General features: G+C 38.0%; 4 protein-coding genes and 1 pseudogene across 7 annotated transcripts; 4 read left to right on the forward strand and 1 right to left on the reverse strand.

Moving 5' to 3' along the window:
• Nucleotides 1-19,926: 19,926 nt before the first annotated feature.
• On the forward strand, nucleotides 19,927-20,300 carry LOC144382100 (small ribosomal subunit protein uS10 pseudogene; annotated as a pseudogene).
• A 5,309-nt stretch (nucleotides 20,301-25,609) lies between these two features.
• On the reverse strand, nucleotides 25,610-46,137 carry CDNF (cerebral dopamine neurotrophic factor). The gene is made up of 4 exons (XM_036114291.2): nucleotides 45,792-46,137; nucleotides 33,091-33,218; nucleotides 31,891-32,032; nucleotides 25,610-27,151 (listed from the first exon to the last, which is right to left on the reverse strand). The coding sequence occupies exons 1-4, from the start codon at nucleotides 45,904-45,906 to the stop codon at nucleotides 26,973-26,975; spliced, it is 564 nt and encodes a 187-aa protein (XP_035970184.1). The 5' UTR covers nucleotides 45,907-46,137; the 3' UTR covers nucleotides 25,610-26,972.
• Nucleotides 46,138-46,272: 135 nt separating this feature from the next.
• Nucleotides 46,273-84,906, forward strand: HSPA14 (heat shock protein family A (Hsp70) member 14). The gene is made up of 14 exons (XM_078075171.1): nucleotides 46,273-46,451; nucleotides 47,763-47,843; nucleotides 47,917-47,999; nucleotides 56,536-56,584; nucleotides 56,719-56,824; nucleotides 57,842-57,932; nucleotides 58,695-58,799; nucleotides 59,868-60,029; nucleotides 61,536-61,691; nucleotides 63,845-63,947; nucleotides 79,372-79,584; nucleotides 80,006-80,179; nucleotides 82,325-82,395; nucleotides 83,245-84,906. Exons 1-14 carry the CDS (start codon nucleotides 46,395-46,397, stop codon nucleotides 83,321-83,323), a joined length of 1,530 nt encoding a protein of 509 aa, XP_077931297.1. The 5' UTR covers nucleotides 46,273-46,394; the 3' UTR covers nucleotides 83,324-84,906.
• Nucleotides 47,787-54,836, forward strand: MSANTD7 (Myb/SANT DNA binding domain containing 7). Of its 2 annotated transcripts, XM_036114254.2 has the most exons (4): nucleotides 47,787-47,843; nucleotides 47,917-47,999; nucleotides 50,035-50,763; nucleotides 51,460-54,836. In XM_036114254.2, the coding sequence occupies exons 3-4, from the start codon at nucleotides 50,202-50,204 to the stop codon at nucleotides 51,981-51,983; spliced, it is 1,086 nt and encodes a 361-aa protein (XP_035970147.2). In that variant the 5' UTR covers nucleotides 47,787-47,843; nucleotides 47,917-47,999; nucleotides 50,035-50,201; the 3' UTR covers nucleotides 51,984-54,836. The 2 variants fall into 2 exon arrangements, with proteins under 2 accessions (XP_035970147.2, XP_035970175.2); XM_036114282.2 differs by lacking the exon at nucleotides 50,035-50,763 and having other exon boundaries at nucleotides 47,798-47,843.
• Nucleotides 84,907-90,856: 5,950 nt separating the features above from the next.
• SUV39H2 (SUV39H2 histone lysine methyltransferase) lies at nucleotides 90,857-113,847 on the forward strand. Of its 3 annotated transcripts, none has more exons than XM_036097024.2 (6): nucleotides 90,857-91,055; nucleotides 93,663-93,808; nucleotides 106,196-106,867; nucleotides 108,904-109,050; nucleotides 110,642-110,771; nucleotides 111,551-113,847. In XM_036097024.2, the coding sequence occupies exons 1-6, from the start codon at nucleotides 91,025-91,027 to the stop codon at nucleotides 111,655-111,657; spliced, it is 1,233 nt and encodes a 410-aa protein (XP_035952917.2). In that variant the 5' UTR covers nucleotides 90,857-91,024; the 3' UTR covers nucleotides 111,658-113,847. The 3 variants fall into 3 exon arrangements, with proteins under 3 accessions (XP_035952917.2, XP_077931300.1, XP_077931301.1); XM_078075175.1 differs by lacking the exon at nucleotides 90,857-91,055 and adding an exon at nucleotides 91,306-91,457; XM_078075174.1 differs by lacking the exon at nucleotides 93,663-93,808 and having other exon boundaries at nucleotides 90,858-91,055.
• Nucleotides 113,848-115,174: the final 1,327 nt, after the last annotated feature.

Here is a 115,174-nt window from a genome sequence, read left to right on the forward strand (position 1 = left end):
GTTAATGTGAAGAAGCAGCCCTCTGTTCTCTGATCCTGAAACACTAAACTAATTTTTAAAAGATTTTATTTATTTATTTATTTGAGAGAGAGAGAGAGGGAGTGTGTGAGAGAGAGCATGAGCTGGGGGAGGGGCAGAGGGAGAAGCAGACTCCCCACTGAGTAAGGAGCCTGGCTGGGAGCTCCCGGGGGCTTTCCATCCCAGGGATCATGACCTGGGCCGAAGATAATGCTTAACCAACTGAGCTACCCAGGTGTCCCAACACTAACCTAATTTTAAAAATATATACATATTCTTATTTTAAGTATATAAGTACGTATATATTTTATATGTAAATTTAAAATTTATATTTTTAAGTTTTAAAATATATTTTTATCTTTACATGCAAATATAGAGAATATTCTGAAATACTTAGAACCAAAACACAACAGACATAGGCACTAAAGTTTCCTGAAATTGTTCCTATTCCCTTGTGACATGATGCTGTCTAAAATGTTAACAGGACCACTCAAATTAAGGCCATGAAAACACCCCACTCAGATACAGTGGTTTTGCTACCTGATTTATAACAGCACCCTCGCTTCTTAAAACTTCCCACTTTCTTTTTTTTTTTTTTAAGATTTTATTTATTTATTTGAGAGAGAGAGATAGAGAAAGGGAGCACGAGCAGGGGGAGTGGCAGAGGGAGAAGCAGACTCCTGGCTGAGCAGGGAGCCCAGTGCTAGGCTCCATCCCAGGCCCCTGGGATCAGGATCTGAACTGAAGACAAGCTTAGCCAACTGAGCCACCCAGGTGCCCCAAAGCTCCACACTTTCTTAAAGAATTAGTTATTTCTAATAAATTTTTAAATTATTGATTATGTATTTAATGTTACACAATCTAGGGAAATAGATATTGAAAACTTTTATAATTTCACCACCCTAAGACTAATATAATGTCTAGTCTTTTTATGTTTTCCTATATCATAGACTATATACAATTTAATAATACTATTTTCTTCACTTATTATAGCATATGTATTTCATACTGCCAAGAAGTCTTCACCTCTTATTTCCAGTAGCTGTCTGTTCTATGTTGTATGACTACTTTCTGTTTTTCACTATAATAAACATACTGGGAGAATTTTCATGAATACACTCTTTTCTTTATATTTTAGATTATTCTACTAAGAGAAGAGCACAAATAATATAAATATTTTCATGGTTCTTGAAATTGTTAAGTCTTCTCCTGAAAGATGAATTTATTTCTTCTTAACAGTAGTCACAGGACTCCCTGGTTAAGAAAGATGCAGTAAGTGGAAGGTTGCATGCATACATATAAAGCAAATATTAACAGACCTAAAGGGAGAAATAAACAGCACTACAATAATAGTAGGGGACTTCATATCCCTCTTACATCAATTGATAGATCATCCAGACAGAAAATTAATAAGGAAATATTGGCCTTAAATGATACATTAGATCAGAGGGATTTAACAGGAATATACAAAACATTCCATCCAAAAGCAACAGCATACACATTCTTCTCAAAAGCACATGGAATATTGTCCAGGATGGATCATGTGTTAGGCCACAAAACAAGTCTTAATAAATTTAAGAGGATTGAAATCATATTAAGGATCTTTTCCAACACAAAGTTATTAAAGTACAAATTAATTACTTGAAGAAACTGGAAAATTAACAAATATGTGGAGATTAAACAATGTGCTGCTGAACAACCAATGGATTAAAGAAGAAATCAAAAAGAGAAAAACATAAATGGGTATATAACATACCACAAATTGTGGGATGCAGCAAAAGTAGTTCTAAGATGGAAGTTCATAGGGATAAATGCCTACTTCAGAAAACAAGAAAAGTCTCAAGTAAACAACCTAACTTTAAACCTAAAGGAATAGAAAAAGAAGAGACAGCAAAGTCCAAAGTTAGTAGAAGGAAGGAAATAAAGATTAGAGCAGAAATAAATGAAATAGAGACTAAAGGATGATACAGAAGGTCAATGAAACTAAGAGCTGGTTCATTGAAAAAATAAACAAAATTGATAAGCCTTTAGTCAGATTCGCCAAGAAAAAATGAGAAGATTCATATAAATAAAATCAGAAATGAAAGAGGCAATGTTACAACTGATACCATAGAAATACAAAGGATCACAAGAGACAGCTATGAACAATTATATGCCAACAAAAGGACAACACAGAAGAAATAGATAAATTCCTAGAAACATACAACCTACAAAGAATGAATTATGATGAAATAGAAAATCTGAACATACCAATTACTAATAAGGAGATTGAATCTATAATCAAAAACCTCCCAACAAACAAAAGTCCAAGACCAGACAGCTTCACTGGTAAATTCTAACATTCAAAGAAAAATGAATACCAATCCTTCCAATCACTTCCAAAAAAAACAAAGAAAAAGAGGAAAGTCTTCCAAAATCATTTTATGAAGCTAGCATTACCCTGATACCAAAACCAGACAAGACTGTCAGAAGAAAAAAAATTACAGGCCAATATCCTTGATGAACATAAATGCAAAAATCATCAACAAAATATTAAGAAACTGAATTCAACAATATATTAAAAGGATCACACTCTATGATCAAGTGGGATTTATTCCAGGGATGCAAGGATAGTTCAAGATCTGCAAATCAGCCAATGTGATGTAACATATTAACTAAATGAAGGATAAAAAATCATATGAGCATCTCAATAGATGCAGAAAAAGCATTTGACAAAATTCAACATCCATTTATAATAAAAACTAGACAAATTGGGTATAGAGGGAACATACCTCAACATAATAAAGACCATATATGGCAAGCCCACAGCAAACATCATACTCGATGGTGAAAGCTGAAAGTATTTCCTTTAAAATCAGGAACTAGACAAGGATGCCCACTCTTGCCACCTTTTTTCAACATATTAATGACAGAAATTGAAGACACAAATAAATAGAAAGATATTCTATGCTCATGGATTAGAAGAATCAATATTGTTAAAATGGCCATACTACCCAAATCAATCTACAGATTCAATGCAACCCCTATCTAAATTCCAATGGCATTTTTCAAAGAAATAGAACAAATAATCCTAAAATTTGTATGGACACACACACACACACACACACACACACACACAATCCAAATAGCCAAAGTAATCTTGAGAAAGAACAAAGCTGGAGGCATAATGCTCCCTGATTTCAAACTATATTACAAAGCTATAGTAATTAAAACACTATCATATTTGTATAAAAAGACACATAGATCAGGGGTGCCTGGGTGGCTCAGTCAGTTAAGTGTCTGCCTTCGACTCAGGTCACAATCCCTGTTCAGTGGGGAGCCTGCTAGTCCCTCTCTCTCCTGCTCATGCTCTGTCTCTTGTTATCTCTCTCTCTCTCTCTCTCTCTCAAATAAAATCTAAATGTTAAAAAAAAAGACACATAGATCAGTGGAACAGAATAGAGAGACTAGAAATAAACCCACACATGTATGGTCAATTAATTTACAACAAAGGAGCCAGGAATATGTAGTTGGGAAAGGCTAGTCTCTTCAATAAATAGCGTTGAGAAAACTGGACAGCCACATGCAAAAGAATGAAACTCAACTTCTTTCTTACACTATACACAAAAATTAACTGAAAATGGATTAAATACTTGAAAGTAAGACCTGAAATTCCTAAGAGAACACAAAGGCAGTAAGCTCCTTGACATAGGTCTTGGCAATTATTTTTTTATTCTGGCACCAAAAGCAAAAACAAATAAATGAACTGCATCATACTAAAAAGCTTCTTCACAGCAAAGGAAACAATCAACAAAATGAAAAGGCAATCTACTGAATGAAAGAAAATATTCTGCAAATCATATATCTGATAAGGTACTTATACCACAAATATATAAAGAACTCATATGATTTCACTTAAGTGTGGAATTTAAAAAACAAAACAAACAAAACAGAAACAGACTCATAAATACATGAGAAAAAAACTAGCACCTGTCAGAGGAGAAGGTTGAGGGGGATGGGCAAAATAGTGCAGGATATTAACAGGTACAAACCTCCAGAATAAATAAATAAAATAAAATAAAATAAAATAAAATGGACTCGAAATTATAAGGGATAAAGCCCTAGGAATTAATCTAGCAAAAGCTATGCAAACAATAATAAATTAAATGTTTAAAAAGCTATGCAAAACATTTAGGCAGAATATAACAAACTATCACCATGGAACTTAATGAGGAGATCCTTAAATTCACATAGAATGGAAAAGGACAAAGAAAAGCCATGCAAATATTTTTTAAAGTAACAGTGATAACAATAAGTATATTCCCATATCAGATTTTATGATTGGACAGTAGCAGTTATTAAAATAGTAGGATTTAACCCATGGAAGAAAATAGAAGCCTAAAAATAGACCCAGACAGATGTATATCATAAAGGAACATTATAAATTAGTAGAGAAAGAAAAAACTGTCCAGAAAATAATGGAGAAAAAGATAAAAATTAAATCCCTACCTCGCATCATTAAAAATTTTCTCTTTAGGGGGCGGAGCAAAATGGCGGAGGAGTAGGAGACCTGGATTTTGTCTGGTCCCAGGAATTCAGCTGGATAGGGATCAAACCATTCTGAACACCTACAAACTCAACAGGAGATCGAAGAAAAGAATAGCAACAACTCTCTGAACAGAAAAGCAATCACTTTCTGGAAGGTAGGACGTGCGGAGAAGTGAATCCGAGGCGATATTCGGGAGGATAGACAGCGGGGGAGAGGGCCTCGTCGGCCGCTTCTGGCAAGTGATAGAGCTGCAGAGCACAAAATTGGAACTTTTAGAAGTTGGCTCTGCTGAGGGAGGTCGCTCCAGTGGCTAAGTGGGGGGTGGAACCCTCGTGGGACAGTGTGGTCTCAGGACCCTCGGGGTCACAGAAAGACCGGGGGTGCCTGAGTGCGGCAGAGCTCCCAGGTATCAGAGCAGGGAAGCCGGCTGCAGAGACGGAGCCGAGGAGTGGGCTCTCAGCTTGGGGTTGCCATAGACCGTGATCCGGGGCACAGTCGGGCCACTGCTCCTCCAGCAGGGACCCAACAAGAGGCAGATCCAGGGAGACTCCCCTTCCTCCCCTGGGAGGAGTGGCACGGGAGCGCATCACAGGGATCTGCTGGGTTTGGAGACTCCACACCGAGTCGGGTGCCAGAGATAGAAACGCTCGGTCACAGGCCGGGTGAACACGGAGTGCGGCCGGAGACCGGGGAGATGGGAGTGACTGACTGCTTTACTCTGGGGGCGCACTGAGGAGCAGGGCCACGAGTTCTTGGATCCTCTGGGGCAGAGATTGGGAGGCCACCATTTTCACTCTCCGCCTCCAAAGCTGTACGGAAAGCTTGCAGGGAACAAAAGCTCCGGAGAGCAAACCCGAGCAGATTACTTAGCCCCTGACCCAGCAAAGACATTTGGGAACCACGGCAACAGGCCCCTCCCCCAGAAGATCAGCAAGAACAGCCAGCCAAGACCAAGTTTACCGTTCAAAGAGAACGGCAGAACTCCAGTGCTAGGGGAATACCGCACATAGAATTCATGGCTTTTTTACTATGATTCTTTAGTCTTTCAAAGTTAATTTTTTCATCTGTCTTTTTTTTTATTTTTATTTTTCCCTTTTTCAACCAACATCTTATCAATCCCTTTTTTTAAAAAAAAATTTTTATTTTTCATTTTTAGAGTCATATTCTATCCCTTCATAGTAGTTACCCTTATTTTTGGCATATATATATAAGTTGTTCTCTCTTTAAAATTTTGAGATACAGTCTCTTCTAACAGATCAAAATATACCCTAAATCTCTAGTGTATGGCTTTGTTCTAGTCTCCTGCCTGATCACATTCTCTCCTTTTTTTTTTAATCTTCTTCTTTCTTTTTTCAAACAACTTCTTATCAATTATTTTTATAAAATTTTTATAACTTTCATCTTTACAGTCATATTCCATCCCTCATCGTATTAACCCTTATTTTTGTACTTATATAAGTTTTTGTTTCTTTAAAATTTTAGGAGGCACTTTCTTCTAACAGACCAAAATATACCCAAAATCTAGTGTGTGGCACTGATCTATGCACCAGCCTGATCACATTTGATCATATTCTGTTTTGTTTTGTTTTGTTTTGTTCTGTTTTTGTTTGTTTTTATCTTTTTCTTTTTCTTTTTTTTTTTTTTTTTTTCTTTTTTCTTTCTTTCCCTTTCTTTCCCCCTGGTTTCAGGTCTTTTCTGATTTGTTTAGAGTATATTTTCTGGAGACGTTGGTACCCTGTTAGCATTTTGTTCTCTCATTCATCTATTCTCCTCTGGACAGAATGACAAGATGGAAAAAATCACCTCAACAAAAAGAACAAGAGGCAGTACCGACTGCCAGGGACCTACTCAATACGGACATTAGTACGATGTCAGAACTAGAGTTCAGAATGATGATTTTAAAGATACTAGCTGGGCTTGAAAAAAGCATGGAAGTTATTGGAGAAACCCTTTCTGGAGAAATAAAAGAACTAAAATCTAACCAAGTCGAAATCAAAAAGGCTATTAATGAGGTGCAATCAAAAATGGGTGCGCTAACTGCTAGGATAAATGAGGCAGAAGAGAGAATCAGTGATATAGAAGACCACATGATGGAAAATAAAGAAGCTGAGAAAAAGAGAAACAACTACTGGATCACGAGGGCAGAATTCGAGAGATAAGCAATACCATAAGACAAAACAACATTAGAATAATTGGGATCCCAGAAGAAGAAGAAAGAGAGAGAGGGGTAGAAGGTATATTGGAGCAAATTATAGCAGAGAACTTTTCTAATTTGGGGAAGGAAACAGGCATCAAAATCCAGGAGGCACAGAGAACCCCTCTCAAAATCAATAAAAATAGGTCAACACTCCGACATCTAATAGTAAAACTTACAAGTCTCAGAGACAAAGAGAAAATCCTGAAAGAAGCTCGGGACAAGAGGTCTGTAACCTACAATGGTAGAAACATTAGATTGGCAACAGACCTATCCACAGAGACCTGGCAGGCCAGAAAGGACTGGCATGATATATTCAGAGCAATAAATGAGAAAAATATGCAGCCAAGAATACTATATCCAGCTAGGCTGTCATTGAAAATAGAAGGAGAGGTAAAAAGCTTCCAGGACAAACAAAAACTAAAGGAATTTGCAAACACTAAACCAGACCTACAAGAAATATTGAAAGGGGTCCTCTAAGCAAAGAGAGAGCCTAAAAGCAACATAGACCAGAAAGGAACACAGACAATATACAGTAACAGTCACCTTACAGGCAATACAATGGCACTAAATTCCTATCTTTCAATAGTTACCCTGAATGTAAATGGGCTAAATGCCCCAATCTAAGGACAAAGGCTATCAGATTGGATTAAAAAACAAGACCCATCAATATGCTGTCTGCAAGAGACTCATTTTAGACCCAAAGAAACCCCCAGATTGAAAGTGAGGGGGTGGAAAACCACTTACCATGCTAATGGACACCAAAAGAAAGCTGGGGTGGCAATCCTTGTATCAGACAAATCAGATTTTAAACCAAAGACTGTAATAAGAGATGAGTAAGGACACTATATCCTACTTAAAGGGTCTATCGAACAAGAAGATCTAACAATTGTAAATATCTATACCCCTAACATGGGAGCAGCCAATTATATAAGCCAATTAATAACAAAAGCAAAGAAACACATCGACAACAATACAATACTAGTGGGGGACTTTAACAGCCCCCTCACTGAAATGGACAGATCATCTAAGCAAAAGATCAACAAGGAAATAAAGACTTTAAATGACACACCAGACCAAATGGACTTCACAGATATATTCAGAACATTCCATCCCAAAGCAACAGAATACACATTCTTCTCTAGTGCCCATGGAACATTCTCCAGAATAGATCACATTCTAGGTCATAAGTCAGGTCTCAACTGGGACCAAAAGATTGGGATCATTCCCTGCATATTTTCAGACCACAATGCTTTGAAACTAGAACTCAATCACAAGAGGAAAGTCAGAAAGAACTCAAATACAGGAGGCTAAAGAGCATCCTACTAAAGAATGAATGGGTCAACCAGGAAATTAAAGAAGAATTAAAAAAATTCATGGAAACAAATGAAAATGAAAACACAACTGTTCAAAATCTTTGGGATGCAGCAAAGGCAGTCCTAAGAGGAAAGTATATAGCAACACAAGCCTTTCTCAAGAAACAAGAAAGGTCTCAAATACACAACCTAACCCTACACCTAAAGGAGCTGGAGAAAGAACAGCAAATAAAGCCTAAACCCAGCAGGAGAAGAGAAATAATAAAGATCAGAGCAGAAGTCAATGAAATAGAAACCAAAAAAACAGTAGAACAGATCAACGAAACTAGGAGGTGGTTCTTTGAAAGAATTAGTAAGATTGATAAACCCCTGGCCAGACTTATCAAAAAGAAAAGAGAAATGACCCAAATCAACAAAATCATGAATGAAAGAGGAATGATCACAACCAACAGCAAAGAAATACAAACAATTATAAGAACATATTATGAGCAACTCTATGCCAGCAAATTAGATAACCTGGAAGAAATGGATGCATTCCTAGAGATGTATCAACTACCAAAACTGAACCAGGAAGAAATAGAAAACCTGAACAGACCTATAACCATTAAGGAAATTGAAGCAGTCATCAAAAATCTCCCAATAAACAAGAGCCCAGGGCCAGATGGCTTCCCAGAGGAATTCTACCAAACATTTAAGAAGAATTAATACCTATTCTTCTGAAACTGTTCCAAAAAATAGAAACAGAAGGAAAACTTCCAAACTCATTTTATGAGGCCACCATTACCTTGATCCCAAAACCAGACAAAGACCCCATCAAAAAGGAGAATTACGGACCAATATCCTTGATGAACATGGATGCAAAAATTCTCACCAAAATACCAGCCAATAGGATACAACAGTACATTAAAAGGATTATTCACCATGACCAAGTGGAATTTATCCCTGGGATGCAAGTTTGGTTCAACATCCGCAAATCAATCAACGTGATACAATACATTAACAAAAGAAAGAACAAGAATCATATGATCCTCTCAATAGATGCAGAAAAAGCATTTGACAAAGTACAGCATCCTTTCTTGATCAAAAGTCTTCAGAGTATAGGGATAGAGGGTACATACCTCAATATCATAAAAGCCATCTATGAAAAACCCACAGCAAATATCATTCTCAATGGGGAAAAGCTGAGAGCTTTCCCCCTAAGGTTAGGAATGCGGCAGGGATGTCCACTCTCACCACTGCTATTCAACATAGTATTAGAAGTCCTAGCCACAGCAGTCAGACAACAAAAAGAAATAAAAGGCATCCAAATTGGCAAAGAAGTCAAACTCTCACTGTTTGCAGATGATATGCTACTTTATGTGGAAAACCCAAAAGACTCCACCCCAAAGCTGCTAGAACTCATACAGGAATTCAGTAAAGTGGCAGGATATAAAATCAATGCACAGAAATCAGTGGCATTCCTATACACCAACAACAAGACAGAAGAAAGAGAAATTAAGGAGTCGATCCCATTTACAATTGCACCCAAAACCATAAGATACCTAGGAATAAATCTAACCAAAGAGGCAAAGGATCTGTACTCAGAAAACTATAAAATACTCATGAAAGAAATTGAGAAAGACACAAAGAAATGGAAAAATGTTCCATGCTCATGGATTGGAAGAACAAATATTGTGAAGATGTCAATGCTTCCTAGAGCAATCTACACATTCAATGAAATTCCTATCAAAATACCATCCACTTTTTTAAAAAAAATGGAACAAATAATCCTAAAATTTGTATGGAACCAGAAAAGACCCCAAATAGCCAGAGGAATCTTGAAAAAGAAAAGCAAAGCTGGCAGCATCACAATTCCGGACTTCCATCTCTATTACAAAGCTGTGATCATCAAGACAGTATGGTAGTGGCACAAAAACAGACACATAGATCAATGGAACCGAATAGAGAGCCCAGAAATGGACCCTCTACTCTACGGTCAACTAATCTTTGACAAAGCAGGAAAGAATGTCCAATGGAAAAAAGACAGTCTCTTCAACAAATGGTGTTGGGAAAATTGAACAGCCACATGCAGAAGAATGAAACTGGACCATTTCCTTACACCACACTCAAAAATAGACTCAAAATGGTTGAAAGACCTAAATGTGAGACAAGAGTCCATCAAAATCCTAAAGAGAACACAGGCAGCAACCTCTTCGACCTCAGCCGCAGCAACTTCTTCCTAGACACATCGCCAAAGGCAAGGGAAGCAAGGGCAAAAATGAACTATTGGGATTTAATCAAGATAAAAAGCTTTTGCACAGCAAAAGAAACAGTCAACAAAACCAAAAGACAACCGACAGAATGGGAGAAGATATTTGCAAATGAGATAAAGGGCTAGTATCCAAAATCTATAAAGAACTTCTTAAACTCAGCACTCAAAGAACAAATGATCCAATCAAGAAATGGGCAGAAGACATGAACAGACATTTTTCCAAAGAAGACATCCAAATGGCCAACAGACACATGAAAAAGTGCTCAACATCGCTTGGCATCAGGGAAATCCAAATCAAAACCTCAATGAGATACCACCTCACACCAGTCAGAATGGCTAAAATTAACAAGTCAGGAAATGACAGATGTTGGTGGGGATGCTGAGAAAGGGGAACCCTCCTACACTGTTGGTGGGAATGCAAACTGGTGCAGCCACTCTGAAAAACAATATGGAGGTTCCTCAAAAAGTTCAAAATAGAGCTACCATATGATCCAGCAATTGCACTACTGGTATTTACCCCAAAGATACAAAGGTAGGGATCCAAAGGGATACATGCACCCTGATGTTTATAGCAGCAATGTCCACAATAGCCAAACTGTGGAAAGAGCCAAGATGTCCATCGACAGATGAATGGATAAAGAAGAGGTGGTATATATATACAATGGAATATTATGCAGCCATCAAAAGGAATGAGATCTTGCCATTTGCAAGATCTGGATGGAACTGGAGGGTATTATGCTGAGTGAAATAAGTCAATCAGAGAAAGACATGTATCATATGACCTCACTGATATGAGGAATTCTTAATCTCAGGAAACAAACTGAGGGTTGCTGAAGTGGGGGTTGGGGTGGGAGGGATGGGATGGCTGGGTGATAGACATTGGGGAGGGTATGTGCTATGGTGAGTGCTGTGAAGTGTGCAGGACTGTTGAATCACAGATCTGACCCTCTGAAACAAATAATATAATATATGTTAAAAAAAAGAAAAAGAAGAAGAAGATATCAGGAGGGGAAGAATGAAGGGGGGAAATAGGAGGGGGAGACGAACCATGAGAGACAATGGACTCTGAAAAACAAAATGAGGGTTCTAGAGGGGAGGGGGGTGGGAGGATGGGTTAGCCTGGTGATGGGTATTAAAGAGGGCACATTCTGCATGGAGCACTGGGTGTTATACACAAACAACGAATCATGGAACACTACATCAAAAACTAATGATGTAATGTATGGTGATTAATATAACAATAAAAATTTTTTTAAAATTTCTGTTTATTATGTAATTTTATGTAAAAGAACTTTAATTCTTCTAGAATAATAGGAGAATATTTGTATGATATTATAGCAGGAAAGAATTTCTTTAATATGATAGGAAATACATAAATCTTAAAGGAAAACATTGCTAAATGTGATTACATTAAAAGGAAAAATTTTCTGCATAGCAAAAGGCAACACAAAGACAAAAGCAAAGTTACAGGTCAGGAAAGAAAATTACCTGTAATGCATATAACTGACAAATAAATTTTCAATTATGTAAAGAACTCTCCAGATCACTTAAGAAATGAAAAACAGGAAAAGAGACAAATGGACAAAAGATAAAACGAAGAAATTCACAGAATAGGACACATAACAGTAAGAAAAGATATTTAGCCTACTAGACAATACAAATTAAAATAATAATAACAGTCCATAAAACACTCAAGCATACTGAAAAAATTTTTCAAATCCAATAAAACCAAGTGTTGGTGAATAATGATTTACATAGATATGGACCTAAATAAAAAAGATTCCCACAGCTAGGAGCCAGTGATTAGAACCCCAAGGGCATAGAATGGTATCCTGGTCCATATGAGGCAGGAGGCTAGCCCTGAGGCCAGCTTGAAAACAGTGTGCTCTACGAGACCCAGAAGAATTCCTCTCACAGGCCAATAAGCTCAAGGAAAAATCATCACTGCCAAGGATTCTGGGTGAGGATAAAACCCAATCCTGTACCACATTTAGGTTTGGACACAAATTTTGCATATTTATTATTAGGGTGCAAAACTCCAAGTAAATGCACAAAAAAATCCTGTACAAAGAGAAGGAAAAATAAAATAAGATGAAAACAGAGAGGGAGGCAAATGATAAGAGACTCTTAACTCTAGGAAACAAACTGAGGTTTGCTGGAGGGGAGGGGGGTGGGGGGATGGGGTAAATGGGTGATGGGCATTAAGGAGGGCACTTGATGTAATGAGCACTGGATATTATATGCAACTGATGAATCACTGAATTCTATCCCTGAAACTAATAATACACTATATGTTAACTAAATTGAATTTAAATTTAAAAAATTTAAAAATCCTGTACACAAGTGTTCATAGCAGCATTCTTCATGAGAGCCTAAATATTATAACAACCCAAATGTCCTCAACTCATGAATATGGATTAAAAGAAGTGGTATATCTGTACAGTGGAATATTACAAAAGGAATTCAGTACTGATTCATGTTACAACATAAATAAATCTTGAAAACAGTATGCCAAGTGACAGAAGCCATACCAAAGGCCATGTACGGTATGATTCCATTTGTATGAAATGTTCAGAACAGGCAATCCACAGAGACAGAGATGAAACTAGTGTTTGCTGGGCTTGGTAGTCAAGGGGAAAGGGAAATGACTACTAATGGGTACAGGGTTTCTTTTGGGGGTGGAGAAAATGTTTTAAGATGAGGTAGTGGTGATGGTTATCTAACTCCATGATACGCTACAAGCACTGAATTGTATACTTAAACAGGTTACATTTTGTGAGATGTGAGTTATATCTCAATAAGGCTGTTATTTAAATACATATGTAGTTTTTACAATTTTAAAACATAATTGATGGATTGAACAGCATAATAGGTAGATTAGATATAGTTGAGGAAAGAAAGAATGTACTGAAAGACAGAGCTGGGATGCCTGGGTGGCTCAGTTGGTTAAGCGTCTGCCTTCAGCTCAGGTCATGATCCCAGGGTCCTGGGATCGAGCCCCGCATCGGGCTCCCTGCTAGGTGGGGAGCCTGCTTCTCCCTCTCCCTGCTGCTCCCCCTGCTTGTGTTCCCTCTCTCTCTCTCTCTGACAAATAAATAAATAAAATCTTAAAAAAAAAAAAAAAGACAGAGCTGTGGAAAATTATCCAAACTCACCACAGAGAAACACAATGTGAAACGTAGGTTATGAGAAGTGGAGACTAGAAAGTAAATTCCAACATGATGGTAAGATTTATAGAATAAATAATAAAGAGAGGTAGAAAGGACATATTTTAAAATATAATATTTTTGTGAATTAATTTTTTCAAAATACAAGCTTATGCACAATTTTTGCTCATATAACCTTCCAATATACATTTTCCTTTTCCCTTTGCATTTCTTCAATGACTCGTTGCTTCTAAAGTGATGTGCTTTGCAATTATTGCATATTTAAAAATACAGTATGTATCATCAGTCTAGATTTACATATACAATAGGTACCATCAGCATATATTTACATCTTCACTCAGCAAAATAGAATTATTATCTACTTAATATGAATGATTTTTTAGGAACAATATCTGTCTTCTTTTTCAGTTCCATACTAATTGTTTTGGTTCCATTTGTAACCCCTTAATAAGAAATAATTTTGCTCGGGGCGCCTGGGTGGCTCAGATGGTTAAGCGTCTGCCTTCGGCTCAGGTCATGATCTCAGGGTCCTGGGATTGAGCCCTGCATCAGGCTCCCTGCTTGGCGGGGAGCCTGCTTCTCCCTCTCCCTCTACTGTTTCCCCTACTTGTGCTCTCTTGCTTTCTCTGTCAAATAAATAAATAAAATCTTTAAAAAATAATAATAATAATTTTGCTTGTCATCAAAAAGTATCAAACATACAATTTCTTGAATTTAGTCCTTCTGTAGATGGTTTCACAAAATTTCATTCTATCGGGAATAGTTCCTGTTATTATCTTCTCAAGGTTTGCCATGGCTCTGGAAGCTGGCCCCTGTGAGGGTGTGAAGGCAGATCCAAGAATGCATGTCTTTGCTTACACAGCATAAAAGCCAAAGAACCCATGAGAGCCTTTTTCACATTCATTCCCTGGATCAGAGTCCTATCCATTTCCTCAGAAATTACCATCAGCTGTCCCGGGATTCCCAAAATGTGCCATTCCTCCCAGAACTATTCCTTCAACAGATACAGTGAATACTGTTAATATGAAGTGTCATGATTGAGCCCATTCCTCTGAGAGTCAAAAAAGAAAAAAAAAAAAAAAGGAAAAGAAATGAGCTACATCCAGATGCTCGCTAAATGATGAAACCAGCAAACTCCTCATACATCCTGACATGATACTTGTCTGTAGGACCTCCTAGGTCCCTTGTTGCCATCTCCCTTGGAATGTTCCTCTCCCTCTTCCCTTACAGAGCTTGTATCAACCAACACACAGCAGCATATTCACTGAAACAGCTCAGGGGTTACTTATGTTTTAGTCAGACTCTTTCTTTTTGGTGAATAAAATCTTCCAGACACAAAGGTTTCAAATCTCTAAGGGTGAAATTCCAAACCACTGACAGGAAGTGAGGAACAAAGTTTGGGCCGAATACCTAGCACATATTAGTATGTGTATTAAATGACAGAAAATATTAAGATGGCGGTGCCAGAACAGCATCCCAGACTGGTGAGTGTTGGTGGACATAACTGACAGGAAGATCAGTGAGTCATTTAGAGGAAGTACTCGAAAGTTCCACAGAGCCAACTTGAACTCAGACTAGTATCCTTTCATTGGTTATGTGGTAAAACTTCTGAGGGAGAAAAAAAAGGCTAACTTTTACATATTCTTCTTCCTCCCATTTATCCCTAGGCACAAACATAGTGTTACGTAATGTTTGAGGAAATGTTTGCAAAATGGCCAAGCATATGGTCAGTGGATCAGCCAGATATGCTGACACCAACATCAAAGGAAGGACAGGAGGGGTGGAAAGGTTATGAGTCAGTGTGTGCACATCTCCTGGCGAGATGATCCCCCACATCCTCTGAATCTATTCTAGAGCCACATTCGCTCTCCCAAACACCTCAGCCCAAAGAGCCTACAAGGGAGTAGCACTTGAATAGAAAATGCTTGTGCTGTTTCCTCCAGAATCTGGACTGCAGCCAGCTTCCACAGTAAACAAGTCATTATGATCAAAGAGTGAGGGAACCTGTTCCTTGGCCTTCGCACCTGGGACGGAAGAAGAACTTCATCGGAGGATGCTGCCACAGACAGAAGTGCCCACCAGGAGGAGTGCACGGTGCATGGTCCACAGGGTGCACGCATGGACCTGGGCCTGCTTGCCCTCTGCTTTATAGAGTACTGTACTGCTGGGTCCAGCCAGCAAGAGGCTTAGGAGAATTAGGAAGTGGTACCTGGAGAGAATCTGGTCTCACCTCACACAGGGAGAAGAGAAGAGAGAAGAGAGGAGAGGAGAGGAGAGGAGAGGAGAGGAGAGGAGAGGAGAGGAGAAGAGAAGAAGAGAAGAGAGAGAAGAGAAGAGAAGAAGAGAAGAGAAAGAAGAGAAGAGAGAAGAGGGGAGGGGAGGAGAGGTGGGGAGGAGAAGGGAAAACTCCATCTTAGTGACTTAGACCTGATGTGCCTAGAAATAAGACTGGGGGGACCCATCCCCAAATGTAAACAGTTGTTATCTTTGCCTGATGGGATTATCGGTGATAGCGATTATTTTTGCTTAGATGAGTTTTCTAAATTGCCTACGGTGAATATGTATTATTTTTAGAAGGGGGCAGGGGGTGGAAAATATTCTCTAAATGTCTCCCACTTCACTCACTGAAAACATTAGCTCAGCTGACCCTTACACAACAATACTCTAAGGTAGGTTAACCCACATCACCATCTTTAGTTTGCAAATAAAGAAACTGAAGCCTGAATTTCATCATTCTTCACTGGGTTATACTGATCCCAAGTGAGCTGATGTCATAGGCAAGCCCCTTTTTTGATGACTGATACAGCCACCCACTCCCCTGAAGCCCTCTCATGCTCTCCACCCCACCCCCTGTGGCCTGCTGAAGGTTGCTGCTCATTCTTTGATCACTGGCTACTTGACCAGAGAAGGCAGCACCCTTTATTCTGAGACTCAGGATCTATACCCAATGAAAGAAAAGTAGCAAGGTGGCTTGCTTTCTCCTGTTTATGGCCTCCCTTTGGAGAGAGGAATCTTAGAGACTAGAAGAGGTTAACTCATTTGCCCGAGTTCACACAGCTAGCAAGTGGCATATCTACTATGTAGACCTGACATTCTGACTGTGGAGACCTCACACTTAATCCCTAGATTATAGCCCCTCAATAAAATAGTCAAGATTCATTCAAAACAACATAGATTTGGAACCCTCAGCTGGCGTACCACCAGAGTTGGGGGGAATCACTTTGCTCTTGACCTGCACTGGCCAATGTGAGTGAGAAGCACTAGAGATAAGAAGACAGTCAGCATGAATGGGAGATTGGTCACATGCAAAAGAATTAATCACATACCTTAAAGATAATGGAAGCCAGTCTTCTCACTGTTGAGGAAGGGAGGCACAAACATGGAAAAGGCAAGACTCATGTGATATTGGATTGTAATCAGGGGCATTGGCATGAACACAGGGTATCTAAAATAGAGAAATATGGCTACCGAGGTAGATAGCATATGTGTATGTGTGCATGTATGTATAGCTCTACCCACTGAGAGGACCCAGAATTGATGACACTCTGATAGCACTGAGCACTTTTAATGCCTAAACCCTGATTTCTAAATAACATTCTCAACTAAAAGAACTAGGGCTCCTTGCAGACATAGCTGACTCCAGGGCTAGGGCAGGGAAAGTATCAGATCAGCCTGAAATCTCTTATGGCAGAAATAAGGAAGTTCTCCAAGAATCATGGTAACTGTCAAAAGTCACAGGAGCTTGAAAAGGCTCTCACTGGCTAAATCTGGGCCAGCTTGAGCATCATAGTAAATAATGCTAGTAATGGATTATAACTCATTCAATAAAACAGGAATCCATGAATCCAGACTGATATAAATAAATAAGAGGAAGCTCTACCTTATGCCAACAAATATGTGTAGAAGAAATGGTAGCATTATGTAATTACTTATCCACCATGTTAATAATAATTGGGTCAGGAGTAGCATCTGTGGATGCCACAAATAATGGGTAAAGGTTTAATAAGGAACCAGGTATTAATACAGTCTTGAGGTATCTCCTCACAAAATACTTATTAACGTCTTAATGTATACTTGTCAATACTTATTAATACCCCATCACAAAGTACTCATTAATTAACTGTACTGTGGAGAAACCTGACAGACAGCATTTTAACCAAATGATAAAAGTCAGTGTCGCCAGTAATAGGTTAAATCAACGTCATGTACCTGCTGATAATATGCACTGAGAACGTGTGGTCATTTCTGTGATATTCTCAAGATACACTTGAATCTAATTATGACAAAACATGAGACCACTCCAAATTGAGGGACATTCTTCAAAGTAACTGATTTGGGCACTTCAAAAATGTCAAGGTCATGAAAGATAAAGACTAAATAGCTTCTTCCAGATTAAAGACAACTGAAGAGACATGCTAACTACATGCAGTGTGCGATTCTGGAAGTTTAAGCACCGGAACAATCAGGGAAATTTGAGCAGGGATCTGTGGAGTAGAAGATAGTACAATATCTGTGTCAATTTCCTGATTTTGATGGGTATCCTGTGGCTATGTAGGGAATTCTGTTGTTGTTTTTTTTTAAGATTTTATTTATTTATTTGACAGAGAGAGACAGCGAGAGAGGGAACACAAGCAGGGGGAGTGGGAGAGGGAGAAGCAGGCTCCTGGCCGAGCAGGGAGCCTGATGTGGGGCTCAATCCCAGGACCCCGGGATCATGACCTGAGCTGAAGGCAGACACCCAACGACTGAGCCACCCAGGTGCCCCAGGAATGTTCTTGTTTTAAGGAAATGCACACTGAAGCATTTAGAGGTAATGGAACATTGCACCATTTGCAACATAATTCCAAATGGTTGAGAAAAAATATGTGTATATATAGAGAGAGATGAAAAATATGGTAGAATATCAACAATTGGTGAATCTAGGGAAGGATATATAGGACTTCTATGTTCTGTTCTTGAAATTGGAATTTTTCTACAGGTTTAAATTTATTTCAAAGTAAAATTCCCCCAAAAAGTATATGATAAAACTCAATACCAACTTTTAGGTTAGCAAAGTAAGCAAATAATATATACCTAGAGAGAGAGACAGACCAAGACATAGTGAAAGACAGACACAGAGAGATGGGGGAAGGGAGAAAAAGTCATTATCTGAGACAGTTTTCTATATTTATGTACATACATAGGGACTTTGTTGCTGTTTTTAAAAATAGGATCATACTGTACAAATACAACTTGCTTTTTTTACTTAAAAATATAACTTAGCAATCTTTCCAGATTAGTAAGCTAAATCTACCTCAATCTTTTTTAATTACTGCATAGAATTGCCTTATATTGCTAGTCCATCATTTTTAAACAAATTTCCCATCGGAAGATATTTAAGTTGCTACCTAATATCCTCTAAAACATTTATTTTCATTTTACAGTTTTACTACCAAATCGTATGCCTAAAGTCAGCATGTGAACTACTGCATGTCACAGGGGGGGAAAAATCCTCGGACTTGGGTCACATAAATATTCAAAGGTAATGATGAGTTCAAGGCAAGGTTAGTGCCAATGGACAAATCAATAAGATTCTTCAGTGGGGCCTAAATTTCTCATATGCCCACTGTCTAGCAGAGCAACTGGCAAATTTTCAAGGGTCTCATCATCTTTTTCTTTCTAATAGTCTACTTGCTTTTAGAACTCTACTTTATTTTGATTTAGGAGGCCTCTTTGTCAGTCTACTTAGGAATGGGCATTGCAATTTCTACGCTTGTCCTACAGCTATTCGCATTTTCCAGAATGCCCACACATGTGAAATTATTCAGGCACATTGATAATCAGCAAACACAGAATCAGAGAAACCATTTTGTCCTCTGTGTTTGTTGCTAAAGAACCATTCTCCCTTGATGTATTCGTTGGGGATGGCAGAGTTTCTGCATACATGTCATTATTCTGTAATTAGAAGAGGGAAGTGGGAGGGGCCATCCATGAAAGAATGTAAGCTTCCCAAAGCAAGACGGGGCTGCATCAGAGGTATCTACAGCGCCACACCCTGCCACCATCCCAAGCAGGACATTAAGGACAGTAGAAGCAGAGGTTGGCCCTGGACAAGCATTCAAAGCCTTGGACATTTCTCTTGCAAAACTGACCCCCAAAACACTGGGGAATTGCTAGAAATACAAGGTAGGATTTCTATGCATAAACAGAAAATAAGCTTGTGTGTGGTTATTTTTGTGAGGCTTTTGATTTTGTTCAATGGGGCCAGTGAAGCTAAGAGAATGGGTAACCTAGGAGTCCTTCCTGCTTGCCTCCATTTCCTAGTAAGTGTCACGGTCATCAAAGACTCAAGATCTGCCCTCTTTGGGGAAGACGCGGTCGCGGAGCCTGGGACACCAGCTCCTGCTCCTGACTCATCGCTGTTTGCTCTCACCAAAGAACAAGTGGGTCAGGAAGCCGCGCCACAGCCATCCATGGCTTTTAAAGACACCGGGAAGACATCCGCGGAATCAGAGGTAGGGAGTCACCAGATTAGAGTTACTCTTACCAGCCGCAACGTAAAATCTTTAGAGAAGGTATGTGCTGGCTTGCTCAGAGGCCCAAATGAAAAGAATCTCAAAGTGAAAGGACCAGTTTGGATGCCTACCAAGACTATTGAGAATCACTACAAGAAAAACTCCTTGTGGTGAAGATTCTAAGACTTGGGATCATTTTCAGATGAGGATCCACAGGCGTCTCATTGATTGGCACCATCCTTCTGAGATTGTTAAGCAGATTACTCCCATCAGTATTGAGCAAGGAGTTGAGGTTGAAGTCACCATTGCAGATGCTTAAATCAACCTTTTTAATAAATAAATTATTAGTTGTTAAAAAAAAAAAAGACTCAAAATCTTAGGAGTGAAAAGTGTATAAAGGCCACTGCCACAATCACCCCTCCACTTAAACCACACATGATAGTCACTTTAAAAATATTAAATTTTCAATTCATCATCATTCTTACAGCTGGGGGGAAAAATCCATTCGAGTTAACTACAATGATTAATAAAAGCGCGTAAGTGTCCTTTTGTCTTTTTAAATATAGTATTTATTCATGAAGGTCTAGGTTTAAAATTAAGGCACAAGTAGGTTTTTAACCAAAGCACATTCATAGATATGCATTGATTTTTCCCAAGCACTATATTACCTATTTCCCCCACCCCCAGGAAAGAGTTACATAAATTGGAGTGTGTTCTGATAAGCATAGGTTAGATGAAAATAATTGATACTACTATGAAGACAGGAAAAGAAAATCAACCTTATATTTTCTAACAATTGAAACAAGTGAGAGGCAACTCTTCAACACAGAACAATAAAGTATCACATTATAATATATTATCTTTTTTGTCTAATAGAAAAGGGAAGACAGACAAGAAAATTACTAATAGTCAAACTAGTTCAAATAAAGCACAATTCAAAAGTGCTTCATCTGAGATTGTGGAGTTTCAAGAGTTTTAAAAGGCATTCCAGAGACATGCTAATGAATACATTTCTCAGGTATTTCCAGACAACTGGTATATGAGGCTGCAATAAAAAGATCCAGGAACATACTCATCATGTTTTTGTTGTTGGACAAGACAGTTGACCTAAATTCTTCTGCATTTCACATGAAGCAATAGCATCATGGAGGTGTGTAGAATTACAGGATGCTCCAGAAATATCGAGCCACCCCACATAAAAGAGGTAGCCCACTACTGATCACAGGTGACCTTCTAGAGCACATTATGGTCATGACTTACCAAATTCCAATCACGTCAGGTAATTTCTTTTGATTATTTCTTGCAATATCATTAAAACCCAAAAGCATGTCATGTGAATGTGCCTACTTCCCAAAGATCACTTTAAAGTTCTAGTTTCCAAATCATCAAATTCTCTCACCCCTGAATTTCTCAGCCTAAAAGTTTACATCCAATCCAGAAATCAAGTGACCTGAATTCATTTCCTGGCTTCAGGGGGCAAGTCACTAAATGTCTCCTTTGCCTTACTTCCTCATCAATAAAATGGGCCAATGCTCATCATACCTTTGTGTAGAACGTTGTGACAATAAATGAACTCTTGAGAAGAAAAATTCCATTCAGATTCAACTTCTATCTATTGAGGTGTCTACCCTGAGCTGGGCACTCTGTTACTTATTTTACTTATATTTTTCCATTTAATGGAATAGCCCAATTAGGTAGACATTATTAGCTACAGCCTAAGACAAAAAACTGAGGGCCAGAAAAGGTGAGTTACTTTTCTCAGCACAACTAGCCACAGGCAAACACAGGATTCAAATTTCAATCTGGTGCTCTTTCTCTCTTATTATTTCTACTTCCATCTTTGTATAGTCAAGATGATATTACAGTAATAAGATTTTCCAGTAGAATGAAATTTTTAGCAAACACCAATAAACTACTAGAGAAAGCAAAGAAGACTGCAAAGATCATTTGTAAAGTTTGGGTCTGAACCAGACTCTTGAGCACATACATCCTGAGGTCAAGGAGCTGTGACACTGAACTTTCTGGGGAGGCAAATATAAATACATATAAATATAATCTGGAAAGGAGAAAACTCCAGACTCCTTTCGGAAAGAAACAAGGAATTTATTAATTTAGGAGTGAGGAAGAATAGAAATATATGAGAGGTAAATATTTGACTAGCAGTGGGAGACTCAGAAATGAGGGGAACACCTGAATTCCTGGGATAGACAGTCTTTAGATAATATCCAGCAAGTGAGAAAGTTTACTGCCTGCTAGGAACTGCAAAGCCCAAGATTCCTTGGAATGTATTTATAGCTGCTCCGTCACTAAGGCGCCAACATCTGATCCGTTCTTTTCAAAATAGGTTTTTAAAAATTCAAAAGGAATAAGGCAAGAGCCCCGTAAACAACGTCTTCTGCAGCCGATTGTAAACATTACCGCCAAAGAGAATAGCAGACAGTTGCTTGCAAAGTCTGAACAGACCTTCAGTCTGATGAGAGAGAAGGCTTGAGGGTGGGGGCTGCAGAAAGGAAGAGCAGCTGCTCCTCTCGGCTTCTTGGCTCTCCTGACCTGAGGAGAAGAAACCCCAGCTGACCCACCTGTTTAGAAGGAAGACAACACGGTGAGCAAATGTCCTCGATGGGTATTGAATGCAGACCCTGTTCCATGCTGAAAATTTTTATCAGTGAAAAGCATACCCCAAAACAAACTAAAAACTTAATATATACTGCTCATCCCCTTTTCCATTTCATATTTGGTGGAATCGTTTTATTTCAAACACACCAAGAAAGAATAGGCGCTTGACAATCATTTCTTCTGGATGAATCTGGAAGGTAAGGTGTGTAGCCAAAAGAAGGAAGTGAGGAGCCCGGAGTCCTAATCTTCTGAGAGTCTCAGGTGCTTTTCAGCTCCTTCCTGGGAGAAAGAAGTTCTGTCTAGACTAGTCTATGGGAGCTAGAGGTTTTATCAAAGAACACCCAAAGTCTTAATTAATGATTGATAACACCTAGATGGGAGTCACCACAGAATTACAGTGGCACAATCTCTCATCCAAGATTCAGAAATCCAAAGGGCTGTGAAAATAAAAGTTTCTTTTTTTGTAACTCATTTGACAAGCAAAACCTGATCCAGCTTCTTCCGGTGACCAAACCTGACCTGGATTTAAGAGAGGGTGTTAGGGGGTGCTGCCCCAAGCCCCTAGATGATTATGAAATATTTAGTATATCCACCATCCTGTCTTTCCAAAATATGAAACATTATGAGTTCCAAGAATACCTAGCTCCAAATGTCTTGGTAATGGATTGTGGACCTGTATTATATATCTTTAAATGTTCTTTTTTCTTTCTTCTTTTGTTCTAAATGCAGGTTAAGTTATGTCTCACACAATATAAGCAACTAATTCACAGTTTCTTAGTAAGCAGCTACGTGTTCCCAGAAAATGCACAATTTGCCAGACCATGTATGTTAGCTTGCAAGGTCAGCCACCAAACTTCGGAAGAGCCCACAAGGTGAGCTTCCCACACCAGGAAACTACCACGGCCAGGAAGGAACTGCCAGAATTATATGTAGACTACCTACGACAGCCTCACACACAAAGAAATCACCTGAGAATCTTTAAAAAATACTGCCCTAAAAGAGATCCACTTCAGTCACAATTAACAACCTTACCTCTGTGAACTCTCACATTTAAATTTTTAATTTATCTGTCTCACACATTAACGTTTTCATTTCAATCCTCGTGAGCTTTAGAAACTCAGCACTAGCTATACCTGCACAATCCCAAATTCTGAAAATTTTTATCAGTGAAAAGCATACCCCAAAACAAACTAAAAACTTAATATATACTGCTCATCCCCTTTTCCATTTCATATTTGGTGGAATCGTTTTATTTCAAACACACCAAGAAAGAATAGGCGCTTGACAATCATTTCTTCTGGATGAATCTGGAAGGTAAAAACTCAGCTATCTGTCTAGAAAAACACTTATTAAGAGCTCAAACCCATAGGTGGAGGCTCTGGGATCGCAAAATGCTCTGCTTGTTTTTAAGGATTTGATAATCAAATATTTTCTTGTCCTATATGCCAAGCTAATTTGTTCTAAATGTAACACTCTTTAGTGGAATGTGGATGACAAATATGCGTACTCAAGGATCTACAGCTTTTAAATGTTATATCTAGTCTCCCATGTATATTTAGGCACCAAATTAAAGGATCATCTGCTTGGACTCTTTGAAATCTAAAATAGATCAGGAATAATGTTTGCCCCAGACTGCTGCTGTTTAAATGAAAGTGTTTAGCCCAGAGTTCTGTCACGTCTGTCAGAATGTCTGACTTGTAAATTTTGTGTGCTTATAGATTTTGGGTAAAAATACAACAAAAGTTGCATACACACACGCGCGTGCACACACACAATGAGAGAGGAAGCAATTTAAAATGAAAATAAAATAGAAAACCAGTAGCTACTTCTTGTCAAACCAAAAAAAGAAAGAAAGACATAATTGCCTACATTTACAAAAGAAGCCAACAGTAAGGAGGAAGAAGAGTTATTTAGGGTAAAACAGCCAGGAATTATAACTAAGATTCATGGGAATGAAAAATTGGAGCTCTGTGGCAGAGATGGTTTGTGGCCACAAACTATTTCTCCATTCTTCCTCAGTAAAAAAAAAAAAAAAATTAATTAACTAAATAAATAATCCTGATTTTATTTGGGCAGCAATGAACTTAACCAAAAGATGTTCTTTCCCAAACTCCCTTGCAGCTGGGTTTGGCATGGGATTAAGTTCTGATCAATAATCTGTAAGCAGAATGTGGGGGAGGAGTAACAGCCAGGAAAGGGGGGAAGGCTGCCCTAAAGAGGCGGGTGCCTTGTCCCTTCTGGAATAAGGAGCTCCAGGGTCCACTTGGACCATGAGTTAAGAATGGAACACGTCCCTGATGTAAAGCAAAAAGATAAGAACTCCATCCCTGATAACTTTGTGGAGCTGCCGTATTTACTCCTGCTGGGCTACCTGACTTCTTCTACATGAGAGAAGCAACCCTTGTGTGTTTATTGTTGTTTGTTGTTGTTGTTACATTCAGCTCTAGTGAAAACCTGACTGAGATGGGAAGTTGGAGAAAATAAATCAACTGCAGGATCCAGGGCTCAGGACCCTGCCACTCCAAGTGTGGTGCCTGCAAGAGCCGCACGGGCATCACTCAGGGGCTTGTTAGGAAAGCAGTCTCGGGCCCCACCCAGGCCTCCTGGATCAAAATCCAAACTTTAACAAGGTCCCCGGGTCCCTTGTGCGCACTGTTTGAAAAGTTTCAGTGGCACTGACAGAGTGAATGCTCTATGAAAACCAGACCAAACATCATGCATTTGAACGAACTGCTGGGCAGTGTTCTTATGACCTAGATTTCTATCCTGTCAAAAAAAAAAAAACCCAAAAAAACAAAAAACACACAACACTGAGAAAATCAGAAAATCAGACATCAGACATACTTTCAAATGTTAAGTTTCTCAATAGGTTCAAAATGTACTAAAGGAAAACAAATACAAAGGTTACAAAAAGTAAAAAAAAAAAAAAAAAAAAAAACACTAAATATGGACTTTTAAAGATATAATTCATAATAAACTAGAGTGCTTTACACATAATGATCAAGCTGTCCAAACCCAGAAACAATAACCTTTTGGTCATTTATTACACCAAAGCTTTTTTATTCTCATTTTTAAGTTACTAACCACCAATTCTCTGACAAGTTTGGTAACATCCCAACTGTCCAACTGAAAATTCATTTACCTGCACAGCATTGAAACATGAAAATTGTACTTTCAGTGTACACATTCAGTCTGGAAAATTTCTCCTCCACTCCCCAAAAGGACTCCCAGTCAGTAAATGCAATTCTCTACACGAACAAGATGTTTTGAATTAATGAAGTTCAGTTAATTTTCAAATAATTTTTCTACAGCAGTATTTTAGATAAAATGTATATACAAAAAAAAAAAAAAAAGACCAGATTTTAGTTGTACTACTACATGAGTTTCACAACCCTATCCAACCATGTAACCACCACCCCAGTCAAGATATACGACATTCCCATCCCCCCAGAAAGTTCCCTTGAGCTGCTCTGCAGGCCTTCCCCACCTCTGCCTTCCCCCCAGAGGCAGTCACTTGCCCAGGGGGGGGTTCTTACTCTGATGTGGACAGAAAATGGAGCCAAGAATGATTTTACAATTTAAAGCTGATAAAATAGTATTAAGAACCATAGAGCTCTATGTTGCCTGCAGGTGCTTTTACCATGCTTTAATCAAAAGCTCGTCTAATGTGTGGTAGCAAGGAATACAGAACACCTTGAGCTTAGTTCAGTTAACAGTGTGAGTGTTGATACAATTTGCTAAAACACTGACTCTATTTAAGTGGAGTCTTGATCTGTTTTCTTTAAGTAGGTATAAATAGGTTTTAAATAGGTATTCCTTCTTTGGGGAAATCCTAATTTCAAATACTGCCTCCTGCCCTCCCATATGGGATACCAAAAAGAGCCAGAACGTAGAGTGATTTGCAGTTGAATGTACAAAGTTTACTTTTTAAAACCTTTGATTATGCCATGTTATTGTTTTGGATTGAAGGTGGGAGTTAGGTAGGCCAAACTTTGTTTCTTTTATCCTAAACCAATATATTTAACTAAAACTTAATACACAGAGAGCAGCCTCTGAGCACTATCTTCCTTCTTTGAATCGACTACTCCATCAATTTTTCAGTAGTTCACATTTCCCACTTTTAAGGAAATGGGCAAAGACAATATATATAATCCTTACAAAAATGATAAGAAAAGCACTGTTAGGTTTGGGTACCCTGCAAATGGAAGAGACCACTAATATTAGCAGTTTTCATCGTAAATCCAAGTAACCAATTCTTGGTTGGTTGTGTTACCAAAGCAAAAAGTATGAGACCACATACAGCGCAACTCCCAGTTACTCTTAACCAACAAGTCCACATCCTGGAGAGTCACTGTGTCTCTCCTTGATGGCACATCGGCATCGGAGGGTCACAGCTCTGTTTTGGGGCGGGCTGCTGCATACTTGGGTGCCAGTTCAGTGATGAGATTCACATAGTCAGTTTTTTCCGCACAGGCTCTGCACCCCTCTCCCCAGCTGTGCAGTATCTGTTTCAGCTCTGCTACCCTCATCTTTGACAGGTCCACTGATGCCAGGTCCAATTTCTTTTCTAAACAACAAAAAGGAAAAGCACGGTTTTTAAAAAAAACCAAAACAACCGTGAAACACTTAGAAAGGCCAGTGGTGTTTCCTATCTTGGTGCCGACTACCCTATGTTCCAAAGTGGGGAACAGTTCTAATTTCTATGGAAACCAAGACATACCTAAGGAAAATATGTTATGTACAAAGCTATTGGGATCATTAGTGTTCTATTCAACTTGCTTTCCATGGAATTATACTTGCTTCAAAACAGGGGCCTGGGTAGCTTTGCAGAATTTTGTGACCACGGCTTCTCAAGACCATAATTACTAAAATGACTACATTGCATCCTAATTGCTGCTCCTAAGATACAAAGAAGAGAATTGATAAATGGCAGTGCCTTGGGATGGTCTTGAGTGTGGCCAGATGAAAGTCTTAGATTGTAATTAACTAGAAAGTGATGGTTTGCTTTCTATACGAAGACATGTCTGCATTAAAACAGATGGACATACCTATTACAAAGCATTATCGAGTTTTTAAATACAAATTTAAGACACCAAAACACATGAATAAAATTAAGAGCATTCTCATTGGTCCTTAATTGTTTGGGATCTCTGCTTGAACTCACCTGATCCTCTGTCCCTACTGGGATTACAAAATCATCACAGCATTCATTGACAGTCTTTTGGGATATATCCACTTCTCTAATGCTGGCGCTTTGGTGCCAACCAATCTGGCTCCTAGCCTTCTTGCCAGTAACCAGCAGGAACACTTGTCATTAACATCCAACTCCTCTAGAAAGACTACTGTTTCCATTTACTACCTGCAGACAATGTGAAGAACTCAGCTACTTCTCTATTGTCAGACCCAAAAATAGGAAAAACAAACAAACAAAGCTCATCTATAACATACTCATGATTATAATTTCCCTGTCAGAATGGGGAAATTCTTTTCTTTCCCCCCCCCATGACCAGGTGTGTCCTTGAACATGGATACAACATTGAAGTTTGCTTATTAGTGGCAGCCCAGGACTTTTGCAGCTTGACTTCTCTTGAGGAACCCTTTCCTTTTTTCCCTTGCATAATAAAACACAGCATTTGAAAGCCTGTTATCAACCTAACATAGTGGTCAAGTGACTTATCAAAAATTTCCAGTTAGTGTGCTCAAATCTAAAAGTTGGATTTTATACTTAGGAATAAATTTAACCAAAGAGGTGAAAGATCTATACACTGAAAACTACCGGAATAAACTGAAGAGAACACAAATGGAAAAACATCCTGTGTTCATGGACTGGAAGATTAATATTGCTAAAACGCCATCCTACCCAAAGCCATCTACAGCTTCAATGCAATCCCCATCGAAATTCCAATGGCATTTTTCACAAAAAACAGAAAAAATAACCCCAGTTTGTATGGAACCACTAAAGACCCTGAATAACGAAAGCAATCCTCAGAAAGAACTAAGCTGGAAGCCTTGCACTCCCTGATTTCAAACTATACTATAAAACTATAATAAAACAGTGTGGTACTGGCATAAAAACAGACACAGATACTAATGGAGTAGAATCAAAAGCCCAGAAATTAACCCTTGCATATAAGGTCAACTAATATTTGACAGAGGAACCAAGAATATTCAATGGGGAAAGAACAGTCTCTTCAATAACTGGTGTTTGCAAAACTGGATAACCACATGTGGAAAAAATGAAACTGGACCCCTGTTTTATATCACTTAGGAAAATTAACTTGAAATGGATTAAAAAGTTAAACATAAAGCCCGAAACCATAAAGATCCAAGAAGAAAACATAGGGAAAGTCTCCTTGACATTGGTTCTGGCAACGATTTTTTGGATATGACACCAGAGCAAACAAAAACAAAAATCAGTAAGTGGGACTACATCAAACTAAAAAGTTTCTGCACAGCAAAGAAGCCATCAACAAAATAAATGGCAAGTTATGGGATGTGAGAAAATATTTGAAAATTACACATCTAATAAGGAGTTAATATCCAAAATATATTAAAAAACTCACACAACCCAATAGCAAAGAAATCCCAAACAATCTGACTAAAAAAATAGGCAGAGGAACTGAATAGATATTCTTCCAAAGAAGACATACAAATGGCCAACAGGTCCCTGACAAGGTACTCAGCATCACTGACCATAGGGAAATGCAAAACAGCACTACAATGAGGTATCACCTCACATTTGTTAGAATGGCTGTCATCAAAAACCTAAGAGATAGCAAGTGTTGGAAACAATTTAGAAAAAAATCACTCTTGCTGGCAGTATAAGTTAGTACAGCCACTATGGAAAAGAGAATGGAAGTTCCTTTAAAAATTAAAAGTAGAACTACCAAATGATCTAGCAATCCCACTTCTGGGTATATATCAAAAGGAAATGAAAATAGGATATCAAAGAGATGTCTGCACTTCCATGTTCATTGCAGCATTATTCACAATAGGCAAGATATGAAAACAACCTAAGTATCTATCAACAGATGAATGAATAAAAAAGATGTGATGTATGTGTGTGTGTGTGTGTGTGATGCACACGTATACACATACAACGGAATGTTATTCAGCCATGAGAAAGGAAACCTTGCCACTTGCGACAAGAATGGACTAAGTAAAATAAGTCAGAGAAAGATAAATACTGTATGATGTCACTTATACATGGAACCTAAAAAAGCCAAACTAATAGAAACAGAGCGTAGGATGGTGTTTACCAGGGTCGGGTGGGTGGAGAAATTAAGATGCTGGCAAAAGGGTACGAACTTCCAGTTACAAGTTCTGGGAATCTAATGTACACCATGGTAGTTATGGTTAATACTATATTATATACTTGAATGTTGCTAAGAGGGTAGACCTTAAATGTTCTCATCACAGAAAAGATATGGTAATTATAAGACATGATGGAGGTGTTAGCCAACACGATGGTGATAATATTGCAATATCTAAGTGTATCAAGTCAACATGTTGTACACCTTAAACGTGCACTATGTTTTATGTCAATTATATCTTAATAAATCTGGAAAAAATAAATAAAAGTTAAATTTTAAAGCCTTTTTTATTTGGATGGTCAGCTATACCCTGTGCTCAGGGGACCCTTCAATTTTTATAGTGATCCCCATCCTTTAAAAAAATAGATCTAGCAAAAACATACTTTCAGGTCAAAAGCCAAATGACACCCTCCTAATTGAAAACATAATCCCACTCTACACTTACCTTGTTTGTTCATTTCATGGCTGACTTAATAAAATACCTTTAAACATAGACGCTTTTATAGCGCAAATTATTAATATCCCACCATTTGAAGCCCTGTTCAATCTCAACTTTCCTGCCAACCATAAGCTGGGAAGGAGAATTTAGAACTGCTGGTCTATTCAAGATAAATTATTGAAGGAAAAAGAAAACACTTTCTTGCGAGTGTCAGTAGTGTCTTTGAGTTTTTCTAGAGAACTTGGCATCCGACATTAATTTTAAAAGAGGAAAAACTCTGTAACGCTAAAACTATAAGGAAAACGTTGATCCCCAAATTAAAACTAGTTCATGGCTCCCCAAGGGCCTCTAGTGGCCAGCATTGCCAAAAGATTAGTAACAATGCATTTCTTTTCAATAATATCTGAATAATTTTTCTATTATTCAAGGAGCCAAGTAGGATCCCTTGTATATAGCAGATGTTATTCCAAGTACATTTGTCAAATGAAAGAATCAAGACAGGTTTGTCCCTTTTGTGAATATTGTTTATATGAACTCAATGATTCCTGCCTCTACTTCATTACTTGGAAGCCAATAAAAACAGAATGCTTCCCCATAATCACCACCTTGGAGATTAGGGCTTGCCCTTGGCAAATTAAGAAGTAGGTTGTCTTTGGTATCTTCTGACCTTAAACCTATTTAAAGCCAGCTTTGTCACTATGGTGCATAGGCATATTACACAGCTATGTTGGAAAATAAGACTAAAATAATTCAGAGTTGGGTGCTAATTACTTAGGTAGTTTATAATACTACAGTGGGTCTGTAACATAAAACAATGACTTAAGCAAAAGAAGTGAGTCTTTCCTGGTAAAATCTCAGGTGTTAAGGACAGGCTAAGGGAGGGATGCCCCGGGCTTTCAACACACCTATTCAGTGTACCCAAAAGGCTGACCCAGATACAAATCCTCAGTACTGTATAAGAATAGATCTATATCTGTGAAATTCATAAGGCCAAGGATAATGTTTTAAATAGGACATCTCCTCCCTTTCCTCACTGTTTACTTTCGGCACCCTCGATAAGCTTACTTCATAAAACACAACCCGACTTGATGTGAATAACCTATTTCCTAAAATTTAAAACCGGCAAGATGGTAGACAAATCTAGGGGAAAAAGATACAGTCCATGTTTAAAACTTCAAAGTCCCGACATGGCCCTTGAATAGATGCAACTTTTGTCTTAATAGGTTACCAAGAGCTAAATCACCATGAATAGCTGCTCCCTTTACATTTGGAATTTTTCCTTGACACACATAGTTGACATTGCCTTGGTGATTTAAGAGTTTAAACCTGGCTATCCGGGTTGGCATTTTTACTGAATGCTGATTGTGCCAGTCTTCATTTCTCTTCCCCAAAGGAGCTCAGATGGTGCTAGGCACCATTCAGCAGCCCAGCAACCTACTGGCGAGTGGGGATTGCCTTCCCTTCTCCCACCGACTTTTTAGAAACAGGGACCTTGGTTTGGAGAACGGGCAATGCTCTGGACATATTGGAAAAATACATTTGTGTCCATTATACCATATTTCAGTTCACAGATCTGGCTGTCCATCTTCTTGAGCTTCTCGCAAATCTTTGGTGCAGGCATATGCACGCTCATTGGGCGGGCGACCTCATTGAGGATCTTTGTGGCTGCATCCTTCGTTGCGCCTAGATAATAGCACTGAAGGAGTACAAAGAGAATTTAGTGTCCTGGGTGATGAAAAAAAGTAGTTAATATAGTTTGGAGAAGTGAGAAGGAGGTTAACCTAGTTTTCATGGCCCAGCTATTAAATTTTAACCCCTGCTGACTCAGGCACCAGAAAACAAATGATTCCATCCCCGTGATCATGTTAATTAGAAGTGCCCTACAATTCACACGATGCTCAAAGACTAATAAGAGCCAACGTTTGCTAAGTGTTTTCTCTGTGCCAGGCACTGCTCTCGGGGCTTTAAAGGTCTTAACTTATTGAATTCTCACAACAGTCCTGTGAAGTAAGTACTATAATTATCCCCATTTTACACCCAAGTCACCTGAAGGTCACCAGCTGGTAAGCAGAAGAGACGGAATTTAAACAGCGAGCATTTTGGCTCTAGAGTCCATGTCCTTCTCCATCATGCTATGCTGCCTTTCCAGCTGCCTAACTGAGACAATTTACATTTAAAAATATGAAACTTAATGGCACAAATAAATGTTGAGAGTTTTACAATGTGTCAGTGTTGAACAGTCAACAATGCAGATTTAACTGACAAATTGAACATGAAAATTTTAGGCAAAATGAATTGGCCTGCAATGATCTGTAGTGAAATAAAACACTTTAATGAAAAGTCATCTGTGTAAACCCAGGAAACACCATTATAAGAGAATATAAATACTTCATTAGTTATGTATAAATGATGTGATAAAAATGTTTGGACAGGTTTAACTAATAGTCTTGGTAACAAATAAAGAGTCTACCCACTGTTAACCCAGGACAGAAAATTCTCATGAGGAATTTGTGTAACTTTACTTAAAACATGGAATTGCTTGTCTATTCAGAAAGCAAAATGAAACCAGATACATTCTAAATGAAAATACATAGGACTACATTTCACTGGATGATCAATTTCTGCCTGCTGTCTACAATGAACATGCTTGAGGCAAGCATTTAAGCAGGAGAACATTAAGACTAAGATGAGAAATGAAACTATTAACAGTTTCTTCAAGCATAAGGGAAAATGAACAGGGAAAATTTACTATACCAGGCGGTTTTCTTTTCCTTTGACATCCAAGCAAAAGCTGACCAATTCCTTTTCTATGGTGTCCAGGGAAAAGTTGACTCCTCTGGCTATCAAGGAGTTATAGAATCGGTTCAAGAATTCTTTACATACTAGAAGGATCAAAGAAATTATGTAGTTATGTACAAAATAACCATGACCACACCTATGTGTATGCCCCGCTTACCAAATAAAAAAGTTAAATATGATTCAACACATTGTGACAATGGATTCAAATTATAAGTAAGAATTGTTTGGGGTCTATAGCTATTTGCTTAGAATTGGGCCTTGAATAATATGAACTTATCGAAGCAATCAATCTTTGGAACCAACTTGAACCTAAAATGAGACTTTTCCCACAAAAGTTAACCCTAAAAGAGAATATAGCTTTATATAGGATACGATTCTTGGGACAGCTTTGTTTAAAGCACAGAGAAAAACCTGAATACATATCTTAAATGAAACCCCTTGGTAGTCTGCCTAGGTCTGTAAGTTCTATCATCATGAACCTAAGTGAAACTCCAATTTGAACAATCATATTCAATCCCAGCATCCAAAGCCAGCGAAGAAGCAGAGGAGCTAAGAAGTGGCACAGGCAATAACCATAGTTAACATTTGTTGGGTGCTTAAAGGTGCTGGCGCCGTTCTAATGTATGTTATTAACTCATTCAAGTCTCAGAACAAAGCTATGCTGTAGACCCATTACTATCCTTATTTTACAGGTGAGGTAACTGAGTCAAAGAGAGGCCAGTTAACTTGCCTAATAAGTGCTAGAGAGGGAATTAGATCCCAGGCCATTTGACACTGGCCCTACACACTTATCCATTAGGTACCTCTGCAGTAGGAGGATACTGCTTTTCCCATGTTGCTTTTCCAGATGGGGCAAGTGTCTGGCCCTAGCAAGCAGAGAGGGAAATGGAGGCCAGAAGCTTATGCTGGAAAACAGTGGCCCTAGTATTAGAGACAGAATTCTAGAGAAACATACTAAGGAAGAGTGGAGAGTGCTCCAGCCCTTGGTTCTATCCCTACTCTTGATTCATGGTATTAACTAAAACCACGTAATGTGCTGCCATCCCCATATTCAAGGGTCTTATCTATCTGTCTGGTAAATGAGGCAAGATCCACCGATCACCCTAATACACAAACTAGACACCTACTGTAGTTTAAACTATGTTCATCTGATTAAATTACTTTATTTAATAAACATTTATTGACCACTTCCTATGTATAAAACATCTTAGGAAGCCCTACTAACAGATAAACTTCAGGAAGGAGGCAAGATCCAGAAAGGAGAATCAGGTTGCAAGAAGGAATATGAGAAGAAAAAATGGCAAGTGGGAGAGAAATCTAAATCAAGATTAACTGTGTAACAATAATAATAAACATGTAGGGGAATAAGCATAAGGTAAAATCCCAAAACAGGACAATCCTAACACATAAGATGAGAAATACAAGAAAATTCACTTGAAACTTCCTAAGATCCTTTATCATCCAGAAGAGGGTGGAGAAATATCACTGTTAAGTCATAATAATTTTTAGCCAATTACTCATGTTAACAACGTAAGGGTAGTAAATAAAAAATATAAACAGATTGCTGTCAGATCCGTATTGGTGCAGGGTATGGGAAGGGATTGTTCAAACACTATCAGTCCACTGGAAGACAGAAAAGTTTAAAAAAAAAAAAGAAAAAGAAAGAAAGCACAATACATTTTTTTTTAAAAAAACATGAAATTAAGTGGGAAAAATAAACCCAAATATATCATTAATTACAATAAGCATGAATATTAAACTTGCAGTTATAGAACAGGATTTTTCAGAGCAGAACTATCAAAAATTCAATTATCTGCTGTTTATAAGAGTCACATAAAAAGTATGAGACTAAACAAAAGGTTGAAGAAACAAAAAACAACAACAAAATTGAGGAGATTTTAAAAATAATAAGATATGCCTAGAAAATGCTAACCAAATTCTGCTTTAGTCCTATAAAGCATTTTTGAGAATAACAACAGTCACTACTAACCATAAAATGAACCATTTACCAGAAATACCAAAATAAATGTTCTAAACTAATGTACAGTCATTAACATAGCTTAATAATACAGAAAATCCTGATAGAATTATAAGAAGAAATTGACAAATTCACAATAACAGTAGATGGTTGAACATCCTCACAGCAATCATTTGATCAAATTGACCAAAAGTTAATAAGGACATTAAATATTTGAGCACTATTCACAAGTTTGACCTTATAACATATGGAACCCTTCTCCCCCAAATTAGAGAACCCACATTCTTTTCAAGAAAATATGTAATATTTACATTAATTTGCCAGGTAGTAGGCCAAAAAGCAGTTCTCAACAAGCACCAAAAAACCCGTACTAAGCAGGCCACATTCCCCGAATATAATTAGAAATCAGTAACAAAAATAATATGATCCAACTGAGTGTCTGCCCTCCTTATGCCTAGAAATTTTTAAAACACATACTTCTAACTAATCCATGGGTCAAAGAAAAAGTAGTAAGTAACAGAAATGTACAATTTTAGTACTTAATTCCAGTAAAAATACTATATATAAAACTTAAGGATTACAGTTTAGCAGTACTTACAAAGAAATTCATAACATTATTATCTTTCAAAAGAAAAAAATGAAAAATTAAAGAGTAAGCATTCAACTTAAGTTTTTAAAAGTATAACTATATAAACCAAAAGAATATAGAAACTACTGATAATAAAACCACATAAATTAAGTAGAAAAAATAAAAATAAATGAAACTAATGGTCAGTAAAGATAGATAAGTTCTTAGCAAGGAAAAAAGTGATAAAGAATTTTTTTAAGTGGTAAATCAAATAATATTCAGACAACCAAATAACAAGTAAGAACTCTTGGTAATTAAAATATGATCTCTAAATTAAAGAAAAAAGTTGACCAGATTTATTTAGGGGATCAAGTTGGGGGGAAAAATCACCAGGAAGTAGACCAAAAGACAAAGAGGTGGAAAATGATTAATGAAATTTAAGAAATTCAGGAAGACAAATACCTAAATAATATGAGCTTCAAAAAGATAGAAGAGGGAATTGTCAAAGAACCAATATAGGGAATATTCTCATTAGTGGAAGACACAAATATCTGGATTGACAGACCCACAAAATTGAAAAAGATCTATATCAACACATAAAAATCAAGAAACTTTAGAACACTGGTGAAAAAGAAAAGATTCTATAATTTTGCTGAAATCTAAAATAGCTCTAATAACAATTATGAAATAGAGTGTCATTAGATTTCTTAACCCTGGAAACTATAAGAAAATAGCTTAATGTCATCAAAATTCTACAGAAAATATGTTTTCGACCTAGAATTCTATAAACAGTCAAGCTATTCATTAAAATGTCAAAGTAAATAAAGTCATTTTCAACATTCAAGATCTTAAAATTATATTATCATGTGCTGTTTTTAAGGACAGTAGGCTTCACCAAAACATAAGAGTGAACCAATCAAAGGAATGCCTTGGGTTCCAGGAAACAAAGGTCAAACACAACAAAGAGACCAAGGAAATTCCCAGGAGGGGAGGGAGTCTTAGGACAACAGTGGTGTAGCTGGCTGGAGAGATGCCTGTCCAGGTTAAAGCAGGACACAGAGAGTCCCAGGAATGATGCCACCAAGCAGAAAATCAAACTAATAGACTACCTGATGTGGTTAACTTGTTCAGAGATGATTTTCAGTTCTGTCGGGGGGGGGGGGGGGGGGAGGAGATATATATATATATTTTTTTAATTTATTAAAATTATTTATTTAATTTTATTTATCATTTAATAATTATTATTTAATAAATGTATTAATCATATATAATTATTATTTAATAAATTTATTAATTTATCATATATATGATAAATTAATGATTGGAACAAAAATTAACCAAAGAAAATGGAGGCAAGTTTTAATTCAAGGGGAGAAAGATATACATGAAAGATGAAATTCTGGTGCACTAGATAACTGACCTTTGAATAATATTTACATGACACAACAATATAAACCCTGAGATTTATTTTTACCCCAAGTGGTGATATAAATGTATGTAAAATGGGGGAATGGGTGTGCAAGAGACAAATGTGGGTGGGTGTAATAGATCTAAAACTTCATTTTTAAAAGATAATAAAAGTGCCAAACTGAAAAAGAGTATTTTAAGCAGTTTATTTAGATTAATAAAGATATGTTTCAGATGAAGCAGCTAAACTACTTGGAAGTAGCTGCAGAGGAAAGCACTATCTAGAGAAGAATGGATAGGGGCTTAACATTTTCCAATATAGGCCCAGGAAAAAAAATTTACATTTTAAACTTCTGCATATACATAACTATTTCATAATAAAAAAGGAGACATACCTAGAGAGAGAATAGAGACTTTAAAATCATAAGAAAACACCATAAGAAAAGCTTTATTTCAATAAATTCGGAAACAGCATAGACAACATCCTAGAAAAGTATAACAAAAATAAACTTACGTAGAAATAAGAACCTGAACCGACCTAAAAGCCATTTTAAAAAATTGAGGCAGTAATTAAAAATCTACCAGGGAAAAAAAGAACCCAGCTATCAGAACTATTTTATATAAACTATCACAGAGACAAGAATAGCAAAGGAAAAGAAAGAAAGGAAAGAAAACCTCCCAAACTTTAATGAGATTGGCCAAACCTTGACATCAAAACCAGGCAAGGACAATATGAGACAAAAATGACTGGCCAATTTCACGTTTTGAAAATAAAATGCACATTAAAAAAATCATAATCAAGGAAGAATCACATCAGTGACCAAGATGTTTTAAAATTAGAAAAGCTAATAATTCAATTTATTATAGGATCATTTCAATAGATGTATATGTATTTAATAAAATCGAATTTCTGTTCATGATTAAAGCAAGCATCCATATAAAGACATTCTTAATAAGACAGCATTATGCAAAATTGCTGAATATCAGATTAATACAAAGAAACAATGAGGAACCTGCAAATTTAAAATAAGAAATCATTTACAATCGTGACAAAAATTCCAGTGTAACTAGGAATAAATTTAATGAAATATATCAAGACTTTGGAAGAAAAAATTATAAAACTTGATCAAAAGATCTCAAAGTAGACCTCAGAAATGGAAAAATAAACCATGTTCATGGATGGGAAGAGTCAATATTATGGATTATAATTATTTTTAAGTAAATCTATACATTTAATGTTATTCCAGGGGCACTTGGGTGGCTCACTCGGCTAAGCTCCGCCATGATCCCAGGTCATGATCCCAGGTCATGATCCTAGGCTCCCTGCTCAGCAAGGAGTCTGCTTCTCCTCCTGCCTCTCCCCTTGGCTTGTGCTCACTCTCTCAAATAAATAATGTTGTTCCAATCAAAATCCCAATAGGACTTTTATAGATTTTACAACCTGGTCCAAAAATACATACGAAGAAACAAGAGCAAATGAAAGTCAAGAAACGTTTGAAGAAGAAGAAAAAAAAGAGGGGTGCCTGGGTGGCTCAGATGGTTAAGCATCTGCCTTCAGCTCAGGTCATGATCTTCCGGTCCTGGGATCGAGCCACACATTGGGCTTCCCGCTCAGCGGGGAGCCTGCTTCTCCCTCTCCCTCTACCTCTCCCTCTGCTTGTGCTCTCTCTGTCTCTCTCTCTCTCAAAATGAATAAATAAAATCTTTTTTTTTTTTTTTAAAAAGGAGTTTGAGGAGTAGACGTTATCATCTATCAAGATTTAGTTCTAGAGCTACAGCATTGAAAACACTGTGGGAATGGCACAGAAATAGACCAGGAGACCTAGTCTAGAAACAAATGCACAAATAGAGTCTAGAAACAAATGCACAAATCTAGAGAAGGTTGGTAAAGGATGGAAGTGATGCTAAAAATCAATAGAGGATAAAATTTTACTAGTCAATAAATGGTACTAAGACAACTCACCACTGAAAAAGATAAACTTAGATCTCTATCTAAAACTACATGCAAACATAAATCCCAGGTGAATAAAGATTTATATGGGAAGAGCAGCACTACAAAACTTTTAGAAGAAAACCCAGGAAAGCATCTTCATGACATCAGGATAGAGAAGAAATATTTCTTTTTTTTTTTTTAAAGATTTTATTTATTTATTTGACAGAGAGACACAGTGCAAGAGAGAACATAAGCAGGGGGAGTGGGGGGGGGAAGCAGGCTCCCCACTGAGCAGGGACCCCGATGCGGAGCCCGATGCGGGGCTCGATCCCAGGACCCTGGGATCATGACCTGAGCCGAAGGCAGACGCTTAACGACTGAGCCACCCAGGCGCCTCAAGAAGAAATATTTCTTAAAGAAGTTACCAAAACACAGATCATACATTGGATTACAGCAAAATTAAACACTTTTGTAATGCCAAAGAAATCATAACAAAAGATAAGACAAGTCACAGACTGGAGGAAGATATTTACAACTTATGTAACTGACTAAAGATTAATATCTAGAATACATGAAAAATTGCTATGGTCATACCCTTGGGTCCAGTCATTACCAATGACTATAATCTCTCTATAATTTTAGTTGAAACATCCCATTGTCTGACCATCACCTCCTATCTCTCCAGCTCATGTCCTCTAACACCCAATGCCCAAGTTCTCCAACCCCACCAGGTCATACAATCCATTGATTTTCCCACCTTTTTCACCACGCTTCCTTACTCAGTTTAGATTCCATGTTCTACAGCATAGTCACTTCTCTGCACATAAATTCAATTCTCTTGCATCTCCCTCCCTCATTGTATGCACCTGGAAAAACCCTAACCCTAGTTAAAACCAACTCTCCACCCAGTTTGTACCTACACTCACTGAACATAACTGGAGGAAGTAACACAGTGGTGCTCATTGGCCTCACTTTAAATTCATGACACTAATTTCCAGTAAGCCATCAGGGCTGTTCAACAACCCTACTCCATTGGCCATACTCACACTGTATCCAACTCCCCAAATGACAATTGCAAAGCTGCTCTCTCTTCAAAGCTTGTCTAACACCTCCACCCCATCCTCACTCCCACCTCATGATCCTGCATCCTATTTTTCTGAGGAACGAAAAGCAACAGGAGAGAAGTCTCTCCTGCTTCTGCTGTCCCATCGACCACACCTGCACCTGCGTATTCTGCCTTAATTCTATGAACGAACTTTGACAACCCCTCCACCTGCTATGGAGATCCTATCAACTCCCTACTCCTGCACTTCTGCGCTCTCCCTCCTGTCTGGTTCCCCATTAGCCTGCAACAAGATGTGTTACTTCTCATATCTTAGAAGCAACAGAAAGATCTCTCAACACCACATTCCCCCCCTCACCACCACCAAATACCACCACATTTGCCCATTCCTCTTTAAGAAAAACAAAGAAATTTTATGCTGTGGTTTCCAAGTCTCTCCTCTCTTCCTCTCCCTCACTCCTCCCACACCTAGTTTAAAGTCAGTGAGTTATAAAAGGTTTGTTGTGAAAGACAAGGTCCTTCGCCTCCCCTTGTTACCTGATTATTTGTTTTTTTGTCTACTTCCTTGTTTTGTCCTGCATGATACTTATAGTCACTTGAAATGTATTTGTGGAGATTATTTGAGGCATAAAATTATGATGTCTTATTTCCATAAAGGATTTGTGTCTGTATTTATCAGGCTTAGGAGCTACTAGGCAGGGACTACTTTAAACTAAATTGACAGCTTGATATTTTCTTGGACCCCTTATGTGAAATTTAGCTGCAAATCCAAGTGAGGACATCTTGTGGTTATAATCTCTCAGAAATGTGTTTATTCGTTCTTCAGTTCTGCTCAGTGTCAAGGAAATTTTCCTTAGAGACCTCTGTGGGTAGAGATGGGTTAGCTTTATTGCTCGTTCAACCTTACACTGAGGGAGTAACACTTTGGGAATCCCAGATTAACAGAGAAGAGTGTCTTAGTAGATTCCTTACCTAAAACAAGTCTTAGGCTTTGCCTTCCATCTCCCTCACACCAAAGATCATCTTTGACTGGCCACTGTCATCTGGGCAGAATGAATGTAAACTCAGTTTACCATTCAGGACTGCCTCTTCCCCTTCAATTTTGCCCTAGTAAATCTTTCTATCTTGTCAGCTCTTGGTTCCTTTATGACGTTTTCATATTTTCTCCTGCAGCATTAGGATTTCTTGGCCAGAGGATTGCTGTAATCTGACCCACTAAGTTCCCAACATTCTGACCAGAGTCTTTAAAAATGAAAGATTATGCTACTTCATAGCTCAACACCCTCCTGTGGTTTTCCATATCACTCAGAGTCTAATCCAGTCTCTAGATTGTCCCACAGTCCCGGATGACCTGACTTTCCACTGCCTCTCACACCTCAGGGTCTGTCACCTCTCCCACTTAAGCCACATTGCTCTGTCCTCAACAAGGTACCTAGATTGGGTGTGAAATGTATTTTTTGGCTGAATAAAAGAGATCCTGCATATCTGTAAGAAAACTGCAGTCCAATAGGGAAAAGTTAAGTTGAAAGTGCATATAATCTATCACCCAGAAATTCTTGCTCTATGACCTAGAGAAATCATCACCAGTGTGCTCTAGGAGACATGTATAAGAATATTCAGAGGACCATTGTTTAAAATTATGTAAAAGTGGGAAGAACCTAACCGAACCTCCAAGAGAGAATAGTTACATACACTGTATTTCACTCAGAAAGTGGAATTCTAGAGGCAAGTTAAAAAGAATGAACTATGTCTGTAGTTATCAACGTATAAAATGCCCCAATATAATGTTGAATGAAAAAGGTTGCAAATGAATATGTACAATGTACAATTATATACAACTAAGATCAAAAAAATTACATAGATTATTTGTGGATACACACATTTATAGTAAGAGTTCTTTAAAAATGGAAAAGAAGCACGCATTAACTTTAGAACAGACATTTCTCCTGGAAAGGGAGAGAAAACAGTGGCTACAAGTGTGTTATTTTATTTTTTAAAGACAGAATGGTAGCAAATGTAGCAAAATATTAACAATGAATCTAGATGCTAGGTATAGGTCATATAAAAATTTTCCTGTATGTTTGAAGTAGTTGCTAATTGATGTTAAAAACTCACCACAATATCTTTGACTGTCACAGAAATCCCCAATATGCTCAATAAAATATTTGGTAATGTTAGTGAAATTGAATTTAAAATTTTAAGGTGAAATCACACATCAATTAAGCAATTATTAGCCAGAGCCCAAAAGGGGAAAACAGTATTTGGAAAATATAATAATGCCACCTGCAGGAAAAGAGCTACAAGCTTTTCAAAAAGATGATGATAAATGCTCAAAATCAGGTTAGTGGAATAATTAAACTGGCAGTGGGCTAGAAACATTATTTTCAACAGTTCCATCCACACCTTCTAAAACTGAAGTCAGTCCCACATTATCTACTTGATTTTGGAGGAAAAATTTAAAAAGACACCAGATTAATCTGGGTGATACCAGGACTAGGGGAGAATTGCTACCTAAGAATATTCATATGTTATAAGGAGTTAAGAGTTTAGAAATAGCCAGAACTTCTTGAATAATTTGTGTACTACTTCATTGTTCCGATTTTATTTTTAATATTTCCTTAAATAATTTAGTTCCCAGCAGTATACTCAGAAGCGGTATAGTTAGTTTTTCAGTGCTTGGGCTCTGAAGGCAGACTCTCTGGGTCCAAATCCTGGCTTTATTGATTACTAACTGTGTGACTTTGGGCCTTTCACTGTTGAATCATCTGACAGTCTAACTTGAAGTCCATCAGTATTTTTTCTCTGGCTATGTTTAAGATTTTCTCTTTGTTTCTTCTTCTTTCTCTCTAGTGATTCATTCTTGACAATTTCTTCAATCTTCTTAGTTATTAATTATTTTATCAGCTGTATCTAATCTTCTATTAATCCCATTAATTTCTATTTGTAGCCATTTAATCTGGTCCTTTTCCAAATATGGTTGGACATTTTTAAGAGTCTTTGCCCTTTATTTATATTTTCAATCCCTTCCTTTATTTCTTAAAACAAAATAAATGTATTTTCTACTCTGTGCCTGATAATTCCAGTACCTGAAGCCTTTCCACTAGTTTCTGCCACTAGTCGAAACTTGCTGTCACTCATGGTGCCCTTCTTCCTCATGGGTGCAAGACTTTTCTGAATGTAAGCTTTATTTCTTAGACTTTAACTATGAGAATTATTTGCAGGCTGGGCTAAAGGTGGATTCCTACAGGTAAGATCAATATTTGCTGATGTCTAAAACCCCATTAAACTAAAATTTCAGTTTGAGACGTTTTGGACCATCCAGGTTGTGTGCATTTGGGCCTCAATGCATATGTGGGCTATCTTGTGATTAGGAGTTATCTGGAGACATTTTTGTTTTCCCTTTTGGTACAAAGTTCAAATACCACAATTGCTTTTAGTCTCTAAGGATGGGGGTAGCGTTGTGGTTATTTCCAGGTCACCTTTTATAATGGAGGTCTAGCTCTTTGGGATTTCAGATAAATTGGAGGAAGACCTTATATTAAACTCCTAACTTGGGAAGGTCCTGGGCTTTGTCTTTATTCTCTTTATTCTACCAAAGCCAGGAAAACCTAAATTCAGATTGCCCGGGTAACAAATGCCCTCAAGGCAAAAGCCACCTTCCCGTTCCTTTTACCTCTTTTAGTTTCCACTTTCACCTTGATTTTTGGCCTCTGGTTATACCTTACTAACTTACTCTTAAAATTATTTTTAGGAGCGCCTGGGGGGCTCATTGGTTGAGCATGACTTTTGATTTCTGCTCAGGTCATGATCTCAGGGGTCCCAGGATAGAGCCCTGAGGCAGGCTCCTCACTCAGCAGGGAGTTTGCTTGTCTCCCTTTCCCTGTGCCCCTCCCCCATCCCTCGCACGCACACGCACAAAGTCTCTCAAATAAGTAAATAAATCTTTAAAAATATTTTTACATTTTTTTTTTATTTTATCCAGTGTTTTTAGTTGTTTTCAGCTAGAGGATCAGTCATGTTGTCTTTTAGAGCTCCACGTCCTATTCATTCCTAATGCTATTAATAGGAACAGAACATTAAATATAACAGCCTGTCATTTGTATTTTTAACATTCACCGAGCAATTAGTAAGTACCAGACAATGTTCTAGTGGTTGAAAAACAAAGTCCATACCCTCAAGGATTACATGCTAGGGAATAAATAAAAGTATCTTGTGGCTGTGAAGAAAAAGAAACATGGTAATGTGGGTAGAGAGTGACAAGGTAAGTAGTATTATTCTAAATGGAGTGGTCAAGGAAAACCTCTTGGATAAAGTGGTATTTGAGCAGCAACCTTAAGAAAGGGACAGAAAACCATAAGTGGACTACTTGGGGTAGAACTCTCCAGGCAAAGGGAAGAAGTGCAAAGGCTCTAGTGCAGGAGTGTCCTTGGCAGGTCCAAAAAACAGTCAGGGCACCAGAGTTATGGAAGCAGAGTGACCAAGGGGAGGGAGGACGATAGAAAATGAGGTCTAGTCCAACACACAATAATCACCATATGCTGTAATAAATCTGGGAAAGATGGCATACGCTTCACATTCAACTAATCCAGGGGCTCTGGCCTTTCTGAAATGTTTTCAGATAAACGCTCCAGAAATTAAATTACTAATGAGTAATCAGATCAATTGTTTGTGTCTCACAAATTCTGCTTTAAATGCATAGGATGCAGTTATAAGATTCTTTAAACAAAATTATAACTTAGCTGAACAAATATATCTATAGAAAATTTAAAAATGACATCGTGTAGATATTTTCAATTTCTGGAGAGAAGTTTAATTACCGCAGGGCTGGTAGAAAACTGGACTCCAATTCGTAACACCTCATTAAGTTGTTATACAAACTACACTCATCCAGTTATTCAATGTATACTGTGAATCTACAGTTTCCTGTTAAGTAGGGAGTCCCAAGGTTACAGAAGGGTGAGGAGGAGATCCACTTACATAAATTATTTTGGTCAATGAAAAATGGTTGTTACAGCAGTCCAGGAGGAAGGGGCTAGCATAGCCAATTATCTTCTCTAATCTTGTTAACAACCCTCTGAAGTAGGTACTATCACGCAGATTTTGCAAGGAAGGGGCATGGGGGCTCAGAGCAGAAGGATTGGCGGAACCTAGTCCCACGTGTTCTGATGGCAGTGCCCAGCTTAGGTTCTGCGAGCAGAAGAGGAATCATCCCTGAGTATTCCTCCTAAAGAGTTAATGTACTCCTCTGTAAATCAACTTTACTCGGTAAGTCCTAACAAACGTTACTTTTGTTCTCTGGTTTAAGCCACCTCGACTCAATTACAGACAACTTGTTTTATTTTTCTTTTGGGAGTCAAACAAATTTAAATTTGAAAGACCTCGCCTGGCCAGGGAGGGGCCAGACTCGCTCAGCAGCAGCAGCAGCAGCATGGACGCAGCGCCAGGGTCTTCTGAAGCTGGTTGCGTCTACACAACATCTAATCCAAATCCCAAACAGCCCAAGACCAGAACGCGGCCTCAAGGTGTCACTGGGCCCGGATCGAACTTTTGCCTAGGCCTGGGCGAAGGCGATGGGAAACCAGGGACGGGGACCTGCATTTCCTGAGTTAAATGTTATTTATAGCCAGGGCCGGGGGAAGCCAAAGCCGACAACAGCTGCGGGGCAGCGCGGTGCCATCGCCAAGCAAGCAGGTCTCACACCGCTCACCTTCACAGTCGGCCCCTGGCCGTTCCCCGGCCTCCTGGCCCAGCGCCGGCCCCGGGTTAGAGACCCAAAGCCCGGCAAAAAAGGCCACCACTGCGGCTGGGCCCGTGCACCACATGCTGAGCCAGCCGCTCCAAACGCCTCGCCACCCGCGTCCACCGCCAGCCACGGTGCTACCGCCCGGGGCCGTTACAGGACGCCGAGGAGCCGAGCGAGTGGTCGGGGAAAAATCTGCCGGGAGTTGCTAGGCCAAATGACGCAATTCAATCATGAGTTTCCATTGGCTTTCAGGTAAGGACCTAGAAGGGGGCGGGACGAAGAAATCCCTTCCAGGCCCTCCCCGACTGGCGCGTGCGCACTCTCGCACACGCGCTGCCGTGCCGGCAGGGCGGGGTGGGAGGACGCACTAAAGCTATTCGCCGGCAGTCCGAGAGGAAAGGCGAAACCTTCACGCTGATTGGTGGCGACGCGGGAGGCCGCGGCGGATGGACCGGTGGGCGGGCGGGAACGTGAAGTTTCCGCGGTGCCTGATGGGGCTGTTCCGAGGCCCGAAGCTCTTGCCACAGCGGGACCACTCGTTACTGCTGCCGTCTTCTCTGCCGCCTCATGGCGGCCATCGGAGTTCACCTTGGCTGCACATCAGCCTGTGTGGCCGTCTATAAGGTGAGAGACTGGGGGAGCTGGGCTCCGGGCTGATGGCCCCCCAGTTCTCCGGGTGCGGGGCTAAGTCCTTTGGTCTCCTCTGGGATTGTGAACACGCTTGTCGCCGGCCTAGGAATGTCGTGCGGAAAGGCATTATTGCGGGGAAGTTTGGAGGCAAAGGGCCGGGCGGACCCAGCCTGGTCCTCCGCAGCTCCTCCGGAAAGCCTGCTGTGCTCGGACGGAGGGTCGTGACGACGCGGGCCGGCGTGGTCCGGGAACGTCCGGGCCGCAGGGGGCCTGGAGGGGGGCGGTCCTGGGGACGTCAGGGCCTCTGGAGGCCCAGAGGGATCTCGGAGATGTCGTGGGCACTGGAGGCTCGGAGTCGGGCGGCCCCGGGGACGTCAGGGCAGCAGGAGGCCTGGAGGGTCTCGGGGACATCAGGGCCGCGGGAGGCCCGGAGAGGTCTCGAGGACCTCGTGGGCGCTGGACGCCCGAAGAGGGGCGGTCCGGGGGATGTCAGGGCAGCAGGAGGCCTGGGAGGTCTCGGGGACGTCAGAGCTACAGGAGGCCCGGAGGCGTCTCGAGGACCTCGTGGGCGCTGGACGCCGGGAGGGGGCGGTCCCCGGGAACGGCAGGGCCGCTGGAGGCGGGGAGGTGGGCCGGAACGTCCCGACCCGGAGGTTTTTGAATGTTTGCCAGGAAAGGACCGGGTGGTCGAGATCTGGAACTGGAGTTGTTAATCCCGCGAAGCGCGTGAAGCGAGTTGGTGGTGCACGCTCTTACTGACTTGACCTTTCTTGAATGCAAGAGCTTAACAAGGAATTGTAGTGTGCTCATCAGGAGGGAGGCGGAAGGAACGATAATAATGAACTCCCCTGATATTAGTCTTGCATTTAAATGTCAAGTGATTTGGAAGGAAAAACCAAAGGGATTTAATGCTACTTCATCATACGTAGAAAAAGGAAGAAAGAAAGATGTATTTGTCAGGGAAGAAAGAAAACTGGAAAGGGTGATGTAATAAGTCTTATTATTGTATACAGGAAGGTTTTTATGTTCGATCCAATTATTGACTATGCAGAGCAGATTGAAAAAATGAGGCAGTTTGTGGATTGTTGACCTTATATAAAATCTAGGAAATTAATAATGGCAATTAAATCTGCAAGTTTAAAATACTGATACAGTGGTTTTCTTACAGGTATGGCAAGGTAACACTGGCCCACATATGTCTGATGAGACTGTATATCTGTGTGTGTGTTTATGTGTGGATACATATTTTTTTTCTTTTTTTTTTTTTCTCAAGAGACCTAATATAGTTGTGTATTTTTTTTCCAGGATGGCCGGGCTGATGTGGTTGCAAATGATGCAGGTGACAGAGTTACTCCAGCTGTTGTTGCTTACACAGAAAATGAAGAGGTACTATTCCCCTCATTTTTATATTTTGAAATAAGTAAAATTACATGCATTGTAATATGCTGCTCTTTTTCAGGTTGTTGGATTGGCAGCAAAACAAAGTAGAATAAGAAATATTTCAAATACAGTAATGAAAGTAAAGCAGATCCTTGGCAGAAGGTATGGAATAAAACAATACTTTTACATATGGAAATAAAGTGTGTTCATACATTCTAAGCATAATGTGAAATGAAGCTAGGAAGATCAGTTTGGTTTTTTTGTTGTTGTTGCTTTTTATGATTGAATCATTTCAGAGATTATCCCAGTAGGCTCTTTTCTTTTGATGATTAGTGTTGTATCTTCTCAAGGATGGGATTCACTCAGATAATTTGTTTTTTGCTCAGAGGTCTGTTTTTATTGATAAATGCCAACATTCATATAGTTTGATAATGTTTCATTTGGAAGTGGTAATTTGGACTTTTCACCTTTTTATATGACAGCGAACTTGAAGATTTTGTGAAAATTTGAAGATTTTTCTGCACTGTAGTTGAATTTTGCAAAATCTGCTGCAATTGGTCATAATTTATATAGAAGCTATTGATTTTCTTCCTCAGGTCTTTTTGTGACACTTTCTGGGAACTAACTTTTCCAGTTGGCTTACAAATTTAATCATTAGAGAAACAGCTTAATTAACATCTTAAGTAAGAATCAGGTTAATCATCTATTGTAACTTTAATTAAAAGATTAAAGAGGCCTTCCTTCTCCAGACTTCTGTCTCCTCAAATTATAGATTACCATAATAATTAGAGGTTTTCATTTTCACTGAAGTAGTAATACTTGATACAGTGTTTTTAAATTTTCAAAGTGCTTTCACATCTATTATTTAATCCTCTCAAATCCCTAAAAGATTTGTAGGGCAGGTTTTATTCCTCCCCATTTGTAGATGAGCAAATTGAGGCACATAGAAGTTACGGAATTGCTCAGTTAGTTGGGGTGAGCTAGATAGGACTATAGTTCAGGACTTTTAACCTTTAGCCCCACGTTCTTCCCTTTCTGCTTTGTTCAGTTGAGAATTTAAGTATAAATGTCCCATGTTGATCTTAGGATTTGGGGGTTATGGATTAAATCTAATATTTATTTCTTTTATACTTACATATATTTTTCATTATCCCTTACCTGTATTTAGTTAAACTGAACTTGATTTATTTTTTTTCCTTAGGGTATTTATGCACTAAGTCAAAAATGATAGTATTTTGGAGAGAATTTAAATTTTTATGATGATAAATATACTCCCCTATCCATTTATGTGTTAACAAACTGAGTATTGAGCATATTGAAAATAAATTAGTTGGTGTCAAAAATTTGCAAGTTTTAAGATCCCTAATAAAGCAGGGAGCTCTAGATGGGCTTTGAACTATATTCACTATAAGCGGCCAATAATATAGGGTTTTTTCAGTTAAACTTTTTATTTTGGGATCAGTGTAAATTTACATACTGTTGTAAGAGATAATACAGAGAGATCCAATATACTACTGGATTTACCACCTTCTCTGGATGGTAACATCTTGTGAAACTACAATATCACAACCAGGATACTGACATTGATATAATCAAAATACAGAACATTGCCATAGATCTATCTCCTGGGAGCCTGTTTTATGTTGCTGTTTTAGGGCAGATGATCAGAGTGATGATATGGTTGTGTTCTGCCATATCATACAAAATTTTTGTATTATCAGGAACAACTTAAGCTTACTTTTCTGGCCCCAAAAGTTACCTTTTAACAAAGTGCAGTGGTGGCAGTCAGATGGTAATATGTAGCCACAGCAAGCTGCTGAGGCCAAGGCTGTTAAAGGATGAGCACTCTTCAGACCTGCTGTTCCACCATGGTCCTGCTGACACTTCTCTAGAGTGAGCCGTCTCATGGCCCAGATATTCCCCCCTCAGTCTACTTACAAGACAATGGTGATTTTTACAGATACAGTTGTACCAGGTCTTGGCCTCAGAAGCACTCTCTCTTTTGTGGAGGAGCCAGTCCCTTTTACTGAGCCAGTAAGGCCCTTTTGAGCGCTTGGTCCAGTACCTATCCTGGGCGAACTCTCACGGTTGGGCTTTCTTAGTGTTGGCATCCTACTCACAGGTAGCACCACTTAACTTGCTGCCACAATTATCCTTACACCCTCCCTGTAACTCTCATTCCCCTGTGGCCTTCCAGCCAGAAATGCGGTCCTTGGACCTGGCTTCTCAACAATTAGCCCCGAGAGGGAAGAATCGGCTGGCTCCTGGAAGTACACTGAGAGCACACAGAGCCTCCCCACACCTTCAGACTTGCACCTTGCTTCCCAGGAGCTTCCTGCAGCTAGCCTTCCTTCCCAGTCCACTATGGCCAGTTCCAATAGCAGTGCGGGCATCCGGTGGTCCAGACAGGAGACTCGAACTCTTCTCTCCATACTAGGCGAGGCAGAGTATATCCAGCGCCTCCAGACTGTGCATCATAATGCAGATGTCTATCAGGCTGTGTCTAAGCGAATGCAGCAGGAAGGCTTCCGCCGCACCGAACGTCAGTGCCGCTCCAAGTTTAAAGTTCTGAAGGCGTTATATTTAAAGGCGTATGTTGCCCATGCCACGAGTATGGGTGATCCACCGCACTGTCCATTTTATGATACGTTGGATCAGCTTCTCCGAAATCAGGTAGTGACTGACCCAGACAACTTAATGGAGGATGCTGCTTGGGCCAAGCACTGTGATCAGAACTTAGTGGTCTCTGACACCCCAGGGGAAGGGGGAGCCCGCATTCTCAGAGCAAACAGGACTCAGGCAGCACATCATCAGCCTGTCTCGAAAACAGTTAAGGAATCAGATGAGGATTGTCAACTGAGAATCAGTGACCAGATGCGAGAAACCAGTGACCTTGAGGACTCCTGGGATGAATCCTCGGGTGCAGGTAACTCCCAAGCATGTGAAGGACTGGGGTGCCAGAGTCACTTGGTTCTAAACAGCAGTATGTGTTTGGATGGTGTTCTCTTCAACATTGTCTCTGTTTCTGCCCCATGCCCTCTGTTTTCTGAGCCTGCTGCTAAGATAAAGAGCTCCAGGTCTTCAAAAGCAATGACCCTAGGTATATAAGGTATTAGAACTTCTTAAATGTGGAAGACGTATTCTTTTTTTTTTTTTAAGGTTTTTTTTTTTTTTTGACAGCAGAGAGCAGGAACACAAGCAGGGGGAGTGGGAGAGGGAGAAGCAGGCTTCCCGCCAAGCAGGGAGCCCGACCCTGGGATCATGACCTGAGCCGGAGGCAGATGCTTAACAACTGAGCCACCCAGGCGCCCCAAGAAGTACTCTTGAGAACCAAACTCGTTTTGGCATTATTTTTAGTGGGTACTTAGGAATGTGTGAATAGAGATTGGGTTGGTGGCCACATGGAAACGGGTTCAGGAAGGCAGCGGGGAGGTTTTGGAGGTAAGATTACAGTCGGCCGAAGTGTCCAGATCAAGGAATTGAAATCTTCCCAGCCCCTTGTGGAAAGAGGGCTTTCCAGGAACTACCAGAATTTTGGGATTGTCTCTCAGCTCCGCTGCTGGCTCCAAGCATTCCCTTGGCAGGAATGTCCTCTTTGCAACATTGTTGCTTTGTTTTTCAGGGTGCTCTCAAGGGACCCCCAGCTACAGCAGTTCCCACCACCTTTTCAGAGGTGCAGTTGCTCCCTGTCAGAGCAGCCCCATGACCAGACTGGCTGTGTCCGGTGAGCCCAGTCCCTGCGCCAGTACCAGCCGAAACACTCCTGGGGTGGCCTCCACACAGCGGCCTCCGGTCGTCTCCTCCAGAGTTCCTTTTGTTTCTGGTGGGGATAGGCCTTTGACCAGTGAGCCCCCTCCAAGGTGGGCAAGGCGAAGAAGGCGGTCAGTGGCCAGGACTATTGCAGCTGAGTTGGCAGAAAACAGGAGGTTGGCACGAGAACTTTCAAAGCGTGAGGAAGAAAAATTGGACAGGCTGATTGCTATTGGTGAGGAGGCCAGTGCTCAGCAAGACACTGCCAACGAGCTCCGCAGGGATGCTGTGATCGCAGTCAGACGCTTGGCAACAGCAGTCGAAGAGGCCACCGGTGCTTTTCAGCTAGGGCTTGAAAAATTGCTTCAGAGGCTAATTTCAAATACCAAAAGTTAGGAATTGATTACAAAAGAGTCTCCTTCCTAAACTGGTAGAAGCCCAGTTCCAACACCTGCCTTTTGGCACCCTGGCTCCTTTTACAGGTCCTTCGGGAAAAAAGAGTGGATGAACTGTTAATACGCAGAGTGGCAGGAAGATCCGTGCTAGTTGCTTTTCCCAAGCTTCTCCACTAATGGAAAGACCTCTGGGATGTGTGAGGAGTGGTCTAATAGAAAACAGGTGGAGCCGAGTCCAGAGAGCTCGTGAGCTGTGGCTTTCCCACTGAAGCGAGGCAGTTGAGTTTCCCTCTACACCAGTTTCCTCATCTGTAAAATGGGGGCTAGGTAATAACTCCTGACCTGCCTACCTCACAGGGTTGTTGTGAGGATCAAATGGCTAATAGATGTGAAAGGGTTTAGAAGTTTGAAAGCACTACACACTGTACCCGTGTAAGTTATTAATGTATACGACCTTGGCCGAGGTAAGGCTAGGGTGAGGCACGTTAGTTGACAAGATAGACAATTATGGTGTATACGATGACCTCATTGCTTGAATCTTCACTAGTTTAACTTGACTGCTTCTTGTAAGATCTTCATTTTTTTAATTCCTCTATATAGCTCATTAGACTAATGTAGATCCACAGATTTGTACTTTTATCTCTTAATGTTTTCACTGCTGTGTCTATGACATACCTACTAGTAAGCACTCAATGGTCAAACCGTCATTCTCTCCATTTTACTAGTTCTTAGTGTCTTATCACTATAAGGATATAATTCAGAACGGACAGGGAGCCACAGTTGTGTATTATGATTCATATTGATAATCTTCAATATAATGAGGTATTGGCTGTTTTATAAATTATTAAATGTAAGTAAATTCTTTGCATTCCATATCATTTGGGTCCCTTTATATGCATAATTACATACCTTTAGGTTGGGTGTCATTTGAACAACACGTGGAAACAATTTAGAATCTGTTTTCCAAATGCTTTTAGCTAATTTCTTTTCTGTTAGCCTTTTTTTTCTGTCTCATATGTTACAGAAGGCGAGCCCTAGAAAACTTTCCTTCTAGGGAACTTTCTGAAGTCACTTTTTCCTCATATTCTGTAGACAGATGTTCACCTTGTTAATGGCACATGGTGGAAGAGGACAGCTTTGGGAACGATTGAGGATGGTGTGGATAAAGACAGCCTGCAGTAGATAACTCCTTTTAAGCACAAAGCCCTCAACAAACACACCCCCTTTCCCCCCCAAAACATACACACTTCCTCTAGGAGATACGAAGGTGTTGAGCCATACTTGCAGTTTACTTTAGAAGGAATGCCATTACTGGCCATCATTAAACTAACTAACTTAAAGCTTTTAAGTGGTTTACTTAGTACTTTCAGGAAATACAAATAGGAGCCTTGGAATTTAAAAGGCTTTCCTCCAGTCTACAGGCTAAAAAAAATAAAATAAAACAAGTGCAGGCATGTTTGAGGAGATTTTGTTTTACATTTTGTAGGCTTGGGTGCTTACCTAAAAGCCGGCAATATAGATAGGTAGAGAAGTAGTCAGAACACCAGTGGGAATATACCTGGAACCATGAATAGATGGCAAGCACGCAAGCTGCTCTGATGAACGGGTGGTGAATGTAGAGAGCAGCTGGTGTGGTAGAACACACTGGACTCCAGTTAGAACTGGCTTCTATCCCTGTCGCAGTTTGTTACGTCGGGCAGATGACTTGCCCTTTTTGTGCCTCAGTTTCTTTAAAATGAGAGTTTTGTACTAGATGACTTTTCTAATACCTTCCAGTTCTAAAAAAAAATTCTGTGATAAGTGGCATAACAAAGGCAAAGTGAAATTTTAATTGCAATGTTTTCAGTCACAGCCACACACTGTATGTTTGAATTAGTGGTAACAATTGTATTTTAAGGAAGCATTCTGTGGTATTAATATTTATTAATATACTCAGCTTAAATAAGCACCACACCATACATAGGTTCCTTGCTTTAAAGAAGCTTATATTAAGGCAGTGAAATGGATATATATCTATATATGTGCATTTTCTCAATTGTTTTAGGCCTTTATATGGAGGGATCTGTGTCATTTATAACTGGATAACACTAATGTAGATACGTAGACTTTCTGGAAAAACAGGGAAGTACTTGAAGGAGAGTTAGACCTGTCCTATATTCTATTAATGGTAGCAAAGTACATAGGCAGGGATTTATTTGAGATAGGAGAAGTGCTAAAAGAACAAAAGTGGAGTTAAACTCGGAAGGTAGTATTGCGAAAATCTTTTGGGCGAAATAACGTTAATGTGAGAATAAAATTAAACGGAAAGTTCCTAATGAAATAAACAGATAAAGAGGCGAAATATTGTTAAGAGGAGGCCATGTGAGTGAGAACAAGCTCAGAAATCCTGCCTAAGCTCTAGGCGCAGCCATTCGTACCTGCCCGTCCTTTGGCAGGTCATTTTACCATTCTGTGACTCAGGTTCCTCACCTACAGAGGGAGAAACCAATAACGCTCCTACCTACCTCACAGGAATGTTGTGAGGGCCAAATGAACAGATGAATGTAAAAACGCTTTCAGACACGGAAGGCACTGTGTTGTGACAGTAACGGGAAGAAGACCCTGGGGCACGTTAGTGCTGCCGTGTGCCAGGTCCCACAGCCTGCTGTCGGTGCAAGAGACATTTAAGGAAGGACGAGGAGGAGGAAGTGGCGTTGCTTGTAGAGGTGGTGATACAGTGGTGGGATTAACACTCTGCCTCCTAACGACCATGATGTAAATGAGGTGCTGTGTATGCCAACTTCCCACTGTCCTTTGTGTTTCTGTTACGTGATTTAATCCTGGTGTGAACAAATAAAGTTTTTACTTGTATGTACTTGTGGGTCAGTCCAGTGCTTTCTGGCGATATCCATGACCATTTGTCGTCACCTCCACACTCTGCTTGCTTTTTCTTACTAGCTAATCTCCAGGGTCCTGCCTGTATATGGCCCTAAGAGCTTTGTGTGCTTCCTGTCCTCACATGAGAAGGGCCCCTTTGCAGGGCAGTTGAGAAATAATTTTCCATTTCTAAAAGTTATTTAAATTCCCTAATACAGGCTTTCCTGGCAAATTACCTGGTCTTAGATAGCTCACAGATAGTTTGTAGATAACAGAGTAAATTGTCCTGGTTGACTAAAATTCTATTCTGAAGAAAACAACTGGTAAGTGTCATGCTGAAATTATATTGGTGCAAAAAAATTACTATGGGCAGACTTCATCTTTTTTCTTACTCTTAAAATAGTTGTGCAGGATGTAGTCTAAAGATTGGATTTAGAGACAGGAAGGAAGTGGGGGAAGGCTTAGGTGAAAATACTGTACTTTGTATTAAAGATCTGGATTCCAATCCATTCTGCCATGAATTAACCATGTGACTGGGCAAGCTCCTTACCTGTTTGCCTATCAATTATTAGGTAATGGAGAAGGAAGTATGAGGAATCCTCAAGTGTTCTAGACAGATTTCTGAGCCGCATTAGTTCATCTTAAACCCCTTTTGTCTTCCTCTTATTTACACAGGTTAGGGTCCTCAGATGTTCAGTAACCGCAGCAGATAGTCACTATTAATTTTCAACTCCTCTTATTAAAACTGATCTCTGAATGGAATAGCTATTGCCCCTTGGAAGAAGAGTTGACCGGAAGGGTTTACTTTAATTTCTAGATGAAATTAAGCCAAGAATCAAAGACTCCTATCACTGCTCAAAGGGGCAGAAGTACTTTAGTCATTTACCTTCTTACTGGGAGGCAGCTGGTAAAATGCAAAAAACACTACCCTGCTAGAGAAGACTGGGTACTGACCCTGCCCCTTGTTAGCTTATAAATCATTGATTCTCTATGAACCCCTTATCTCTAAAATAATAACCTGCCAAATTAACCCCACTTAGCAGTTGTGAAGATTGAGGTAATAATAGATAAGAACATTTTGTAGTCTGCGCAAATTGGTATTTTGAGCAACATTACACCCATTGTTAATTTTTTCATTGCCATACACATTTATTTACTACTTTGATATAGGACATTATAGATCCATCGATCTGTAGTATATTGCACCTTTCCATATATAACATATGTACTTCTCAGTTTTTTTGACTTCGGGTGTTGGTTCATGTTCAGAAGCCAAGAAACAAAGATGGTGTTAGGTATTCTGGTTTGCCCTTACTTTGGAATCTTTTTTTTTGCCCTTTTCTTCTCAGTGATTGGGTCTTCAAGATCATAGATGAGAGAGAACATGACATAAAATCACTGATACTAGGAAAAATTACCCCCCAGATGTATGGCATCTCTTAATAGCAAGATCAGAACAAATAAGAGCTATTTACTTTTCAAATGTGAAGATTAACACTTTAATAGAATCACTATAACCATTGTAAATACTGTATCCATTTAAGTCTATTCTCTATATCATGATTTATTAATATTAAGCAACTTAATAATTGTATTTTTACATTTGTTTAGTGGTATTGAAAAATATAGTCTTCTTTAAATATTACACATCAACAATACTGATTTTAATATTTAACTATCTTTATCTTTATGGACAGCTCTGATGATCCGCAGGCTCAGAAATACATCACGGAAAGTAAATGTTTAGTGAGTATGATTCTATTATTACCTCTTCATTACAAAAAGTAATTGCCAAGGTCATAACCTATTATATTATTTTGAAACTTTGTATTTTTATTAAAATTATTCCTCATTTAACACACTTACAATTTCCTTTATAGGTCATTGAAAAAAATGGAAAGTTACGATACGAAGTAGATACTGGAGAAGGAACAAAGTTTGTTAACCCAGAAGATGTTGCCAGACTGATATTTAGTAAGATGAAAGGTATTGAGCAAAAGATCTTTTAAAAGTTGACCTTAAAAGAAAGTTAGAGGTGAGGGTGCCTGGGTGGCTCAGTTGGTTAAGCGACTGCCTTCGGCTCCGGTCATGATCCCGGAATCCTGGGATCGAGTCCCACATCGGGCTCCTGGCTCAGCGGGGAGCCTGCTTCTCCCCCTGACCCTCTCCCCTCTCATGCTGTTTCTCTTTCTCAAATAAATAAATAAATAAATAAATAAATAAAATCTTTAAAAAAAAAAAAGAGGTGTTTCTTGATCTGGAGAGAAGCAGGGTGATCAAGCAGATGAAGGAGACCTAATACTAGACCTGACTGGGCCGCTACCCGGCTGTGTGACCTTAACTGACTTCCTTCCCGACTTTGGTTTCCTTAGAAGTAACGTTAATGAGTTGGGCCAGGTTAGCATTTTCACAGCTTCTCAAATTGAAGTGGCCAAATAAGTTTGATGAAGAGTGAATATTTTATCTCTCTGCTCAAGATTAGCAGTGCTCTTTGAACAGTTATTTAGGCAGATTAAGCAGGTCTGGCTTATCACCACTTCCGATGAAGGCTCGAAGCTGAGTGGCATGCTGTGGAACAGTTTGGGAAATTCTGGAGTAGAATTATCTATAAGGCTTACTTCAGTTCTGGAATTATGTTACAAATTTGTGGGATGGAAGGCAGCCTTTTAATGTGCCTGAACTAACATGCTTCTTGTCTTCACATTGATGCATTAGAAGCTCATTCTTAATGGAACCAGTCTAGTTTGGGAGGTAGTTGAAGTTTTGAAGCCTAAGAGCCAGGCTTTTTGGAAAGTACCTAGTTCCATGTCCACAAACTTCCAAAACCACAAAAAGTTCTGCATGATTTAAGAGAGCCAGAGAAGAAAATGAGTGAGGTGGGCAATCAGGTAAACTGGAAAATCTTTACAGTGAGAAGATCACTGGCACAAATTAATAAACTGCAAAATATCACAATATTTTTTTTTGTCATTGGAATTTATATTTATATTTTTTCATACACAGAAACAGCACATTCTGTATTGGGCTCAGATGCAAATGATGTAGTTATTACTGTTCCATTTGATTTTGGAGAAAAGCAAAAAAATGCTCTTGGGTAAGTTTATCTTATTTGCTTAAAGGAAATATAGATTTCATAATATTATAATGTAGTAAAAGGTAAAATTGTTTTTGAAGATACCTTTGGCAATAAAGTTGTATTTGTAAACAGATGTATATATTTACATATGTAAGTAGTATGGTAAAAAAGTCTAGTAATGATCATTAATGTTTCCTGTCTTTTATGAAATGCCAAGAGAACATAAAATTATATGTACCTTATTAGCTGTTTCGATTGGAAATGTTTTTAATTACCAGGTTAAGTTGATGTTTATAGATTGCTTTGCCTTAGTTTCATGCAATCAAGGTTTATGTGGGAATTATATAAAAATATACAGTTTTTTGCAATGAAAATATTTGCAATAATTTCTTCACCTTAGATCTTTACATCTAAACAAAAAGTTGGGTTTAGTTTTTATGGGTCATTATGCAAATGTAATTCACGAGCATGCATGCCTTTGCCTTGAGGGTAGAGTTTCACATGGGACTTTGGCAAGTATCTGAGTTGCTTCTGGGACAGATAATTGCATTATTTACTTGAACTTGTGAGATGTTAAAACTGTGACCGTGAGTTAAAGAAACCGGAAAGTTCCAAAATGTATTATAAGTTTGTTTTAATATCTTTCTAAAGTTTATAAACACGGGCATTTTTGAGAGCTTTCCTTTTCCTTACTTAGTATATGCACACGTTATTTTCTTTGTCAAGAAAATACTTGAACATGTTGTGATAGTAAATTCATTGAAAGCAAATTGTCCACAGGGAAGCAGCCAGAGCTGCTGGGTTTAGTGTTTTGCGGTTAATCCATGAACCATCTGCAGCTCTTCTGGCTTATGGAATTGGACAAGACTGCCCCACTGGAAAAAGGTAAAAACCATATTTGTAGCTTTAAGGTTTTCGGTGCAGAAAACATTGTAGATTACCACACTTACATCAGTAGGGATTGTTATATAAGGCCTTTATGAATAAAAAGATGCTGAAACTCACCTGGAGATTTTCAAATAGATGAAAAAGACATCCTGGGAGAGCAGAGAAAGGACATAAGGAGAGGGAAGATTGAGCTTCCCTGCCCTTCTCTTATCACTCATGTTACCTTTCTTTCTTGGAGGAAGATTTGAAATTTACAAGCCTGACCAAATTCTAGCTCAGGCTAGGGCACTGTTAATTTTTCTATCAATTCCAATTATTAAACATGTTTAGAAATAGTACTTTTATATACATTTTTCTTGGCAGGAGATGGGGGAAAGTCCAGCATAGGATTTAAGACATCTTTTGATAATGAAATAGTAAGACATACTCCTAATTTAGTTGTCAAAACTTGTCTTAATAGAGCTGACACAGGCACCTTTAGGGAGATTAATACAGATGTGTTAATTTCCCCTAGTTGTTTCCCTTGTTCATATCTCACAGCTAAAAAAAACTAATATATTTAAATCGGTAGGAAATCAGTTTTAGGTAAACTAGATAAATGTAGAAATCAGAAATTAACTTCTAGTTTTGCACATGTTTGATTTTTATAGAATGTGTTACTGTAGTACTTTGTTAATATTAGCACATAAAATTTCTATGTTTAATTCTCTTATGATTCGTTATAATCACAATCTACTTGGAAAGGTTAGTGTCTTGCACTGTATGTTAATTATACTGGAATTAAAAAAGAAAAGAAAAGTTAGTGTCTTGAACTCTGCTTACTCAGAAAAATCCGATTTTACCAGTACAACTAAGTAAAAACAAACTTTGACTTCGAATCAGAAGATCTGGGTTCTAGGCTTAATTCAGCACTAAGTGATGACCATGGACAACTAAGTTGACTCATGTGAGATTTTCAGATTCCTTATTATGATTAGGGGTTAAACTAAGTTACTTCTAATGTCCAACCTACCTTTAAAACAGTGTGATTCCCTTATAACTTATTCATGTTATTTTTCTTTTAAGCAATATCTTGGTGTTTAAACTTGGAGGAACATCCTTATCTGTCAGCGTCATGGAAGTGAACAGTGGAATATATCGTGTTCTTTCGACAAACACTGATGATAACATCGGAGGTACACATTTCACAGAGACATTAGCAGAGTATCTAGCTTCAGAGTTTCAGAGGTGAGTACTAATGGACTTGATGATGTTTCGATTGAAGTTTCTCTTCAGGGTTTGTTTTTTCGTTTTTTGGTTTTTTTCCTATTTTAAATTGCTCTGCTTTGAAAGAGGACATGTTTTTTGTTTTTATTTTCCAGTGCATTGGACGTTTTCATGTCTAGAGTTACAATGTCCTCTGCGAGCATTTGCACGGAAACAGGCTAAGCTGCGCGGCGCAGTGTGCTCAGATTTCTCACTTAGCGTGAGGGCCCACCAGACATTGAACTGTGTAAACTTGGGTCTCAAGTTCGAATTCTTAATTCCTCAGGAGCTGCTGTTACGTCTAGATAAAGGAGGGTACGGGCACTGAGGGCTCACTACCTTCTAAACAAATTTCAAAAGTTTAGATGTGATAAAGATTACATTACATTATAAGTCACATCCTAGTGAATTAGTGTCTTCGGAGTGTTTATTCAGTTACGAATCTGCTATCACAAGGAATATTTCAGTTTTGTTGCTAGGTGTAATTATTCTATTCAAAATCATGAGTCACATAGATAAAGGTTAGATTTTGAACATTGCCACTCTTAAAAAAAAATTTTTTTTTTTTTGCCAAAACAGTATTTTCATCAGTTTAATTAAACCGACTGGGTAAAAAAAGTCTTGAAAAAGAAGTAAGTTCTCACGTGTTTCATAAAGACCTGTACTGTTTTCTGTTATGAAGGTGCTTCAACTCAAGGATAAGACATTGTTAATTTGACTACCAATTCCAGTTATTAGGTATGTTTAGAAACAGAGCCAAGCAATTTTAACAATTAACTCGTCTTGGAGATAGAGAAATTGTGATTTTGCATATTTTGTGTGTGTCAAATTTCTTTAAAGAAGCCCTTTTCCAGGGTGCCTGGGTGGCTCAGTCGGTTAAGCATCTGCCGTCAGTTCAGGTCATGGTCCCCAGGGTCCTGGGATCAAGCCCCAAGTCAGGCTACCTGCTTGGTGGGAAGCCTGCTTCTCTCTCTTCCACTCCCCCTGCTTGTGCTCTCTATCTCTCTCTCTGTGTTAAATAGGTAAATAAAATCTTAAAAAAAAAAAAAAATGAAGCCCTTTTAGTTTTGTTTTTTAGTGCTGGACAGATCATTTTATACCATTAAACCATGATTGTGCTACATTTATAAAGGGAGAGAGAGGAGACATGACCTGGTCACGTAGATCTCCTTCACCCTCCATTTGTTGCATCTGCAGAAAGATGGCAGCTACTCTACTTTCTTAAAGGACAGTCTGTTACTATGGTCACAGAATTTAGCAATGCCAAGTATCAAAAATATTCGTTACTCATTTTTCTTGAGGAGACCCTTGTAATTGCAAAGAATTTCTTCAGAAAGTTTGGAGGGTTTGAAGCTCGTTACTAAAATCTGATATTAATATTAATTTATGAGATTTATTATCCGAGTAGGCATTATCCAGATTTGAGTTTTTATAAATTCTAAATGGCCTAGGAATTATTAAGCTCCAAAGACTATATTCTTGATTTAGATCCTTCAGACATGACGTGAGAGGGAACGCCCGAGCCATGATGAAGTTGATGAGCAGTGCTGACATCGCAAAGCATTCTTTGTCAACCTTGGGAAGCGCCAATTGTTTCCTCGACTCACTATATGAAGGTCAAGATTTTGACTGCAACGTGTCCAGGTAAAACTGAAATTCAGGAAACTTAAAAAAGTCCAAATACATTCATATTTTTAGGTTCTCACTTAGGGCTTTTTGTTTGTTCTTTTGAGATTTATTAACCGTCAGTACAAGGAGAGCTTTCCTGTCTTTATTGTGAGGTCCAGTTCTTGTCAGACTAAGTAACTGCTCCCAGAGTACTGACATCAATTGTGATTGCTTGCCCTGTTATTGACAGCTCCAGAGAGCCGTGTGTGAAAAAGGCATCCTAGATCTTTGAAAGAAAGGCTTATTGTTGGTTAAGTTTATGTAGGGCTTGCGCATGTTTTAGTGGTACTTACTCTAACTAAATAGTTAACACAGCGTGGCTGGCTGTAATCTAAGTGGTAATCTATATTAACTCATCAAATCCCCATAACAACCCAATGAGGTAAGTAGTGTTGTTTTCCTTATTTTACACATGAGGAAGCTGAAACAGAAGTTTCATTCTTGCCCAGGGCTACACGGTAAGTATGTGTAATCTTAGCGATGGACAGGGTTTCCAGCCCCACAAGTTTGACTCCAGAGTTCATACTCTATCACATTCTACCTTAGTTTCATATCTGTCTTGGTTTTGTTGCCTCTGTCATCCATTGTCAACATTTTAAATTTTGATAGTGTTTATTTAGTAAACACAGGTTTAATGTGCATAAAATTGTTTTAAATTGGGGCGCCTGGGTGGCTCAGGCGTTAAGCGTCTGCTTTCGGCTCAGGTCGTGATCCCAGGGTCCTGAGATCGAGCCCCACATCGGGCTCCCTGCTCAGTGGGAAGCCTGCTTCTCCCTCTCCCACTCCCCCTGCTTGTGTTCCCTCTCTCGCTGTGTCTCTCTCTGTCAAATAAACAAATAAAATCTTTAAAAAAAAAAAATTGTTTTAAATTCCCTTATCTTTTGCATAATACAAAACGTTGGTTACAGGTGATTACACGTGTACCCAAAGAATCCAAAGGGACATTGCCCTCTCATTTTGCCTTGCGTATTATTAACAGTAATAATAGCTACCAGTGGTTCACTATTTAAACCTCCCAACAACCAACAGGTGACTTGGAAACATAGTAAAAATTTCCGGAATTACAGTATTATTTTTAGGATTCTACTCACTATATTTGGTTAAATTCACTCTTCATTTGGTCCTTGTAGTTTAGCTTCCTTGTTTCCCTGGGCTTTCCTGAAGACTCTAGCTCTGCGTGCCCAGTACAATAGCCACTAGCCACCTGTAGCTATTAAATTATAATTAATTAGAAATAAATAACATAAAAAATTCAATTCCTCAGTAGCACTAGCCACAGTTCAAGTGCTCAATAGTCTGGTGGCTCACAGAAAATTCTATTAGCACTGCACCAGCTCTTCAAAGAGAGATTTCAAACTATAATCCAGAAGATTGAAAGGTTGGGGGCAGAGTGTTGTGTATTTTTTCTGTTTCTAGAATTCCTAATTTAGTGCTGAGTTTGTCCAAGTACCAGTATATGCTTGCGTATTATTGCTTAGTTATTAGGAATGAAATAGAATTTGTAATTTTTCATTAAGGAAATTTTGCCTTTATTACAAAGATTTCAACTATTAGGTATATATAGATAGCACAAATAAATTTAAAAATCAGGCATCTGCATTTAAGTTTAGTATGAAATTAGGGAGTACATTTTTCATAAACATAGATCTTTCTTAAAATTATATGCTAGCATTCAAGCTTCTCAGAGCAAGAGAACTAAACTTATGTACAGCATAGACTCAGATTATAAAGAAAAAATAATAATTTTTTAAACTTCTAACATATAAAAATAGCAAAAGCTTCCAAATGATGGTTTGATTTGAATCTGTGGCTTTGTTGGGAATGCCATACACTGTGTATTTATTTTTAGGTTTTTTGAAAGCTTACAAGTAAGCCATGGGTAAGAATCTTCTGAATTTGACGTTGAATATCTTCATATATTTATAGATGAATAACTTAGATGTCCCCTCCCCCCCATGGTGTTACACTGTTGGGTGTTAAATGTCTTGTTCTGATCATAAACCTATTTTTAAGAGAACTGTCACATTAGGTTTTGGCATTACTCTTCACAAGAAAAATTGTCTTAATTGTACTGAGCCTTTTCTCTATGTCTTTTCTTCTGTGTGTGTGTGTGTGTGTGTGTTATACAGAGCAAGATTTGAACTTCTCTGTTCTCCACTTTTTAATAAATGTGTAGAAGCAATCAGAGAACTCTTAGAACAAAGTGGATTTACAGCAGATGATATCAATAAGGTAATACTTTTATATTTTTCTTATTTATTTTAGGAGTAGTATCAGACTTGGAATTTAGAAAATAGCCCCTTGGTACTGAAATAATATTTTTATTAATTTAAATATTTTCTGAGCTTGTGTTGATGAATAAGGAAAATTGAATTTTTGTTACTGGTTCCATTGATACATGTTTATCAGTTTCCTAGCAAAAAAGAATAGTTCCTTTCCAGTATATTTTTTAAGATGTAAGCAAAAGCTAAGTGGTAACACAAGCAAGGGGAGTGGGAGAGAGAGAAGCAGGCTTCCGCTGAGCAGGGAGCCCGACGCGGGGCTCGATCCCAGGACCCTGGGATCATGACCTGAAACTGAAGGCAGATACTTAATGACTGAGCCACCCAGGCTTCCCCCTTCAGTTACTTTCTAAAAGAGTTGCACTAACTAATACTCATATCAGCAATACTTAAAGAAACGTATTTTATCTTCCCGACTCTGAGTCTTATTCAAAGATAAATTTTCTATTGAATTGTTGAAAAATTGATATTTTTGTATATTATTGATACTTAGAGGATTATCTCTTAAATGTTTATTCAATTTTGTATTTCCTTGTTTCCTACTTATTTCATATTCTTTGCCTATGTAATGATTCAAATCTTCCTATTTTAAAAAAATTGTTTTGTACAAATGCTTTACATAATCAGTACATTAATTGTGATTTACTGCAATCTTCTTCTGGGGCGTGTAGTTTACTGTTTAATTTTGGTCCTCTGAGGGAAGGATGGTACTTGACATACAGAAATTTCATTTATTTATTTATATCTATTGGTCTGTCACTCTGATTTCTTCAGCTGCTTCTAAATTTATAAATTCCATCTGTGTTCAGATGTATGACAGGTATTTAATACTGTTTTCTGTTAAATTGTCTATAGTTTGAAAATTTTTATATTTTAACTATTTTGGTGTACACTGTATAGTAGAAATTGGGGTATTTTTGTTTTTTGGGTGGTTTTCTTTGCAGTTTAGTTCAGAAGTTTTTTTTTTTTTTTGAACACTTATAACATGCCAGGCATTGTGCTAGGTGCTTGAGGGCTGGGGGGGGTGGATCGTGGAGAATAAGACATAGTATAATGGTAGCGGGGCTGTGATGGGAAGTGAATGGGTTTGGAGCAGACCCACCTGAACTGGAAGGCTCATGGTGCTAATGGTTCCAGAGTAGACTTAATTTCAAATCACTTAATTTCCTGAGCCTTCTCTATCTCCTCTTTTTTTTTTTTAATTTTATTTATTATGTTATGTTAGTCATCATATATTACATCATTAGTTTTTTTTTAAATTTTATTATGTTATGTTAATCACCATACATTACATTATTAGTTTTTGATTTGGTGTTCCATGATTCATTGTTTACATATAACTATCTCTTCTTATTAGGGGGGTGAAAATACTTACCTTTTAAGTGAGTATTATAACTTATTCTACAGGGTTGTTACAAGGATTAAGTGAAATATCATGTGTAGCATATTAATAGTAAGTGATCAATTAATGTAAGTTCTCTTCCTTCATTAACTGGTCATAGAACCCTGATATTTAGATATCACAAATGGTACAGTTCTCAATTGCTTGAATTCAAGTTGAATATACTTAGGATTAAGAATGTCATTAAAGATTCACTCCCCAGATATTTCTAAAATACACACTTTTGAGAATTTAAAAACAGAGTTGTCTTTGTAGTTTGTTGACCTTCTTACAGTAACAAACAAGCCCCAAATTTCAGTGGTTTTGTACAGTAAACAGTTCTGAAGGTGGCTGCAGGTCAATTGCTCTGGCTCTCTTCTCCGTGCTTCCCATTCTAGGACCCAGGCTAAAGGAGCAGCTCTCTGGGACATGCATTTCTCATGGCAGAGGGGAAAGAAGGAGAGAGCTTGCATGGCTTTAAAAAGCTTTTGCTTCAATATGGTGTGCTTCAGCGTTACTCACATGCGGTTGGCCAAAACTAGACCAACCTGACAGTGGGGCAGGGAAGTCTCCTCCACCTGCAGAGAGGCAAAGACAGGGCAGTGGCCATGGGTGGGGGTGTGTCATCCTCTTATAGGGAAGGAGGAGGGAATAATTGGACTTTTACTTGCCTTAAAATATTTAATCCCCACAACAGCACCATGAGATAGGCACCATGATCTCCATTTTCAGGTGAGGAAACTAAGAGGCTTCCAAAGAGGTGAAGCGCATAAGTAGTGGAGCTGGGACTGGAGCTCGGGCCGTCTGCCTCCGGAACCCACTTGCTCTTCACCCATGGCTATGCGCACTGCCTTTCTCTCCTTAGTGTCTGGATTTTGTGTTTTTTGGGGGGTTTTTTTGTTTGTTTTTTTTCCAGAAGAAATCCTCTGATCTCTTGCTTGAGAAGGACATGTCTGGTTTCTGGCCTTCTGAGAGCAGGAGCGTCAGGGTTCCTGTTCCTGTGTGTATTTTCCCTTATTCCACCTGCTTTCAGCACCATGCCCACTCCTGCCCCGTGCTGTAGCATTGTGCCCACATCCCATAACTGGTCCAAACCTCCAACCCTGAGTGTGGGAGAAGGTGCTGCTGGCCCCCTGTCTGGGTGAGGGGAGGGCTCTGGGGAGTCCAGTCACTCTGTATATCCTCTCTACCAGTCACCCTGCTTTCACGTCTCAGCTTCAGCCTCCCTTCCTGTGGTGCTTGGTGCTTCCAAGGCCTGAGCCACCCTGGGATTCTGTGTATGTCAGACCACCTTGCTTTCTCTTTGGTTATCTCAAACTTCATCTGCCTTAAGACAGTTACCTCTCTTTTCCAGAATTCGTTGAAATCTCAAACTCAAGATCTCGTTCCCATTTATTTTGCCCTCATGTACTTATATCTTAAATTTCTTTACTGTCAGTTTAGCAGGCTTATTATGGAAGAGCACATAGATAAGTTGATGTGATTAATCCCTCTGTTGTAACCAAGCTCCCAGACTCTACAGCTGTAGTTTTAATAGCTGCATGGTATTTGATTGTATTGACATACCATAATTAATAAAACCAATTACTTTAATTGTATAGGTTGTTTTGGTTTTATAAAAAGCAGTCTTGGGGCACCGGGGTGGCTCAGTCATTAAGCATCTGCCTTCGGCTCAGGGCATGATCCCAGGGTCCTGGGATCGAGCCCTCCATCAGGCTCCCTGCTCAGCGGGAAGACTGCTTCTCCCTTTCCCACTCCCCCTGCTTGTGTTCCTGCTCTCGCTATCTCTCTCTCTGTCAAATAAATAAATAAAATCTTTAAAAAAAAAAATCAGTCTTTGTGGCTTTGTGAACATCCTTAATTTCCTTAGAATAAAATTTAGGAGTAAATCCCAGATTTCAAAACTTTTAATATTTATTGCCATATTGCTCACCAGAAAACAATTTACTTTCTGAGTAGGTGTAAACCTTCATTATTAACATAGCAATTTTTAAAAATTCTCTTTATTCATACTTCTTTTTCCAGAGAGCTTTAGAATTATTTCTTCCACTTCTTACATAAAATCCCATTGTAATTTTGTTAGTTGCATTAAGACTGTAAAATAATTTGGAATGGTGTAGTAACTTTACAGTATTTTGTTTTCCTGACCATGAAGTTGATAATCTCTCTGTGTTCAGATCTTCTTTAATACTTTTAGTTATGTGTTTTTTTAGTATTTACATTAAATTATTGCTATATGTGCTGTCAGATTTATGGCTATTGTGAATGAGATGTCATTTATACTTTTATTTTCTAATTTGTTTTCACCGATAAATGGCTTACAGAATTTTGCTTATTTATCTTATATTTTGCCATTTTTTAAAAGATTTTATTTATTTATCTGAGAGAGAGCACGAGCAGGGTGAGGGGCAGAGAGAGGGAGAAGCTGACTCCATGCCAACCAGGGAGCCCGATGAAGGGCTCGATCCCAGGACCCTTGGACCCTGGGTTAAGGCAGACTGAGCCACCCAGGCGCCCCTATATTTTTGCCATTTCAGGAATTCTTGGTATTAATAAGTTTTCATGGAGTCTTCTGAATTTCCTAGGAATGCATTTGAATTAATTTACTAATTAATACGCAACTAATTATTGAGCACGCCTATTCCTGTGCAAGCAGGTTCTAGGCACTTGGGATACAACACTGAATGTAACGAAGCCTTGGCCTTCATAGAACTTGCATTCCAGTAGGGATATTCAGGTAATGTATAAAGGAACATATAAAGAAAATAAGGCCCAGTTATGATAACTGTTATGAAGAAAACTAAAGCAGGATAAGGTCATAGCTAGTGACAGAGGGTGATTTTTCCAATAAGAGACCCATGTAAGGAGGTGGCTTTTGATGAGAGACCTGAAAGAAGTAGAGGAACCGGCTGTGTGCTGTCTGCCAGTTTTCCAGGCGGAGGGAACAGTGACGTGCAAGAAGCTTGCTGTGTTTGAGGGGCAGCAGGGAGGGTAGTGGGTGGGACTGAGTGGACCAGGGAGAGAGTGGTAAGGGAGCTAGGGACCGGATCAGAGCACAGCATGGATGCCTCTGGCTGCAGGGGCGGGAGTACAGTGTGGTTGGGCACGTGAGTCCGGATTGTAGGAGAGAGTTCTGAGCTGGAGGTCTACGGTCGTCAGTGCCTGTGTGCCCCGTAGAGCCATGCCTGCATGAAAGAGAGCCACAACAGAGAATAGGCCTCAGGACGGGGCGCAGGGCCTCTTCGCATTTACAGGCCGGTTTGGGACTAGCCAGTGAGGAAACGTGAGAACCAGGAGACAAGGAAAACTGTGCCTTAGGGAGGGCAAGATCACCTGCCCTGTGATCACCAGCAGGTGAGGCCCGAGGACTGACCGCTGGGCTTGGCAAGGTGCAGGTGCCTGCCCATAGCGGTGTTAGTGGAGTTACGGAGAGAACGCGCTACTGGAGTGAATCTAACTTAGAATAGAAGGTAGGATCATGGACACAACGAGGACAGAGAACTGTCTCGAGAAGCTTTGCTATAAGGGCAGCAGGAGAATGGGGTGGTAGTTGGGGTGGGCCGTGAGGGTTATACATGACTGGTCTCAAATATGTATTCCTCACTGTTTTATATATATTTGGTTGCCTTGGTCAGAACTTCCTTCTTCTGTTCTCTTTTTTAGAGGAATATGTTATTAGTCTTTTAACAAAAAATGTGATTACTGCTAATTGGGTTGAAATAGTTTGGGCGCCTGGGTGGCTCAGTCGGCTAAGCGTCTGCCTTCAACTCAGGTCATGATCCCAGGGTCCTGGGATCAAGTCCCACATGGGGCTCCCTGCTCAGTGGGGAGCCTGCTTCTCCCTCTGCCTGCTCCCCCTGCTTGTGCTTGCTCACTCTCTCTCTCTCTGACAAATAAAATCTTAAAAAAAAAGAGAGAGATTGTCTTTCCCATATTGAGCATTCTCTTTTCCTAACATTTCCTGTGTTAATATGAAATAGGTGCTGAGTCTTTACAGCTGTATTTTCTGGACACCTGCAAGGCAGGCTTATGGTTTCCTTTATATTTGTCTTAAAGTTGTGTGATAAATTATTGATAATTTCCTGATGTGGAACAGTATTCCTGAGATAGACCTCATTTGGTTATGAAGAATTGTTCTTTTAATATATTAGTTTTCTGTGATAATTTATTTATTATTTTCACCTTATTTACGTGGGTTAGCAGGAAGGAGTAGATGGTGTATTTCAGGCTTCTCTACCTTAACCATATTGTCTGAACAAAGTAACCCCTTTTGATATCAGATGCTTTAAAAGAGAATGGTTCTGATTTTTGGTTTCGCTGGTCTAAGAAGTGCCTTAGTGGGACACCTAGGTGGCTTGGTTGGTTAAACATCTGCCTTCGGCTCAGGTCATGATCTCAGGGTCCTGGGATCAAGCCCCATGTCGGGCTCCCTGCTCAGTGGGTAGTCTGCTTCTCATTCTTCCTCTCCCACTGCCCCTCTCCCCCTGCTCGTGTTCTCTCTCTCTGTCTCAAATAAATAAAATCTTTAAAAAAAAAAAAAAAAAGAAAAAGAAAAGAAGTGCCTTAGCTACTGGCCTTCCAACTCATTCTCTCATCCCTGCGTGATAAGTTGTCCGTGGCATTTCCTGAACCATTGCTTATCAGTAGGGCCCCAACGCTTCTATTTAGGGACAGTGAGAAGCATATGGGTGAGTCTCAAGCATTGTTCAAATAAGAAGCATATTATAAGCTGGAGGCACAGCTTGGTCCTTTTCTCATCTTTCCTGCCCCTACCTCCCTTCTTTTTCAGTCTAGGAGCATGACCTGCTCCTTCCTTAATGGTCTACCTTGTCCAAGGTTGTAACTTTATAAGCAGAGGCTACTTCTCTCTCTCTCTTTAAAAAAAAAACTCCTGAGACATGCTCAAAGAAATAAGAGCATTATTCCTTTTTGACTCAAATGCTTGAACTTAGAATGACAAAATACCACAATGTATCTGATTCATTTACTCAGAATAATACCTTCTAAACCAAAACTTCCAGTACTTTACTTTATTCCAACATAATATAATCATACACAGTGTACCTCAGAAAGAGGTTAATATTACCTTCCTTTTCTTCATAGCCTGAGGCACCGTGTGGGAGAAGTTACACGCTCTAGCAGTTAGTTATAGGGGCCAGGCATGAACGTGAGTAAAGTTGTCAGGTATAGGAAAACACAGCTGTCAGAAAATATCAATCTGGGGTGCCTGGGTGGCTCAGTCATTAAGTGTCTGCCTTTCGCTCAGGTCATGGTCCCAGGGTCCTGGGATCGAGCCCCACATCAGGCTCCCTGCTTGGTGGGAAGCCTGCTTCTCCCTCTCCCACTTCCCTGCTTGTGTTCCCTCTCTCACTGTCTCACTCTGTCAAATAAATAAATAAAATCTAAAAAACAAAATATCAGTCTGAACCCATTATAAAAATACAAATATCTGATAGTGGAGGTTACATTTTAAATTCCAGCTTGAAAAAAATAGCAAATTGACAAATAGAAATATTTAATAATTAATGTTTCTTTCACAACTAATTTCTCCAGATTTGGAACCTGAAACCCCTTTTCTTCTGTTCCACAATGTCAGTGTCAGATCTTACATTTTGAGTTGTTTGGTGTAGAATTCAGCCTTAAATCCTTTAAAGGGGCGCCTGGGTGGCTCAGTCTGTTAAGCGTCTGCCTTTGGCTCAGGTCATGATCCCACGGTCCTGGGATCAAGCCCTGTGTTGGGCTCCCCACTCAGCAGGGAGTCTGCCTCTCCCTCTGCCCCTCCCCTGCTCATGCTCACTGTCTCTCTCTCAAATAAAATCTTTTTTAAAAAATTTATTTAAAACCCTTAAACTAGAAGTAATACCTCATTTTTTTCATTTTCATTATGAAAAATATCTACTCACAAAATAGGTTTCTCTAGGGGTGCCTGAATGGCTTGGTTGGTTAAGCATCTGACTTCAGCTCAGGACATGATCTCAGCAGGGATCTGCTTGTCCCTCTCCCTGTCCCTCTGCCCCTCCCCCAATTTGTGCTCATGCGCATGCTTCTCTCTCTGCCAGATAAATAAGACCTTTAAAAAAATAGGTTTCTCTAAACAAGGACAGAACCTTTGTACAGTGGTTTTTAAATACATATTCAACATAACTATTCCAAAGACACATGTAGAATTCTAAAATGAATCTTTAACCACATAATGTGGGAATATGATTTTAGATATGATTTACATATCTGTAAATTAAGTTCAACATAAGAAAATGTGCCAGATCCCTTGTCAAGTGAGTTTCCAAAGTACTCATTTCATTTCTCTAGAAGTGAGCAGGTCACATCTTTTACAGGGACAGACTATTGGTAGTATTTACGCAGAATATAATGTCAGTCAGAAAGACAACATTTGATCCATCACACCTGATGCACCACTGCTGAGATTTTTCCCACAGATGATATGAAAAAAAGTCCATTTCTTTCTACACATAAACTATATGAATATTTTAAGTACCACACCACAGTTACGCTGCCAGGCAGCCACGTAAGACAGCAGGTTGAGTGTACCGTGCCATTCTTCAAAAAGGAAATAGATTCCCCATTTTCCCTGAAACACATAATCCTTTTGGTCTTTCTCTCATTTTCCTACTAGATTGAGAGATGGGTTTAGAGAGTTTGAAAAGTTTCACATTAAAATTTCTGCTGTAAGCAAAGCAAGAGTAAATATGTGATAATAAATGGCAAGTGACCACTGGCTGGTGTGAGGGGCACAGGAGGTAGTGGTGGGCCTGCCACATACAGACAGGAGCTGTCCTAGTCCAAAAGGGGTAGCAGCTGCCCACTTAAACTGCCTTTCAGGGATGCAGGCTAGTGGTACTGAAGCCTTTGACTTTTTAAGAGACTCTCAAATAGGGACTTGGAATAAAACTTTTTACTGTTTATTTTGAATTGGTTTTATATTTGCATAATTCAAAATGCAAAAGCTTCCCCCCCACCACCCAGTCCTTTTCCCTCCCTGGAGGTAACTAGTATTACTGATTTTCTGTGAGTCCTTCTAGAGATATTTTTACATAGTGTTTTGATTTTTTTCTTTTTTTAATTTACTGTTTAAATGTTAGTAACTAATTCAGAACTTGTAAGATTTCTGTGTAAGGAGACAAAACATTTTGCATGAAAAAAAAAATTTTGCATGATAAAATTTGCAAGTTGCTACTTTGCAACCTTTGTTCCAGAGGGTTTTGTTTTATTGGTGTTTGTTTTTGTGGTTTTGTCCCTGGGTTATCAGATGCTTATAAGATGAATTTAATATCTTTTCATCTTCTTAAGTATTCTGTGGATATTCTCTGTTCCTCAGAAGTTCTAAAGAAACTTTCATGATTTCTCTTTACTGCTTCAATCTTGAATTTAAGTATTTTGTAGACCTATTTCATGATGATTTCTTAAATTCTTAACAGTTGACTTTGTATAATCTTATAATTTTTAATTTTTGTGTCTCTTTTGATATTAAAATTTAAAAGTATAGAGAAATTTTTGAAATCTGGACAGTTTCTTTTATTTATTTTTTGCTTTTTGAATTTCCTTTTCCTTTCCTAGGTTTGACAGTTTTTTTTTGTGTTTGTTTGTTTTTTTGCTCCAACTCCTGCCACTACTATCCCCAAAAAAACTTTTTAAATTTTTTTTTAAGTCATGTTTTTTTTCTTTTCTAATTGGTTTGTTTCTGATTTTCTCCTTATTTCTTCCAGTCTTTCCAGGACACTTTCATTATTTTTCTAAATTCTTACATTGAATGCCAATTTATTTTTTCATTTATTTTTTGCCCTAGTAAAAAAATTGACTAGTTTCACTTCTTAATAGCTTTGGTTTTATTCCATAAGCTTTGACAGATTTTATTATTTTCTTTATTTTTAAAATAATCTGTAATTGTTTTTCCTTTTTGTTGTTTAGATTCATGTTTTTCATACCCAAGTAGTTAAGTTGATTTGATTTTTTTAACAACAGTTTTATGAAATTACTGTGAAAGTTATATTTGAAAAGCCTTTGTAAGACAAGTTATTTATATTCAAAATATGTATATTCTATTAAAATTTAAATCACAAAAGAAATCTCATACTGCAGACTAGACCGTTTAAAGAATTTATTTAAATTAAAACTTGGTGGTTACTGTCAGCATTAATGGTAACACATTGTTAGTATTTTTTTACTTTTTTAAATGAAAATTCCAAAAGCCAAGATTTTCTAGTTTATTTATTTTTTTTGTTTTGTTTGTTTTTGCATAGCATCACTTAATTGCTTCTTAATAAAGCTTTTTGATGTTGAATATGAGAAATTTGAAAGGGCATATTCTACTTTTTTCTCATATGTACATAGGATCATAAAATTTTAAAGAAGACTTTTAGTTTTACTTACCTCCAAAACAGACCTTTTAGGGAGTAGTCTTAGGGAACTTTGCCAGGGCAAACCTGCTTTTCTTTTTTTCTTTGTTTCACTCAGCTGATGTTCCTCATGCTCTCACCTGAAGATCCGTATGGTATTACTCCTCATTTCACACCTAATGTTAAAGGGGCCTAGTTTTCATCAGTTGATCCTTTTCTCTAACATATTGAGCTTTGAGAACATCCATAAAGAGACTGTGAAATAAGAAGTAATTACTGATGATTTCCCTTCTTGGGCTACCTATTTATTCAGTATTCTGTGTACCTATGGAGATGTAAGTGTTAAATGTATGAATTAGGAAATTAAGGTCTTCATAAAGGAGCAATTTTATTCAGCTTTATTCAGTTGTAATTGACAAATACAATTGTAAGATATTTATAGTGTACAGGTAAGATTTGATATATGTATACATTGTGATAGGATTCCCACCATGGAGTTAATTAACGTATCTGTCACCCCATATTTTTACCTTTTTGGATCAGAGGTGAAAACACTTAAGTTTGCTTTCTTAGCAAATCTCAATTACACAGTACAATATTATCAACTATAGTCACCATGTTATACTTTAGATCCTCAGATCTTATTCACTTAACAGCTGAAATTTTGTACCCTTTCACCAGCCTCTCCCTATTTTCCCCACTGCTTAGCTCCAAACACTTTTCTACTTTCTGTTTCTATGAGTTTGACATTTTTTTTTTTTTTAGATTCCACATATAAGTGGACACCATGCAGTATTTGTCTTTCTCTGTCTAGCTTATTTCACCTTGCATAATGCCTTCCGGATTCATTCATGTTGTTGCAAATGACAGGATTTCCTTCTTTTTTAAGACTGAATAATACTGCATTGTGTTTATATATATGCCACATCTTTATTCATTCATCCATCAACAGACACAGGATATTTCCATATGTTGGGTATTGTGAATAATGCTGTAATGAACATGAGAGTACACATATCTCTTGAGATAGTGACTTCATTTCCTTTGAATATATACTCAGAAGTGGGATTGCTGGATCATATGGCAATTCTATTTTTAATTTCTTGAGGGATTTCCGTACTGTTTTCCACAGTGGCTCTATCATTTTACATTCCCAACGGTATACAAGGGTTCCCTTTTGTCTGTATTTTTGCCAGTGCATGTTATCTCTTGTGTTTTTGATGAGAGCCACCCTAACGAGTGTGAGGCGATATCTCATTGTGGTTTTGATTTGCATTTGCCTTATGATTAGTGATGTTGAGCATCTTTTCATGTGTCTGTTAGCCACCTGTATATCTTCTTCAGAAAAATGTCTATTTAAGTCCTTCATCCATTTTTTAATTACGTTGTTTGGTTTTTGGCTTTTGAGTTTATGGCTTCCTTGTATATTTTGCATATTAACCCCTTTTCAGATATGTAGTTTGCAAATATTTTTTCCCTTTTTACAGGTTGCCTTTTCATTTTGTTGATGGTTTCCTTTGTTATTCAGTAGCTTTTTAGTTTGATGTTATTTATTTTTGGTTTTATTGTCTTTGTTTCAGGTGTCAAATCCAAAAAATCACTACTAAGACCAATGTCAAGGAGCTTGCAATCCTATGTTTTCTTCTACGAGTTTTACAGTTTCAGGTCTTAATTCAAGTCTTCAATTTGAGTTGATTTTTGTATATGGTATAACATAATGGTACAGTTTTATTCTTTTCCCTGTGAATATCCACTTTTCCCCACACCACTTACTAAGGAGACTGTCCTTTCCCTGTTGTATATTCTTGGTTCCTTTGTTGAAAATTAATTGACCATTTATGTGTGGGCTCTTTTCTGGCCTCTCTATTCTGTTGATCTGTGTGTCTGCTTCTATGTCAATACCATTCTGTTCTGATTACTATAGCTTTGTAATATATTTTGAAATCAGGAAGTGTGATGCTCCAGCCTTCTTCTTTCTCAGGATTGCTTTGGCTATTTTGGGTCTTCTGTGGTTCCATATGGATTTTAGGGTTGTCTTTTCTATTTCTATGGAAAATGCCATTGGAATTTTGATAGGATTGCATTGAATCTCTAGATCACTTTAGGTAGTGTTTTAACAATATTAATTCTTCCAATCCGTGAACATGGAGTATCTTTCAACTTATTCATGTCTTCTTCAATTTCTTTCATCAATATGTTTATAGTTTTCAGTGTATACATCGTTCACCTCCTTGGTTAAATTTATTCCTAAGTATTTTATTCTTTTTATTGCTATTGTGAATAGATTGTCTTCTTAATTTCTCTTTCCAATAATTTGTTGTTAGTGTACAAAAAATAATTTAAAGTAATTTTTGATAAGTATGAACTTTTACCATTTTGCTAATTTTGTTTTGTAGTTCATGTGTTCCTTTCTTCCTTCTTCCTTTGTGATTTGATGGGTTTTTTGTATAGTAATGTGCTTTGATATCTTTATCTTTTGTTGTATATACTATTGGTTTTTGCTTTATGGTTACATGAAGCTTATATAAAACATGTTATAGTTATAATAGCCTATTTGAGACATAACAGCTTAACTTTGAACACATACAGAAGCTCTACATTTTTACACTCCTCCTCTCCACACTTTATGTTTTTGATGTCACAATTTACATCTTTTTGTATTCTGTTTTCATTCATTAATTATTGTAGTTAGTTATTTTTAATATTTTTTTCTTTTAACCTTTATACTAAAGTTCTAAGTGACTCAACCCCCACTATTACAATATTAGAGTATGCTGAATTTAACTACAGTTGACCTGTGAACAACACAGGTTGAATTGAGCAGATCTGCTCATAAATGGATTTTTTATCAATAAATACAATAAAGTGCTGTAAATGGATTTTCTGTTCTTCATGATTTTCTTTTTTTTTTTAAGATTTTATTTATTTATTTGACAGAGAGAGACAAAGCGAGAGAAGGAACACAAGCAGGGGGAGTAGGAGAGGGAGAAGCAGGCTTTCTGCCGAGCAGGGAGCCTGATGCAGGGCTCTATCCCAGCACCCGGGGATCATGACCTGAGCCAAAGGCAGATGCTTAACGACTGAGCCACCCAGGCGCCCCTTCATGATTTTCTTAATAACACTTTTTTCTCAAGCTTACTTTATTGTAAGAATACAGTATATAATATAACATGTAAAATATGTGTTTATTGATTGTGTTATTGGTAACACAATAACTGGTCAACAGTAAGTTATTAGTAGTTAAGTTTTGGGGTAGTCAGAACTTACACATGGATTTTCAACCATGCAGGGAATCAATGTTCCTGACCTTTGAATTATTCAAGGGTCAGCTGTATATATTTACGTTTACCAGTGTGTTTTATAGTTTCATACGTTTTCAGGTTATTAATTAGCATCCTTTTGTTTCAACTTGAAGAACTCCCTTGAACATTGTTTATAAGGCTAGTCTGGTAAACTCCATCAGCTTTCGTTTGTCTGTGAAACACGTTATCTCTCCATCAGTTTTTCAGGACAGTATTCTTGGCTGACAGGTTTTTTCTTTCAGCACTTAAAATATCTCACATCTGGTTTGCAAGATTGCTGTTGAAATATCTGCTCATCATCTTATGAGAGGGTCCCTTGTATATGACAGGTTGCTTTTCTCTTGCTGCCTTTAAGATTCTCTCTGTCTTTAACTTTTGACACATTTTTGGGGGGAGGGCAGGAGGGTGGGCAGAGGGAAAGGGAGAGAGAGAATCTTAAGCAGGCTCCACGCCCAGCGATGAGCCTGATGCAGGGCTCAGTCTCATGACCCTGAGATCATGACCTGAGCTGAAATCAAGAGGGATGCTTAACCGACTGAACCACCCATGTGCCCCATTGACACTTTAATTATAATGTGTCTCAGTGTCGGTCTCTGTATTCATCTTACTTGGTAATTTTGGGGCTTACTAGATCTGGATTTCTGTTTCTTTCCCCAGGTTAGGTAAGTTTTCAGGCATTATTTCTTTTAATATACTTTCTGCCCCTTTTTTTCTTTCTCTTCTTCTGCTAGGACCTCTATAATATGTATATTAGTATACTTACTGTTGTCCCATAAGTCCCTTAAGCTATCTTAATTCTTTTTCATTCTTTCTTCTTTTTGATCCTCTGTTTAGATGAATTCCTCTGTCCTGTCTCTCAGTTCACGAATCCTTTCTTTTGCTTCATTTAATGTGCCATTTAACCTCTCTGCTCAATTTTTCAGTTCAGTTATTACATTCTTCAGTTCTGTGATTTCTGTTTGGTAGTTTTTTATATTTTCTATCTCTTTGTTGAAATTCTCACTTTATTCACACATTACTCTCCTGACTTCAGCAAGCAGCTTTATTACTGTTACTTTAAACTGTATTGGGAAAATCACTTATCTTTGTCTCATTAAGATTGGTTTTTGAGGATTTATTTTGTTATTTTGTTTGGAACATATATATATATATATATATATATATATATGTTCCAAACAAAAATATATATATTCCAAACAAATATATATATATATAGAGAGAGAGAGACTCTCCATGTTGATTTCTGTGCATTACATATAACTGCCACATCTTCCAGTCTTGACACACTGGTCTTACATAAGAAATTAACTTTGTCAATCACCCCAGTCCCAAGCTCCTGGTTGCCTCTCAAACCTTTATGCCTAAGCTGCCATCTTTGTTCTTAGTGGCTCTCAGTAGTTGAGAGTGTGCCAAGACCATCAGTGTCCCAAAGAGGAGGATTGCAGTCAGCACCTAGATACAAGCTGATTGGAAGCCAGACTCTCAAGCAGCAGCTGGGAAAGTATGCAGTCAAACCTCTTCCAGGGATAAACTGGGAAATGGGCATTTTTGCCTGGCTCCCTCTATGCTGAGACCAGGTGTATAGCCACTGGGCAGGGGATGCTCCTTAACCATTTAAAAACTGCCTCTTTGTTTGTGATAGTCCTATGGGACTCATGAATGCCAGTCCCTTTGATCATCAGAGCTAGGTGATTTGGAGCCCCATTCCCTCAGGTGGCAGCCATAAATGCTGGGGCACTTGTGTGGACAAGCTCATAAAGGAGCAATTTTATATGAAAATCTTCAGAGACAACATATTTAACCAGATGGACCAAGAGCTTAAAATGTAGTTTTGTAAAACATCTTTTTCCTCAGAAAATTCAGTGTTCTTCCATGGTAAAGACAAAAATCTGTGGCATAGTTTTCACATAGATTGCTTATATTCATTTTGTCACAAAAATGCTGTACGATTTATGTAATCGTTTCTTTTACAAGTGTTGGAATAGGACAAGGTATTAATATATTATTTCCTATTCAAATGCCTATTTATGGTTAAGCCTCCTATGCCCAGTATTAATCACAAGCCACATTGTGGCTATATTGTATTTTCTATTGTGTGGTGAGATCTCTTCATCTTAAGTTTTGTTTTTGTGAGTAAAGAATATGTTAAATACTTAAAATGTGTTAAATATATATTTATATATATATGGTAAGTACGGCATAAAATAATATGTTAAAATGGGGCTTCCTATATTTTACCATTACATGCGGTAAGGATGGCTGAACTTATAACACTTAATTTTGAGAAATGGCCATTGTTCTAAAAGTAAAAAACTGAAAATTATTTTTATTTTCTAGGTTGTCCTTTGTGGAGGGTCTTCTCGAATCCCAAGGCTACAGCAACTGATTAAAGATCTTTTCCCAACTGTTGAGCTTCTGAATTCTATCCCTCCTGATGAGGTCATCCCTATTGGTGCAGCTATAGAAGCAGGGATTCTTATTGGGAAAGAAAACCTCTTAGTGGAAGACTCCCTTAAGATAGAGTGTTCAGCCAAAGATATTTTAGTTAAGGTAGGCTTAGCTTCTCTTTACTTTTCCATAAAAGTAGCATAAACTTATTGCCATAAGTTCTTATATGTACCATGGTTTTACAGTGAAACTTTATATATTGGTAAAAATTTTAAATTTTTACATTTACATATAGATTTATAATTTTACATTTAATGAGTTTCTCATTTTCTTTCAGTTAGTATTTATCTAACGTGTTAATTTCTTATAATTTTAATCATAAGCTTCAAATAGAGATAGAGAGATACATGTTTCAATTTATTTTTAAATGAAGTAGGTTGGGATTAAGGATCACTTCTGTTTTCTTCTCTTTGCTTATCTAGTTTCTAGATTATCAACAAGGATTAAGTATTATATTTATTATAGGAGTAACTTTGTAATGATAGATATAAAAGGATATGCATATTATTTTTCTGCTTATTAGGGAGTCGATGAATCAGGAGCCAACAGCTTCACAGTACTGTTCCCATCAGGGACTCCTTTGCCAGCTCGAAGACAACACACATTACAAGCCCCCGCAAGTATATCTTCAGTATGCCTTGAACTCTATGAGTCTGAGGGGAAAAACTCTGCAAAAGAAGAAGACAAGTTTGCACAGGTGAATACATAAATTTGGCAATGAACTAGTCATGTGAAACTGTTTAGCTTTTCCTTCTTCATTAGACTCAGTTTAATATCAATTAATATAAATGTATATAAGACATCTATCTAACACATTTTTATGAATGGATTACTTCTACTTACTTTTAAAAGAGAAAAGAAATAAGCAATTTTAATTTGAAAGAGTTACAGGAAAATAAAAACAAAATACAATATGTATTTTTTCTGTTTGTCTTTGTGCTCTCTACCCTCCTTGGTAAAATGTAAGTGGCAGGGAAAATGACATTTTTTGGTTTTATGCCAAGTGCTATACCAGGCAACTTACAAATATCTCAAAATGCCATGAGATAGACAGTATTATGTTCATTTCATAGATAATTGAGAAACAGGCTCATGGTAGTAAACACCTTATTTTCCTTGAGCTAAGATTTATCCTCAGTTGGTTTTACTCCCGGGCCCTTGCCGCCTCTCATACAGGATACCTTTACTTTTTCAAAATACCACATTTCTATTTCATACTAGAGTCCTTTGCATCCTTTAAAAGGAATGAAGTGGAGCCACTTTATTTGCTTAGAAACATGCCCAAGAAATATAATTACAGTAAAACACATATGCAGGGACTACAGAGCCATATTTACAGTATGATGTCATTTGTGTTTAAATAAAAAGTTTGAAGAGCATGGGTGTGTGTGAGGGAGGTGGTGTTTGGGTAGGTGTATGTATATAAATATCCATGCATGGATACAGAAAATATCTATAGGTATTAGCACTATATTTAGAAAACTTAACATTGGGTTGATTTGAAGGTACCAAGAGGGTTTTTTGGTTTTGTTGTTGTTGTTGTTGTTTTGATATTTTTTTTACTTTTTAACACTTTGTACTGAATTTCTAACAAAGAGCACAGGACATGAGCATGAAATACTTTTATAGTGAAAATAAAACAAATGTAGGTCACCAAAGGGAATGCATAGTATCTTCAGCTTTATATCTGTTTTCTAATTCAACAAAAGAATAATGAAAACACACACATAAAACCTATCTGGGCTCCACCTCAAACATCTTAGAATCTAGGGGAATAGGGCTCCTTCAACTACTAAAGTTGAAGATGTTTCTGTCGTGGATTACTATATAAGCACTTTTTTGTGTACTCTATTCCTAAACTCACTTGGCTGCCTTAGCATTCCCTTAGCTTCTCTCTCTTGTACATTTATCACCTTTTCTCTTCATACACTACTCCGAAACTCTGCAGCTACTGTCACCATATCCTAACTTACAGATGCCAGAAGGAGAAGAGTTAGTCACCTAATACTGAATTTAGAAGATACTCTTTTAGAGATCCCATCTGTTCTAATCTCTGTGTTTTACAATGTGTAAACCAAGGTACTTAGTGCTTGCCTAAGATCATAAGACTTGATACTGGCAAAATCTGAAAAGTCACTTCTAAACTTGGTTTATTGGTATACCTTTCTTTAGGAAACTAAAGAATTTTTTGGTAAATTCATTAGTATCTCTTTTTTTTTTTTTTTAAGATTTTATTTATTTGACAGAGACAGCAAGAGAGGGAACACAAGCAGGGGGACTGGGAGAGGGAGAAGCAGGCTTCCCGCCGAGCAGGGAGCCTGATGTGGGGCTCTTTCCCAGGACCCTGAGATCATGACCTGAGCCGAAGGCATACACTTAATGACTGAGCCACCCAGGCACCCCTCATTAGTATCTCTTACGTACAAATGTAATCTTAGTTGTACAAAAGAATTTGTCATCATGTGTTTCTTTAAACTGGTTTTCCAAGTGTATTTAAAATATTGGAGTTTTTAAAAGTATATATAGAAGTATATGCCAAAATGTAATTTACATGTTACCGGTAATGGCTTAATTACCAAAAAGAAAAGTAGTCTTTATTTTCTGAGACAAAGTATACTTCATAATCTACGATATGTTTAAGAGGAACAAATCTATTAGTTATATGCTCTCCTTCTAGAGGAGACAGTTCCATTAAGAAAGCTTAATCCTATTCTCTGAAAACTGCCCTATTTTAAAAGATTTGTTTCAGTAATAAGTAAGATTTGGTGCATTGGAATAACTGTTGCATCAGTTTATTAATATATCAAAGTACTGAATCATCTTTATATTTTTGCATAAACAGGTTGTACTCCAGGATCTAGATAAAAAAGAAAATGGATTACGTGATATATTAGCTGTTCTTACTATGAAAAGGTACAAAATTAAACTACTTCTGATGTTCAGAAAATTCACTGTGAGGCTTGACCTTTTTTGTCAGTTTATTGATTTCTTCACACATTGCCATTCTAGGAAAATCGTGTATTAAAGCTTGCAAAGATTTTATCAGTGAGTTACATTTTTTGCCCTACAAAATTGCTATATTTTACAAAGAAAGTGTATCTCAAATCATTTGCATTCTGAATTTTTTATGAACTCTAATTGTGTGGTCAGCCTAAAAAACTGGTCCATGAAGTTTGAGATATAATTTTTATCAATCTTAAATAAAATCTTCTAAGGTTTATATAACTGATATTATTTGTCCTATGAAAGGATAAGTTTATTTCAGTATTGCTACAGAAAATCTTTAGGAAATAAATTACTAATTAAATCCAGCTATTACCACTCCACTAATAACCGGCCATCTATAGGACTATGTCTTGCAAGTAAATCATTTCCAAATTAACTTTAGGGACAATTCATCCCATAACCATACTTAGCAAGAATGTCAAATTCATTAGAGTAGTTTTGCCTTGGCCTAGGCTTGAAGATGGCATGATGGCATCTTCAGTGTGCATAAGGTCTTAAACTTGAGATCTTGATCATCATGGTTTTCAAGGAATACAACTTTTGTGTCACTGGTCTAGGAAGAAATTTTTAAGAATAGCTACCTAATTATAGCACATGATACTTAAGTTTAGACACTGAAATTGTGTTACTTCTTTATCTTAATACTCTCAAAAATTAAAATTATCTTGTTACTCAAAGTCCTCAAATAATTTCTTAAGAACTTTCTGCTTTTATGAAATGAGCTTATGAAATGTTATTGTTTGTTTGTTTGTTTAGGGATGGATCTTTACATGTGACGTGCACAGATCAAGAGACTGGAAAATGTGAAGCAATTACTATTGAAGTGGCATCTTAGTGTTCTAGAGAAACCAGGAATTTTTTGGAACTAGACTGTCAATATTATTTGGTTTTGTTTACAAGTGATGTTTATATTAAAATACTTTTTGAATGAATTGTATATGTTTCTATTAAAATACAATATATTGGTAAGTGTTGCAACCTTTTTTTGTTTTCCATTTAAGATGGGAAATATAAGGTCCTTTATTAGTGGGAAATATAAGGAACTTTTTCTATCATGAAGCTATTTAGAATTAAATTGAGTGCATTGAAGGAAATTTTACTGGAAATATAACAGTGTGTTTTTAAAAAATTTTTGTTCTATAACTTCAAATTTAAAGAAGTCTTACTCTTATTAAATAGAAACTAGGAACAATTTACAAGTTTTTGATATTAAATGAAGAAAATTGGAGAACCATGTGCAAAGTAAGATACCATTTTTGCTTAAAAGAAAAAAGTAAATTCATAAACTCAACAATTGTATATAGATATGTGTGTGACAAGCATAGAAAACAAAAGTCTAGAAGGCTGCCCACCAAACTTGTAACAGTGGCCTTTTCGTGGACAGAAATATAGGGTGGCACTTTCACTTTTCCTTTTTACAATTTTTTTTAGTGTGATTTTTTTTCCAACAAACATATTTTATCTTTTGAAATTAAAAGGTCTTTTTTATTTTGAAGAGAGAGCTAGCCACATTCTGTTCATCAGAGGACACTCACTAGGGCATTGAGATACTCAGTGGATTACTAATGAAAAGCTTATTCACTAGCTAAGACAAGACAACTAATCTGTGTATATTGAAAAGAGAGCTGGAAGGTGAGCAGTGCATATCAGGTTCTATTATCAAGAGAGGATTTTTCATTCATTTCTCTCCTTGGTTCCCAGAAGACTGGAGAAGAGGAAATATCTTTACCAATGGTAAAATTAAAACTTGTACTGTTTTTATCTTGTTCAGGCTTTGTGGATGTGCTTTATTCATTATAGTTTATTTTTATGGAGCTAGGTGGCAGTAATATTCTATTTCTAAAGATACAGAAGCCAAACTTACATTTTTTCATGATTATTCTGTACCAGATTGACAGAATCAAAAAGAATTCAGATATGATTCTGAGTCCACAAAGCAGCAGACTCAAAGTCATACCCTTTTGATTAAGGCTGAGTACTTAGTTATTTTTTAGGTTCTTTTCCAGTTATAAAAACTTTGAAATGAATTAAATAAATATAAATTAAATGTTTTCAGAAAATAGGAAAGTAGCATCTGAACTAGTTGAACTGCTTTCATTTGTGCTTTGGAAAGTGCTTTAGGATTTTATTTCATAGTTACTATTAGCTCTTTAAACTAGATCAGGCACTGGGAAACTCTAGCCAGTGTGTCAGTTCTATGCCATTCCTATTTTTGTAAATAAAATTTAATTAGAATATAGCCAGGCTCACTGGTATCTGTATTGTTTGTGGCTGTTTTCACACTGTAATGGCAGTGAGTAGTTGCAACAGAGACTCTGTGGCCCACAAACTTTAAAATATTTACTGTCTGGCTCTTTACAGAAAATGTCAACCCCTGAAGTAGATCAATGAAACCTGTAGAATAAAATATCAAAAGGATTTATTCAAGAGTTTTCTTTTCTTCCATGTCTATGTAATAATTTACTTACTTGACTGCTTTGTCCAGTAGATTAGTAAGTATTGTGAGAGCAGAGACGCTGTTAGTCACCATTATGTCCCAGGCCCCAGAACATTACCTGATCATAGGTGTTCGGTCAGTGTCTATCGAATAAGTGCATTACATGGAAGAAAAAATAAGTCATCTTTGTATTCTACATAACAATGGCCAGTAAGTACATCTTTTGCATATTTTGTGATTTCTTTAGAAACACAATAAAGAAGGAAAGGAATACCACTGCTTCTGGCTTTATTAGTCAGCTTTGCATGATTTTTTCCCCGAACATATCAAATCTGAAATTGTCACCAAAGGTGCTCTGTTGCCTAATGAAATGTTCTCCAAATTGTCTTGCATCCTCATGTGACAAGTTTTTTTCTTCTGAATTTGGGGAGGGTTTGCCAATTAACTTTTCTTGTGTTTTACTTTTTCAAGGTAAAAATAGCTTCAACATTCTTCTAATTATAAAATGATACACATTCATTATAAAATTAAAATTGCAAAAGAAAGGGGTGCCTGGGTGGCTCAGTCGGTTAATCATCCAACTCTTGATTTCGACTCAGGTCATGATCTTAAGGGCCGTGAGACTGAGCCCCATGTTAGGCTCTGAGCTCAGTGGGGAGTCTGCTTGAGATTCTCTTTCTCCTTCTCCTTCTCCCTCTGCCCCTTCCCCTGCTCAGCATGCATGTGCACCCTCCTTTCTCTCTCAAATCTTTTTAAAATTAAAAAAAAAAAAATTGCAAAAGAAGAAAATCTAATACATCCTATATTCTACCACCTAGAGTAACAACTTAAGATATTTTTGATGAACATCTTGATGATCTTTTCATACACTTACCAATTATCTTTGCAGTGTCCAAATACTTAAAAGAGGGGTGCCTGGGTGGCCCAGTCGGTTAAGCGTCTGCTGTTGGCTCAGGTCGTGATCCCAGGGTCCTGGGATCAAGCTCCACATCAGGCAAGCAGGGAGCCTGTTTCTCCCTCTCCCACTGCCCCTCTCCCTGCTTGTGGTCTCTCTCGCTCTTTAAAAAAAATTTTAAAACATTTGCACTTTTACCGGTAAAGGAAGAGATTATGTCAAACTATAATTTTGCCTATCTACATGTCTGATACTGTCCAAAGGACAGAGCCAAATACACAGATAGAAATAAATTCCTATATATAATACTGTGAAAGTCTTGGGAGGACACAACATACTTGTCATCACAAAGCTGTTATATGTGTAAGAGCTTTTAAAGATTAAAAAAAAATGTAGCAGCACAAAACAAATTCTGTGGGAAAATGTCAGGATTTCTAAAGTAACAGTGAGTAACCATGTAACATTTATAACAATACCAGTGTTTGCTTTAATTCTTTATCTCATTTTAAATTGTAACCTCACCATAACTCTCTGAGTAGTTGCAATATGCAAAGAGTAATCTAGCCTCTGTTATTTGTGTTCTACATGTAGAAACAGAAATAGATTCAGAGAAGTTAAATAATTTATCCAAGAACTGACAGTGTGAATTTTGAACTAATACTCATATGCTTTTTTTGTAAATAATTTTTCTTGATTGCTTACTATTCTAAACACTTTATGTGCATTATTTCATTTAAATTCACATTGTCCATTCTATTCCCTGCCTCTTGAAGAACATTCAAATGAAACAGGAGACACTCCAGGGGTCTCCAGAAATCATATTTGCAGAGGTCTTTATGGGAAAAAACGGGGGTGGAGGCATTTCTGTATGTTTCCCTTGAGGCCAGTGATGTATGCGTCTGGCTTTTGATTTCCTTCTCCATTTATAGCCAGGATTTACCAAGATCCTCAAACTTTTTAGTCTCAGGACTCTTTTATACTCTTAAAAATTATTGAGAACCTAAAGAGCTTTTATTTATATTGGGTTTTGTTTTTTTGTTTTTTTAGATTTTATTTATTTGAGATAGAATGAGACAGAGCAAACACAAGTGGGGGTGGGGAGAGACAGAGGGAGAGGGAGAAGCAGGCTCTCCACTGAGCAGGGAGCCCGACGTGGGGCTCAATCCCAGGACCCTGGGATCATGACCTGAGCCGAAGGCAGATGCTTAACCAACTGAGCCACCCAGGTGCCCCATATTGGTTTTATACATATACATACATAGTTATAGTTATTTACCATATAGAAGTTAAAACCAACACTTTTTTTTTTTCTGCTACAGACACTTTCTGTTGTTGGCTATACAAAGGTGCATATTGGGTATGTGTGTGGGGTGAATTTGGGTTCCCCCCAGGAGTCATAGCTGTTGCAGTAAATATTTTGCCTCTGGTTTCCCTATCACTCCTTCACCTCCTTATCCGTTGAACCATCCTCCTTCCTTTTGTAACTTGTAGTCCCTTTGACTCATATTTTTCCCTTCCTCCTTCCTATGTGAAATTTCGCTATCAGTCTCAAGCTCTTGTTACTGGGCATGTTGGGGAGATCCAAGGATAACTTGGGGCCAAGGGCCTGGCATGGATCTGGTTTTTCACGGAAGATCAGAACCATCCTCAGAAGCCAGGCCATGGAGAAGATGGGAGGGAACTTTCTAGAACAAACTTCCCTGAGTTACAGGTGAGGATTACAGTTAGTATGTTTCCCCCTTGTCTCCTGAATGTTTTGAAAAATGTTACCCTACCCTGGGTTAGACCTAAAACCAAGAGATTTTTAAAATCACTCGCTTTTTAAATAAAAAAATTACATGTTAAGTAACATTTTTATGAAAGATAACTTTTCAAAAACAAAAAAAGATTTAGTAGTAAGTGTGGTATTATGTTTTTTCAAATCTCTTTAATGTCTGTCTTGAGAAGACAGCTCTGTTGTTTCTTCATTCAATCTATTACAATATCCAAGTTATGTATCCTCTGAAAAACTTCACTCTATACTTGTGAGAGGAGAGTAAAGAAGTCAGAAAACATCTTGATATTATTATGTAAAGTTTTGAACTTATGAGCCTCCTGAAAGGTCTCGGGGTCCCTATACCATACTTTGAGAGCTGCTGCTTTAGATAGTTACACAGTGTACCTGTTGAAGAGACAAGGTCTCCTCTATCCCCTGGAATTAATGGGGTTGAAGACGAAAGACAACGGAAACAGTTGATTTACAAGAGTCTAATTCATTCTGTAAATTTTTACTGAAACTGATCAAGACCCAAAAAACACAGACAAAATAAATACAAATGTTGGGAAGTGCATTTAGTGCCAAGGAGAGAGAATGGAAGACAGGAGTTACCTTCTTTAGATAGGGTGACCAGGAGAGGCCTCTGAGGAAGTGGAAGAAGCAGAGACCCAAGCAGTAAGAAGATAGCCATGTGAAGAGAGAGCAGCTTCTCCTCTAGGAAGTAATTACAGTTGCCTTCAGATATTTATGTACTTGCTTGTTTATTATTTGCTTCTTCCACTAGGATATGAGTTCTATGCGGATGGGGTCTTTTTCTTTCCTGTCTACTTTTAGCACCTCATACATTGCCTGGCACATAAGAGATACACCATAAAAGATTTCTGAATGGGTGGAAAAGATCCTAAAGAACAGTGAGGAAAGAGGAGAGTGGCACAAAGTAAGGTCAGGGTGGCAGGGTTCTAATCACTTAAGGCCTAGCAAGGTATCAGGAGGTTTGGATTTTATTCTAGGTACTCTGGGAAGTATTTAAAGCAGGAGAAGGACATGTCCCACTTTATGTGTTAAGGTCACTCAGTTGTATGGAAAATGGATTGGAGGGGAAGCTATGGTGGAAGTGAAACCAGGTAGGCTTTTGTAGGACTGCAGGTGAGAAATGGCGGCCTCTACTAAGGGCATAGCAGCAGCAATGGAGAAAAGAGGCAGAATCAAGGTATATTTTGGACATAGCATTGATACAACTTGCTAATGAAATTACGGAATGAGGAGAGGGTAAATCAAGATGACACCTAGATTTCCTTCTTGGACCCCTGAGTAGATGGTAGAGGCAGTGTATTGAGATGAGGAAGTTTGGGGATGCTTGCAGTGGAGAGGACCAGGTCTGGAGGCAAAAATCAAGGGCACTCTTATGAGTGTGTTCAATTTGAGATGTTTGTGCAACACCTAAGAAGATATGTCAGCTAGGCACTATGGATATTCAATCTGGAATTCAGGGAAGAGGTCAAGGCTGGAGACAAAAAGTTGGGAACCTTAAGCATAATGATGATATATAAATCCATGGGAACTGAGGCAGTCGCTTAGGGAGAGAGCCTAAGAGAGATGTCTTGGGGCCAAGCCCTGAGGAACCCCAGCATTTAGGCTAGATAAAGGGAACCAAAAAGGGGAGTGAAGAGAGGTCAATGAGGTAGAAGAAAAACCAAGAAAGAAACTAAGGATGGGTGCTCCTGGGTTGTTCTAAGAACATATAGGACTGGCAGTGAATACACTTGGGGAGGGGAGGAAGGCAGTGAAGCTGCATCTAAGTCTTAAAGGGTCTCTAGGAGTAATCCTGGCAAAGATGGGGGAAAGTAGGCATTTTCTAGCAGCAAGAGCAGAATTGAAGAAGTCCTAGGGACAGGGAGCAGGAATATTCGAGGAAGTCACAAATTAGGAGGGAATGATGAGCAGTAAGGCTTGCGAAGTGGACAGGACCCACCATATCACAAAGGGGCTTCCATATGATAGGGATGGATAGGACCTTTTATTCCTTATTACCAAGGTAATAAGACGCTCATTATAGAAAGTGGTTAAATATGTAAAAAGGAGATATCAAAAAGGAAATCACTCCCCAGAGATTTTACATTTATCTTCCTATACTTTTTAATGTAGTTGAAACTTTTATAGGTTTTTGTTGTTGCTTTTTTTGCTTAACATATTTAACACTTCCCCCATGATACTAAAGGCTTCATAAACATCTTTTTAAGTGGCTAGACAGTACTTCACAATGGAATCAAGCAAATTAATTTCTTCCATGTTCTGTGTATACAGTATTTCAAATTTATACATGATGTTTTGAAAGATTTTTGTAATTTTGACAAATTTCTTTTAAAAATCCTTGGTCGAATAAATAAAAAATCTTAAAAAAAAAAATAAAAATCCTTGGTCGATGTCAAAGGGCTTTCTACCCAAATTTTCCCAATTGACTCTTTTAAGATTTCTGCGTTAGACTGTTCAGAACAATCACCATGGAAGCAGTGTAAAGAATGGATGGGGGCGTGGCGGTGGGGGAGTGGGGAGCCCGGTTAGGAGCTGCTACAGTTGTCCAGCGGAGAAGACCTGGCGTCCTGCAGCCATGCTAGCAAGCTGTGCACACCCTTCCCTTCGGACCCCCTCCCCCCCCAGAAGCATCAGGCGGAGAGTTCGTTAGAAACGGCAGAACCTCAGGTCCCAGCCCAGACCTAATTTGAATCTGCATTTTAACAAGATCCTCAGATGATTCCTATGGCCATTCAAGTGAGAGAAGCGCAGATGGAGACGACTGGTGGTTTCAAACTGCTGCACACTACAATCACCTGGGGAGCTCTAAAAAATTCCAAAGCTCAGGTCACACCCCATACCAGTTAAATCAATCTCAGCGAGTGGGACCAAAAAACAAAACCTTTCCAAGTAATCCTAACATGTAGCCAATTTTGAGAACCTTTGATCTAGGGTGTAGCGTGGAAGGAAACAATGGTTGGGCTCAGGTGGCTGAGGAACAGGCATGGGAGGTAAACCTAACTGCACCACACAGCTCCACTTTACATTTTGGATTTTGCACAACATACAAGTAGGGCTGCTGTGAAAGAACTAAAAAGCGTGGGAAGGCCTGATGTACGTACTCCCGAATTAGGAGTTACACCGCCCGATCGAGGTAGGCTGGCCGCTAATGCAGAGAAGCGCCGCCTGGCCAGGACCGCGCGCCCCGCCCCCCCAGCGGCTCCCGCGCCCTCCCGCGTGTCGGGAATGGGACTTGGGGCGCATGCGCGCTCGCCGCTGCGGCCGGGGTCGGCCTCCGGTGACGTCAGGACGCGTCGCGGGTTCCAGCCCCGAGCCCGGGGCCCCCCGACTCCCGCGCAGGTTGGGCGGGGGCGGGGCGTCAGGCCAGCTGAGCTATCCCGTCAGACCGCGCCAGTTTGAATGAAAGCTCCTCAAGATGGCGGCGGCTGGGGCCGAGGCGCGAGGAGGTGAGGGCTGGAGAGCGGCACCCCTCACTGTCCCCCGTTCTCCAGGCAAACTCCCGAGGCCCGGGAAGCGGGGCCGGGATCCGTGGGCCCGCCAGAGCGCGACGCGGCGAAACGCCGCCTTCCGCTCTGCTGACACCTTGGCCCCCAAAGGCGCCCCGCGGGCTTCACCCTTCCCCCGGTCCCTGACCCTTCTCACGGCACGGCCCGCTCGCTCCCCGCAGTCTCTTCCTGCACCCCGCTTCCGCGGGGCCCGGTCCGCGCGCCCTGCCCCGAGGTCGGCTGTCTCTCGCTCCGCGGAGGTCCTGCGGACTCCGTGGCCCGGCCCCCGCTGCCCGTTGGGCCGGAGGCCCCTCCCCGCCTGGTCGCCGTGTGGAGGTATTCGGGCGGCCGCCGCGGCTCCTGGTAATCCCCGGGGGGGGTGCTCGAGGGCCTGTGGGCACGCGTGTGGTTTACTTCTTTGTGGTGGTTTGGGCGGGACGTTTTGTGTTCGGGCTGGCTTTTTAACTGGGAAGCGGGAAGTACCCGGTGGTGTAAATGTGACCTCAATATCAGAGGAAAAAAGAAATTGGGGCTGAAGTATGAACGCTAAGGGTACATTCCCCGTCGGATACTATCCCAGTAAGTGGGTGTTTGAAGACGTAGCCTCTGCCTTAGGGTAATTTTTATACCCACCGGGAACTTGCGTGTTGTTTATGTGGACGCCAGAGAATTAGATCCTAGCGTGTGTGTGTTTGTGTGTGCGCCTGCCTGTCTCGCGCACCCTCTGAAAGACTGGAATTTTCAAGGCATTCTAGAATTTAAAGGTGTTTGCTAGCACTACTGTCCACCTAGATTATGAACTCATTATCCCCAAACTTTTCTTCCACTAGGGGTTAGTGTGAACCTAGTTTAAGGTTTTTGTAGTGGTAATAAAATGTTTAATCTTGCAAATGAATTATCTTCTACATTATCATAGATAATCGGAATTGTTAACCAGGGTTTGCGGTTTTTTATGTTCCAGGTTTTTTTCCTCAAAAATAGCATTTCCGTCGAGGGTTGTCTTGAACCTCAAGTTAAACTAGGTAAAAATGGTAGGGACAACAGACATACACATCTTGGGTGATATCCAAGAGGAACCTCCTTTGCACGTGATCAGCATAGTGAGGTTAACTTTACACAAAACATCCCGAAGTTTTTTAAATGGAAGACATTTAAGTGGTCATTTCTGTTATACCACTCTCCTGCACCCAAACCACCACTCCACAGTAAGCAGTCTCTCCCCCAAATATTTTTTTGGAGAAAATACCTTTCGTTTTCTTGGTCTAGAATTACGAATCTTTTGTAGGAAGCAGGGTGGTGGAAATCGTGCTTCAGGGTTTCTGACGATGAAGCCCCAGTGTGAGTTGGGGAGGGTGAGGGAAGGATATAGTTAAGAGCTGCTGTGTGTTCTCTCTTCCTTGGAAATTACCTCAAAACAAAAGGTTATCACAACTACCTTGGAGAGCTACCGAGTAAAGCTTGAGTTTACTGATAGATTTTGTTTGGTTAATTCCACTTTACTCCCACCCTCACACTTTTTCAGTGAATCTGAAATCTGGAAAGATGAAAACATGACTAAAGTCATGTAGCTGGGTAGCGTAGCAAAGGGTGGGGCAGAGGACCCTTGATTCTCTGGAGTGCTTACCATAACGCTAGCCATAAAACCAAGTTTATTATATATTTCTAAACATCAGTTTGTGTTAACATATTTTATATGCCATGTGGTAGCATACTATGTACACAAAATTGAGAGTAAAATCTTTAGCACATTTAGTTACTGGCTTCTGTAAGGTTAATTATGACTGTGTCTGATTTTTTTTAAGCTTGGTATGGATTATGTAAATTGAGTACTCTGTTTTGTAAATCTTGGCTTTAAAACAATGCAGGAAATGAGAATTATGAAAATAAATTCTCCATTTGTAATAATTCTTGGGCTTATTTACCTTGATAATAATACAGCATAGGCAAAATAATAAATGGACTTAAAATTTCATGCAGCATTCCAGAATGGGAAAAGTAGGGCATGTGATTGCTGTATGACTATGTTACTGTAGAACTATATTTCAATAAAATTTCATTTCTTATTGTCCAACTAAGAGAAAGGGAGAAAGTTGTTTTTAATAACTTGTAAGGCTGTTTTAAAATATATTTAAGATATTTTTAATAACAATAAGTTTGTCTTAGGATCTACATTTTATTAAAACTGATTATATTCTTTATATTCTATATAGAATATAATGGAAAAGGTAAAAACATTATCTCTGTTGCTGTTTGCATCTATATGTAATTTTAAGAAAGCTTACAGACATGAAACTTACTGTTCAGGTGGCTTAGTAGAAATTAATTTACATTAGTTAAGCATAGTAGGATAGAGATCCATGAAAAAAATCCAAGACCAGTTTACCAAAATAGTTCTTTAATGCTTAACTTTTTCTTGAAGACATATAAATGGTTTCTTGTCATATGAATTTTCAGTCCTGTAAAATTTGCCAGTTGAAGGGTGGGGATATAGAGGTCTTAAGTTTTTCCTTTTTTTGTTTTAATTGAGTAGCTACTTCATTAGTAAAGAATTCTATTTTCTTATTGTAGCTTGGTGTGTGCCTTGCCTAGTTTCACTTGATACTCTTCAGGAATTATGTAGAAAAGAAAAACTCACATGTAAATCGATTGGAATCACCAAAAGGAATCTAAACAATTATGAGGTGGAATACTTGTGTGACTACAAGGTAGTAAAGGTAAGGCAAATATCTAGCCCCTTAAAAGAGACCTTATCAAGACTTCAATTCAGTATTTCATATTTCTGTAACATAAAAAGAACCTTAAAAGTAAGCAAAAGCTCTTCTTAATGTTAAAAATTCTAAGTCATAATAAATTTATATGTCCTATCATCTATATTGCCAAATAACATTGAGAGGATTTTGAAGCATTAAATGTTCTTGCATTAGAATATTTTAAGGTACTTATATCATTCTACATCCAACTCTTGATTATCTCCGTGTGGATTACCAGAGCAAATGTTTTATCTCATATTGGCTTCTCCTGTCATTCATTTTGTTCCTGAATCATATTTCCCCACTATCACCTGAAATAAACCTAGAAATTCAAACCCAATTTTAGTGCTATTGAACCTCCTCAGGAAGCATCACCATTTGTATGTCCTGTATCATGTCAAACTCCAGATATTAGTGAGGTTCTGTGGGGTAATAGAATGGCCTGGAATTTAGAGTCATTTCTGATCTTCGATTGGTACTTTGTGGCTTTATCAAAGTCATTTAATTTCTCTGGGCCTCACCTGAATTCCTGTTTCTCTTTAAAATGACAGGTTTGTTTTCCTAGGAACCTTCCTCAATCTAAACCTTATGATATATTTTTGAGTAATTCATCTTTCTGTAGTCTGTTCCCTCTCCAAGAACTCTTTTTTGGTCATTTATTTGTCAGTTCTTCCAGACAAATGAATTAGGAATCCTTCTCCTTCGTCTTCCGTATTGATTCAGTCATTAAATCCAGTTCTTCCTTTGAAACATCCATCATCTTTTCATATAACTACCTTCCCCACTCAATGGGATTTTATGATCAAGCATTTCACCTACACTCTTCAGCAACCTTCAACCCCAAAACAGCCAAGTCACCTGCCATCTTATTGTATAAACTGTGGCCTGACCAATCTAGCCAAGAATATCCTATAATCACACGTACTGATACCATTAAAGCTTATTTCTAATCTCACTCTACTCGGTTCTACATAAGGTTTTTATCTGTTGCTTTCTTTTCCCTTTCTTATCAGCAGTTTTTCTAATTTTTATTACTTTTCTGGACTTCTTACTCTATCCTTCACCTTCGTATTCAGCCACAGACACTGAAGTGTATTTACTTCCCTGTCTTCCACTTCTGTGAAATATAGGATCCTTCAAGTATGAACTCTGAACTTTACACCAGTTATCTGTATCTTTGCTGTCACTGTTTTCCTTTTCCTGTCCATCCCTGTTAGGACTTTGCTTAATCCATGATGCTTGCTTTTTTTTTCTTTTTTTTTGTTCTTAAGCTCTCTTTTTCCAGTGACTTCTCTCAGTCAATAAAACCTATTCAGGTCTTCCCCAATCTTTCTTCGACCTTGCCTCCCCACTCAAGCATTCCTGTCCTCTACTTCATTTCCCATTAACTTTTTAAAACAGCTTTGTCAAGATGTAATTCACATACCATACAATTCACTAATTTAAAGTGTACAACTCAGCTTTTAGCATGCTCGCAGAGTTATTCTAAAGTTGACTGTGGTGATGGTTGCACATATTCATTACGCCACAAAGAAACTCGGCACCACTCCCCAAACCTCCCCAATCTTCTTCCCCCACTAGCCCTAGCCAACCAGTAATCTACTTTCTGTCTCTGTAGATTGCCTATTTGGACAATTCATATAAATAGAACCTTACAATATGTATGTGGTTCTTTTTGATTGGTTTCTTTCACTTAGCATGGTGTTTTCAAGGTTTGTCCGTGTTGTAGCATGTATTAATACATCATTCCTTTTTATTGCCAGCTATTCCATTATAGGGATATAGCATATACAATTTATTCCTCACTTGGACATTTGGGTTGTTTCTGTTTGGGGGCTATTATAAATAATGCTGTTATGAACATTCATGTAGAGGTTTTTGTATGGACATGTTTTCATTTCTCTTGGATATATACCTAAGAGTTGAATTACTGGGTCATACAATTTCTCTGTGTTTAACTATTTGAGGAACTGCCAAACTTTTCCAAAGGGACATTCCCACTAGCAGTGTTATGAGTGTTTCAATTTCTATACCTCCTTACTAACACATATTATTATCTGACTCTTTGATTATAGCTGTCCTAGTGGGCATGGAGTAGTACCTCCTTGTGGTTTTGATTTGCATTTCTCTGATGGCTAATGATACCGAGCATCTTTTTTTGTGCTTTCGCCATTTGTATATCTTTGGAGAACTGTCCATTCTGAGCCTTTGCCCATTTTTTAAAATTGGGGTTTTTTTTAAATTATTGAGTTGTAATAGTTCTTTGTATATGCTAGATAGTCCCTCATGAGATATACAGTTTGTAAAAATCTTCTCCTGGGGATTGTCTCGTCACTTCTCATTAACTTTTTAACCCACTTTATTCTGATTTATGCCCCTATCAGTGACCTCCTAATTCCAAATATGAGGACCTCAAATCTTACTCTCCTTCTTAGCAATGTCTGACACTGTTCGCCTCTCTCTCTTCTTTGAAATTCTCTTGTCCAAGGAGAGACTGCCTACGCTCATACTCCATCTCTACCATCTATTAGTTGAGTGACTTTTAGCAAATTACCCTCTCTGTCTTTCCGTTTCTTCACTTACAAAGTGAGGATAGTTATAGTACCCATCTTAGGGTTATGATTAGCATTAAATGAGTTGATATAGATAAATGCTTAGAACAGAGACTGACCTGTGATGTTCATATTGTAGAAGTGTTTTCTGTCATTGTTATTCACCTCTATCTCCCCTCCTTTTCCCACCTTTTTCTTAGTACTCTTTCTGAATCTCCATTGTCTCTTGCCTGTCCTTCCTCTGAAATGTAAATAACCTTCACAGCTCTGTCCTTGGCCCACTTCTTACCTTGAAGTGACTCTGTAGATGACCTCTTTCCCAGTGGTTTCTACTTCTGTCTGTTTGACTCATGACTGCCAAATCTTTGTGAGGCATTGACCTCTTTATGGACTTCATTTCAAACTGGACACTGTACAGGTTCCCAAATTCAACATATTCAAAACTACACCTGTTTTCCTCCCTCAAATCTGCATCCTGATCTAATAGTGTTCCCTATCTAATCTAAGAAAACCATAATACCTCCAGTTACCTAAACTTTTAAGTTCAGACATTTTTAATTCTTCCTTTCTACCTACCATCTAATAGGTCATCAGATTATATTATCTCTGTCTCTCTATTTGTGTTTTCATGTTCATTCTTGCTGTACTTGAACAGTTAGTTATGTAGGGGTCTGTGCCTACATTGAAGAAACTACCATTATTCTTATACAGGATTCTGAATGTTGTAGTTAGGTTTAGATAGCTTTTGCTCTTTGGTTTCCCTTTCGCCCTCTTATCAATCCTTTCGGTTTCTTGTTTTGGAATAAGCACCCTTACTTGCACACTTAGGTCCCTTCTAAGAGGGACCACTTATATCCCTCTTTTCTTCTTGTTTCTAGCACAAATTACTTAATCTGTGAGCCAGTATTATTTCCACATACCTCTACCCTTTTTCTCTCTCCCTTCTCATGTTCAGGGCACGTGAAAGACCATATGACCGTGTCCTTTTTTTGTGTGTACCCCTCCATTTAGCTCGTAAGAGACACTGTTTCAATACCATATTCCTCAAAGCCATTACAGATGTTTCTAAAACACAGTTCTGGTTGTGTTAGGGTCTCGCTTTAAACCTTTTAATGGCTTGTCTACCAATCTAAGCTGAGACCTTTTGTAGTGAGGTTCTTTATTATCTGGCCACCAACTACCTTTCCAGCTTCATCTCCTGTGACATATCCTACTTTTTATACACACGGAAATACATATAAATTCTTTCATTTAGCTAAGATTTAATGAGCACCTACTATGAGCTGGGCAATGTTCTAAGCATTGTGGATATAGCTTATATTCTAGTTCCTTGAACACATTATGCACCCTTGTGCCCTTTTGCTATTCTCATCCAGTTCCCTCGCTGGAATACTGTTGTTTCCCTTTTCTCCTTGACAGAATTCTCTTTGGCCTGGAAAGTTCAGCTGAAAGGTTACCACTTATTTTTGAGCTTTCTCCCCTCCCCCATGTCCGTAAAATTAACTGCTTTATAGTCAGGACTTAATAAGCACTGTTCGTATTATTCTAGAACTTGACACATTTTATAGCTTGGTTTCATACCTTCTCTGCTAAATTGTCAATCATTTAGGGCCAGGACTAGGTCTTACTGTAGTCTCTAGTACATAATGGGTATTTAGTTAGTACTTAATGAATTGAATTGGCTTTTGCATCAGTGATTTCTCCATTCCTCACAATCACCAGTACACTAGATATTCTTAGCTTCAGACTTAGATTAAAGCAGCCATCTATTGACTAATAGCTCCTATATCATCTTTCTATAGTCTCAGTAAACATTTGAGTTTCTTTTGTGTGTCAGGTACTGCATTAGGCTCTGGTAAAAATAAAGATTAATCAGAAACTGTCTCTCACCTTAAGGAACTCACAGCCTGGTGGAAAGATGGATAAGTAAACCATCCATTACAATATAGTATAATAAGTACAGTGGCAGACTTCATTACGTATCTGTGGGAGGTATACCAGGGCCAGGTCACAGAAAGCTTCCCAGAAGAGGGGATATCCCCCTAAGGCCTAAAAAAGACAGGTACACTATAACTCATGGTTTTAGTACAGAGAAAGGAGTGCTAGAATATGGGAGTTGGAAAGGATGAGAGATGAGTGAAGGAACTTTCACAGCATTCTACAGCAATGGGGGATCACTTGAAAGGTTTTTAAAAAGAGTGATACAATCAGATATTTAGTTCAGAGAATTTTCTGTCTGCAGTAAGGAAAGTGGATTGGCGGGGAGGGGAATGACATAATTTAAACATTCTGAAAGGCTGTTGCGGTGATCTGGGCAAGAAATTATAGTGCTGAAGCGAAAGGAGATAAAAAGAAATAGGTAGTTTTTTTGTTTTTGTTTTTTTTTTAATTATCATGGTTATAAAATGTACAAGTCTATGGTTTAGTGGTCGGGATTGGGTAGGAATCCAGCAGTGAGGGATCTACATCTATGAAAACGTGTTTCTGACTTGTAGTGGCGTAGATAAGACTGCTTACCAAGACCCAGCAATTTAGGAGGATTAGGATAGGAGGACCAGGTTGGGTTTGGAGAAGAAGGTTGAGAACATTTAAATGTACAATGACTGGTAGGTAGTTGAAAATGTGGCTCAAAGTCAAGAATGAGAACTGGAAAACAGATTTTGAATTGGGAAAAAGATAGCAATTGAAGCTCTGGGAATGGATATGATTACCCATGAATTAACTCAACAGATATTTATTGCCATCTGCCATGTCATATGCTAGACACTGGGGATTGCAGCAATTAATGACACAGAGGTATGGTTTCTGATACATGGAGTTATCTTTTAGTGAGGGTGGAAAACCTTAAATATAATTGTACAACGTACTTACAGTTGAGGTAAGTGCTAATGTAACAGAAGGTTGTAACTTCTGGAGAAACTAGGCAGCCGTTTGTGAGAAATGGTGTTTAAACTCAGCCCTAAAGGATGGAAAGAGAAGTAGGGAAGGGTCTTGAGGCAGAAGAGAGCCTGACCTCAAGGAATAGAAAGTGTGAGTGGAACATAGTCAGCAAGAGGGATTGAAAGGAGGCTAGAAGGATGGGGAGGACCCAGGAAGTACAGCTCCCTACAATTCAAGAAAAGAATTTGGACTTTATCTTAAGGGCAGTAGGGAAACATTAACTAGTTTTGAGCAGGGGAGTGACATGATGAGATGGATGTGTTGAAGATGGTGTTCTGGCTGTTGGACCATGAATGGTTTGAAAATGGTTAGAGGCTATTGCAATATCAAGCAAAGAAAATGTGAGAAGAGAGCAAGGACTGATGAGTAGTATGGTGGGTGAGGTGGGGATTCTCATGGGAAAAACTATCAAAGCAACTGAGACAAACTGGCAAGAAAGGTAGGAAGAAAACTGGAAGAATGAGTCATGAAGCCTGAGGGAGAAATAATGTTAGCACAATAGGGGAGAGGCCAGTGGGGTCAAGAAGAACCATGAGGGACCCATTGCATTGAGCAATGGAAGGGTCATTGATGCTGTTAGAGCAGTGTTTGTGCATGGATAGAAGAAGCTGAAATAGAATGAATTAAAGAATAAATTAGAGGTGAAGGACGCCTGGGTGGCTCAGTCGGTTAAGTGTTTGCCTTTGGCTCAGGTCATGATCCCAGGGTCTTGGGATCAAGTCCCACATTGGGATCCTTGCTCAGTGGGGAGCCTGCTTCTCCCTCTGCCTGCCAGTCCCCCGTTTGTGTGCGTGCTCTATCTCTGACAAATAAAATCTTTAAAATAAATAAATAAATAAATTAGAGGTGAGAAAGTAGAGTCAAGTAGTATCGACAATGCTTTGAAAAGTCTAGCTTTGAAGAAAAGGGCTATGTAGGTTTTAAAGGTGTTTATAATTTTATATTTTTATTTAAAAATCTGTATGGGTAATATATGCATGTGATTTTAGAAATCGAATGTTCTAAAAGTTGAATGTTCTTACACTGAAAAGAAATCTTCCACCCCTGTGACCTTGAGTCTCCTGTCTCAACTTTTAGTCATTTATCCTATTTTTTGAAATTCCTTATATATTCCAGCATTTATATCTCAAAGGAGGTTTAGTTTAATTTTGCTTTTAAAAAATGAGGGAGGCTTAAAAAGCTAAAAATAAAAAAGTGAGGGAGGTTTAAATGCTGGTGAGAACAAGTAGAGGAGAAACTGAAGAGATGGGAGAGGTGGGATAATTGATGGAGGAAGTACATCTCTTGTATCAGCATCCACCTTTTCTCTAGTTACATGTCCATGGAAGGATGGAAATAAGGGAGTTTCTGTTTTCTCTCTGCATTAGGAACAGAGGTCTAGGGCTACTGAAAATAAGGTAGTGGGAGAGTGACCTTGAACAAAGTGGAGGAGTTCTGAAATAGCCAGTTTGGGAAATGGAATGAATGCTCACTGGAGGAATGACAGGGCTCTTACTGTTGTGAATTCATGTCAGGGTCCACTTCAACAAATTGTGGTAGTGTCAGTGCTGTATGGTTTTCCTGCAACATGTTCCTGCCATGTTCACCTTTCATACAGAAACATTTCTGACAAAACTGTGAATACTCTTTATTAACATACTTAGCTCATCATTGAAGAACCAGAACCCCCATGCACATTGGTAAGGCTTCTCCCTTAATAAGCAAATATTAAGAGAGAAATATTACCAAAGCTTTGACTTCATAAAGTATCCAGGTAGTTCTTTGTCTCTAGAACCACCACTTGCTGAATGACACATACTGGCAGAATTGTCCACCTCTAACATAGATTAATATTACTGAAAGACTGAGTGCACTCAGAGTGGTTTGTTAAGAACTGGAATAACATAGAAGTCATTTGACTAAAATCCATATTTGAGACATCAGGAAGAGAACTCCAAGAAAGGACTTTTCCAGGGTCATGTTGCTCAGTTGTGTCAGTCTTGGACCACTAGCCCAGGTCTCAGAATTGCTACTTGGTCAGTTACTGTCCTGAAAAATCCAGTGACTTTCCATGGAACACTAGTGTTTTCCTAATTAGATTCAGGCTGTTCTACCACTAATACTGAATATGATGATTTCAAAACTTTCAGGGAAGATTAGCTAATGGGAAGATAGTTTTTGTTTTTTGTTTTCCCATATATATATATATATATATATATATATATATATATATATTAAGTTTTTGTGCTTGCTACCACTTACTGGCTATAGACAGCAGATGACAGAACAAATATTGAAAAAACATGAATTACTATCTACATTAAATTTAACAGCTTGTATTTCTTTTAAAGATTCATGTAGTTACTCTTGTGATTTTTTTATATTACACATATGTTGGTAGCCATATTTTTTGTTTTGCATTCAGAAACAGTCAAAGCCTAGGATATAGTAGGCAATTGTGCTTGGTTTTGGGGCTATGAAGAACAAGATTTCATCCCTCTTGGTCTCTGGTTAAGTTTAGAAATGGGAACACAAGGGGATTGGCAGTGATCAGTTCTCCTTGGGCAAGAGAGTCAGGAAAGACTTCACGGGGTAGGTGACATTTGAGCTGACTTCTAAAGATGAATAGGTTTTCCACACGTAAAAAATGAGACCAAAATAAGTTCGTTATGGAAATGTAAGAGGCCACTGTAATTAGAACTTTGTAAACAAAGAGAAAGGGGTGAAAAGGCCTGGTATGTTTAAGTACTAGCAGCCGCAGTTCAGTATGGCTGGAGGGTGGTGTGTGAATGGGGCCATGTTGGAAGACTGTGTTAGAGAGGCATCAGGGACCCAATCAAGAATGATCTTTGTTATAATAGGAAGTTTGAACTTCATTCTTTAGGCAGTGGGGGAGCCGTTAAAATTTTTAAGCAAGAAAGTAACAGAATGACTGGTACTATGGATTTCTTATTTTTATAAGAAAACTTCACTTTAGTAAAGGTAAATTGGGGTGTCATCAGCCAGAGGCAGGGAAACCAGTTAGGAGACTAATGCAGTAATCCCAGCAAGAATTGAAGGCCTGAAGTAACTAGAGCTATGGTAATAAAGATGGACAGGAACAAGTATCTGAAGAAACTTGATGATGGATTGAGAAGAAGAATCTAGATTGAGTTCCTGGTTTGCGACTCATGTGACTGGGTAGATGATGGGTAAGATTACCCTTGGTGGGGAAAAGGAGAAAAAAAATCCATTTAGGAAGAACAGTGGTGAGTTCCATGGAGATAGATGGATATAAGAACCTGTTGGACACCCAGTAGGCTATTGGATATATGGGGGTGCCAATAAAATTTTGGAAGTCATCAGCATATAATTAACACCACTGGAGTGATGAGGTTGCCCAGAGAGCATTTAGAGCAAGAATTCTTAACCTCTGGAATCCAGATATTCTCCATTATCCAAAATAGTACATATGTGACTTTTGTTAGGGGAAGGTCCATAGCTTTCTCCAGATTCTCAAAAGCGATAAACCTTACTTGGTGTGGAAAGGGGCCAAGGACAGAGCCCCGAGTATTTGCATTAAGTGATGGACAGGGATAGTAAGTAGTCTCAGCAAAGAAGGCAGTAAAGGAATAATAGTGAAGAGAGAAATGTGATGTCAAAGCCTAAGTCAAGTAACATGAGGACTGAAGAGTCATTGGCTTAGCAATTAGAAGACTGGTAAATTATTTCTAATAAACAAGATGGAATCAAATGTATTTGTATGTAATGAAGCTTCCCATAGAAACACTATGGCTTCTAAGAATTGTAAAAACCATTGGCCTATAAAAAAAGTTCAAATGCCTCTGTTGAGTGTTCAAGGCTAAAATTTGCTCTTGCCTTGCCGTTTAACCTCTTGCTTCAATATTCTGAACTTTAAAGCTAGCCAAATCCATCTCTTCGCTGTTTTCTGGATACTTCATACAAATCTTAGCTCCAAGCTTTTGCTGGTGTTTTTCATCCTGCCTGCCCTGTTCCCTACCCAACAAATTCTATCAGTCTTTCACAGTTTGGTTTGTTCTGTTTTCTCTGTGCTCTTTTCTGACTATATTGATTTCCTTCTTTATATACGAGTGGTAATTATTGTCTTGTTTTGTCACTTAAAATTGTACCGCCTTGCATTGCTACTTACTGTACATATTATTGCCTTCTTTTCCCAGAGAGATTTTACCCCTCAAGACTAGCACTACCTTAACATCTCATCACACCCCCTACACCCCCTAGTGGCTGAACTTTCATGTACTTATTTTAAATACTAAAATATTTGAATGAATTTAACCTAAGCCAAATATAGTGGGGGAAAATGTGTTTAAGACAAAATTCTTATAATGCATTCTAAATTATACAGGAGTGATTGATGGATCATTTTACAACTGTACTCCATTTCTATGGGTAATCAAGAGTTGACTGCATATCAGAATAAAATACTGATATATATGAGGCTTATGAACTTTTGGGCTTTTATTTGGAATTTTTAATGAATTGAGTTAATTAAATTTGTTAGGCCAAACTAATTTTTCTGTGTAAAATTACCAATTTTTCAAAATGGAAATATCTTTTTTGGATTTAAAGTAAAATGCACTTACTAAAATAAGTCTACAAAGTAGAAATAAAATATTACTAGTATTTCTATACTATTTTGCCAAAGGCACTCATGTTTTATAAACATCTTTACCATCTGTAAATTAAGTAGGTACTGATGGTATTAACATACAAAACAGTCACTAACAATGCAGCTGGCTCATTACTAAACAATATGATAATGTTACTTTGGAAGCTGACTTCAGAGGGTTGGTGTTAACTGATTTTGCTGAATGATAATTTAGCTTAATCATCTGATTTGAAGCCAGTGTTTCTGTTTCTTCCATTATTTGCTGACAACTGTTGGCATAATCCAGGGTATGGTAGGAAAAACTGTAGCAGAAAAAAAAAAAGGGCCAGAGTTGCATTGCTTTATTCCAGAGTCAGAAAAATTAAAAACTTTCCTAGATAAGAAGTAGAATAGATATGTTAGATACTGCCACGTGGGTCACATTATTGTTGAGCAGATATCTACTAACATAAATCCTAAATTGTAGTAATTACCTGACAGGAGGGAGAAATCCGTGTTACACTTAGTGAGCCAGTTTGACTAACACTTAAGTATGTCTAACTAAGCTTTTCCTTTTTTTCCCTGAAATCACAGTGTGTATTTTCAAGAAAGTACAGTTTTTTGCATATCCTCACACCTTAATTTAACCACATTTTTTAAACAGGTAAAGCATATTTTGACCATTTTCATAAAGAAGGAAAGTTAATTCACAAGCAGTGTTGCTTTTTGAGTAGAATATACTAAAACATTGAGACGAATCAGTGGGAAGAAAATAAACTTAATCACTGGCTGAGTGGTTTGCTTCAGCAGAGCTGCCTCGGGGCTCCTTTTCCCCAGTTTGTGCCTCAGTAACATTTCCTAAACCTTCCAGGTTATATGGCATTAATCAATAATAAAACAAGTGTTATACATACCCTTTATAATAAAAACTGTTAAAAATTTCAGGAAAAAGCAAATGTATCCCAATTAGGTTTTTAATCCATATCTATGATTTAAAACAACTAAAAACTGTAGAATATACAGTTTAATCACTTTCATATTTTAGAGTGTGGGTATATGTGAGTTATTCCAGAGGACAAAGAAAAAAATTGAAGGGCTTTAGAATTTTTTTTATTATACGCACTTAACTACCTTTTTTAAGAGAAACTTAACATGGCATTCCCTGATTTTAAGGGAAGAGAACCTAGTCAAGTCACTGGGGTAGGAAGGCAAAATTCTAGGGACCATGGTGGCCACAACAGCAGTCTGAGGGATAAATCAAAATGTTTGGTGTTAGGTGGCTTGAGTGCCTGCTACCTAATCCATTCACAGGTGAGTCTAAATAAGGTAAGAATTCTCTGGAATCGTGATGTCTGTCCAGTAGAAACAATATAAGCTACATATATATAATTTTAAATTTTCTAGTAATCACATTAAACAAGTGAAATGAAACAGGTGAGACTGCTTTCAAGAATATATTCGGGGCACCTGGCTGGCTCAGTCGGTAGAGTGTGTGACTCTTGATCTCGGGCTTGTGAGTTTGAGCCCCACGTTGGGCATAGAGAGGACTTTAAACAAATCTTTAAAAAGTAATAATATATTTAATCCAATAAAAGCAAAATATTTCAGTATGTAATCAATATTTTTCAAATGTTAAGAAATATTTTACCTTTTTCTGTGTTTAGTGTTTGTAATTCAGTGTGTATTGCACTTAAAGCACATCTCAATTTGGACTAGTCACATTTCAGGTGCTTGATAGCTACATGCTGCTAGGAATGACTGTATTGGACATGGTGTCTCTAGAACATCTAAGGGATGTGTGCCCATGATATTGAGAAATAGAACTTGCCTTATATCCAATGTAAAATATTAAAATTACCTGCCTTAGAGGATACCTACATCTGTGCTGGCCAAGTGAAGCACTAACGTAGGTCATAAATTGTTAGTTTTGAGACTACCTGTTTCCATGATCAAGATAAATACGAAATACGACTTTGTTTAATAATTACTGTTTGGTAAAATATTCATGAATTTCAGTACTCTTATATTCACGTGCAATTCTTTTACTGTGCTCAAACATACTATGCCACAACTAAATTCTGTACCTAATTTATGTAATATAAAGAAAAAAGTTTTATGTTTTGTATTGCATCCACTAGAAACCTCTGACTCAATATATTCTGAACTTTATTAAGAAGAATGATAATGGCTACCTTACTCTTTAAGATATTAAATTATTTTAAGTAATTAGGACTGTCATAATCTGACTTCAATTTTCTTTTATATTTTAAGGATATGGAGTATTATCTTGTAAAATGGAAAGGATGGCCAGATTCTACAAATACTTGGGAACCTTTGCAAAATCTCAAGTGCCCATTACTACTTCAACAGTTCTCTAATGACAAGCATAATTATTTATCTCAGGTAAACAAAGGCAAAGCAATATCTCTAAAAGACAATAACAAAGCTTTGAAACCTGCCGTTGCCGAATATATTGTAAAGAAGGCCAAACAAAGGGTAGCTCTGCAGAGATGGCAAGATGAACTCAACAGAAGAAAGAATCATAAAGGAATGATTTTTGTTGAAAATACTGTTGACTTAGAGGGCCCACCTTCAGACTTCTACTACATTAATGAATACAAACCAGCTCCTGGAATCAGCTTAGTCAATGAAGCTACCTTTGGTTGTTCATGTACAGACTGCTTCTTTGAGAAATGTTGTCCTGCTGAAGCTGGAGTTCTTTTGGCTTATAATAAAAACCAGCAAATTAAAATCCCACCTGGTACCCCCATTTATGAATGCAACTCAAGGTGTCAATGTGGACCCGATTGTCCCAATAGGATTGTACAAAAAGGCACCCAGTATTCTCTTTGCATCTTTCGAACTAGCAATGGCTGTGGCTGGGGTGTAAAAACCCTTGTGAAGATTAAAAGAATGAGTTTTGTCATGGAATATGTTGGAGAGGTATGTTCAACTTAAAACAATGGGTGTGGAAGGTTTATGCTTTTTTTACATCAGTAACAAATATTGGTACGTTTTTATATTACCATTTGCAAGTGAGAGAAGGGTTCACTGGCATAGTTAGAAATACAAACTTGTATATGAACAAAAATATATCTATAATGACAAACAAAATAGTCCTCTTTCAGAAACACCCATTCATAGTCATTGAAACTGGCATTTGTAAAATATGGCGACTGTTTTTTACATAAAAGCCCTAAGAAGAAAATCAGATCTAAACACCTGCTGACTTTGAAAACTTTTAGATTATAATTCATCCACTTGACTAAACATGGTTAAGTGTAGTTGGCAAAACTCAGTATCGTATCAACATGAGAGATACTGTAGGGTAGAAAAATGCTTTCTTAGGAAGTGTTGTAAAATAACCTTAAAAGCATTTATTGAATCCACCAGAAAATCCAAATTCATTGTAGCTCAGCTGGAGACTATTCTCTAAATTGCCAGACTGAGCAAATTTATTTTTATATGTATAATGTAAATATACAAAAAATAGTATTTGCATGTACCACATACTATTCTAAGCACCTGATGTTTTAACTCCTTAATACTCTCAATAACTCTGAGTTATCTCCATTATTATAGATGTGGAAACAGTAGTGTTATCTCCATTATTATAGATGAGGAAACAGGCACAGAGAAGTTCAGCAACCTGCACAAGGTCACATTGTAGTGAAGAGGAGCCAGGATTCAAAACCAAGGCTCCAAGATGAGTGCACTTTGCCGCTGCACTACACTTCCTCAAACTGAGTGAAGGACTAAGCTGTGACTAGAAAATACAAGTGTGACTGCATATCTCAGGTTGTCACATCTGACATTTTAAAGGTTATGTGGAACTAAGTCATGTATAATTATCTGTATTCATCTAGAATTCTGAGATTAAATTGGAACCCTACTTCGATCCTTCCATTTTTAGACAATGGCAGATTATTGTAAATCACTATTCGGGATACCAGATCTTGTATAATCAAATTCCTCTCTGTTTTGGCTTACTGAATGCCGTAGTTAAATCTGGTTGACACCATGAATCACTTTAGACATTTTTGGTTTCCTAAGCTGAGCATCTGGTAAAGCTGTGTTCTTAGAACAGAACTGTAGACGATGGTTTTGAGCTACAGAATTTCATGAAAACAAGAGTGTCATCAAAACAAATATTCACACAAACTACTCTAGAAGAGCTGGATGGAAAGATGTGGAAAACTAAGGGCAGAAATGACTGCAAAAGAATCAAGGCTGTTTAAGACAGGAATTAGGACAACCCACAGTTAACAAATTGAGACAGTACTACTTTCATTCCAATTTATTCAGATGTTCAAAAAGCTACCCAATTATAGCTTTCTGTAGGACATAACGGAATGTAAGGACTAAATTTACAAGATACTCATTTGCAACAATGTGGATGGAACTAGAGAATATTATGCCTACTCTATGAAACTAAACTTTCCATACAGTTGACTGCAAATTTAGCATGCCGCCTTTCCTGTATTTGTAACAGATTTCCATTTGTAACTGCACAAATTACAGGAAAAATAAGCTTTTAGAGTATCTTTACTTTTTTTTTAAATTAACATATAATTTATTACTGGTTTCAGAGGTGCAGGTCTGTGATTCATCAGTCTTATATAATACCCAGTGCTCATTACATCACATGCCCTCCTTAATGCCCATCACCCAGTTACCTCATCCCTCTACCCCTCTCCCCTTCAGCAACCCTGTTTGTTTCCTATGATTAAGAGTCTCTTATGGTTTGTCTCCCTCTCTGATTTCACCTTGTTTTATTTTTTCCTCTCTTCCCCTATGATCCTCTGTTTTGTTTCTTAAATTCCACATATAGGTAAGGTCATATAATTGTCTTTCTCTGATTGACTTATTTCGCTTAGCATAATACTTTGTAGGCATTAGTATGTTAATAAATTTATGGATGAGTGTGTTTCTTCAGTTCAACAATAGCTATATAATATACTGTAGTTTTTTCTTTTTAGGTAATCACAAGCGAAGAAGCTGAAAGACGGGGGCAGTTATATGACAACAAGGGAATCACATATCTCTTTGATCTGGATTATGAATCTGATGAATTCACTGTGGATGCAGCCCGATATGGAAATGTCTCTCATTTTGTGAATCACAGTGTAAGTGATACTTAAAGAATAGACAGGACTGGGCGCCTGGGTGGCTCAGTTGGTTAAGCGACTGCCTTCGGCTCAGGTCATGATCCTGGAGTCCCAGGATCGAGTCCCACATCGGGCTCCCTGCTCGGCAGGGAGTCTGCTTCTCCCCCTGACCCTCCCCCTCTCATGTGCTTTCTCTCTCATTCTCTCTCTGTCAAATAAATAAATAAAAAATCTTAAAAAAAAAAAAAAAAAAAAAAAAAGAATAGACAGGACTAATCAACTTAGCACTGTTTTTAATGATTTTCCATAGTTGAGAAATAATTATCTTTAAATTACTTACCCTTTTAATATTTCCAGAGTATAATACAAAGACCTCTTTGGTTAGGTTATGGTATTATTGCCGTATTAGGAAAATTCATTGAGGTGCCTACCAAATACCATGCATTTTGCAAGAGTTTTTATGTATGTTACTTCATTTAATCATTCAAAACTTTGTAAGTTAGGTTTTGTGTTAATGTAGAGGACAAAGTTAGCGGAGGAATTAAGAGGTAGAAGGGTTAGGAATCACATGCAACTGTAGAAGTTAACATGTAACTTGTTAACATATTTATAAAATTTAAGAATTTGCAGATTAAGTATTTAGGGCTGTTTTTCTAAGCCTAAGCCTAATTTTCTAATTTTTAATTCATGTTTGAAAAGAACTTAGAATACAGCTGGAACCCTGATTGTAGAATTTTATACTCTATAAACTATTTCTAAAAATAAGGGAGTTGAATAGTTACTGGGTACCTACTAAGTGCCAACAGATATGGGTAAGTTATGTAGCTGCCCATATAAGAAAGTAGGCCATGCTAAACTTATGATGGATTTTATACCAAGAAACTAGCTTATGTTTAGTAGTGAAATGTCAGAAACCTTCTGACTCATTTGTTGTGAGTTTTATTTTTAATATTTTTAATTTTTAAAAAAATTTTTTTCTTAATGATAAATTTGAGATACTCTCAAAACAGATGTATTCTATACAAGGACAATTAAACACTTATTTTGATTTCTTAGGATGATTCACTAGATGTTTCTTCTTGCATTGTCCAGAATTTAATGTAGCATTCTCAAAATATTAAACAATTCCAAACAGAGGTTAAAGCAATGAAACTCCATGCAGTATAAAATTTGAGTTGTATAATGCTGACTTGATTTTTTAAATATTCTATTTCGCGTTACTTACTTTTCTCTGTATCACGTTACTAACTGAAATGAACTACATACAGGTGAAATGATAATGTTATCTAGGGTTTGCATGACAAGTCCTCAGAAAAGTTAAAAGGTTGAGACTAGATGAAACAGAATTGGTAAAAATGTTAATAATTGTTAAAGCTGCAGGGTGAATATATGTGGATTTATTATTTTTGCTAGTGTTGTGTATGTCTGAGATTTTCTATAAGTGAAAACAGTATTTTTTAATTTGCGTGCCTCAAAGACCACTAAACAATAAACCTTGTAATTTCTAATAGAACTTAAAAAATAATAGTCGAGAAATTATTTTATATGGAATGTAGAAGAGCCTGTTCATGTCATTTTTACTTAAATGGGTTCTAATGTTCCTTCTTAGTGTGACCCAAATCTTCAGGTGTTCAATGTTTTCATTGACAACCTTGACACCCGTCTTCCCCGAATAGCATTATTTTCCACAAGAACCATAAATGCTGGAGAAGAGCTCACCTTTGACTATCAAATGAAAGGTATGGTTTTCAAGTACAGTTTGATTGGTGTTCAGTTGTTTCAATATGAAGAATCAGAGTAAAAAAGACCTGAACCAAAAGATCCGAACCAAGCAAATATTAAAGAAGAGAAAAAATGAGGCTATAAGAGTTTGTCATTTTACTCAAGGTCACAAAGCTAATCTGACAGAGGTAAAACTAGAATCCAGGTCTGCCTGACCTTGAGCTGAGTAATGCTCTTTTCTCTGTATCACGTTGCCACCTGCTTTTTTCATAATTTCCATTATGAAAGCTTATCATATACATCTTTTCTCAATATTACTTGTATTTTAAAATTGTAAGGCATACATTTCTGAATATTTACTAAGAGACTGAAAATACGACTTAAATCACAAATGAACTTATTCCATTCCTACTAGGATTTGGCTTTTTTTTTAAAAAAAAAAATGGTACTTTTATTTGCTTTATTGTGACAATATTTTTTTTCTTTGTTTTTTGTAAGTATTAATTACAGGGTGTTACTATTTGGCCTTGCTTTATGGCCCTTAAGTAATGTATGAAACTGAATGATTGTGTATTGGATTTTCCCAGTTAAGTTCCATCATTTCCGAAAGCTATTCTTTTAAGTATGGGCTAATAGCGTATGCTTTTATCTCTTACTAGCCCACACCATCCTTTCAAGATAATTCATAATGATTTGTCTCTGAATATTTACATTTACTTAAAACTGATAGAAAATTTGAACTTCCTCCTGAATTGTCTTAATTCTTACTTCTGTATTTCTTTTTCTATGTAATCAGGTTCTGGAGATATATCTTCAGATTCTGTTGACCACAGCCCAGCCAAAAAGAGGGTCAGAACTGTGTGCAAGTGTGGAGCTGTGACTTGCAGAGGTTACCTCAACTGAATTTTCAGGAAATAGAGCTGATGATTGTAGTTTTGTTTTTTTTCTAATGTTAACATTTCAAAAAAGTATTTGGGACTCTTTTCATATTATCAAGATTATATGCTATGTTAATTTACAGTTCATATTTCAAACTATTGGCCAAATGTATTACTGATGCTTCTGAAGAGAAGAACACAGGGTCACATAGACTAATTTGAAATACACATATTTAGTAATTAGGTACCAAACATGAAAAGTATTTACAGATGAGCATATACATACATAAAAAGTCTGTGTGAATAAAGAAATGCCTCCTTCAGTGTTTAAGCATTGAACTGACAGCGTAACAGTCACTAAGATCAAATATTCAACCTGCGTACACCTTGAATTTAGAGAAAGTTAATTCAGTTAGGGCAAATATATACAAGTGCTATTCTGTTATGTTGTCATTCCCATTATTACTCACTGTACTTGTATTTGAGACAAACAGATGATACTATATACTATTTTCCTACTTTCATTAAAATATTGGGTCTTACTGATACATAAATTTAAGGTTTAAAATTAAATATAAAAAATTTACAGCTTAATTCATATTTTGAAGCAATCTTGACTGTTATGAGGCATGTATGTCTGAACCAGTAATTCTTAAAGACTTTTATTCCCTTAAAAGGATAATTTCCAAAAAGTTCTACAATTCTAGAATGGCTGGCCATTATGCTGCTTCGAAAGGCTGGGGCAGTGGGACCACAAAAGGGTTTTTGGAGTGCTGGGCAGAGGGAAAGGGAGCACTTGAAGGGCCCCTCTTAGTAACATGAACTGAGATCCATGTCGAGTTCCTCTGGTCTAAACACAAACAGCAGAACAAGCTACCCCTGAGTGCGGCTGCACCTAACAATAATGTTTCATACAATACATTAATAGTACATTTCTGAATTTCAGGCAGTTTTAACATTTCCACCAAATTTAATTATTTTTCTATTTCCTGCAGGCTCTTAAAATAATCTATATTTTGAACTGATACTTATTTTTTATACATGAATTTTTTAAATGTGATAAAGCTAAACTTGGCTTGGCCAAAGTGTGTACCTGAATAATGAGAACTTTTTTTACTTGAACCATGAAGACTGAAATGGAATATATTCCTTGGTTTTTGTTTTCCTGCATAGTAAAACCTCAATCAGGAAAAAAACGTGTTTTCATCTCTGTCATTGTGGCATTTGTAATCATGGTGTCCAACATGAAGGTAAACGCAGCAAGTAAATCTGGCTTTCAGTATTCCTAATTAAATTGTACCTAAGTCCATTGCCCCATTGCTTTAATGACCTAAAATAAGTTTGGGTAAAATTGAACTGACTTCAAGAATGCAGCACTTCAAATATCTTCTTGATCTTTAACCTCTTTTTTGGGAGAAGCTACACTTTATTATGCATTATATTGCTACCACATGACTTTGCTCTTTCATAATACAGGGTAAATTCTTTACATGTTTGGAGTCTCAGTGTATTAACCAAAATCTGCAGAAGGTGTCAAGGAAAAATACATTTTTTGGTGCCATTTCTTATGTTTTATGACAAAATAGTCACATGGTGTCAGTGGTGAGAAAGCATCACAGATTTACAGGTGCTCCAATGGCCAAGCTTACTTTGAATTATAATTTTTACAGGTTTAAATATGTAATTTTAATATTCTTAAAAAGTCAGTGTTTTACTGTCCAGTTATTCTTGTCTACTTGTGTTAAAAAAAAAATGTAAAACAGGAGGGCAAAGGGAAAGTGGCTATTTTCAGTAAACTTGTTTCATTTTGTCCTTATTACTAGAAATTTAATGGGTCTTTGAGATTTTAATTACCTTTGTTATCCTTATTTTATTAAAAAGCTGGACTTAGTAAAATAGGAACTCCGTACATGAAGCTGTTAAAAGCCTTTAAGTCAACATTTAGCTTCTTTAGTTTCCCAAGTTATCAGAATTTGTTCTCTCAGTATAAATATAGCCAATATTCAAGGGTAATATTTAGATCGAGTTTAAACTGTAAATCCACTGTGCAAGTTGTATTAGTATCATTGTTTTCAGTACCTACATGAGGATCGTGATACACAGTTGGTAATCTCAGGGTCTTTTCCCCCTCTGTGCAAAATCTAGACTGCATTTATTTTTCTTACAGTTCATTTTTCTTTAGCAAAATAAATTTAGTTTGGCATTTGATTTTCTATTTATCGTGGCTTAGCTTTGTTTCTGAATATTTTACGTCATTTCCAGTAAGGCTTACAAAAGGGTCAAAAGAACACCCATGTATTCTGGACTACTTGCTTCTGCAATTAACCGAAGGTTTTTATACCATTCCTTTAAAGAAGTTTATCATTGTCATGGTTGATCCATTTGAATATTAAAGTAGAATTTTACATAGCATAAAGTGAATATGGATGGATACTTGTAAAACGTCTTGAGCATTATTAGTCACCAGGTTACTTGAACACATTGTGCTAAATAAAAACTGCCTGGAACTGTAAGGGAATTTTAAATGGAAAGCTATTCTTTGAGCAAGCTATTAGGCCCTTTCTGTGTGCTCCTCATAAACCCATGAGGCTGGCACTCTCAGTCCTATACTGGTTAGGTAACATTAACACACCCAAGATCACCAGCTCGGAGCCAGTAAACTACCTGACTAGACTATAATGTCCTCAATTTTGTACTGTTGTTAGTTTAAACATGTAACTCTTGGATTCCTCTCTAAGGCAAATGTGGCTAGTCACGGGGCTGTTTCTATGATTATCTTGGCATTTTGAAACTTTTTTTCTTTTTCTTTTCTACTTTACAGTTCTTAAAGTAAAAATCAAGTAGCCACTAGAATTAATCCTGCCCAGGGCTGTGCTCTTTTTCAGAGGCATTATTACATAGTGGCTAAGACCATGGACGCTGAGCTTGAATTGCCTGCGTTTTCAGTCCCAGCTTCACCCCTTCCCAGCTATGTGAACTACCTCTCTGTGCCTTAGCTTCCTCATTTGTGAATGGGGAGAATAAATTTATCTACCTCAAAGGGTGGTGGTGAGGAATAAAGGAGTTGATATCCAGTGTGTAAAAGAATGAAGCATCACAGAGTAAGCACCATATGTAAGTATTTGCTACAATTATTCTGTACTGTAAGCCTGTACTTTAAAATCTTTGGTGATCACTACAAGTTGTTTTGTGTTCTGTTTTGTTTTTTTAAGTTCTAGTGCTCCTAGCCCTTAAATTCATTCAGCTGGCATTTATTATGCTAGGTTCACCTATAAAACAATGAGAATACGGCAGGATGTAATATTAAATTGACAATGTGATTATAAAGTGCTAAAAATTTCAGAAGAATGTTTCCAGGCATGTTTTGAATCCCCACTCTGGGTTATAAGCTAGACTGTTAAGATGAGGTCTTTGGTGTCATTGAATATATAGTTACATTTGATTATATGATTTGTAATAATGAAATGTAACTAATTTTTAGAGCTATAAATAAAAAATGAAGTCTCTGGGTTCTTGTATTAGGCCTGTTGTAGTTATGACTT

The sequence above is a fragment of the Halichoerus grypus genome, chromosome 6 (assembly GCF_964656455.1).
Source record: "Halichoerus grypus chromosome 6, mHalGry1.hap1.1, whole genome shotgun sequence".
Classification (NCBI taxonomy): domain Eukaryota; kingdom Metazoa; phylum Chordata; class Mammalia; order Carnivora; family Phocidae; genus Halichoerus; species Halichoerus grypus.

Excerpts from the sequence above, each read along its gene's own strand:
- CDNF (XM_036114291.2), bottom strand. The coding sequence starts at position 45,906 with ATGTGGTGCACGGGCCCAGCCGCAGTGGTGGCCTTTTTTGCCGGGCTT. Across the intron at positions 33,219-45,791 it reads GCCAGGGGCCGACTGTGAAG|TATGTAAAGAATTCTTGAAC; the intron begins GTGAGCGGTGTG and ends TGATCCTTCTAG. Across the intron at positions 27,152-31,890 it reads GATCTGTGAACTGAAATATG|AAAAGAAATTGGACCTGGCA; the intron begins GTATAATGGACA and ends TTTGTTGTTTAG.
- HSPA14 (XM_078075171.1), top strand. The coding sequence starts at position 46,395 with ATGGCGGCCATCGGAGTTCACCTTGGCTGCACATCAGCCTGTGTGGCC. Across the intron at positions 46,452-47,762 it reads CCTGTGTGGCCGTCTATAAG|GATGGCCGGGCTGATGTGGT; the intron begins GTGAGAGACTGG and ends TTTTTTTTCCAG. Across the intron at positions 58,800-59,867 it reads GACTGCCCCACTGGAAAAAG|CAATATCTTGGTGTTTAAAC; the intron begins GTAAAAACCATA and ends TTTTCTTTTAAG.
- MSANTD7 (XM_036114254.2), top strand. The coding sequence starts at position 50,202 with ATGGCCAGTTCCAATAGCAGTGCGGGCATCCGGTGGTCCAGACAGGAG. Across the intron at positions 50,764-51,459 it reads GGATGAATCCTCGGGTGCAG|GGTGCTCTCAAGGGACCCCC; the intron begins GTAACTCCCAAG and ends TTTGTTTTTCAG.
- SUV39H2 (XM_036097024.2), top strand. The coding sequence starts at position 91,025 with ATGGCGGCGGCTGGGGCCGAGGCGCGAGGAG. Across the intron at positions 106,868-108,903 it reads TCATGGAATATGTTGGAGAG|GTAATCACAAGCGAAGAAGC; the intron begins GTATGTTCAACT and ends TTTTCTTTTTAG. Across the intron at positions 109,051-110,641 it reads CTCATTTTGTGAATCACAGT|TGTGACCCAAATCTTCAGGT; the intron begins GTAAGTGATACT and ends GTTCCTTCTTAG.